The 124,658-nt window shown below is 34.3% G+C and overlaps 8 protein-coding genes and 1 long non-coding RNA gene across 20 annotated transcripts; 5 read left to right on the top strand and 4 right to left on the bottom strand.

Annotated features, from left to right (window-relative positions):
* The first annotated feature begins 3,216 nt into the window (after nucleotides 1-3,216).
* Nucleotides 3,217-18,699, top strand: LOC143348492 (facilitated trehalose transporter Tret1-2 homolog). 2 transcript variants are annotated; one of them, XM_076778735.1, is made up of 5 exons: nucleotides 3,217-4,161; nucleotides 11,622-11,793; nucleotides 12,674-12,913; nucleotides 13,898-14,700; nucleotides 17,520-18,699. In XM_076778735.1, the coding sequence occupies exons 2-5, from the start codon at nucleotides 11,748-11,750 to the stop codon at nucleotides 17,667-17,669; spliced, it is 1,239 nt and encodes a 412-aa protein (XP_076634850.1). In that variant the 5' UTR covers nucleotides 3,217-4,161; nucleotides 11,622-11,747; the 3' UTR covers nucleotides 17,670-18,699. The 2 variants fall into 2 exon arrangements, with proteins under 2 accessions (XP_076634850.1, XP_076634849.1); XM_076778734.1 differs by having other exon boundaries at nucleotides 3,219-4,161; nucleotides 12,674-13,042.
* A 985-nt stretch (nucleotides 18,700-19,684) lies between these two features.
* Nucleotides 19,685-24,922, top strand: Mfs10 (major facilitator superfamily transporter 10). The gene is made up of 7 exons (XM_076778878.1): nucleotides 19,685-20,223; nucleotides 21,430-21,650; nucleotides 22,093-22,329; nucleotides 22,394-22,481; nucleotides 22,544-22,764; nucleotides 22,844-23,374; nucleotides 23,444-24,922. The coding sequence occupies exons 1-7, from the start codon at nucleotides 20,154-20,156 to the stop codon at nucleotides 23,561-23,563; spliced, it is 1,488 nt and encodes a 495-aa protein (XP_076634993.1). The 5' UTR covers nucleotides 19,685-20,153; the 3' UTR covers nucleotides 23,564-24,922.
* A 76-nt stretch (nucleotides 24,923-24,998) lies between these two features.
* LOC143348553 (uncharacterized) lies at nucleotides 24,999-30,589 on the bottom strand. The gene is made up of 10 exons (XM_076778877.1): nucleotides 30,448-30,589; nucleotides 29,818-30,039; nucleotides 29,078-29,574; nucleotides 28,817-28,991; nucleotides 28,289-28,624; nucleotides 28,011-28,216; nucleotides 27,236-27,482; nucleotides 26,612-26,842; nucleotides 26,277-26,528; nucleotides 24,999-26,215 (listed from the first exon to the last, which is right to left on the bottom strand). Exons 1-10 carry the CDS (start codon nucleotides 30,547-30,549, stop codon nucleotides 25,988-25,990), a joined length of 2,496 nt encoding a protein of 831 aa, XP_076634992.1. The 5' UTR covers nucleotides 30,550-30,589; the 3' UTR covers nucleotides 24,999-25,987.
* A 1,052-nt stretch (nucleotides 30,590-31,641) lies between these two features.
* Nucleotides 31,642-41,215, top strand: Rab5 (RAS oncogene family member Rab5). Of its 8 annotated transcripts, none has more exons than XM_076778885.1 (6): nucleotides 31,642-31,767; nucleotides 35,348-35,516; nucleotides 36,624-36,775; nucleotides 37,094-37,310; nucleotides 37,626-37,750; nucleotides 40,224-41,215. In XM_076778885.1, the coding sequence occupies exons 2-5, from the start codon at nucleotides 35,354-35,356 to the stop codon at nucleotides 37,736-37,738; spliced, it is 645 nt and encodes a 214-aa protein (XP_076635000.1). In that variant the 5' UTR covers nucleotides 31,642-31,767; nucleotides 35,348-35,353; the 3' UTR covers nucleotides 37,739-37,750; nucleotides 40,224-41,215. The 8 variants fall into 8 exon arrangements, with proteins under 8 accessions (XP_076635000.1, XP_076634997.1, XP_076634998.1 ...); XM_076778882.1 differs by having other exon boundaries at nucleotides 31,704-32,313; XM_076778883.1 differs by having other exon boundaries at nucleotides 31,704-32,351.
* Nucleotides 41,216-47,650: 6,435 nt separating this feature from the next.
* Nucleotides 47,651-55,200, bottom strand: LOC143347906 (uncharacterized). Of its 3 annotated transcripts, XM_076777548.1 has the most exons (12): nucleotides 55,053-55,192; nucleotides 54,818-54,964; nucleotides 54,407-54,706; nucleotides 54,119-54,346; nucleotides 53,834-54,042; nucleotides 53,299-53,530; nucleotides 52,690-52,902; nucleotides 50,744-52,268; nucleotides 49,752-50,329; nucleotides 49,504-49,631; nucleotides 48,525-49,412; nucleotides 47,652-47,934 (listed from the first exon to the last, which is right to left on the bottom strand). In XM_076777548.1, the coding sequence occupies exons 2-11, from the start codon at nucleotides 54,941-54,943 to the stop codon at nucleotides 48,536-48,538; spliced, it is 4,416 nt and encodes a 1,471-aa protein (XP_076633663.1). In that variant the 5' UTR covers nucleotides 54,944-54,964; nucleotides 55,053-55,192; the 3' UTR covers nucleotides 47,652-47,934; nucleotides 48,525-48,535. The 3 variants fall into 3 exon arrangements, with proteins under 3 accessions (XP_076633661.1, XP_076633662.1, XP_076633663.1); XM_076777546.1 differs by having other exon boundaries at nucleotides 47,651-49,412; XM_076777547.1 differs by having other exon boundaries at nucleotides 47,651-49,412; nucleotides 54,818-55,200.
* A 959-nt stretch (nucleotides 55,201-56,159) lies between these two features.
* On the top strand, nucleotides 56,160-61,578 carry LOC143347488 (meckelin). Its single transcript, XM_076776685.1, has 15 exons — nucleotides 56,160-57,003; nucleotides 57,508-57,621; nucleotides 57,690-57,851; nucleotides 58,006-58,310; nucleotides 58,366-58,557; nucleotides 58,667-58,918; nucleotides 59,077-59,228; nucleotides 59,317-59,482; nucleotides 59,574-59,858; nucleotides 59,931-60,129; nucleotides 60,196-60,398; nucleotides 60,477-60,739; nucleotides 60,813-60,993; nucleotides 61,073-61,283; nucleotides 61,355-61,578. Exons 1-15 carry the CDS (start codon nucleotides 56,973-56,975, stop codon nucleotides 61,576-61,578), a joined length of 2,940 nt encoding a protein of 979 aa, XP_076632800.1. The 5' UTR covers nucleotides 56,160-56,972.
* Nucleotides 61,579-61,703: 125 nt separating this feature from the next.
* Nucleotides 61,704-63,029, bottom strand: Nd-b12 (NADH dehydrogenase [ubiquinone] 1 beta subcomplex subunit 3). Its single transcript, XM_076776839.1, has 3 exons — nucleotides 62,954-63,029; nucleotides 62,267-62,832; nucleotides 61,704-62,115 (listed from the first exon to the last, which is right to left on the bottom strand). The coding sequence occupies exon 3, from the start codon at nucleotides 62,110-62,112 to the stop codon at nucleotides 61,801-61,803; it is 312 nt and encodes a 103-aa protein (XP_076632954.1). The 5' UTR covers nucleotides 62,113-62,115; nucleotides 62,267-62,832; nucleotides 62,954-63,029; the 3' UTR covers nucleotides 61,704-61,800.
* A 977-nt stretch (nucleotides 63,030-64,006) lies between these two features.
* Nucleotides 64,007-97,857, bottom strand: LOC143347490 (uncharacterized). 2 transcript variants are annotated; one of them, XR_013080611.1, is made up of 3 exons: nucleotides 97,704-97,857; nucleotides 91,769-91,886; nucleotides 64,007-64,372 (listed from the first exon to the last, which is right to left on the bottom strand). It is a non-coding gene; the product is annotated as an uncharacterized LOC143347490 (long non-coding RNA). The 2 variants fall into 2 exon arrangements; XR_013080612.1 differs by lacking the exons at nucleotides 91,769-91,886; nucleotides 97,704-97,857 and adding an exon at nucleotides 84,257-84,379.
* LOC143347489 (protein gooseberry) lies at nucleotides 77,497-113,817 on the top strand. Its single transcript, XM_076776686.1, has 6 exons — nucleotides 77,497-77,623; nucleotides 93,956-94,269; nucleotides 95,100-95,229; nucleotides 106,390-106,561; nucleotides 107,612-107,893; nucleotides 113,380-113,817. Exons 1-6 carry the CDS (start codon nucleotides 77,569-77,571, stop codon nucleotides 113,639-113,641), a joined length of 1,215 nt encoding a protein of 404 aa, XP_076632801.1. The 5' UTR covers nucleotides 77,497-77,568; the 3' UTR covers nucleotides 113,642-113,817.
* Nucleotides 113,818-124,658: the final 10,841 nt, after the last annotated feature.

Here is a 124,658-nt window from a genome sequence, read left to right as displayed (position 1 = left end):
TTTCGGTGAAGAATTTTTTTCTCGAAATTGAGTAGGATTTCGAGGGTATGTGTAATGATCAAAAATGATTGTAATTGCCCCCTGTAACTAAATATAATTTTTTTAATATGATTTGAAATTTTTTAATTTCGTCTAAAAATTTCAATACCTACTCGAATTTTTTTCTCGAATGTGGGTAGGATTTCAGGGGTATGTCTATTCATCAAAAATGATTGTAATTGACCCCCGCAACCGAAAATAATTTTTCCAAAACGATTTGAAATTTTTTTTTTCCGTCGAAAAATTTCACACCTCGAATTTTTTTCTAGAATGTGGATAGGATTTTGGGGGTATGTCTATTCACCAAAACTGATTGTAATTAGCCCCCGTAACCGAAAGTAATTTTTCCAGAACGATTCGAAATTTTTGAATTTAATTGTTAATAACTTTTTAACGAAACTTCAATCAACAAATTGATATTCTTGATTTTCGTCTCTAAAATCCCCCATTAAAATTTTCCCCAAAAGAGTGGCCGAACACCCTGTATATTAATAAGAATCAATTATTTGAAATTAACTTAAATTATTGAATTTAATTAGTTGTACGTAAGTAAACTACAATTAAAATTGTAAATACTGTTACCCAGGAGGTGTTAAAGTTTAATATCGACCAATAATCATCGTGTTGCAATTATCGTTTTAATTGCAATTATGACCGTAATTGCTGTGGTATGATAACCTCGATGCGTGTAACTTGTGATCATTTACGTTAATGATTTTTCTACGCACGTCGAAATGATTATAATTCAATGTCAGTCTCATTTTTGTATACATGCTTAATACTACCTACATTGTCGTTTGCATACTGAATCTAGGCAGAGACAAAAAATTCGACTTTTACGAATTATTAGACCGTGTAGCTATGAAATTAAAATTAGCACGGTATTTAAATATACAAATACATTTCCTTCTCGTGCGTTTGTTGAGGTCAGATGTTGTCATTGAACGTTCAATGATAAATCCTTTTCTGCTGCTCTATTTCTATCATAGATATCTTAATAGCCCTTTTCTTTTTCTTTTTTTTATTTTATATTGCATGCCCCCTTTTGGGGTATTATCGATTGTATGTCTGTAGTTCATTTCTACTGGATAGAATATGTAGTGTGCTGGGAAAAATTTTAATGGGAGATTCTAGAGGCCAAAATAAGACGAAAATCAAGAATACCAATTTGTTGATGGAGGCATCGTTAAAAAGTTATTAAAAAATTAAATTACAAAATTTCAAATCATTCACGGAAAAATTATTTTCAGTTGCGGGGGTTAATTACAATCATTTTTGGTCAATAGACATACCCCCGAAATCCTACGCACTTTCGAAAAAAAAATTCGAATATTTTTCGAATAATTTTTCGGCGAAATTAAAATATTTCAATTCGTTCTGGAAAAATTATTTTCAGTTGCGGGGGTCAATTACAATCATTTTTGGTCAATAGACATACCCCCGAAATCCTACGCACTTTCGAGAAAAAAATTCGAATAAGTAGACAAATTTTTGCGTGGATATATTATGAGCGCCATGTCCTGGAGATTTGAAATTGCCACCACTGTTGCCTGGCCCCATCATTGTTGGAAAAATGGTGGCCAGCGAGGATGCATGAAGAGCGATAGCCTTCGAGAATGTTATCTCGCAGAAGGACTTTGTCAAATGCGAGAACTTCTTCGCCCCCAGGCTCCATCCTCCAGTTCTAGGTCCACGTCTTTTCCTTCCCCTCCGCCATCCTTTTTTGGCGGATCTAGAGAGGGCGGGGCGACCCTACTGTTCTCCCCCTACTCTCACGTCGGTGACCAATGGATTGTGGTCGTTCTAGGGAGCTGTAAGGGACCCAAGTACCAAAAGCAACCCCGTGCTCGTGGACATTGGGTGATCTGGCGTCCATGGCGGACCCTGAGCCTCCTCCTCTGGCGCCCTAGGGTGTCCATAAGGATTTGCCCACGTTAAAAAAGAAGATAATGCATTTTTGTCCACGCACCCGTTTAGTTATTTATGCGGGAGGGGAGGTGAACCCCTACGTGGCGCGTCCCCAGGTGGCGGATAGGGGAAGCCGCTGGGATAGCGTGTGGGGATGTGGTCATCCGACCTGGGAGGTCTAATGGCCACATCCCTGCATGGCATTCCGGAGGTTGGAGCGAAAAAGCTCCCGCGGACCAAACACTGATATGACCGAGTGTGCAAGGATTTTTTATTTGTGCTCTTGAAGAAGAGATGTATTTATTGTAGAACATCGTCTGCTAAACCGCATTACGTAAAATTTAGAAATAAACCTCGAATTAAAGAACAATGACCTTGACACCAATTTTCATCGGTAAATAAAAACTCCAAAAAGATCATTAATTTTGCATCAACCCAATTCATATGATTGACGCAGCGCATTGAACAAACGTATAGCGGAGGTTATAGGATTAGACAATAAAAAACGACGCATGTACTTTGTAGGTTATGTTTAATATTGCACGAATCAGCTATTCAGCTGCTATACTAAAAGAAAAGATGGTGTGCACGTTTGCCAACGAGGGGAAAAGAAATAATTCCAACACGTGCATGTTTGCCAACATGGGAATGAGAAACATTTCCAACAAAATGTGGTGTAAATTTTATTTGATCCAACATCCACGCAAGCAAATTTATGGGAAAATGCTATTATTACGTACATACAAGTAATCCAGATGGTGTATAAATATTCGAGAACAAAATTCTTTAGTGACCTATCGCGTCTATCATGTAACCGCAATTTGGTATTGTTCGTTACGCATAAACTTTTCTACTTGATGATTAGCGGAAATAATTCAAGGCGAAGTTTTTCCTCTTACTTTCGCCATTTACGTAAGCCGTCCATTATTTGAGCCGTGCATACCGTCAAATTTGCTAAAGTGCAGCTACAATTTTTTTAACGGTCGCTGCATCTGGCAGTTTTTAGCACCCTATTGAAAGTTTGCGCGAATTCAAAGAATTCTTCAAGTTTGTGTACGCAGAAATTATTATGGCGCGATAAAATTCGTTTTCTGCGCCTGTTTTCGATAGTCAAACATGGCGCATGTTTAATAACCTGGCATTTAGTACTCGTTAAAATTTAATCGAATTCGACATAATGTTTACTATTTATGAAAGATGTTCTTCCGAAAAGTCCCAATTGAAACACCAAATTCTCGGGGTGGGGGGAGGGGGATGTAGATCTTAATTATGAAAGGTAGTTTCCAAGATTTTGTCAAAAAACTTTCGCTCTACATTATTAAATTCTGTTTACACTAGGATGGTACCTATAGAACATCTACCCTCCTAAATTATTACATTTAGTGAGTAAATGATGTGTGCAAAATTTCAAAGCGATTGCATAACGGGAAACCATGCCACATTTGACTCAAAATTTTATAATTTTATTGATTCCTCGTTAATTTTAATATGATTGTGTGCCATTATTTTAGAAGCAGTAGTGGATATTTAAAAATAAAAGTGTAATTTCTTGGATATACAATAATTACATTTATTAATAATTTTAAGAAATCCATACAAAATTTTTCAGTTTTCTTTTTTGTTTAAGAAAATCACAACATGCGGTATATTTTGTTTTTGCAAAATTGTTTTATTTACTGTTACCTTATAATTATAGAAGGTAAGGAAGACCTCATGAAATCGAAATCCACGCGGTGGAAACGGCCCTAAGCCCTGTCTTTTACTGTGCCCCCTCCCCCTCCAATGCTTGTAGCGCGAACGCTGGTAGTCGCCTTGGTTCGCGCGAGCGAATAATGAGGAAAGGATTCGATCCGCGGGGAAACACAGAAAAGTAATTAGCGCCGTTGAACCGTGTCGCTGCACTTCATAAAAGCAGACGGGAGTGGGACGCGAATAAAACTGCCGTGAGTATTCCGTATCTATGTATCGCGGCCGTGTTCAGTTTCCTCTTTGGCGTCTTCGAGGATGAGATCGTCGCCGTCTCCTGCTAAGAGCATTCGATCGTCGATATCCGAGAGACTCGCACGTGTGAAAGGTGCGTGCTGCGACTAACTTTTAGGTGGTGAAACGCTAACGCTGTTTTTGTTGTTAGAAGTGTCTGGACCAGCAAATACAAAGTTTCTAGTGTTTCGAAATGTTCGAATCTAAAAGGTGAAAGGGACTGTCGTTAAACAGGTTAGTACAAAATTCATCGAAGGAGGAATCTCGTTTCGAAGGTACACTGTCCCAAAAAGTGGCTCGAATATCGGTCGCGACGTTTAACTTCGTTCCGCGCTGGTAAATTGTTTTTTTTTTTTTATCATTTTAGTTATTAGTGGTAACGATACCCGCTCAAACCTACTGTGCATTTTTTCAGCACTCGTATCGGTAATTAGGTAAATTCATTTTTGTTGATTTCTGGATTCCAATTTTTGACATTGATACGTATGAAATTATGGGAACATAATGTACAGAATTATCTGTATTACTCGATTTTTAAACACTATCGATGAAATATTGATACAATGTTAATATTAACACGAGTTTGATACAGAATTAGTTGAATTATCAGTATTGACTTGTTGACTACCATGATGGTCACTGGTGACCAAGACTTTAAACTTAAGAGGTATTGTAAAATCATTTAAAATGGAAGAACCATAATAGTAGTAAATTTTTAAACATTGGCGTAGCAGTTAACGAGATATACATATTAAAAGGAAATTTACTTGTGAAGAATAAGTTAACCATATTTTGTCATGGAAAGGACAAAGAATATTAGTATCCATTAATAAGAAATACAACTGGCAATAAATCTTCAAAAATTCTTTGAAAGTATAAGTATACATATGTATACGTATGTACATACAGGGTGTTCGGCCACCCCTGGGAAAAATTTTAATGGGAGATTCTAGAGGCCAAAATAAGACGAAAATCAAGAATACCAATTTGTTGACGGAGGCTTCGTTAAAAAGTTATTAACAATTAAATTGAAAAATTTCAAATCGTTCTGGAAAAATTATTTTCAGTTACGGGGGTCAATTACAATCATTTTTGGTCATTAGACATACCCTCGAAATCCTACTCACTTTCTAGATAAAAATTCGAGAAGGTGTGAAATTTTTCGATGGAAAAAAAAAATTTCAAATCGTTTTGGAAAAATTATTTTCAGTTGCGGGGGTCAATTACAATCATTTTTGGTTAATAGACATACCCCCGAAATCTTGCGCATTTTCGAGAAAAAAATTCAGTACGGGCGGAACTTTAAACGTTAATAACTTTTTAATAAAGTCTCCATCAACAAATTGGTATTCTTGATTTTTGCCTTATTTTGACCTCTAGAATCTCCCATTAAAATTTTTCCCATGGGTGGCCGAACACCCTGTATACGGGGTGTTGTGTGCAAGTAAGCCAGACTGCAATTCTTAAAAAGAAAAAGGTAGAAAAACATTTCATTATATAGGAAGTCTATACGAAAATGGTGGTGTTTCGATGTTTTTAAGATCATCTTTATTTTTTTCTATGAAACTGTATAATTTTTATAAAATTCTACAAAAAAAAAAAAATTAGGATACAAATATACATTTGAGTCAATTGTTATATAAAAAAAGTTGACTTTTAATAACTAGATATACAGGATGATTCTAGTAACTATTCCGTTAATTAAAACCCATATCAAGCAATATAATATCTTAAAAATAAAATAAAATAGATAGCACTATGAAATTACATTTTCGTAAGTAACAAAAATATTTGGAGAAATAATGAAAGAAACTTGAAGAAACAACACAAAATTATTGATATTTTAATCAAAACACAAAAGTAATGTATTATAATGCAGATATGTTGGGAGAATAACAGTATAATTATTTACTAATGCCTAAAAAACCAAAATTTAGTTGGTCAAGTGAAACAAAGAAAAACAAAACCATCACAGGTTAAAATCGAAATAAATTGCGTGCAGATTGCATAAAAATAGAGGAGAATAATAAGAATGTAAAATTATAAGAAAAGAAAAATGTAATAATTATAACTTTCTTGTTCAATCTGACGTAATATTTTAACTGTCAAAACATCGAAAATAAAAAATAAATGACAAGTTTATTTTCTAAGCAAGCTTCAAATGTCTTTATCATCATAAAATAAGTTTTTTGATAGTACAAAGATGAAAGTACAATATGCACTGCATTAGTTTTTTAATGCATATTTTTTACATAAATCAGTTCTCGTATTTTTCTACATAATACAATTATTAAAAACGTAATACTTTATGAGATACTTCATACTTATCATTACTTTATCCTAGTACATAATTGCTCAAACATTCTACTAAGCTCATTTTATTAAGCTCTTGCATTTTCCACTACAGACTCAAATTGTGTAGCAGTTACACTTGCACAATTAGTTTTAATTTAAACTATCATGTCATCTGTTTAAAAGGAAGACATTAAAGAAAGAAAAGAATAAACTTTGTTTTTTGAAAGAACCTTGGAGGGAAGTATTTCTGGGTTAGATGTAAAAGTATATTTGAAGGAGTTGTACTTGATCAAAATATTCTGTACAATATATCATTTCATCGTTCTGTCCATTATCACTGTATTTCACAAACACATTAAACATATCAATTTTCTCATTATTAGCATGGGAATGGAAATCCCTATGTATCCACAGCAGGCAAGATACCATTAACATTGGAATAATTAGCAATATGGAGATGGTGAGATTGATAGGACAACTAAGTAATCAAGGATCCTGTAATCTGAAAATTGTGGGTTCGAATTCTGAACAGCTCTCTTTTTCTCTTAGTTTCTATATCACTAAAACTCATTACATTATGTTTCAAACTGATTCAGTCTGGCATACTTAACTTTCAAATGATATACTATATAATAAATAAAAAGAAGTTCACTTTGTGAGGTTCCCATTATTCTGTAGAAAAACTTTGTACATAATGTTTAGATATCTAAAGAAACATGTTCAACTGGCCCAAAATCCATTATTTTAACAAGATTTGTGGATCAACATTATTCAGTGAGAATTCCACTGTCCATAATGACCAGTGATCGTCGTACTACTTGCAAATATCAAAATATTAGAAAGGAATCGATTTATCAATGTGATATTTGTAAAATGCCACTAAGTACTAATCATTTTAAATATTTCGAAACAGTTTAAAATTTCTGAGGTAAATACCTCATTTCATATAAATATCTTACTTCATTGTTACTTTTCCTCTAATTAGAACAAAATTAAGTTAATTTTTGTACCTTGATTTTCTTGAATTTATGAATAAATGAATTAAAGTATATTGTAATTTGTGTAAATCGCTATAGGTTAGATAAAAAATCGATTAAAATACAGTGGCTCAAAGTAAAACTCGAACAGTTGGCAACATTGTCAGTTTTTCGCCATAGAATGCGGGGAATCACAGGTAACCATGTTGTTTGATAGCTACAATTGCTTTAATTTTATGTTGAATAAGTGTAAAAGAGAATAATTTGTGGCCCACTGTTAAACATGAAGGTGAGTCAATAATGCTATGGGATTATAGAGCAACACAAATATTTACAAATTTGGAAATAAAATGTAAGAGATAGTGTTCAAAAACTGGGGTATAGCTATTGTTTCAGCTTTTACCAAGATAACACGAAACATATTTTACAATTGTCTACATATTATCGACCCACCTACTCAGTCATCAAATCTGAACGTAATCGAACAATAAAAACATTATATAAAAGATTCGCTTTAAATCGTGACGCAATGAAGAGTTCAGGCTCATGATGTTATTTACTTTTGACTGCCACAGAACTGTGGTTACGATCCGGTGTTTCTATGCTTTTTTTTCGAATTGATTGCGCCAACGATAACAAAAACGCGATTAAATACTTCACAGATAATTTCAGAATTTACGATACACGTTTGTCCTATTTCACCTTCACTCAAATATTTGCAATCGATGCTTCGAGTATCTTACGAATCGTATCTAATGTACGATACAACTGATTGTAAATACCGATGCAAATATTTTCGTAAATTCTTACGGGCAATTTCAGCTTGTTTTTTCATGAAAACGTGCATTGATAATGTTTAACTTTGTTTTTGGTGGGTAACAAAAAATTATAATTAGTAATTACGTTTCTACATGATCAGCCAATTACCGAACAGTAGCACGGGGGCCACGCCTGATTGGTGCAAAAGGGCCTCTCATCATGGTCCGTACCCTCAGTTAATAACAGAATTCTTACGCTATTGGGGGGGTGGGGGATATCACAACGGATTTTATTTCTGCTGATCGAGTATTTGTCAGATTAGATTGAACCAAGTGTAACGAAGACAAAATTTAGTTCCCTTCAAATACAAACATTCGATTGCTTAGGTAAGGCTATTATAATCGAGAGAACAATTTATCTCTATAAATAATATGATTGAGACGAATGTTCAAACCGTTAACCGGATGAATTTAAAATGGCATATTACAAACGAAACGTAGAGAACATCGTTAAGATCTTTAACTCAATTTTAGAAGTACATATTGTATACATAATAGAGATTTAATCCTTCAAATTTTCTAAGTAGTATATGTCATTAAAGTTACACAAAGAACTTTAACCATAAACTTAAAAGAAGAATAATATATTTTAGAATTTGACAGTGTTCTTACAGCAATTATGATATACCATAGTACGCGGTAACGTATTACGTAACTAGCAGATTATGTTAACAGCACGGATGTTTTTTTGAATTATTTAAAAACACATGTTATTTTCGCAGTCAGAGGTAAAACAGGCCATACGTGTTTTGTTGGGGCATTCTATATTTAATAGCTCCTGAAAATGTACTGATAGGACAGCGATAAAAAATAATTACAATTTCTCCGCGTGAGAGGTTGCTAACACCGTTTAGGTTACTTCTATGTAACGAATGTATCGCCACTACAGTGCTGGACAAAAAGTATTGGCATAGCATGATTGTTAAGATACAAATGCTTATGACTATTAAATAAACTGATTTAAAGAAAAAACTTTTTGACATATTCATTCGTTATTTACCCTAGTTTATTATATAACGAAAGAGAATACAAATAAAATAATACACAAAATAATAACAAAAATATATTTTTTGAGGATTTTATGGAGCTTAATTTCCAAGATATTTGCAAAATGGCGTTTTGGTACTTTGGTAGTTTTGGCTACCCCTGGGAAAAATTTTAATGGGGGATTCTAGAGGCCAAAATAAGACGAAAATCAAGAATACTAATTTGTTAATGGAGGTTTCTTTACAAAGTTATTAACGTTTAAAGTACCAACCGTACTGAATTTTTTTCTAGAAAATGCGCAAGATTTCGGGGGTATGTCTATTCACCAAAAATGATTGTAATTGACCCCCGCAACCAAAAATAATTTTTCCAAAACAATTTGAAATTCTTTTTTTCCGTTGAAAAATTTAGGCAACCCCCTGTCGATTTTTTTTAAAAATTCCTTTTTCATTTTTAGTAATTTTGTTTGACGCCCTACAGAAAAGTTGTTTAATACTTTTTTGTAGGTACCCATGAGCTCTACCTCAGAAAAAAGTTTCATTGAAATATATTCACAATTGTAGGAGTTAGGGCCATTTGAAAATTGAACCAATTTTATGGGGGTTTTCTCATTTTGCGGGGTCAAGGATCAAATTTTCGAATATCTTTGTGATTTGTACATATTCCCCACCAAAATACGCGTAGTTTGCTTTTTTAAACATTAAAATCGTCCAATCCGTTCAGAAGTTATGACGTTTTAAAGATTCGCATGAAAATTCGGGCAGACATTTCTGGCCTGAAATTAATTTTCGGTAAGGAAATTTTTTCTCGAAACTGAGTAGGATTTCGGGGGTATGTCTGTTGACCAAAAATGCTTACAATTGACCCCTGCAACTAAAAATAATTTTTTCAAGACGATTCGAAAGTCTTTTTTTTCACCCAAAACTTTCAGCACATTCTCGAATTTTTTTCTCGAAAGTGGGTAGGATTTCGGAAGTATGTGTATTCACCAAAAATGATTGTACGTGACCCCCGCAACCGAAAATAATTTTTCCAAAACGATTTGAAATTTTTTAATTTAATTGTTAATAACTTTCTAACGAAGCCACCATCAACAAATTGGTATTCTTGATTTTCGTCTTATTTTGGCCTCTAGAATTCCCCATTAAAATTTTTCCCAGGAATGGCCGAACACCCTGTATAATACAAAATAGCGTCAAGACAACCAGTTTACATTTACCTTGTCATGATATATGATTATGCAATTACGAATGGTGTATTATCGATATTAAGACTCTACGTATGTATGTATTATACATATATCGTGAGGCATCTCTCGACATTGTACAACGATGATGCATTGGCAGTAATTATATACGTATTATCCTTTTTGCTTGGTTTGGAATCACTTAAAGGCAAGAAACGAACTGTCGATCTCAAGTAGAGATCGAGCACTTTGTAAATATTTTTCGTTTTATCGAAAACTAAAAGGCTAAAGTTAGAGTTCAATAAAGTGAACAATTTGTTTATTTACGAGCTGAACAACTCGTACATTGACGTTTTAACATTCCAGCATGTTGTAATTTTTACGACCACTATTATTTTATATTATGCTATAACTGCGAAAAATTATTATAGATCGTAAATAATGATTAACACGATCGTCTAAATGGTTATTATACCATTTAGTTACTATTTTTAACGCGTTACTTCGTGCGTATACACTCATTGGAAAGTTACTTAAAATGTCGCATTTACTCGATTGCCGTGGCATTCTGAAATCTATGGAATGCATACGAGCCAATTACAGTGATAATAATTCCATAAATAACAATTCAATTATGCTATTGACGGAGAAAGGAGTTATGATGGGAAAATTGAATATCCGGTTCATGAGAATGCGAAACGCTTGCAAGGACGGTGAAAATTATGCAACGCAAAGTGTACACATGCAGGTTAACGTCAATAACCATCGTACGTTAATTAAATTGGGGTAATGAATAGATGAGTGACTTCATAAGTCTGGGAATATTTATAACCTATAATATAACATAACCTATAATCCGGTTCAACGAGAACTAGCAGGAAAAATAAACAGCTGCAGATAGATCAGACCAGGGCCGAAACGTAATGTCCAGATCCCTACATAGTAAGAAACTAATTTTCTAAACAGAAAGTGTTCATCCTCAATATTAATATGATATTAATATTATTACATAATAATATAAATAAGGAGGTACATGAAAATATAAATTAAGGTATGGAAAACCATATTTCAACATTTAATTGATATATTTATTACTATATACAATTTATGTTGAATCTGTGTTTACACTGTCAGATGTGTGGCGTCGCCTCCTATGCTCGCCACCAGAGGGGTCGCGTTCTCACAAGCGCTCGACCGACCCCTTGGTTGCTATATGTACATACAATTCTCGACTAATTTCTCAATATCCCAGTCGTCAAAGGCATGGCCTGTTAGGAAGCCTTACTGACGAGTCCATTAAGCAAGCCCGGACGAAAAGCGCCCCCTCCTTTTCCTTTTCTGTCCTACAATAATTTCTCCGAGATCCTACCCGACTATTTTTCAAAAATAGACAAAATTCCCGAGAATTAACAATTTATTTGTGCATTCTAGAACAATTTTATGATTCGAACTAACGAGCCTTGTTCGTTCATAAGCGAAATAGTGCAACGAATATTCCATTCGATCCCTCCACTTTGAAGTCGTAACTCCAAAAGGTAGAAAGAACATTCGATAAAAATGATTGATCGTGGAATTTTGAGGCAAATACTCATCGGAATCGTCTGTAAGTATCGCTGACTTCAGTAATACAGTAGTGCCCACGTAAATGACCAAGCTCGGGACCGGCCACGGTCATTTATGTGGGCCTGGTTACTTCTCAGAATTCAACGGAGATAAAGGAAGAGAATAAGTGCGAGTGAGATATAATAGCTGGCACCCAAAAGTGTGTTGCAGTCCGCTGACTCACAGACATTGGTCGAAAACAGTGACGAAGATCGGTGACAGCCAATCAGCGGACTGCGGTAAGAGTGGAGATGTAAACACGCTGTGCCTTTTTCTCGTGGAAGGACAATACCTACATACATATACAGGGTGTTCGGCTACCCCTGGGAAAAATTTTAATAGGGGATTCTAGGGGCCAAAATAAGACAAAAATCAAGAATACTAATTTGTTAATGGAGGCTTCGTTAAAAAGTTATTAACGTTTAAAGTTCCGACCGTACTGAATTTTTTTCTCGAAAGTGGGTAGGATTTCGGGGGTATGTCTATTCACCAAAAATGATTGTAATTGACCCCTGCAAACGACAATAATTTTTCCAAAACGATTTGAAATTTTCTTTCTCCGTCAAAAAATTTCACACCTTCTCGAATTTTTTTCTAGAAAGTGGGTAGGATTTCGAGGGTATGTGTCATGACCAAAAATGATTGTAATTGACCCCCGCAATCGAAAATAATTTTTCCAGAACGATTTGAAATTTTTGAATTTAATTGTTAATAACTTTTTATCGATAAGGACCGCCATCAAGTTATGTTCAAAGGCGTTTGGCTTCTAAGGATTGGTGGGGATAACGTCACTTATGTGGGCACTACTGTATCAGCGTTGTTCCATCGGAGGACAAAGAATTAAGGAAAGAATTTGAACGTTGCTCGGTTGTTACGCTTAGGCAATCTTCTGATCGTCGATAGTGGATTGCACGAAGGATGGAGCACTCCAATTATACCGAAATTCGGGAACGAAGATTCTTTAGAGGTATCGACCGACAGAATCGTGTGGGTGGTGAATTTGATGTACGTCGGTGTTGGCCTTGGCTCGATCGTGCCGTTTCTCCTGATGGACAGGATCGGTCGTAAGGGGACGCTACTCTTCGCTACGGTGCCAAAGATTGCCAGCTGGATCTTGATCGGTAAAGCAAAATCCGTTTTTGTACTTTACATCGGTCGAATATTGGCCGGAATTGGGTGCGGAATAACGTACGCCGTGATGCCGATGTACCTTGGAGAAGTTAGCAGCAAAAGGTCGCGTGGACCATTAGGTACGATCACTTTATTTTATTATTGTTTCTTTCAATTCCATGGTTGGATCGGGATTAAAAAGGTAGAAAAATGCTACACCTCATTTTGTTACTAATAATTAACGATTTATTGTACATTCAAAAGTGAAAAACACGTGCAACGCGACGGCCGTAATCACGCATAAAAGCAACACCATACTTCACGATGCCACGCAGCATCGCTGTAGTCCCGCTCTCATGCATGCATAGTATGCGTAAGGTATGGAAAATTTCAATGATTGGTGGAATAAATCTGAGGATAAATATCTTCGGTAAGGGATCTCCTTTACTGAGCAATTGAGAGAGAAACAGTTACGCTTATAAATAGAAAGAGATACATCGCTGCGCGTCACAATGTGGCAACTTTACATTTCCTACCCGATTTCGCCATTGCTTACCGCCAACCTCTCAGAGCTTCATTCTCGTAAATCAGACCTTATAGCCGATTAGCACACAACGCAAATAACAAAGTACTATGACAATTTTACACCTCTATTTGTTGATTATAAGTTTATTTTTAAAATACAGCATGAAGAGATAACAAAATGTTTTCATTTCAAGAGTCAAAAATTTAATCACTTAATATTTATAAAAGGATATTAAAGAATCATACAATACATATGATCCAAATACGAACGAACTTATGGATTGACCTGATAGTATTCCATTTAATGAATTATAATATTTCTTAAAAGAATATTGCAAAGCTATTATAATAGTTATAGAAAACAGTAAAACCGGTTCCCTCTTTAAATAATCTCTCAATACTTACTATTTGCAAGGAAAGCGTTTTTAAAAAATAAAAATGGCGAGAAATGATTCGATCGAGTTGTTCAGGTACACTGATAGCGGTCCTTCTAAACACGGGAATGATGATGGCGTACGCGATTGGTCTGTGGGTGAGTCGTTTCACGATGTCCATGATCGCGGTCTCGATCCCGATCGTGTTCCTCGTGACGTTCGTCTGGCTGCCGGAGAGCTCGGTGTTTCTGACGAAGAAGAACAAGCTGACGTCCGCGGAGAGGACGCTGAAATGGGCTCTGGGCAAGGAGGACGTGGTGGAGGAACTGGAGGAGATCAAACGGATCGTCGCGACGGAGGATTCTATCGCAAAGATAACGTTCCACGGGTCGTTTCGGGAAAGCTTTGTTAGGAGGGAGAATCGAAAAGCTTTTCGTATCGCGTTGATCGTTCTGAGCGCGTTGACTTTAACAGGCGCCGCGCCGCTTTTGGCTTATCAGTCGTTCATATTCGAGGAGGCTGGTTTTGAAATCTCAACGAACGTCAGCATCGTTATGACTGGCTGCGCGATAGTGCTCGCGGGCATCGTATGCGTGACGCTGGTGAGGATCATCGGCAAGAGATTGCTGCTTCTGTTCTCGACACCCGTCTGCGTTTTGTCGTTGGCGGCGCTCGCGATTTTCTTCGGCCTCCTCTCGAGCGGCCACGACGTCTCCAAGCTCCGATGGATGCCCACGGTCTTCCTGGTGATTTATGTCCTCGGTTACGGCCTCGCTTTGAACCCCGTGCCTCTCGCTTACGTTGGCGAAATCTTTCATGTCGACGTTAAGGTGCCCGCCGCTATATTCTGCTCGCTTTACTACGCCCTCGTTACGACCACCGTCGTGAAATTCTATCAGGTAGGTCCCTGCATCACTGCTAATAAACGTATAGTCCGGGCCAAAATATAGCGAGGTCGTAAATTAAACTCTTGAGGGTTGGGGCTGACTCCTGCTGCGGCACTTAGGGCCGTATATGACATCTTGCTTGAGGGTGCCTTTCTGAATGTTTTTCTGTGTCCGTAACTGCACTACCTGTTTTCATTTTCTAGATGCATATATTATAAGCAGGTAAATTAAGATATTAAAGACTTGAGTAAGACCTTTACCTGTTACGATACCTCTAAAAATGGCGGCACTAGATAAAATATTTCTTCGTACGGCCCTGACTATGGTCTAAGGCCCTTAGCTGCTCGTATTTTTGTCAATTCACTTGTTTCGGGAGCTGAAACGTGTAAACTTTGACACCCACTTAAGTTTACGACCTCGCTATATTGTGGTCCGGACTATACTTACTTATCGTGTTTACATCCCCACTCTTGCTGCAGCCCGCTGATTGGCTGTCACCGATCTTCGTCGCCGTTTTCGACCAATGAGTCAACGGATTGCAACAGGAATGGGGATGCACCGTGCACCCCGAAAGCGTTTTTCTTTTCTTTTTGTACATTATATTCTTGCTCGTGTGAGGAAAATCGTGAACCTAGTATTATTCTATTAACAACTGATTTAACGTATCACTGTATTTGCTCATGATCAGTTGCGTTAGAATTTATTTACTGATCTGTTTGACCACACCACTGGTTGAAATGGTTTTGAAAATAACTGTTTCAAATTGTTCTACGTATATCAATTATGAAATGATGAGAACCGAAAATGTGATAACTGTTGGAGATAGATTGTTCTAACCTATGTCGATTTCGGTTACAATGACCTCATATACAGGGTGTTCGGCCACCCCTGGGAAAAATTTTAATAGAGGATTCTAGAGGCCAAAATAAGAGGAAAATCAAGAATACCAATTTGTCGATGGAGGCTTCGTTAGAAAATTATTAACAATTAAATTCAAAAATATCAAATCGTTCTGGAAAAATTATTTTCGGTTGCGGGGGTCAGTTACAATCATTTTTGGTGAATAGACATACCCCCGAAATCCTACCCACTTTCGAGAAAAAAATTCGAGTAAGTGCTGAAAGTTTTGGGTGAAAAAAAAGACTTTCGAATCATCTTGGAAAAATTATTTTTAGTTGCAGGGGTCAATTGCAAGCAATTTTGGTCAATAGACATACCCCCGAAATCCTACTCAGTTTCGAGACAAAAATTCCTTACCGAAAATATAATTTCTGGCCAGAAATGTCTGCCTGAATTTTCATGCGAATCTTTAAAACGTCATAACTTCTGAACGGATTGGACAATTTTAATGTTTAAAAAAGCAAACTACGCGTATTTTGGTGGGGAATATGTACAAATCGTAAAAATATTCGAAAAGTTGGTCCTTGACACCGCAAAATGAGAAAAACCCCCTAAAAATGGTCCAATTTTCAAATGACCATAACGCCTACAATAGTGAACGTAAGGCATTGAAATTTGGTATGGAAGTAGAGCTCATGGGTATCTACGAAAAAGTATTAGACAACTTTTCTGTAGGGCGTCAAACAAAATTACTAAAAATGAAAAAGGAATTTTTAAGAAAAATCGACCAGGGGGTAGGGTAGGTGCCTAAATTTTTCGACGAAAAAAGAAATTTCAAATCGTTTTGGAAAAATTATTTTTGGTTGCGGGGGTCAATTACAATCATTTTTGGTGAATAGACATACCCTCGAAATCCTACCCACTTTCTAGAAAAAAATTCTGTACGGTCGGAACTTTAAACGTTAACATCTGTTTAACAAAGCCTCAATCAACAAATTACTATTCTTGATTTTCATCTTATTTTTGCCTCTAGAATCCCCCATTAAAATTTTTCCCAGGGGTGGCCAAACACTCTGTATAGTATATTAAATACATAGAATATAGTATATAGTATATAGAAATCTGGAAACGAATTGCAATGTATAGCTTGTTCATTCTGCAACGTACTTATTTTCAAACAACAAGGTGCCACACACGTACGATAACAAAATTTTAGTCAGAAAGCTTAATTTGTTCAGCACAAAGTACGTGTAAGTGAGAAAAAATAATTTTAAAGTGAGCAATGCGTAGTATTTAACTTTAGAATATTAGTGTATTAAACGTATAAAGATATAGGAACGAAGCGCATGGATAATAGGTGGAAAAATGACTGATGTTCAGAACCAACTAACCTATATTTAACTAAAGTGTAGGCGTCGATTCATAGAGCGCGCTTATGTCGATCATCGGTAAACAAATAATGATCTACAATAGAGAATATAATAACTTCTTAACGAAGCCTCAATCAACAAATTACTATTCTTGATTTTCATCTTATTTTGGCCTCTAAAATCACCCCTTAAATTTTTGACATATACACAGATGCAGAATACCCTGTATACGCAAAAAATAATTATTTGTTTCGTTCAGCGACTATGATTGTTGGCTGTTTATTAATTTTGTTCAAAATAGGATTTTTGACAATTTGAAAGACTAATTAATCTGAATTCTTTCAGTACAGTTTGTTTTTATCTACGTTTCCAAACGTGTTGAATACACAATAATTAAATATTACTCTATACGTTTGCATAATAACTACCACATAAATTAAAGGGATAGTTTGAAACGGTTAGAACAATTCTCTTTTCTTACGTTCTTTGAAGTTAGTTTGCTCAATATTGGCTAAACGCATGAAAACAAATATCCCTAATTAGAAAATAACGAAAGACAACCTAAATCGTACGTGCACGTATTACGAGTACGGTAAAATGACAATATTGTCTTATTCATAGGTACTGCAAGAATCGTATGGAACATATGTGCCCATATCGATATTCACAGTGATTACTTTCTTCATTTGGATTCTGATCTATCGATACGTGCCCGAGACGGAAGGAAAGACCTTGGAGGAGATACAGATAGAATTGCGTGAAAAACATTGACAGTTACCGTACGCTCAATATAGGTGTCACTGTCACAACATATTTATTGAAATACAATTTGAACCTGAATTAAAGTGCACATTCTTTTTCCCAAACTTTGCGGCATTACATAATCATTTCTTGGAATCTGTAATATCGAGCACGATCTCGATTATCGTACTCGAGTCACCTAATGTAACGTGGAATGCTATGGATATTATTCATTTGAAACTCAAGTTTAACCTTCAGTTAACTATGTAATTAATATAATTATTAATTACATAGCAAATAATATGAGCTAATGGCTACGTTCTTCTTATAGTTTCACATACCTTTTTCGCTCCGGTGTGCGGTCTGATAACACCGATTTCGAGTCGCAAATACATTTTTACCGAGTTATTTTTTAAATAAACGATACATTACAATTTAAAATAAAAAATAGAGGATTTGCGGTGTACTTATCAATGAGGAATTAAATCTTACGTATTTTAATAATCTTGATATCTTTAAATGATCTTAATCGATTGGTTACTCCAATGAAATTAATCGATTGGTGCTCAATTCTGGACTATACAGCTTTCATTTCGTTAAAAAATACTAAAATTTCTGTAATTTCGTTTTCTGTCTCACTTCCACTTGTGTTTATTCTTAATCTGTTGGTAACATTGCGAGTGACACGAAAATGGTAATGGGGCTCTAGAGCCCCAGAAAAATGGGCCGAAAAAATACATTGGGTGAAAGCTCTACTCGTATACATATGTACGTGGTCTGTGCTTTCACCTTATGGACTTTCGCGGTCCAATCAGACTGCCATACCGACCTGAAAATTCGGAGGTGATTTTAGCGACCTCTTCTCATGGATGGCGGTCAGTGGAGAAACTATTCACCCAGTTAGTATTGATGGGCAGGCAATTGCAGTGTGTCCCATGTGAGTTGACTATGGGAGGGATTGAAAAAGGCAATCCACTGTATTTATTTCAAATTATCGTTAGCATATGACACATACATAACGATAACAGCATAGTATATTATTAATTTCAATTGCGACGCAAATAACTTACTTTGAGTACGTACGAATTGCAAAAATGCCAAATCCCTAAAAATCTCGTCGATAATGACTAAAAGAAAATCTCGCAAAATAGAAAATTGCTCAAAATATAGTTAAACGATATAAAAAAAATGTTCGTATTTCTAGCGTAACTTGTGCAACACAGCGTAAAATTAAATGGAAGCAATGTATTAAAAGAAGAAAAGGCGGAACAAAAAATGTTCCACTATCAAATTCAAGAAACACCCATTGCTACTGCAAACAGCGCAATCTCTTAAAATAACGACAATGAAAAATGATAAAATGTCTTTTAAATATTCTAAAACCGTTGCAAGTTATAGCGATATGTTTTTGTGGAGAAAGCGAATCTTCTATTTCAATTGTTTCCACTATAATGAAAGAAGTGATGGAAAAATATTTTAATTTAAGCTATTTCGAAAATTAAATATTTCAAACGATTTAAACTCGAAACGAAGATGACGCTGCGTTTGCGTGCGCCATTGATTATGAACAATGTCAAACCATTTATCCAGCTTTGTATTAAGTATTTTACGTCAGAGAAATAATTTGCATAAGAGTAAAATATTTGCTTCGAGATTTATTTATACATATAGCAAACACAGAAAAATCAAACGAGAAAAGTATGTATATGTATACACATTCTGTAAATTTAAAACAAAATCACTAATAATAATATAAATATTGAATTTGGAAAGCATATGATCGAGCCGCAACTACGACTCAGGTTCATACCGTACGAGCATACGCACGGTGAAAGGCTAGAACAAAGAAATTCAAAATGTGGCGACAACAAAAAGGAATCGTTTACTCCTAGAAAATGTTAATATTCCAGTTCACAGATGACAAATAATGTAATTTATTTTTACCTAAAATCTATCAAATCATGTCTGTATCGACAAATTACTCGCGTAAAACCTAAACATTCGGGCATTTACTTATACGTTAGTCATGAATAATAACATGTAATAAAATATGGATATAATAATACACGTGGAAACGTATTTCTATACATGAGAATCAGTATACAGATTAAAATACAGATATATCAACTAAAACAGGACCACTGCTTGAAATTCCATGTCGATTGTTGCGAGGTCAGATTTCAGTTGTCGCCAGAGCGAGAAGGAAAGGATCACACTCGCTTTCTCGATTTCCTGAAATTGCGCGAACCACCACTCGCGTTAGGCGCTAAAGGAAGTTCGTCATTACTAGTACCGCCGTCAATGCACTGATTTATGTTCAATCTGGCTACACTGGTAGCAATACGCCAATGGCGATGACAGCGGACGACGGGCTTCTTTGTATGTCTCGACTTTTAAACAAAATCAATTAATAGTCGTATTACTAGATTGGTATTACAACCGAATGTGTCGAATTCGGACAAAACAAGAATAATCGTGAATGTTTCGGATTCTGTAAAATAACGCATTGACAACATGGAGGTACTGGATCCTAGTGTCTCGAGAGATGACCAACCGCTGTGCATCAACGATTACCTGGAAAAAGGTTTCTCTCTAATGTTCTATCTCTCTGTTCGTTTCACGATATTATTTCTTTCATGCGTGAGAAATGGGTTTTTTTTTTCAATCGCGTTTATCGCCTCCGTTCGCTTGAATTGTTGGAGGCATTGTTTGGAAACAAAAGATTGACTAGACGACGCAGTAGCTCTTCGCGGCACTGTCACCTGTCATCTGTCAAACTCCGTGTGCTTTATTTTTGACGGTTATTTTACGAAAATATACATACGTTCCCGTTACATTTCAAAATTATTGACCGATTGTAATACTTGGCGCGCGAAGATTCGCGATAAACAATAAACGGAACATATAAATAGAATAGACAAATTATAATGATAGATGTTGAAAATGAGAAAGAACCAGAGATTATACAATATATTATCAGAAGATGTGCCAGGTTAACACAAAACGACTTCGCACATTGTTGGGAGCTGAGGAGTTGGCATGTTTCATTTGCAATAAGGCAACAAAGAGTATAATTAATATTTATAGATAAGGTATTAGAAATAGCAACATTAAATACTTATAAAATATAATGGAATAGCAACCAGGTTTATCATTTATCATAACTCCTTAGCTTCAAACATTATTATGCATTATACATACAATAATGTCTTGGATATTGGTTGACATTCAGAACCAAAATTGACCAAAGTTGAAGGGAGGTAGATCTTCCAGGAAATTCTGCGTGTCTTTTTTTTGGAGAGGATGAGTGAGAAAAAGATGCATAACATAGCATATCGATACATTGCAAGCTTAAAAACATAAACATACTTATCCAGAGACAAGCATGAACTAGTTCTAAAAATTGATGGGGATAGCAACCAGCCAATTTCCAAGACCATACTGTATAATGAACAGTATTAGTAAACTATAAATATATGGAACAAAAATATATACTCTAGTATAACCATTGAAAAGTTAACTAGTTAAACTAGATCATAATTAATTGATAATAATAGATGAAGTCATGTATGTGTAGCAATAGATTTAACATTATAAAAAATGCAAACATTAGATTAACTTATTACATAAGCAATGCAAAACCCGTTATGCTCTTACAATAATTGTATTAATTGATTCAATTGCAAAATAATAAAATACAATAGAATTTTTATGTATATCAATTGCATTAATTAGTATTGTTATACAAAAAGCAACATATTTATGTGTAATAATGTAATTCTCTTTTCAGTTACCGTGCCAGATAAACCATCAGATACAAAGTCATGCATAAAAGCAAGGTATACATTAGGTTTTTTAGGATTTCTAGGTTTTGCTCTTGTGTATGCTATGAGAGTAAATTTATCCGTGGCTATTATTTCAATGGTTAATCAAACAGCAGGGATACATCATGATGATAATACTACAGATGTTTGTAACAATACAAAATCTAGTAATGGAACATTTATACCAGTAGGTGTTTTGATATTTTTTTAATATCTACTATCTGTATTAATTGTAATATTACAATTACTATTTTACAATATTTTTAATGTTAATTCCTTTAATTTTCATTAATATTCAATTAAATTATTTATTAATATTTTATATTCATTACACGTATTAAGTCACATGACAGTATATATAATACACAATTAAATAATTATTGAATATACATATAATATGTTGCTTTTATTACATTAAATATACAATTAAAGTTTATATACGTGGTATAGCATGTTGTACATGTATAATGTTGACATAGATCAAATGCCTGTATTACTCACATATTTATTATCATATGTATTATTCATGCAAAATTATCACTTTTGATATGTCCTTGTACACGGACGGAACGCGTATTGCACAACCACATTCTTTGTCTTTATCTGGTTGGTTAAATTTTAATTTTTAGAGAGCAAGAAAATTCGATTGGGATGAAAAGACACAAGGTCTTATATTGGGTGCCTTTTTCCTTGGCTATGTAGTTACAAATGTCCCAGGTGGTAGAATGGCAGAAAAATTTGGTGGAAAGCTAATATATGGATTAGGAGTGTTTCTTACTGCTGTACTAACTGTAATTAGCCCTTTTGCCGCGTATGCAGGATTAGTACCGTTTTTAATTGTGCGAGTAGCAGAAGGAGTCACTGAGGTAAATGTTCCTTGTAAAGTAGAAAAAATAATTACATCTGAAATACAATAAATTAACTTTCCAGGGTGTTACATTCCCTGCAATGCATAGTATGCTAGCACACTGGATACCTCCTTTGGAGAGAAATAAATTCGCTGCTGTAGTGTATGCAGGTAATTACTTTTTCATTCACAATATACAATACGTTTAATTTATCATATTTATTTTTACATAGGTGTAAATTTTGGAACTGTTATATCCTTACCAGTAAGCGGGTGGTTATGTTCATTTGAACTTTGGGATGGATGGCCTCTTGCATTTTATTTATTTGGAAGTCTTGGCATTGTGTGGTATGCATTTTGGTTAATTTTTGTATTCGATACACCCGCACAACATCCAAAAATTGACCCCCTTGAAAGAGCATATATCGAAGCTACTGTGGAAAAGAAAGATGAGGTTCATTTTATTTTTGCTACATTAGTAGGATACAAGTTGTTTTATTAATTAAAATTTACTTTGCTTATGTCTAAAACAGGATTACGATATAGAAGTTCCTTGGTTATCAGTATTTACATCCTTACCTATGTGGGCTATAACAATAACGCAATGTGGACAGTCATGGGCATTTTATACTCTTTTGACAGAATTGCCAACGTACATGGACAAAATCTTGCATTTCGATGTGCAACAGTATGCATTTCTTTCAGCATTGCCTTATTTAACTTCTTGGTTAGTCGGACTCGGTATATCAAGCTTCGCAGATGCCCTCCTTGTCCGTCAGTTACTATCTCCTTTAGCATCATTTAAGTTATGGAATACAGTGGGTTCATTAGGACCCAGTCTCAGTTTTCTTGGTGCTATCTGGGCTGGATGCGATTCTACAACTGTAATGATAATGCTTGCTGGCTTAGGGTCTCTGCAAGGTGCAGTTTACGCCGGGAACCAAATGAATCATATTGCTTTAGCACCGCGTTATGCAGGTACACTTTATGGCCTTACGAATACAGCAGCAAATACTTGTGGATTTTTAGCTCCGTATATAATTGGAAAATTAGTTCAGGGACATGTAAGTATAATGAAATTTACAATTTTTCTTACTATTGAGGCTAAAGTTATTATGAGTAAATTGTTACAGGAAACGTTAGCTCGTTGGCATACAGTATTTTGGTTGGCAGCAGGAATAAACATGGCGACCAATTGCTTTTACTTGATCTTTGCATCTGCTACAGAACAACCATGGAGTAAAGGTAGTTGATGACAAAGCTTTATTAGACACGAAATATTTAATATAGAAAACAATTTATCATTAGACTGCATTGCGGTTAGTTCGTTTTAGTTACTAATTATTATGTAATAATTTCTGTCACCTAAGCACAAATTTTTTTTTTCAATTCCAAGTTTATTCCAATATTAATTTTATTAGTACAATTTATTATATTGATTTGCTAAAATAACACCAAATTAGGAATTAAATGTTAAATTTTCATACGCGAGTATTTGTTATAATATTAGCCAAATATTAAATGTACTTTATATATGACATTCCAATGAAACCATTCACATGACAATATAACTTTTGATAATGATGTTTGATTTTTGGTATTTAAATTAATTTTTTAATAATTAGTTCGAAACAAAATTAATGTTATATTGAATCTAGAAATAATTTAATTTATTTTAATATCATGACATATATATATATATATATATAGAAGGTGTAAATTATTGCAAATATTTTTTATATTTATGTGCAAAAAGCATTGAAAATCTATATTTTTGTTTATATGTAAGCGTTTCATATGTAATATGAATGTAACATACAATATAAAACGAAGAAATATGATTTCTAAACAAAAATTTTATATTTTCATTTTATAACAACAAAGAGTGATAAATTTTTTCATTACACTTTTCGTAGTGATAATCAATAATAATATTATATATAAATTTAAAATAAAAATATAATGATACAAATTTCTTCATAGAAAATACAAAGATATCAAGAAAATTAACATACAAAATATCTTAATAAAGATTACTATGTTAATGCAATGCAAACTTTTATAAAACTAATTTTTACGTTCGAATAAAATTGTTATTTTTCATGTAGAAAAACGATTTAATAATCTATACAAAGTCGTTTAATAAAATATAATCTACAGCTATTTATTCGTGTACAATGTTGATTAAAAATTGTGATCATTGCATATCAATTTGTACAATGCGTTATATTTTAAAACAGGAAAATTTGTTACTTTTTGTTGTCTTTTTTTTTATATTTAAGGTATAAACAATTTCACTTACATATAACTGTAATATTTCCTCCTCTTCTTCTTCTTCTCTCTTTTTTCAGTATTCAGTAATTGTTTTCGAGTAGTCAGTTCACTAAGAATAATAATAATAAATACTTCTATTTATATAAAGTTAACCAATTGTATTATTATTATAAGTCAAAGAATTTTACTTTAATTGTCAATTAACTACGGAAGCAATTTAATGTAGGTGATTGTACAAAAGTAGAAGAAAAAGAAGAATAACTATAACTATTATCACTTTTTTGTATTAAAATATGAAACCTCTGTGTGAAAATAAATCGTGTACGTTAAATTAAAAATACTTTATGCTTCGTAAGTTATTCATAGAAATATAAAATTGATAACGTATTTAAATAATATACGAAAGTAAGAACACCTAACTGATATTTATTGATTGTGCTTGCCTTATATTACAATTGCACGATAAACTTGAATATACATATAATAATAATAGTAGCATTTTCATCAATATTTTGGTCTTAATCTCTAGCCAAACATTTTTTGTTAAGCTGTACATCTTTGCAGATTCTTGACATTCGCTGAATTAATTTCATTAATATTACCATCGATATTTCGTCCCTGGCTTTCTGTAACTTCTAACACATATGTCTTCCTTGCTCTTAGTAACATTGCTTTTGCCTTCGTATCTAGGTCGTCCCACAATGATTCAATAGAATTGAGACCCGGTAATTGTGGTGGTCACACCATTCTTTTGAGGATACCAGCTTGTTGCTATTCGTCCAAATATCCGTGACCCGTTATAAATTTTTGAGGTGTGTTTTGGGTCATTGTCTTGGTAAATAAATCGTTGACCCACCAGTCTTTTTCCGACAAAACAGCTCCAAATCATGACACTGCCTCCGCCATGCATAATTGTACGCATAGGCACTATACACTCTTCCATCGTTCGTTCAACACTTTGACGGCAAATGTTCCTTTTGGAACCGAAATCTAGTATAAAAAATTAGACATACGATTTAAAAAAAAAAAGTTAACCTCTATATCTCTTCTATGTCTCCACTTGCAAACTTTTTATATCGTATTGTGTACTTTCTTAAACCCTGCAACTAATGTAAGTAACATTTTCTCGCATTGTTTGCAATAATTAAGATATTTAATCATAAATTATTACAATTGTTTAATTTAATTTTAATTTCTGGCCAATTCAACCCAAACATTTTCACAGCACATGAGGATTAATATACGCATGTATGTACATACAAGTACACGTAAATGTCATTTATTTTTTTTTATAAAAAAAAATATATTTCAAAAACAGTTCGAATAAAAATTTTTTTGCAATATTGCTATCAAAATATGGTTTGATATTCTCAATATATGATTTAGAGTAAAGATGTAATATGTTAGCTTTTGTTTAAATCCTCCTTTTTCTTGGCAGTAAGCTCAAAAATCATATCCCGCATGCGGCTTAAATTCGTCAGTTCTTCTCTCATTTTCTTAAGACTTTCCTCTTTTTCTGCAATACTCTCTTCATACGTATGCACTAATTGTGACAATTGTTGAGTTTTTTGTTGAAGTGCAGAAATGTTCTTTTGATTGGATTGAATTTCCGCGTCTTTCAATTCTATTACCTGTTTAATACCGATCATAAATTAACAACTCTCTCTTAATAATACATTTATACAAACCTACCTGATCCCTTTTATTAAGTTCTTCTTGCATTTTATGGAGGATTTTGTTCAACTCGTCATTCTTATTAGCCATTTCTATAGTTCTTGCATCCGCATTTTTACATTCAACTTCCAACTCTTTTATTTTTTTATTTAATTCTTCGATCCTACTAATACTGGTTTCTAGTTCGTGCTTATATTGTGCAAGTACTATGTTTAAGTGATCAATACTGGCAGACTTTTCTGCTACTATTTTTTTCAATACGTCGATTTCCTATAAATGCGATTTTTAATTCAGTTTCAATATAAATTTCTTTTTTTCTTTACCGTTTCAAATTCGTTATAAAAAATATAAACCTGTTTCTTAATAGCAACTGCTTTTTTACTCTGTTCTTCTGCTTCAGCGAACTTGACTGCTAACGTAGATTTCACTCCTTCCAAACATTGTTGTGTATCAAACAGCATTTGATGCAATCGAGTCGATTCAGCCACTACTTGTGCAAGTCTGTGTTGTAAACTAGTTCCATGATTGTTTGCTGCCTCTAAACTGGATTGCATAGCCCGTTCAGCGTGTCTCATCGCTGCTAGCTTTCATATTGCAAACCGATAATGAATACGGAACACAGATTGCATTTAGAGTAGGATATATCGTATAAAATAATGATAGTCATTAAATTCTTTTTAATTAAGCAGTCACCGAATCGGGTGACTTTCTTTTTAACCTTGAGTAGGAACCTCGCTTTACATGTATTATTCGGCGAGGAAAACAAACAAAATATATAAAAAATAATCAAGATGCAAAGAATAATCTCATCAATCCATTAGTAATATTTTTACGAAGCCACAATGGAAAAGATAATTTAGGATTATTAGTAATAGATAAAACTCAGAATAAAAATAGAGAAAACGAAAAAACTAGTGGTAATTCTTTGACCACTTCTTCGGTATGAAAAATGGGTATTTATTCAAGGAGTACTGTACCTTGTATTCATACAATTCCATTACTGCAGACGTGGTAATATCACCTAGTTGATTTGTCTCGTAAGCTGTTTCCAATTTTGCTAAAAACGCGTCGAGCCGTTCTTCTTGCGCGAAAGAGAAAAGTGGTGCCATATCGCTGTTTGAAGTGATGGACATCTTACTTCCAAGACTTGTTATCGCACCAGGAGTACTCTGTACCAATATCAGAGGTTCCAATTGCTTCATACATTGTGCCACCGCGCAAACACTTGTCACACAAAATACATGGGATACAATTTGCGTGCAATAGTGAATTTGTCTAGAGTTGACATTAACAAAGGTTTAAATAACATGCTGCCAAAAATATTTGATTTTACAAAGACAGTTTGCAATGGAATTTGTCACTTCTTAACCATTTCTTTTTTGTGAATCTAAACCGAGAATAAAAGGACACGTTCAACCATTTTGTGCCAATACATTATTACTATTATTAATATTTTTACACATGTATTTAAATCGTACGAACTCTTGAACAAGTTATACCCATTTTTTAGAATTCATTAAAAAAATGTGATTGAAATCAGCGGCCGATTTTTGTAATCTATCTTTATTAAGTTGGCGATTAAAAATGCTTTAAAATAAAATATGAAAATATAGTATTAGAATTAGAGAAAAATGTTACATGTATGTTAAAGTGTAATAATGGAAATACAATAATAACATATTTGATTAATAATTTCTATTAATATCATTTTCATGGTGAAACACGCTTTGAATGTATTACAATTAGACTTACCATTCCTGAGGAAATCCTACAGTCGACGTCAATTGTAAAACTTTTTGTTTAACATCTCCATCGCCAGTAAATAGCGCATGTGCCATTGTCATTTGAATCTGTTTTTTTCGACGTAGTTCAGAATATAACGTTAACCAATTTGAATTATGAGCTGCCAAGTCAGCAGTTAAAGCTAATACGTGAATGCATAGATTTGTAGTAGGATTCTGAAAAGTTTAATAATAGAATTGCATCTATCAAGAAGTTACCATTATCATATGGTGAGAAAAAAAGAATACTTGAATAAAATTTTCTGGAAAATCACCAGCAGTACACGTTTCAGAGTCCAACATTGGACTTAATAATTTACGTATTGTATTTTCATTCAAGGACTGCATGACTTTTGCTCTAAGTGGAGCAGTTTTAACCATTTCCTGGAATAATTGCATTAATTCTGCTAGTCTCGTTTCTGTTTCCAAACTCAATTCCTGTATCCCTTGAATGTCGTTGTTTTTTAAATTTATAATGAGCATCAAAACGGAAGCATCCAATTCTGCCAAAACTTCGGCAGATGTTTTAGTACGTCGTGCATCAATTACAGCTACTCTGATCAACGTTAACGCTTTAGAACACACCTAGTTTAAAAATAATTGTTTTTATCAATTTTTCGCAGAACTAACGATTGGGCGTTCACACGAAAGCCCACGACTGGGTCCAAGCAGACCCATGACCATGATGTATATAAACATTTTAATTTAAAATTTTATTATTATTATTTTATCGTACTTTTTATAAATTTCTAATTAAGTTAAAAAATAAAGACATACCTGTTCCACAGGAACCCATGTCATAGCTGTTTTCACGCATAAAGGATACAAGGGTACCAAACTATGTAATTTTAATTTTATTAATGATGATAAAAATTCCATTACAAGAGCGACGCATTCTGGATCCGCGTTGTCTTTTAATGTAACCAATACATCTTCCACATCTTTGTCATAACTAATTTGAAAAAAAAAAGAAAAAAATGTGAAACAGCATTCTATACAAAATGATATAATTAAAATATAAATTATTGAATAACTCACGTTACATATGTAAGTAACACACAGTGAGAATGTTCATTTTGGGAAACATCATTAAAGAAGTCTATGACGTGTCTCAGTAGCAAAACATCCTTTTGTTTCACTGCAGTAATGAGAGTACTGAATGTAACAGCAGCAAAATCCAAGATGTATTTTTCTGAAATGTTTGTATTCGAATGCTCTAGTATAATTAAAAGTTTACAACACTGTACTCTGATGTTAACATTGCAATGTTGCAATTTTAACAATGTTCGTATAAATGTCTTTGTATTTATTGTCCTCATCAAGGTGTACACTGCTGGAAGATTTTTGTAACAAAGATTTACTAATACACCTAATGAAAGTGCAATAATGTCTTCTTCTTTAGACTGTGTAACCCACTGTGTTAATATTGATATTAAATAAGGTAAATGAGTTTCTTGCCAAGAAATTCTTATACCATATGTTAATTCTTGAAGTAACTTTAATACCCGTATTCTTTTCTCGCTTGTTAAATTAGCCTGAAACATATTTATATTTGTAAATAAATATGTCTATATATTTATTTACATTTAGAATTTCAAAAAATTATTTTTAGATTTTTAAAAGTTATTCAACCTTTTAATTTTCTGTCATGAAAATAATACAATAAAAACTCAAAATAATATAGTTTTCTTTTTAAATATTAAATTTATTCATTAATTGTAATAAAAATAAAATTTTATAGTTATATATTTGTTAATATAAGGTAAGTGTATATATACCTCCAATAATCTGGCCAATATAGGTGCAAATTTGTAAATGTGAATGAGAGCTTGTCTTGCAGCAGTATTGCGACAAGCATTTTGTAAAACATCAACCGCACTCCAAATCAAAGTGGTCCTTGATGCCAAAGAATTCATAAGTTCATGTAAACTAACATAGAATTCTGCTGCTATGCTGGTTCCAGGGTCAAATATGCTTAAATCCAATGATACGCTTATTACCTTTCAAACATAAGTTTTTGTTATTAAAAAATAATCCTTATTTTTGCCAGTTTATTCTCATTTTTTCAAATAATGTTGTCAAATCAACATTTGTTACAAACTTTCTATTCAATATATTTGACTATATTTATTAAATTGATAGTAATCTTGTTCCAATTACTTCTTTTAGGTATCTTCTTTATTTGTAAAATATAATAGTAAGATGACATTCTTTGACTGTGTCAGTAATTACTATATAAACTATTAAACTTGTACAACTTCCAATAAACGTAAATCATACAGAATTTTTTATTAATAATAAAAAATATAATGGCAGTGACAATGAGGAGAATCGTAATAACATTAAGAATAATATATTGATAACGTAAGATATAAATTGAAAATACTATACAATTGAGTGAAACTTACACCAAGATTTCGTTGTAACATCGAGGCGGTTGTTTCACTTGGATGTTTAGTGTATTCCAATACAGATGATATAAATGTCCTCATGAGCTGATATTTCTCCATTGTAGTTTGCTCGCGAATAATTTTAAAATTTCGAGCTTCAACAAACGATGTTGGCATTAAAACTAACATAGTATGTGGAGTCAGTGGAGCCTATCGTCTCCCGTACTCGCCACCAGAGGTACCGTTTCTCTCGCAAGCGCTCGACCAACCTTCCATTAATGAATATCCCAGCATTTAAAGCAGGATCTAGTAAGAACGCCTTCCTTTTCCATCTCTTCCACAGAACCTCGCAAGTAAACCGTTTTTCATGAACTGCAATCGCTGTGATTAAAATGCGTATTCCTTTTTCTATAAAAATGTTGGGAAAAAATAAGAATATGTATAAGCAAGGCGTATAATAACATAAATTATTCTTATCGGTGCAATGCATCTGACAATGGTACACGTGCATTATTTGCATTATTTTAATGTGTATAAACACATTCATAAAATTGAGAATAAAAAATATCGTTGCGTCGGAAACCGATATTTGCCGGCCATTTCTAGAACTTATTTTCAAAATTGACCAATCGTAAAAGTCAGTGCTGTTTAGGAGGGAGGATCTAAGATTTTCCTGGAGAAGGGACAAACGCCGAGGAGCACGAGAAGATTCTCGTGGAAGAGTAGATCAACTCTCGAGACAGTAGAACGAACGTCGAAATTATTGAAAACTCCACGGACACCAACCCACCTTTTTATCTCCCTAGACCGCAGATCGGGACGCAACATAGGAATTTGTTAAGTGTTATATAAGTACGCACGCGTGAATGTGTTTGCGCGCGAGAATTTGGTTAGGAGAATGAATGAAGTTGGTTTGTTAAATTTGTACATTTTATATTATCCATTTTATAACGATATTTGTGATTTATGGAATTGTAAATATATATTAGTTATTCTTTTATTTGTACATATTAATGTTTTTTTGGATTTGTATAATATACAATTTTACGTTAAACCGTTAAAATATGTTTTCTTTGAACTCTAAATAAATATATAGGATTCCGCCATGTTCTTAGTTGTATTATTGGTGCATTCACATGAAACCTCGGCGACACAAAAATTGGGGGAGTGGACCAACTGTATAAACTGTGGTAGTGGCACCGTTCGTTGGTTCTCATTGAAATGCACCATTTCCAACTCGAGGAAAAAGAAAACGACATTGAAGAAAGGTACTCTCGAAGGATCTTCTGAGATTGAAGTCACTTCGTTGTTTCTTCACGGTTTCACGAACAATACCTGGTAATTGACTGATCTGTTGATCAGCGGTAAATGTTTACGTGCGTGTGATTTAGAGTTCGACGTTGTAAATACAAGTGTTCCAGCACCGTGTGTACTGTTGTCGTGATCCGAGTCTGAATTTCAATCTCTTTTAGTGCAATCGAATTTTTCGTCCAACGATTCGGTCGCATTAGGTTAGAAAGACACCGATATTGTCCGGTCCGACGGGAAAGTGTCGTGCGGAACAATTGTTGTCTCGCAAAAAGTGGCAAAAATATATATTCCTTGAATGAAAAAAAGGGGAGTGTGAATAAACCGACGGAGGTTCGCAGAGTCGTGTATCTCTGCTTGTGTGTACCAACCGGAGCTGTCATAAATGTACACATTCTATATAGATTGCACGATCTATGCTCGGTTAGTGGGCCGATTTACTGGAGACAAGTGATCGTGTCTGACGCGCGGCAGTGAATTGACATTAATCATCGTCGCGCGGTGTTGTGCACCAATCGACCATCTAAAGAACTAGTGCCGCATTTCTATCCGACGGCGAGTTTCCTCACGCAGCAGGTTAAGCCACCGAAGATTCGAGTTTTTCATTTTGTCAGGTGTCCTTATCCTTACTACCACCGATACGCATTTCTAATGATTTTTTTTTTTTCATAACCCGTCGTGTGCAAAAGAGTTATGTTTACGATCGGTGTCATCTACGATAAAGACGTAGAATGTGCTTGATAATGTGCCTATATTATTCGCCTCTTTACGTGTATCCTATCGCATGGACATCGATAAGATCATATGTATCTTGAGTAAACAATTTTTTTCAGACTGTGCCTTTTCTCTGCCATTCTTTTTGGTCGATAAATTTCTCTGGCTTCCCGAAGAATTCGATATTTTAGATATTGCTGACGTTTCACGGGCGGTGACAAGTAGTCGGACCCGTAACTATTGTGGCACATCGCTTACTCCCTTTATTCGTCTCTCTTCGTCTCTCTCTTGTTATGTTTCGAGAGAAAGAAAGAGAGCGATAGAACAGAATGAGAGCGAGTGAAAAAAGGAAAGCCTGCGAATGAGTAACTGAATGAGAAAGAGAGTCGTAGTTTAAACGAGTAACGGAGCGAGGAGGAAGAGGACAGAGTTAGTAAGCAAGTGGAAGAGAGAAATTGTATGAGTGCGCCTGCGATAGAGAGAAAAAGAGAGGAGAATTCACGCGCGCGCGCGAGCGCGTACACAGAAAACTATCCGTCCTTATCGGTTTCTTTCTTTCGCAGTCCCTATGCACCGCTTTAACGGTTTCTCGTGATTTTTCGATAATGCCATTTCGTCGAAGGTTATGAGGTATTGGTTACATAGATAACTTTCGGGTGAGTTTTCGCAGCATGAAACTTCGATGCAGCTTTGCTTTGTCGAAAGAGTGTGTAAGGTTGGTGATGTACGTTCATGCTTTTCATTCGGTTCTCACTCTTGCAAATGTTTTTTTTTTTTTTCTTGTCAACTCGTACCCGGACGGGTTCGCGCAATTTGAACCTGTTTCTTCCTCGTCACCGTGAGTTGTTACGCGATTCCGTGATCGCCATCGAGTTGTTGCGTTTAGTCGTTTTGTTACGGTCTTAGATATTCGTTCGCGTTGCCTTGTTAAAACTGGCCGTACATTATCATTTAGGGAGCCCGAGTTTTATCAGCCGTAACATTATTGCAAAACAACACCAGATTCGTCGATTCGCTAAGAGCTCGCTATGTAAACTAATTGGATAATGTAATTAACAGGAGCTAAGCTCTAATGGGTTAAATAGCATATGTTATTATTTCTTGTTGGTTAATCTACAGTAGTTTTCGTTTGTTAGACACGAAAACTAATCGCGACATAGCAGATAATGAAATTTCGCATACGCGTTTATTGGAGTCAAGATTTGTTTTTATTTATTTAAGACACGCTCTATTATCGTTTGTATGTTTCACAAACTGGTGATACAAACACTGTTTAAGTCTGTTCATTTTATTTTATTAATGTTATTTTTCTTTTGTATCTCGTTTTCTTTTTAATTAATATGTGCATGCAATGCTTTTTCGTAGGATCTCAATTCTGTTTAGTTTCTCGGTCGAGTAAGACTTAATATTGTACGTTATTGTATTCAATTTTATAGTCGATTAAATTCGACATAGAATTTTGTAGAGATTGTTTACACATTATGGAACTGTATATTTTGTTAATTGAGATATTTATTATAACTTTAAAAAATATATATTTGCCTGTATATTTATATACATTTGTTGCAAAGTATTCCTCTCAAATTTCTTTATATTGCTTTGTGTAATACACAAGAAAAACATTAATTTATACTAAATGTTGCAAATTATTTTCATATTATTCGGGGTAGGAATATTGCGACAATTGCAAGTATTATTTTATTCCTTTTTTATGCTTTGTTTTATCATTATTATTTGTATTATTTCTACATTATTGTTGAATTAAAATAGTTAATTTTGTAATTCTAGAATCACCAGGGTTATTTTGTTGTAATTGTAAAACAAGAATTATATACATTATCCTTTTTTTTATCGTGAAATGTTCTGCCATTGATAAAACTTTATTTAAATTGTCATGCTATAACATATGTTCCATAGGATACTTTTCTATTTGTTAATATTTCATTGCATCTTCTCTAGATTATAAAATTCTGATAAAAATATTTATTTGCATGGTTTGATACATCTTTTATTAATTTTTATTTCAAGAAAGTACCTCATAGCTATTTTCTTTGTTAGGTATGTAAAATCAACTTACAGTTTATAAAAATAATTAATAATTCTTAGCATATGCTTATCAATTCAATATGTTTGAATTAAAAACATTCAGTTAAATGTTGATTGTACGGTATGTAAATGAAATATCTATAAAATGCCTTATCTATTATGCATGGAATTTCAGTATAAATAGACATTTATCTTCTGATTTAGGAGTTTAGGCAGAATCGAACAATTTTAACTATTTAATATTCGTGTAACTTTCTAACATCAATTTTGATAATTTGCTGTTATTGAATTTAAATATTGTATAAGATATATATATTTGTAGAGTCAAGTTAAAGATAAAATTCAAAATATGCTACTTTACTTAGATTGAAATTAATATACACTTATTTTTATTTATTGTTAACACATTCGCTACCATCGTTCAGTTGGAAAACCATCAACCACAAACTATGCTACATTTATGGTAATTTTATATAATATAGTGCATGTTTTTACATATGTACAAGTAAAATACATTAGCGGGCTAACAAAATATTATATTTTGAATGTGCCATGCGTATGACAACGATGAAAACTCATACTTTAGTTACTTGTATGGTAGTGAATTAAAGAAATCATTGTTATCACAAATATATACTGCTGGTATCTATCGTGAGAGTATGTCTCGCACATGTGTGATGCATGGTAGCGAATGTGTTAAGTAATTAATAATATATTAATTGTGTATAATTCGTAAATTTAAAAATTATTTTATATAATATCATTTACTGACAGTAAAAGTAGTACAAATTCATGTTTATTAATACAGTGTACCATTTAAATCAAAACTAATAATTATCATTATGCTTAGGTGATCATGGCTAATCGGGGTACAGCCCAGAGGCCAAATGGTTCGACACAAGGGAAAATTTGTCAGTTTAAACTGGTGCTACTTGGAGAATCTGCAGTTGGAAAGTCAAGCCTTGTTTTGAGGTTTGTTAAAGGACAGTTCCATGAGTATCAAGAAAGTACTATTGGAGGTAAGAATTCATGTTTTAATCCCTTTATGGATGCTAATTAAAATACTATTTGAAGTAAATAAGTAAATGTAACTTACTTGAAAACTATTTTTTCTATAGAAAAATGTTTCACAGAAAAGTTGTATGCATATCTTACTTTTTGCAATAACAATCTGAAATGACTACTGTGTAAGTTATATGCGTAAAAGTAAACTGTGGGTAGAAATAAATTTGATAATTAACATCTTAATAATGAGATTTGGCAACAATGAAAAGAGAGATATGATAATCATGTATGGTGTAAACAAAGAGAATTCTGTGATAGCAGAAAGACTCTATATTAAAAAATATGCAAGTCAAATTCAATCATCATGTATATTTTAAGAGCTCAGTAAAATTCTTAGAAAAACAGGTAGCTTTATCAAGAAGTATGAACAACAGAATACTGTAAGAACTGAGAGAAATAATGATATCTTAATTGCTCAAGTTAATGATAGTTCGTATGTTAGCACACATCAAATAGTTTGAAGAACAAAATTAGTAAAACAGATGTTTTACAAATCTTATACTCATAGAAATTTCATCCCACCCATATTTCACTGACGAAGTTACATTTACAAATTTCAGAGAAATTAATTTAAAAAGGCAGTCAAAAATGCACACTTTTCAATTTATCGCGTCCACACTCTTATCAAACAAACTATACATTCTCCTGACTTAATGCCTCTCGTTTATTTTCTTTAGGAACATTCGAAAAACGATATCTGTCGCGAAAAACCAACAACATTTTGAGCATCTTTTGCATTAAACATAAGTTCAATTAACATCTTATTAAGTATTGAATTTTGGATCCATATTGCCTTATAATTTTTTTCAAATCTCAATAAAAAAAAATATAGAAAAAATTAATCATATCGATCCCACTTCATACTTTACAACATTTATGTAAAACATTTTTCTATAGAAGAAAAAGTTTTTAAGTAAATTAGGTGGTAGGTCATGATGGACCACCCTGTATACATACATGCACGCGCGCGCACACATATGTTATAATTTATATTTAATGTAATATATATTTAATTATATTCTATAATTTAAATTATTATATTCTTATCTTAATCTTTGTAGCTGCATTTTTAACACAAACAGTATGTTTGGAAGATACAACTGTCAAATTTGAAATTTGGGACACAGCAGGACAGGAGCGTTATCACAGTCTTGCACCAATGTATTATCGGGGTGCACAGGCTGCCATTGTTGTGTATGACATAACAAATCAGGCAAGTAAACATTGACAAAATTTAACGCATAATGTAATTATAAATATAACATTTTAAACGTGTAAAAGATTGTATACAATATTCAAGGTAAATGACCACCTAGGGTAACAGTAAATACACAAATGGTTTTTACAACTATATTCATATCTTGCAGCATGCAATTAACATTTAAATATTCTGAGTTTTATATTTATAAGACTATTGATATGTTGGAATTTTATTTCTTAAATAATGTTTATAAATATTTGCTGGTTTTCATATTGACTTTTAAAACGTATATCTGTTTTTCATTATATAATTTTCTAATTAAAACTGCAGGACACATTTGTACGTGCCCAAACGTGGGTGAAGGAGTTGCAACGACAAGCCAGTCCAAATATAGTTATAGCATTAGCTGGAAATAAAGCGGATCTTGCTAATAAGAGAGTTGTAGAATTTGATGAGGCCCAAACATACGCGGAGGAAAACGGTCTTCTTTTCATGGAAACTTCAGCCAAAACAGCAATGAATGTTAATGATATATTCCTGGCAATCGGTAAGATAATTATTTTTCACAAACGCTCCGTACAAACGGAAGTTTGATGTTCATCGTTGGTATGGTCATGGAATAAGCGAACAATCTGTTTAACGGTCATTTTTCTGTTTATATATTGCTTTAAGGAGATTTGTTAGTATCTATTAAAAAACTTAAAAACATAAATTACATAAATTTATGCATTACCCACAGCTTCGTACGCGTCGTTAAAGTCGTTTCTGTCGACAGTTTGGTTTTTCTATTTTTTAAGAAACAATAAAGTTTTTAAATTTAATTTCCAACAAAGTATGTCCATAAATGCTTTTGCTGTTATAGCTAAAAAACTTCCAAAGAACGAGCAATCGGGAAGCGCAAGTACAAGTGGGCAAGGTCGTCGATTAGTTGAGACCGAAGGACAAAAGGCAGCAACTGGCAATTGTTGCAAGTGATTATCCAAATCTGTACGTGTCAAATATTACGTTGGTATATATTTTTATATTAGTTAAAATTTGTCACGTTTGTGATCAACAATGGTGGGAAACATAATAACAGTTAAGGAGTCACAAAACAATTGATATATGCAGATATGTTATGAGTATAATGTTCAGTATAATAATACATTATGTCTACGTATTTTTATAATGCATCAATATATAAGGAGAAGGGACCGATGGTGGTCTTGCAATGACAACAAATTCGATATTAAATAGATTAAAAATTTGCAATTCATGGATACTTTATGCAAAATTTGGTATTAGTATTATCAAATATCTGAGTAGATATTGCTGTAGTATATTTCTTGTTACGTTTAATATTTTTATTGCATGTATTCCTGATTATTTCGATTTTTATATTTATTAAATAAGTGAAAAGGGCACGCGAAGATCCAAAGTTGAATCAGTGTCCCTTCTATACATTTTTTATTGATTGTATAAAACAATTGAAACTCTAAAGGGAAAAGAAGAATTATGCATAAACAAATTTTTTTTCTACAAAAAATACATCGCAAGTTTGATGTTATCAGAAAAAGGATCGTACCAATCGTTAGGAACTCATTTATAAAAACCTACTTAAAACAAAAGTTATACAAATTGTAAGTAACATAAGCACATTTGTCTATTATAAATTTGTTTTTGCACAATACTATGATGAATATCTACAAATATCCAATGTTTTGACATTTGGTAGAGTGCTTATTTTGAACAAAAAATAATTATTTATATAAGAATTTTCTTGTATAATTATTGTGTTTCACATGGCTTGGACTAACTATTGCAGTAAATATCATTGCACCGTCTGAGTACTTCATACTTTCTTTTTTTATTTGTAAATCTTAAATATAATTCTAAACTCTTATTTGATCACTTGTGCAATTGTTGTAAAAACGTTAGTCATGCATAATATTTCCATTTAATTAAGAGTAATATATAATCAAACTTACAGAATCGAATTAAAAGGAAATACCTTCTCTGTTTTATATGTTACACGTTAAATTCTGCAAGACTCTGCTACGAGGGTAGTGATGCTTGTATTATGCTTATAAATATTATAACTTTTCTTATTATGTTTATTTTTTGTAACTTTAGTTTGATTAATACTTATATAATACTTATTTTTATAATATGAAGTATACAGTTCTTTATTACATACAAGAGAGTAAATGATCCTTGTAATATATTCACAATCTTGTTATTGTAAATCTTAAAATGGCATTAAAGGAAATATTAATTTCTTACTCAACAGTTGAGTCTATTAATTCAATGAGTCCAACTGTAAATACTTCGACAAACACCTTTATCTAGATAGTGTACAATTTAATATAAATATATTTTGAACATTTCTTTTATTATTTTGTACATTACATTACTACGTCTCTTGCAATTGTTACTAAAATTCTCCTAGTGCTATTCTTCATTTACACTTATAATATTATTAATTTATTTTTAAATTTCGAGGTATCATTTTTAAGTAGCACATTTCGAAAATATGTCTAGCTTTGCACAGTAGTGATATATTTTTGTTAATTAACTTGTTTGCGGTAAATTAAAATCAAAATATAATAGGTTTTCTGTTACACTTGCATTTTATTTTTGGTTATTGTCTTTTTTATCCAAATGTATGTGCTGAAATTAAAACAAATTAATATTTACAAGAAATTTTTTAATGTAATATACAATTAGTTACTACAGGTTTTTGAATGGCTGATAATCGAAGTATTCAAGTTCCTATTATTATACTGAAGTATACATGTGTTATATCTTTTTACAAATGCACATTAGCTTTGTTTCAAACGCACTATTAGGTAAGTTTACAGTCTGTACTGCCTATAACCACAGTTATTATAATTAAAATATTTTGATAAATAGTATTGTAAATATTGTTCATTGGATCATTAATTCTGTAGTAATTAATAAATATTAAATTATTGATGTAATAGAGTTTATGTGTTTAAAATTACGAACTAAAAAGAAATATAATTATTAAGTTATACTACAGTTTCTTTAATAGGTTTCATATAGGTGTGTAATCGTACATGTTTTGGCATTTAGTAACAATCAAATGTACGGTTTTAAGATTATTTTTGATTTCGTGATAACCATTTTAAAGAATTATGAAAATTCAATTAAGTTAATTGCAGCCTGAAAACGTAATTCTTTGATTAGAATTATGATTTTGATACTGTGTAAATGTACATATTGAATAAAAAACGCATACTATATATTTATCATACATTTTTATTGCAGTACTTTTTTATCGTGTTACTTTATCTGCTACACATTTTTATTTCTCAGGAAGAACACGTACTTAGAAGTGCGATATTTTCTCGTGACTTTTTCTCCAATGAGTACATTAATTAAAAAATTATTGTTGTTTTTTTCGATATAATTTATTAACAGAGCACTGTAGGAGACACACTCTACTTTTTGTTTACAGATATGTACCATAATCAACAAATATAAATACACAATGAGTGTGTCCTCAATGAATTTGAATGGATATGAAACAATGGGGAAATGCCACTATATTGGAATGGGAGGTGAACTGTGCAGGACGAACATTTTGCCTGAGTGATTTAAAAAAATGCGTGTATTACGTTGCATTCGACGATATATCATCTATTTTGAGTATCAGATCTATCGAAGAGCGAGAGAGAGAGAGAGAAAGAGAGAACGAGCGAGAGAGATATGGTGAAGCTCCCATTTGTAATTCTAGTAGTAATGGGCGATGTTCGTTATATATATACACATACACACACATACATACATATATATAAATATATAAATATATAAATACGATTATACTATAAATCATATCTAATAAATATGATTTATATAATAAGTAATGTTAATGGTAATAAGTAATAATAATGTTAATGGTAATAAGTAATAATAATAATGTTAATGGTAAATAATAATAACATTAATATTAGTAATGATAATATACATTTAAAACATACAATGTACGATGAACTTTTGGCACGCGAAACGTCTTGTAAGATAGTAGGCCATTTCTGCTGCTATAATTACCTATGTATCTACTTTCTTAGTTTGTAATCATGTATAACAAATTCTTGCTCCGAAATATATTGTATATTAATTTTATTCGATAATTCATGATAAATTATAAATAATTACACAAGACGAGAAAATAAACTTGTGAATATTACTAACGATCTTTGTTGCAATGTTCGCTTTCGTGCATAGTTATTTATCACTTTACAAATAAGCCTGTTATTATTGCAACGGAAGGAGCCATTAAATCTGTGTAAAACGATAGTTCCACAAACCGATTGCTTAATTTAAGTACATTATCGAATTCATTTATTCGATCTAATCTAACTTTGTTTGAACATTCTATAATGTTAAATATTTATTTCCACGTTGTAATTTAAGGGGAAATACGTGGAATAAATGATCCATAAAATACGTTCCAATTATTAAATTTTTATTTTGATCACTAAGCTAAGTAACTTTTTTCATGGATAATTATATTGTATCTCCTTTTGAGGGTCTCTTGTATACTTGACTCAAGAGAATTTGTACATGTACGCCAGTTTATGTAGATCCTTGCCAACTAAAGAGCATATGATGATTAATTGTCAGTTCGATTTACTTCTATTTTTCTATACGTGCACCAAGGTGCTTGACAAATGCGCAGAATCATCATGTCGCCAATCGCATAATTAATAAGGCTGGAAACAGACGAGCAACTTTTTACGTTGCGATATCGCAGTAATTCTATATTTTTCCTTGTTCTGCAATTAAAACAACGAAGACAGACAATATCTACGTTTTTTTTTTTATATGTCTTTGTTGTTTTCAATTGCAAGACAAGGAAGAACATAGAATCGCTACGATATAGTAACGGAAAAAATCGCTCGTCTGTTCCCAGCCAAACGAGGAACATTCAGCGTGGCCAGATTTGGCATAATTGAGTGCATCGACAGCAACACTAGTAACGATGAACTTCCTTAGCGCCTAACAGAGATATGATCTACAGTGCGAGCCATGTTACGCGAGCTCGACACTTCGCACAACTTCGGGAAAACGAGAAAGAAGGCGAGTGTGAGCCCTTCTTTCTTGATATGATGAAATACACGTTTAACACTAGGTTTACGGACACTCGTTGCGCATATTTTTATTATAATTCGCTACGTTGACAGTTGCATTGAAATGCAGTTTTTCTTTTAATCAGAGGATACATCCATATTATTACATCAATTCAATTCAACATAAATTGCTAACAAATAATATTTATGAGTCCTATAACGTTAAGTTTAGAATCTGAATGCGTCAAATTGACGCGTACCGTAAACCTAGTATTAAAACCCCCTGACCATGTTTTAACTATTGAAGAAGAAGACATTTTTTATTGTTATTTCTATGAACGAGCATACATATGTACCTATACAGGGTGTTCGGCCACCCCCGGGAAAAATTTAAATGGGGGATTCTAGAGGACAAGATAAGACGAAAATCAAGAGTACCAATTTGTTGATTGAGGCTTCGTTAAAAAGTTATTAACAATTAAACTCAAAAATTTCAAATCGTTCTGGAAAAATTATTTTCGGTTGTGGGGGTCAATTACAATCATTTTTGGTCATTACACATACCCCCGAAATCCTACGCACTTTCGAGAAAAAAATTCTTTACTGAAAATCATTAGATGCCTAAATTTTTCGACGAAAAAACAAAATTTCAAATCGTTCTGGAAAAATTATGTTCGGTTGCAGAGGTCAATTACAATAATTTTTGGTGAATAGACATACCCCCGAAATCCTACCCACTTTCTAGAAAAAAATTCGAGAAGGTGTAAAATTTTACGACGGAGAAAAAAAATTTCAAATTGTTGTGGAATAATTATGTTCGGTTGCGGGGGTCAATTGCAATCATTTTCGGTGAATAGACATACCCCCGAAATCCTACCCACTTTCTAGAAAAGAATTCAGTACGGGCGGAACTTTAAACGTTAATAACTTTTTAACGAAGCCTCCATCAACAAATTGGTATTCTTGATTTTCGTTTTATTTTGGCCTCTAGAATCGCCCATTAAAATTTTTCCCAAGGGTGGCCGAACACCCTGTATAGCTCAAAACGTAAAAATACTTGGGCAGTCGAGATTCGAAATTCGAAGAGCAAGAAGGAAAGACTTCCATTCACGTTCTTTATCGATTTCCCGAAGTTGCGTGAAATGCTGACCTGGTGTAACATGTGGCTCGTGCGGTAGGATATGTCGGTTTTCCCAACCATTCCGTTAAATGCTAAGGAAATTCGTTGTTACTACTGTAACTAGAAGATGTGTGTAACTTGAGATGCACTCAATTATGCCAAATTTGGCCACACTGGCTTCGTGTTCCATTATTGTGTCGTTAAATATATTAATGCATTTGGTAAATGTTTACTTTAATGGTTTTGTCCTAAATCTGTACATTCTTTTTTATGGCTTTTTAGGAAGGGCTATACTTCAGTATTGAAAAGAAATATAGAGGGGAGGACGGTGAGAAAATAACGAACTTTGTAGTTTCTTTTACGCTTTATACTGGTCGCAATTCAGACGATTCCGCTCGAATACTAAGCTTTGATGGCGACCAACACGGCAAACGCAACAAAATGCAACAGAGTGCGGGAGTAAGATAAATACTTAAGTACTTAACAGATTTTTTTGTTACCAGCGACAAGACGCGACAGCGAGAAAAGGGATACCAGAAAACGCCATCTGTTTCATTATACGAAAATCTGTCGTAAAGCCATTTTTACAATTTTCATGCTGCGATCAGAGGTGCCAGAAGTGCACCGAAGGTGCTCTCTCACACTATGCCAGATGACGCGTATGTGAGGTTCACATTGTGAGCTCGTAGAGTTCTGGAAAGTCGACAAAGGCAAACTGATGCATGCCCTCTTACTCGATTCTCAAACAACTGAAATCCGAACTCACGTCAACGGCATACGATTTGGAATCTCGACTGCCCAGGCATTTTTACTTTGCGACCTATGTAGGCTAACATAAGCAAAGTACTCCCCCCCAATATATTTTAACTATTGAAAAAAAAGAAATTTTTTTTTTTATTATTCCTATGTATAAGCGTACATATGTATATTACTAATACGATTTTTTAAAATCAAAATACTTTAAATACTTTTGAATTTTCCTACAGCCCTCTGCTGACCATTGCTGATCACTGTTAGTATTTCTGACAACGTATAACGATTACTACTGACTTCTGCCAGCCTCCGTTGGCCTCTGCCGGCCTCTGCTAGCCTCTGCTGGCTCCTACTGGCCACTGCTGATCTTCGTTGACAACTACTGACAAGATATAAATGATTAAAGCTTTGTATAATATAAATCTATGGCAATAAATGATATAATTTTAATGTGTTCTCATCATTTTTTACCTTTCTTTTCCTCTCCCCATTATTCCCTTAGTTATAAGATGCACGCCAGCTCTTCGCAAGGCCGCCAGTATTTTGGAAATGTTCCGGGCACTCCGGAAATCCGGATGACAAAACGCCCAAGTTTGTTGTGGAATAGTTCGTTATATTCAACGATAGATGGCGCTTAATTATCGACCTAAAACCCCCTGGTGCTAAAACGTCCAAGCTTGTCGAGAAATCCATCTAGCGTGGACGATACGAACTATTCCACAACAAACTTGGGCGTTTTAGCACCAGGGGGTTTGAGGTCGAGAAATAAGCGCCATCTATCGTTGAAAATAACGAACTATTCCACGACAAACTTGGGCGTTTTAGCACCAGGGGGTTTGAGGTCGAAAAATAAGCGCCATCTATCTTTGTATATAACGAACTATTCCACGCAACTTGGGCGGCTCTCTCGACTCCAACGAGACGGTTTGAAATTACTTCTGGTAGCGAGACTCTTGAAGGAGAACAGTCAGTTTACCTTTGTCGACTTTCCGAAACACTACAAGCTCACGTACATACGCATGATCTGTCATCTCTGGTATAAACCAGAGATGCCAGACGAAGCGCTGAGTGCACCGTGGACACGTCTCATGAGAGTTAAGAGAGGCAGGCTCACATTTGCCTTCTCGCTCTTGAACAACTGAAATCCGACCTCACGTCAACGGCATACGATTCGTAATCTCGACTGCCCAGGCATTTTTACTTGCCTTTCCTAGAGTTCATTACTGAACTCTGCAAATTACTCCTGGTTTCTATTTGCCTCAGATGACCTCTGATGACCAGTGCTGACAAAAGTACAGAACTCCCGACAACTTTTGACACCATACAGCGACTGTTACTGACTGCTCTTGATTACTGCTTGCCTCTGCTGGACTCTGCTGACCATCGCTTATATTTCTAACAACCTATAACGATTACTACTGACTTCTGCTAACCTCTGTTGGTCTTTGCTGATCTCTGTCAGCGTGTGCTTGTCTCTGCTGAACTTTCCTGGCCTCTGCCGAACGCTATTGACCACTGCAGGTATTTCTGATAATGTATAACGATTAATACTTACTACTGCATGCCCCTACAAGTCTCTGCTTGCCTTTGCAGGTTTTTGCTTGCCTGTGCATGACTTTGCTGACCTCTGCTGAACACTGCTGACCACTCCTGATGCTTCTGACATCGTATAATAATTACTACATGCTACTGTTCGCTCCTGCTGACCTCTGCTTGCCACTGCATGCCTCTGCTCGTCTCGGCTGACCGCTGCTGACCACCTCTGATGCTTCTGACAACATATAACACTTACTACTTGCTACTATTCGCCCCTGGTGATCTCTGCTTGCCACTGCTGGTCTCTGCTGACCACCGCTTATATTTCTGGCAACGTACAACGATTACTACGACTCCTGCCTTCCTCTGTTAACCTCTGCCAGCGCCCCCTGGCCTAAGCTGGCCTCTGCTGACCACTGCTGACCACCGTTTATATTTCTGGCAACGTACAAGGATTACTATTGGCTACTGCCACCCTCTGCTGACCTCTGTCAGCATCTCCCGACCTAAGCTGGCCTCTGCCAACATCTCCCGACGTCAGCTGATCATCGCTGACCACTGCTGACCGTTGCTGACAACTTGTGACATGATGTAATATAATATAATATGTTTATATGTATTAACGTTTTGTATAATGTAAATCTATGACAATAAATGATATACTTTCAAAGTATTCAATGTGTTCTCATCATTTTTTACCGTCCTTTTCCTCTCCAAATCATTCTCTTACCTATAGGATGCGTACCACCTTCTTCGCAAGTTCACCAGCATTTTAGAAATGTTCCGGGAACTTTGGAAATCCGAATTTGACCTTGACCTTGGCCCAGTTTCGAAAGTGGGTCAAGGCCATTCGAATCTTAGAAAAATTCCGGGCAGTTTGAGAATCTGGATTTGGCCTTGACCCAATTTCGAAAGTGGGTCAAGGCCATCGAATCTCAGAAAAATTCCGGGCGCTTTGAGAATCCGGATTTGGCCTTGACCCAATTTCGAAAGTAGGTCAAGACCATCGAATCTCAGAAAAATTTCGGGCGCTTTGAGAATTCGGATTTGGCCTTGACCTAATTTCGAAAGTAGGTCAAGGCCATCGAATCTTAGAAAAATTCCGGGCGCTTTGGGAATCAGGATTTGGCCTTGACCCAGTTTCGAAAGTGGGTCAAGGTCATCGGCATTTCAAAAAACGCTCCGAGCACTTTGGAATTCCAGTTTTAAGTAGAGAAACGGTTTCTTATAACTAAGGGAATAATGGGGAGAGGAAAAGAAAGGTAAAAGTGATGAGAACACATAGAATTCTTTGAAATTATATCATTTATTGTCATAGATTTACATTATACAAAGTTTTAATACATGTACATCATGTTAGAAGTTGTTAACAAAGGTCAGCGTGGTCAGCAGGGGCAAGCAGTAGCAAGTTGTAATCGTTATACGTTGCCAGAAGCATCAGGGGTGGTCAGCAGAGGTCAGCAGAGGCCAGCGGAGGCTAGCAGACGTCAGTAGTAATCGTAATACGTTGTCAGAAATTCCAGGAGTGGTCAGCAGCGGTCAGCAGAGGCCAGCGGAGATTTTGTAGGAAAATTCAAAAGTACATGTAGTCGTATCTTGTACTTCGTAAAAGGAGGTGTATCTTGGTAAAACAATTTTATGACAATACCTGTTAATTCAAGTTAGCAATCAGTAGAGGCATGTAGAGATCAGTAGCGGTCAGCAGAGTCCAGCGGAGGCAGGCAGAAGTCAGCAGTAATCGTTATACGTTGTCAGAAGTAACAGGAGTGGTCGGCAGCGGTCAGCAGAGGCCAGCGGAGGCTAGCAGACGTCAGTAGTAATCGTAATACGTTGTCAGAAATTCCAGGAGTGGTCAGCAGCGATCAGCAGAGGCCAGTGGAGACCTGTTGACGGGAGGTCGGATATTAGTTGTTCAATAGCGGGAAGGGAAGTGTGAGCCTTTCTCTCTCGACTTCCACGAGACGGTCCGAACTTACTTTCGGCAGCTTCGGTGAATCGAGAAAGAGGGCATATGTCATCTTACCTTTGTCGGGTTTCCGAAACTCCACGAGCTCACGTACGCGTGATCTGACATAGTGTGAGAGAGCACCTTCGGTGCCTTTCTGGCATCTCTGCTGGTAGCTTCGGAGAATCGAGAGAGAGAGAGAGAGAGAGAGAGAGAGAGAGAGAGAGAGAGAGAGAGAGAGAGCATGTGTCAGTTTGCCTTTGTCGACCTTCTGAAACTCCACGAGCTCACATACGCGTGATCTGGCATGTGTGAATAGTACACCGGGTGCTGAATCTGGCATATCTGACTGCGATCAAGGGAGTCGTTTTAAAATTATTGTTTTCAATATAATTTTTTTATTCCAACTCAGACTCCTGGTCATCGTCGAACCACAAAGTATAAAATTAGTCTAGAGTGAACGAAAAATAGTGATTACGATACAATATCGATATTTTAAATATACATACACATAGGTACAGTCTTCTCTATTCGTTCTCTAAACTAGATTATAATATTTATAGGTTTTAAATCATAAAAATGTTAGCTTTTTCAGTTAAGTTATACAAATTTGTATAGGTTACCGTTATAAACAGACTTTCCAAACCCATGATTACAGAGTTGTGTGGTAAGTTAATTTTTATTTGAAACTCTAGTTGTGTTCTTTCTGTTCCAAAAACCTATTCTACTCGAAATAAAGATCCTGAAAACATACCAATACTATTCGTTTATAGTAAACATAAGGCACAAAGTCAAATACTGACTATTTGAACCAATTCTTCTTAAATTTATTAGATACTTATAAATATTTATGATACAGGTTTTGCATTCCAAATTCAACTCTCTGCAACTCAAATTTATCGTTTTGCACCCGAAATTCAAGTTTTTACAATTTAACCTTTTGTAATAAAAATAAAATTTAACGCAAATTTATTATTAAAACACTCCGAATTTTACTATACGCAATACAAAGATCCGTATGAATTACTTACTTAATAAAAATTACTAATTCATTAGATATGGAATTCATAATTATGCTCAAGTATAATATGAAAACTGTACAACTGATGGTAATTTCTTTTTTAAAAAAACTTCAATGGGATTCTGTTGTTGGAGAATTTGGCGATAGAAAAAAGTAGAGTATGGAAGAAGAAAATGAACTTGATTTGCAAAAAGGTGAATATGGTCTGCAAAATGGTTAATTGGGAGTTAAAAATCTGTAAAATCCAGTCCTAAACCAGCCCTTCCTAAATTTATTATGTTCTATAAATATTTCCCACGAAAACTACCAACCCAAAACCTTATTAGAAACCATCCACCTTCTTACTGGCAGATTTTCCATTGGTCAGGCATAAATCTGGAATGATCAAGCCGTCGCTTTGTTCCCGAATCCGTCTCGAAGCATTCGTGATACTAAAACTGGTCTCGGTACTATTAGAATTCGAATTCTGCAATTTCGGCGTGGACGTTCTTCCCTTTAAAAGAACGGCTTGCTCCGTGCTCTTGCTGGCATCTTTAATAGATATCGAGGACACGTCGCTGAAGTCGGGTAGCCCGTAATTACTATCAAATTGTTTCTTGGCTGGAGAAATCGTTCTTTTCGCGGCGTTCATCGGCGTACGGTCGTCGGAGTTGGACGAAGAGCTCAGAGCGCTGGCTTCTCGAGTCTTCTTCAGCGTTGTAATCGCCCAGTCTAATCCCAATTTCTTTAAGGCAGTCTCCATCTCTTCCGGCGACGAGGGGTACCTTACGTCGGAAGACGGCGTGCTGACTATCTGGGAAATTCCAGACAGACCGGAGAAGCTGTTAGAACTCGTAGACGTCATCCTATCTTTCTCATTTCCCCCGAGCTCGTTAGAAACGGGCACCAAACGATCGATTCCATCGCATTCCGACTCCATTTCCCTCCTTTCGGCCATTGGTTTTACCGGAGCTCGAGATTCCGTCTTTTTTGACAGTTTTGAAGAATCCCGAAACGTAGTAGCTTCTTCTGAAGACTGTTTCGAGGTCGAAGAGTCGTAAGATTTTTTAAAACGGTTACTTTGGACGTTTGAGAAAGAAACTTTGTTTATTTGGGCTTCTGCAACTTTCTGAGTAGATAGTGGACTCTTGGTTACTGTGTCTGGCGTGTCGAATTCGATTATTGTTGATAGTTCGTGGCCTGAAGACTCAATCTCGGTTCTAAAATTAATTTGCAGTTAGAAAAGAAAATGGGAAGGTGAATTGAGATTTAATAGGGAAAAGAAAAGAAACAAAAATGTTTGTTTTGTACCTATACGGCCCACTAAGCAAGCTCACCGGTGGTTTGCTTCTTCCGTTGGATAGCATGACAGTTTCTAAAGATCTTGGGAGCTTTGGAATGTCTGATAATAACGGAACGAAATTTCTGTCTTCTTTCGACTAAACGATACATAATTTCGAATTAAATTAAAAATTTTATGTTAAAATATAAGGGTGAACTTGATTTACAAATTGATGAGTATATTCTGCAAAAGGATTAATTTAGAGTGTTCCAGTTACCTGTTGGTTGGATTGTTTCAATGAAATGTCGGTTTTTGAGTCAGCAGTGTCCGTTGACGTTCGTGTTTCGCATTCTTTCGTTGCAATTAAATCATTCTTGAAGCTTTTACTCTGCTCCAAAATTTCTTTCGACAATTTTTCTATAACCACCTCATCATGTAAATCTGATTTATCTTGAGAATTAGTTTTCAAAGATGTTGCCATTGTCTGAGGTTTGTATTGTATTTTGTATCTATCGAGCTGAATATTCACTCTTTCCTCATTTATGATCTTTGGCTTGGCTTTGGTTTCCTTCGCTTCTGCTTTCGTTTGTGCACTGTGAATAATATTTTTAGGTGTTTCTTCCGGTACCTTGGTTAAAACACTTTCTTTATCTTGATTTTTCTTTTCCTCAACTTCTGTTTTATCTTTAATAACTCTCTGTGATTCAAGAAGCGTTTTTGTTAGTTGGTCATGGATAGCTTCTATGTTTTCAACAAGATTTTTAACATTTTCCAGATCGTTGGGCATCAGTTTCGGCGATGGTAATTGCATCAAACTGGTTTCATCGCCAGCACTAATTATAGAAAACTCCACACCTGAAAGAAATTATGTTATTTCTGTATTTTATTATTCTTTTTTACAGTATACAGATTGTATCCCCTACTCTTAATATTTTGAACTCAATTTTAAAGGTCAATCAAGGATACTATAAAAAGATGTGTATACAGGGTGTTCGGCCATCCCTGGGAAAAATTTTAATGGGAGATTCTAGAGGCCAAAATAAGACGAAAATCAAGAATACCAATTTCTTGATTGAGACTTTGTTAAAAAGTTATTAACGTTTAGAGTTCCGCCTGTAGAACGGCAATCTGCGAACAGCTGCGCACGCGTGATAGTGGTTCTCATTCACAAAACTGTAAGACTGTCGATACGTCAGTAAGTTGAGTTTCTCATACTGAATGAGAACCACTATCACGCGCATTTTCAAGATACTCTGAATAAAAACGTACCTTTCTGTTCACTGCGGACTTTCTCGATAAGATTCGTCAAAGAAACAATCCTTTCCGTGCATAAATTTTGCAGATCCTCGTACTTCTGCAGTATCTGAGGACAATTCTTCAGCGCATAGTTCCGAATATTATCAAACCTCCCAAGCGTTAATTTGCATTCCGGATTTTCGCACGAGCAAAGCTCCACAGAGACGATCGGTTGCTTCGGAAATCTCATTTGCTCGGACAAATCTCCAGAATTGGATAAATTCGTCGACGTCGAACCATCGTTTTTAGAAGATGGAATGCTGCTATCGTTAATTTGGAAATCCGCGGAGGCGTATCTGAGCATTCTGTTGATTTTTGCGAGTCGCGGAACGTTCGAAGGCATGCCCATTGTTCGCGGGGAAGGAGTTTCCGGCGTAGAGACCGGACTCACGTCCCTTTTCAACCGTCTCAAGCTCTCGTTCGCCGAGGAATCAAGCATCTCGAGGATAGAAATATTGTTCAGTGCTTCCAATATGTCTCTGGGTTTTATCGGCGGAGGGCTCGCAAACGACGTCGAAGTATCCGAAATTTCCCTCGTTTTCATTTGTTTTTCCCGAGACTCGATGGAATATAATTTTTCTTGAGCCTCGGTCGAATATATTCGAGAACTCTGAGTGCTCACATCCACGACCTGGGGCGGGTTCACCTTAATATCAAATCCACTCTGGTTCACGTAAATCTTGATCTTCTTGCTGGGCGTATTCGTCACGGTGTCCAATTTTTTAACGCCGTTACAGCGCGATTTTGGCAAGGTCTTCGAAAACTTCTTCGCCGGGGACAATTTTTGCTTCGTATCTTGCTTTATGGGGGTTTCTTTCGAACTTTGTTCATCAATTTCGTTAATTATGGAACTCGATTCACTCTCGTCTGCTGGAGTGGCAACCGTGATTTTTGGTTCTAGCGGATGGTGTTTCGAGGAGCTGATTTCGTTCTCAATTAAATTAGATTCGACTTGTTTTTCTTGTATCAATTCTACTTGAATGCTTTTGTCCTGAACGATGTCCTGCTTATCTCCAGTGGTCGTTTGCACGGCAATTTCCACCCTTTTTATCGGACTCTGCTTTTCTTCAGTCTTGTTTTCATTGCAAGATGTGTTTATTACTTTAATCTCTGGAGAAAGCGATTTTTGAATACTCGATCTTTCCTTTTCAAACAGAGGCTTCACTGTCGCATTGAAAACATCATCCGGTAAATCTGCCCCGAATTCTTGCAAGAGTAGTTGCTTTTGTTTTTCAACCTTCTTCAACATGTCTAATATTTGTTCTTCGCGTAAATTGTCATTTTTCACGATTTTCTCGTCAACGTGGTTCTCCCACACAGCATTCACATCGACATTATCGTTTTCTCTTGGCTTAAGCGTAATTTGCCTTTCTACTGGATAGGACGAACATTGTGTCAAACATTCTTCGTCCAATAAAGCTTTCATGGTACGATTTATCTTTTTTTTGTGCTGGTTTTGTAGTACTTTTCTTCGTTCCACTTGCGTATTTGTGTCTTCCTGGTAAGAAGATAATATTATAATTAAAATTTATGGTTCACGAAGGAAGTTTGAACATACGTTTTGCTTTCCAAATTAACCCTTCCGCAAATCAAGTTTTCCTAAAAATTTGTTCTCTTAAGCCATTGTAATAAAGATACAATTCGTCGTAAAGTTATTATTCCGAAATAAAAATTTTATTGTACGTATGTAACAATACAAAAAATAATATAAGACTTATTTAATATTAAAAATATCAGTTAGTTGTGTTTTGGTTACTAGCTTGCTAATTATGAATAAAATCATAAAAAGAAAACGACAAAATGACATTGTATTACTTCGTTTTTCGGTCACTCACAAGATGAGTTTAATTTGCAGAAAGATGAATATGATCTACAAAATGGTTAATTTAGAGTACAAAACTTGTAGAATATTATGTTACCAGATAGTGTTTCACGTGGCTAGCTTTTAATTTACGTTCCTCGCAAGCTAGATGATTTAAATTCTGAACCAGTGCCTGATAATCGCGACGGACTTTTTCCCTAAGCACAGCGTCTTCGCCACGTTTCTGAGCCTCGGATTTACGATTTTTTGCTAAATGAGATTCGACCGATTGCGCCTGTTCAATTTCTTGCGCTAAATCTATCGCGTTGGGCTGTAACCATAAACAAAATATCTGATTAAAAATGATTGTACCGAAATGTATCGTTGGAATGTAAAATATATTTTATGACTCGATAGATATTGGAAAAATTTGCAGAAAAAATATATTTTAAATACATTCTTCACAATTGGAAAAAATATTTTGATTTCTTGAATCAATAATACTGTCTACAATAAAATACTTTATTTTAAAGCTTTAATGGCCACTGTCATGTATACATTACGAAATCAAAGTGAAGTTGAGAACCCTAAAAATTTTAACATTCGATTACTCGAAATTTTTCGACCTAATTCGATTCCTATTTACCGATATCGAATACTCGATTCCCAAATACGAATTCCTGTCTATAGCCACAATAATTATTATTTCTTGTCAACAAATACGAACCTCGTTCCACACGTGTATTTTCTCAACCACTCCGACTGGTTTATTATATGTATTACAATGATGCTTGCTATGGTCGTACATCTGTACTTTATCGTTCACCGATTGTCTTATACATTTAGAATGTATAGTATCAGGTACGAACGACGAATCTTCGCTAAACGAACTAGAACTGTCGCTTGAACCGTTGATGATCGAGTTCGAAGTTGATTGCACATAATCTTCTGGATTGTACCTGTAACATTACAAATCGCCAAATTTGTTTATATTCAGTCATAAAATTATTTTTTGGATTGTACTAATAACATTTAACATGTTAGCTATCTGTGACCTACCTATCATCTGATAGCGAGACACGCCTTTCTTTAAGATACAAAAAAGAAATTTAAAAATTCTAAATTTATAATATAAAAAAATATTCAAAATTAAATCGAAAACAACTTTATAGGCTACATTTTATGAAAAAGTTACAGTACTCGATGTGTTAAGCACATTGTCACCTAAATTATTTTATATGTAAAGTATTATAAAACTATACCTCGAGATTTTATCAACTTTCGACTGTATAACATTCGAAACTGACTCAGTTCTCCCAGAATCTTTGTCCTCAGACTCCTGCAACTTGTCACATTCTACAACAGCCACAGGTTTCAATGTTGAAGGTTCTACAATTGAACTTATCCCATTCCTTTTCGTAGTTTTCGACTTTGAACGTGGGGAACAGGTTTTAAAATCGCTTAAAGCAACCTGTGAAAAATATTTTTACAGAATATGAAAACTTAGAAGTTATATTTTTTGGTTTCTTTAAAAACGAAAACTGTACTTTAACGTAAGATTTAGTGATCTTCCCAGGCGATTTTCGAAAAAAACCCTTCCTTTGCTTTTTTTTCACACATTTACTTTGACTATTTGCTCCATCTGTTTCCACCTGTGCACTCTCCTTCTCTAGCATCGCGTTTCTAGGAAGTTTAGCCACCATTGTCGACCTAATGTTTTCCAGTTCCCTGACTTTACGCAATCTATCCTGGTGTAACCATTGTGCATTTTCCTCCTGAATAGATTTGACCAGGTCACAAACTTTACAGATCAAAAAAATATGCAAATTTCTTACTTGTGTATTCCTAATCAGTCTAGTTGCTTCTTTTCCTCTTTTAGCTGCAATTAATTTGTTTTGTTTCTCTCTTTCTTGCATCAGCTCATTATGATCTGGTTCTAAAATTGCAGATATGTGTGCCTGTCCAATATCTGCCATGTCTTCCTGATATTTCTGTTGGATCTCCAAGATTTTGCCATCGTACACTTGCTTAGAATTAAGTTTATCATTGTTGTCTAATTTTTTTAGCTCTTGCCTAGCTATTGTCTTTGCACGTTCCAACAGCCTATCAGATATTTCTTTAGATTGCTGTCGTACCTAGAGAAATTTCTCAGTAATATACAGTAAATAATATAAAGTATTACAATGCATTTGTAAATATTATTCTTTTCGTTGTTTTTAAACTTTTACATTATTCATTATGTTTACCTGTTCTAACCGTAACCTTCGACGTCGATCACGCTCATTTTTCTTGATTTGATCTAAATCAGACAGCACCATTCTTCCGCGTCGTATGCTCAAAAGATTTCCGTTTACAGTGACATTGACAGACATAATTTCTTAACATAAGATTACCTGTCATTTAAATAACACTAGAATTAAAATACGCCTTCTATATTTAAACTCGAATTTAAACTAGTAAATTCGATCAGTGTAAAATTACTTGTTATTCGAATAAAATTAAAATTAAAATATGAATACGCCTCCACGAGTCGAATTTAAATTCGTGAGAACAGCCATCCTCAAATCTAGCCAATCAACGAATTATTGTCGGTCGTTTCGCGACCATAACCAAAAAAATATATTAAGACTTGTTTTTATGTAGCAGTAGAAGTTGAAATATTCAATGTCGCGGAAATTATTTAGTGACAATTTGACTGTCTTTACAGCTGTTTTCACGTACTGTTCGATTTTATTAAATTTATCTAGTTACTTTGGTTACTTTTCAATTCTTGTGTTACGCATTCGCGTGAACGTGGGTTTGATGTACGTAGCGCCGCAGCGGGAGTTGGTTGAAGCCCGATTACTCACTGTCGAGTGCAGGGTCATGTAACTGTATTCTGATTAGGAGCGAAATTCAAACGGACCAGCGCATTGTAATAAACAACGCAATTGTAGGAAATTCAACGTGGGCAAATCCAGCCGAAAAACCGAGCATTTGTAGACCGTTACAGTTACTTTGTGTATACAATGTTGTATACACCGTTAAAGGTAGGTGATGTATGTGTCGCACACATGTATGTGCAAGAATCGATCGACTGCGCTGTCGCGGGGCCTCGCTCGAAGGATCGAGAATGTTCCGAGAACTTTTGCAACTGGTCGAGCTCACGTACCGTGGCCCATGCAATAATATGTGTCTGCTTTTCCCACCACTCCATTAGACGTAAAAAGAAATTCATCGTTATTAGTATTGCACAATTATACCAAATCTAGCCACACTGTTGACAATACGTTTTTTAGTTCGGGGAATCCCTAAATCAGTGACCAGATTTGGCATAATTGAGTGCATCGACGCCGACACTAGTAACGACGAACTTCTTTAGCGTCTAACATAGATATAATTTTTAGTATGGCCTTTTGGTACATATCACCGAAGAGGCTATGTTTCATTCGTTTTTATAGGAAACTATACGTTATCTTTGATGTAGAATCATTAAATAAATTACGTAAACTATTTTTATACAGGGTATATATCAACTATAACAGCCACATGTTTATGTAATATATTCCACAAATAAAATTAGAAAAGAAACGGTACTGGACGATTTTTAGTTCAAGCCATTGAATAACTATAGATACTGATTTTATGAATAATTGACTTTGTTTTCGCAATGTAATCCCAAATCTGTACCAGTCGAACTTCTTCAAACTCGGTTCCAAAAAGGTTGGGTTGCTCGAATTATTTAAAATCGTCGGGTTACCTGAATATTCGTTAATAACGAATACCCATTTGGGAACATTTGTAGCAAACTGACCGATCGGGGTGAGTTATACGTCATTCGATTCGTCTAATTCAGTACATTATTAATATGCATTTCATTATTTGCGGAAATTCGTTATTTTTGTTCAAACTTGTCGTAAAATTGCAGTGAAAACGTTAGGTTGCGTATATTTTAACAGGTCACAGGTAGAAATAAATGACTATCGTTACTGTGTTTATGGTGTAAATTATAAATGCCAGGTAGTTAAATGCTAATTTGTTAAACATGCATACATAAAAGTTATTTTTGTATGCACATACTATGCACAGACAGTATGTGCAGCAACAGTACAAAATATTGCCCCCCGGGCTTCTAACCTAACCCAGACTTAACTCAGCTACAGATGTCTTGAAATTAACATATATGCTAACATACAATTATGAGCAATGTCATATTATTATGTAACTAAAATTAAATAAAAATACTATTTTGCAATGGTCTTATTTTATAGGACAAATAATGGTCGATTGGCTGTACGAACCTATCAAAATATACTTAACCTTACTTTTTTATTGCAACTTTCCGACAAGTTTAAACAAAAATAACGAATTTCCGCAAATAATGAAATGCATATTAATAATGTACTGAATTAGACGAATCAAATGACGTATAATTCACCCCGATCGGTGAACGGTCCGTTTACTACGAATATACCCCCATTTGTGCTTGCCTAATCTTTTGCAACCCCTAAACCGAATTCGGAATTTAGATGTTTAGTTTTGTTATTTGTTTAAATATTAGAGCATCTGCGCTTCTTATTCCACGACTGTACGAAGACTATGCGTGGATGTTTATATTATACAATGAAGATTTTTTATTTATTCGAAGAAAAATTATTTCCCTCGATTTGTTCTTACAAATTTTAAAGAATAGGAATTCTACTTTAATTATGTGTAAATATATTTCGAAGGAAATGTCATGAAAATACTAATAAAATTAAATTGAACAAATTTCATCCTTGTGTTACGAATACTTTTGTGTACCACTATATGTTTATATTTCTAATGATTGCTATAGTAACGAAAGATGTAAACAAAGTAGGCTTTGAAAAAATGCTTTCTTTCGTAAGAAAGTATAGTTCCTCCTACTTCCTAATTTTTTATCTAATTTTTCTCCAAACACTTGTCGCGAATAAAGAAATTTTAAAAGTTCCTGAATCGTCAAAGTGTAAGATTAATGAATATTTTGATAATACGTTGCTTTCCTGTATTCAATGCGATACCAAGAAAAATCTAAGACCGTCCGTCGATCGTAAGTTTAAAATGATTTTTTTTAAAGAGAAGCTAGATAATTTCATGTTGAATTTATTTCTTCTATAGGATCACGATGTATATGTAATGAATTTAGTAAACAAATTGGTTTGAACAATGATTATCCGTTATGCGTGTTTTGTGGCCCTAACGCAACAATCACCATAGACGGGAGAGATTGTATTGCGTGTAACAATGCAATGTGTAGATGCAGTACTAATGAAATACAAAGTAATAATCGAAATATTACAATGATACATTGACATTTAAAATTACTTTATTATTATTATAAACTTGACCACAATATATATTAGCACATTAGAAATTAAACTATTGAATTATTACAGATTAAATTATTGACTTTTACTTAATTGTAATTTTACAGTAGATAGAAATTTGGATGGTACATTATTAAATACTATGTACTGTCTGCCTTGTCCTGCTAATACTTATCTATCTTTGGATGGATTTAAATGCTTACCCTGCAATGATCTCGAATATAATTTGTACATAAATCATAAGTATTTGTCAAAATATTATGCACGAATACAAGATCACTGTCCATATGGAAATGCTTCATTTTCTCATGGATTAGATACAAATACCACGTATATAATAAAGCTTAAAAATCAAAGCATAGATAGTTACTATTTCTCAAATGAATTACAATCTGCAATATATTTTTGTAAGGTAAATAAAAAACAACTCTATATGAAATAAAAAAATAATATAAAGATTTTTTTAGAGAAAGCATAAATTAGCGTGTGAACATTTATCAAACATGTGTGCCTTGAGTCTTTATAGTAATAAAATGGCTTGCACATTATTCATGCAAATACAACCACCTGTATGGTTATTTTATAATAAAAATGAAACAACAACGGTACTAAATACCAGACAAATAACGCAAAAATATAGTTTATCAAAGCATGACGGTGTATGTAACATATATTTGTTAAGAATATATTCATATAAATTATATGATATTTATAAATTATATGATATTTATATGAATATTATATTTGAATATATTATATTTTTTTTAGGACAGTACACTAAATTTTACGTTTGTCACATTTTATTTACATGGTAATTTGAAATCGATTGATACACCTGATATACCATGCAATTTATTGAAATATATTAGATTTGGTGTAAACTTTAATAGGAAATGTAAATTTACGATAAAAAATTTATTAAATGCAGAAGTAGAATTTATATCTCCTTATTTAACATTTATGGAAAATAAAAAGATTTTAATGCATGCCTTGCCTGTACTCATTAAAAATATTAACCAGGTAAGTAAAAAACCAAAGAAATAACATTTAAATAACGATAAACTGTAAGAAAGGTGTTTTCCTATAATAGACAATGTCAAAATGTGGTAATAAATATATTGTTCTGTACAATTACCGATTTGGAATATCATTGTATACAGTTTTTAATTATTTTTTAGAATGAGAATAATATATTGCATTGGCAATTTGTGCGAAAATTTTTCCTTGTTGATAATATTAGTGGTTATAAAGCATCAAATTTCACAGATAGTAAAGTTGAAAACGTTAGTACATTATCAGTATTACGTTACATGAAATCTTTAACTGTTATGTAAGTTGTTGTACATCCTTCTGATCAATATTTTTAATATTCCTTAAATTTAATGACTATTAATGTAAAAGTAAAACATCCTTTACAGTATTAATATTCAAAATGCAGAGAATAGGAACAAAATATTTCCACCTTTATTAATTGTTGAATATACTGAATTAACGCATGAACAGATAAGCAAAACTTCAGAAGTCACATTAAAGTACAAGATACAGTTTATTTTGAATGATCGTAATACCGATTTTAATTTTAAGGTAAATATTACGATAATAAAAATGATTACAAACAATCTATTTAAGCATTATTCCCATTGATATGTTACAAACTATAAAAATACTTTTTTAGATAATTGTTGGAGTTTTGTCAGGATTAGCTTTAAGCGTTTCTGGCATAAAAACGTGGAGTCATAGTAAACAACATTATGCCAACTTTTCATATATAGCTGTACTATTTTGGTTTTTTATTTATGCTATGGGCGCTGTAGGAACTGTGATTATTTTGAATCTGATCAGTTTATGTATATATTTATGTATATTCTACAAAAGAGAAACAGTCCCATATATTCTGCTTTTTGATGATATTAATGAGAAGACTATTAAAATGTTTACTACAATAGCATTTGCTTTTAAAGTAAGTATTCACTTATAAAATAAAATAGGAATGTAACTATTATAATACAAGCATTGATAACTTCTTATTTAGTTCATAGAAATGCTTGGATTTATTTATCGGTATTGGAATATCAATATATTTTTTATTGATTGGGAGCAACCTAAACCAACATATAATCAATTTAAATACGACTCTCCAGATATTTCTTTGTACAAGTTACAGGCCAATAAATTATCAGACAATAAATATAAATTTTCAGAAACTACATCAGAAATATTAATAACTGAATGTAAGATAGTAACATGTAAGTAAGATGAACACAATACTCATAATTGTATTTCTGAATCCTTTGCAGCTGATAAACGGGAAGATAATTGTTCAGCTGCATATTCGATATTAAAAAATTCTGCGCAAGAAATAAATCGGTATAATAATTTTCATCGTTTGCCCGTTAGTATTTGGAGAACATATTTTGTTGCTAATCAGTGGCTAGAGCTTCAAACAAAGCGAAAAATAAATGTAATGGTACAATTAGTTGCTGTATTATGTATTTTTAAGGTAAATTAAGAATCTCTATTAAAACAATAGTTTAAAAATTAAATTTAGAATAGAGAGTAATCTTTATATTTTAAGTAGATTATACAGATATACCCTTGGGTTATTACAATACCAGAATTAATACCAAAATTTCCTGAAGAAAATTCGAATTTTACTGTGTACTATACAATGTGCACTTTAGTATATGTTTTAATATATTGCATTCAATGGTTATTATCCACAATATTCTACGAACGACATGTTACAAATAGAATGCAAAAATTTATAAATCTATGTTCGGTTGCGAATATCAGTGTATTTATTTTACCATTTAATTATTATGGTTTTTATATTCATGGAAGGTAATACATAAAGCAGCAGTTTATAAAAATATAATAACTTTCATTAACTGTTATTATTATTCTTCCATGATAGATCAGTACACGGTTACGCAGATACAGATTTACCTACTCTAATGAACGATTTAGAGAAAGAAAAAAATAATTTATGCGCACATAGAGGTCTTTTACCTGGAACGTCTCAACAAACATTTATATTATCTTTAGCTAAAACATTCAAAATTGTTTTTACTACACTTTCAAAACAAAAAAAATTTGTACGTATTACATGACTTTTATTTAAATTTTACTTACATTTTCAAAAATATATCATATGTTATGTTTATCTTTCTTCAGAGGTCTAATAATTTTCTAAAAACGTACTTCTTTTCCACAACAAACTGGGAACAAACGTTTGATAGACAATTTAAACTAAAAGAGTTCTTATGTAAATTTGTGGATCATTGTTTCAAAGATGTGGACTATATTATTAAAGAACAATATTTCTTTGAAAAATTATTTAATACTCTATTTTTACATAAGGCAGAAAAGTCGATCTTTTATATTGGTAATGTTACTTATTTTAAGGGACAATAGAATAACATTTTTAAAATCGTTTAATTTCTATCTCATTTACAGATAATAACCATTCTTTCGACCAAGTATTATTTTATGGCAACGAGTGGTTGTTAGCTACTTTTGAAATATCAATATTTACTTTCATGCTAGTATTATATGAAGATTGCATATTAGCTGTTACAGTTGCAGTATCAATATCAATGTTACTAATTGCAATTGTCAAACATAACAGAAAAAAGAATTTAGATAATAATATATTATTAGACAAAACATTTTTTATGTAATAATATCAAAATCAAAACGGTTTTTTCATATTTATAAGCGTTGTATTTAAGTCTTGTATAATTCTATAAATATTATGTTTGTTGAATAAAAATTAATACAAGGGCTAATTACTACAATAACATACTTCTGTTTTATTTAACCATTTATTTTGTACAATACAGGATACAATATACATACGATAATACCAATTACTTTATTTTACTACACATACAGTTATAAAATTAATGATGGCCATCAGAATGGTGTTCTTCATGATGTCCATTATTATAATCAATTCCAAAATATTGTTCCGCGGCTATTGTTAATAAAAATGCTGGAATTCCAATTTTCCAACCTCTCAATAACCCATGTACTATTTGTTTAAAAAAAGATGGTTGTAAAGAGTGAAAACGCCAAACTTCATTTCTCAACCAAGGATCTTTCAATCCTTTTTCGGCTAATTTTTGTTGAACACGTAAAAGCCTTGGTACATCTTCAACTTTGTATATGTCAGGACTTGGTATTTTAGGTACACCATGTCCGTGGCCTCCCATTTTCTTAACAAAATTTAAATTACTTAAGTTTCAATGTATTAATGGAATATTTGATATACAAACGTGTAAATACAATTGTGATTATACATTATATTTACATGTTTGTATATCAAATATTCATATACATTATATAGAATATTTTCAAATGATCTACCAAGCAACAATTTGTAAAGCAGAGCCGTTCAACATAACCTTTACGACTTAACGATATGACTTCGTTGTCGACTTGTCGCGTAAGAGGTTGAAGGTAGTTTCACATGACATAAAGTCGCCAAATTTAATTCGACGATATCATCGATCTTTATACTGTTGTGTATTTGCCTTTATGTTTCTTACTGTAATGTGGTCATATTTATAATTGTTTTCAGACGACGGTAGAAATTATGACTTTTACTGCCGTGGAAGTTCCTGGCAGTATTACAAAGTGATAACGTGGCAGTTTTTTGCAACTGTTTTCATGTACAGTTCATATAACGTTTATCTAGTCACTTTGGTTACTTTTTAATCTTTGGTGATTCTTTGAAAAAGATCGATGGAACTTTGATTCCATCTATCTCCCTTTGGATCTCCACTCGCAGCAACCTCCACGTAGTAAGATCTGGGTAATATTATTTACCGTTTAATTAATAATCGCATCGCTCTTAGCTGGGTAATGCAATTATTAATTAAAAACTAAATAATATTAGCAAATTGGCTGCGATCCGCCTTGCATAGGTTATCCTGAATATAGAGTTTCTTCGTTAGGTTATACGAGTAGATCTTTCACCCAATGTATTCTTTCGGCCCATTTTTATGGGGTCTCGAAACCCCATTACCATTTTCGTATCATTTGTAACCTTACCAACAGATTCAAAAGTGAATTTTAATCCCTTCCATAGTCAATTCACATGTATTTACGCATACACTACAGCTGTCTGCCTATCAATACTAATTCAGTGAATAGTTTCTCAACTGACCGCCATCCATTAGAAGAGGACGCTAAAATCACCTCCGAATTTTCAGGTCGGTATGGCAGTCAGATTGGGCCATGAAAGTCCATAAGGTAAAAGCACACAGTAGATACAGCGGCTGACCATCGCGCAGATATTCTAAAATATTGATGCTTCACTTTTGCCAACTAATTCATCTTTGTTTTTAGTTTCAAAGTCTGTTTCTTTATTTAAGACTAAATTAGAATTAAGACCATAATGTACGAATTTAGTGTCAGAGTAATAGAGTTATTTAACTGTAATTATTCTGATACATAATGATTTGAATAAAATTTAATATGATGAAGGTTGTAAGAACCTTGTATGAATTTTTCTGCTTGCTGTTCGATTATATTATAACGAAATAAATTAAAAAAAAAAATAGACAAATAAATTTCGAAATCGATGTATGTCCTTGAGTGTCTGTGTTCGTTTCGAGATCTAATTTTGAATGCTTTCGAAATAATTAAATTCTCCCAATATTTAGTCTTAATTCCAAACACTGTAGTGCTAAATTCGAATTGCAGTGTAAATCGATAATGTAGGAAATGACATGAAAGTAGTAAGGGGGCTCGCAAATCAACGTCTATTTTGTACATTGTCTGTGCTAATATTCAAAAGTCGACCAATTAATACTTTCAGTGTCAGATAAGCTTCTTTTTGCTAATTTTATATTACTTTTTGTTTAATTATTATCGTATAAATGCAATAACTTTATATTTTTATTAAAATGGCACACGAAAGTAAATTTGATTTGCAAAAAGGCGAATATGTTTTAGAAATTAGTTAATTTGTAGTGGAAAAAGGTGAACATGATCTGCAAAAGGGTAAATTCGTAGAGCAAAGACTGTAAACGCTTTGAAGGTAAGAGTTTATTGAGACAATTGTAAAGCAAATCGTTTACCGAAAATAGCGATGTACTTAAATGGTTCAGCATCCGGCGGAGGGTAAATAGTATAGGTCATCTTTCAGTTTCCTTTCTTTTTGTTGCTGACATTTACACCTTGAAGTCGGCGTTGGACGCCACTCAAATCGTAGCCGCCACAATAGAGGCGGCGTGGGAGCAAAGCTTTGCTGTGACCGCATCACCATTTTTCCGTAGGCTTTGACGAACCTACAAAAGCGCCGCCGCCATGTTGATTTACTGGCAGCAATTGTCAATGAGCCGAATTGTTAAGGAATGTCATGTCCTGGTTTTCGTTGAAAGGTCGATAGGCCGGCCAGGAAAAGACGAGACTTCTTTGCCCCGGCTACTTCACTCTTTTCGTCTGCGTGTGGTCCGATATCATTGTCTGAAACAGGTTGCCGATGGATGAGATCGCCTCTACTTTACAAATACCGTGTGAATTGGAAAACATCAAAAGAGACACGCTTCCTAATATCACCAATAATAATTGTAAGAATTACCGTATTATAGAAATTGTAGCTCTTACGGTGCCCGATTCTAACCTATAAATGAGAATTACTTGTAAACCAGCCGCTATTTTTGTTTTCATCGGAAAGTAAGTAACTAAGAAAATAAACAACTAGAAGTAAGTGAGTAGGTAACTAGAAAATAACGAACGTAGAATAGAAACGAACTGATACAGAAGCGATGTAAAATATAAAATGAAACTAATTTGAAATATATTGATATGAACAATTTAAAAAACCAGTATTTTGAAGATACAACTTTTATACCAAAAAAAACGTTTTCTTCAAAATGCTATAGTCTTTAAAATTTTTCATATTTTTTGTTTAAAATAGGTTCAGTATCAGTATCATAATTTTTGTCTAAAATAGCCAACCAACTTTAATAAAATATTTTCTTTGACGATGGATGCTACACTGTACATCGATTGCATCGTCGGATACGATCGAAAGAATACTATTTGATAAAAAGGTAATAAAAAATGGACGAAAAAAATATTTTCGTATAGTTTGAGGGTGTCTTTTCGTGTTCCTGTAAGTCTAGTAGAGTTTTTAACTCTCTACGAAAAAAATTAAATAAGTAAAACTGTAATTTTAACGGTGTTACGCGTGAATCCCCGGCTTAAGTGGCTCAATGTTCGGTCGTGCAAGTACGTAGAAATGCAAAGCATTAAATAAGAACGTCGCAGGGTGATAGATGGGTCGCATGCCGATCGTTCTTGTTGGCAAGGCGGCTCATTAAAGTGTGTGTGGGTCCAAGTCTCGGATCTGACTCGCTTTTACAGCCGCGAGCTCTGCTGTAGCGAGCCACGAGCAAGAGAGAGAGAGAAAGTTATCAACCGCGACGAAGGCGGAGGCGAGAGGAAAGAACGTTGCTCGAGCCTTCGAGATCTTAGCCCGCAGTTAATTGCCAGCATTTAATGAGCGTTCTTTGACGCGCCGCGCGAACCGCCGCTGTAACACTCGTAATGGCCGTTGCTTTTGTAACGACTGGGTCGTTCGTACCCTGTGTACCAGTTCGAACTGCCCAATGTACGCACACCTACCAACCCACGTGCCCTCGCTTGCCTTCCCTCGCCATCCCTTGCCTGCCCGGGTAAATGAAAATGGCCACTTATTGTCAAGTTCGACCAACTATCGTAGCTGGACGCTGAGCTACCGACGAAAACCACTCCGATAATTGAGATATTCGATCGCTTTACTGGTAGAGGGAAAGAGAAGAGAGGGACGAGTCGTTTTCTAACTCTTAGACCATCGAAACCGACACCATTTTGTATTTTAACTAGTCACGAGAGCGCGTCGAACGAAACCATACTTGTAACCAAAGTTATCACACCGAGCTCTGTAGTCTTTCATACTGTTATACCTACATACGTTTTTTGTCTAATGCTTGGTACTAGTTCTAAACATCTCGAAATTATTTTAAGATAAAGAATAGACACAAGCATGCGCCAGTTTTTGTTCGAATGAGTTTTAAAAATTTTCTTCTCAAACCTTTCAGATTTGTTTAGTACGTGGGGGACCAACTTCTGTAAGTAATGCAGTACGTTATGTAATTCTGGCATGACTGACCACCATTTTACATTTCAAGTAGCCACGAGTGCCTCAAACGTACCCATACTTAGAACCAAAGTTATCATACTGAGCTCTGTAATTTGTTATATCGTTACACCTCTGTTTCTCTCCATAATGCAATGTTTCGATTTTTGTCCAACAGTTGGCACTAGTTCTAATCCTACACCAAAGCATTATTATATTTAGGGGTTGAGACAACTCTATATAAAGCTTCGACTTCGTTGATTCTATTAATAAAAATATAGACTTGCATAAAGATTTTTTTCTCTATTATTTATTTGCATAAATGTTCGACCTAACATCATTACTTGTCCACGGTGCAGTTAAATAATACGATGTAGCAATAATAATTGATGCAATTTACCCAACTGTCACTTTACGAATCTACTTTTTTAATAATCACTATGTTTGAAAGTATGGAGTATCACCAATTTTAACTTTCTTTCGTTTAAAAAATTTTAAAATATCACTGAAACATGTATAAATAAATCTTGTAAATTTGACTGCAAAAGGTGTTATATCTACACAAATACTTATTATCTACTAAGCTATATCGACACATCGACGGCCATTGTGGTTAACTTCGGTCGGTTGCAATCTAAACCCCCATCTTTCTATCAACGATGTTATTTAATTTTGTACTAACACTAGAACTACCAAAGCAGTCAAAATTACCCATTCGTAGTTTCTAATAAAACATGTAAAAAATTTACTCGACTGATTTTTTGAAAAACCATCATTTTCTATAATAGAACGAACAATTATCTCCATTGCATTATATTATATCGCGTGTCTATCCTTTTAATTTCATTAGTACAGATAAATACATACACTGTAATTGTCGGTATAGTTCTAGTGTTCTAATAATAGTCGTTATCGAGGTTTTTAATTGGAGATTTATAAGGAGAAAATGTAGACGTAAACACAGTTCGAGCAACGATTCCTACTTGAACAGGGTAACACAAAAACCATTTTACGTATCTCTAACATTTGGTCCTCCTTTGCTAATATTGTTGCATTCCCTCGGGAGCCAGATCCGCGTTCCACTGTCCGAAATCTTGAGAAACGAAGTTTTTCTGCTCGTCGAAGTATTCCCGGGGGACGGCGATCTACCTAATTGTTGTCGATTCACCCCTTTTCTCAGATACGGGCGGGGCTCGTTCGGTCCAGCTTCAACAAGATAACGAGTACTATTACTCATGCATTGATGTACTGTGACAAGCTTTCCGTGTCACATAATCGCGACAGTTTACCCTCCTACCGATCCAGCCATAGTCCTGAACAATTTGCTCGCGACGAGCCAATGGGCGTGATCTCGACAAGGATTCGTTTTACGAGTTCTAAGATTTTGTCAAAAGTGGCTGGTGGGGCGGATCGTGTACATTGGAACTACGACGAAGTATTCAACAGATTTAATAAACATTATAATAAACATACGACGGAGGTACGAGGGTTGTTCAATAAGTCCTTAGAAAAAGATAGATAAACAAATTATTTTAGGTAGATTTTTTCTTTATTTTTCAACACAATCTTCTTTTAGCTCTATACACTTTTCCAAGCGTTTCTCCAACTTTTTTGAGTCATCTAAAAAGTAAGATTTCGGAAGGTTCTCAAAATAGGCATCTGTTTGGGCGGTGACCTCCTCGTTTGCCGTGAATCATTGTCCGCCTAGCCATTTTGTTAAGTTTGGAAATAAAAAAAAGTCACTGGGAGCCAAATCCGGTGAACACGGTGGATGTTGTAATAATTCGAACTTTAATTCCTTGATTTTGGCCATCGAAAACTATGCACAGGTGTGCACCCGTGCATTGTCTCGATGCAAGAGGAAGTTCCTTTCTTCAGTCGACAATAAAAATGAAACCGTGTGGTGGATATAATTGAAACTTTGTCAGTTGTCTAGTGAGTCATGATGCTTACTAGAAACAAACCATTTTCGATCCTACGATCGCCAGATCTTGGATTTTCTAAGGACTTATTGAACAACCCTCGTATCTACAGTGAACGAAATTTCTATAAGAACACTGTGATTTTTAATAATTAAAGTATAATAGAAGCTCGAAAAGTAACATATAGATCTAGAGAAAATAGTTTATTTTTATCGTAAAAAAGATATTACAGTTTAACACACGAAAAATATGGCGAAAGTAGAAGAACAGTCGGAGGCGTAGAGGACGCGTGAAAATCAATAATATTTAATAGGATCATATGTTTTCTTTAAATTTAGTGTTCCATTGCAACTCGTCATTTATTGTAGAAAAGTATTTAATTGTTTATGACGAAAAACCATTGATTTAAAAGATATTTAAAAGCTTCATTTTTTACACGTTTTGTTTATGCATTTGTTTTATTCTTTCCACAATAGTGAACATGTCGTCTATTGTTAAAATTAGCCTCCTTGTGATTTACATTTTATTTCGAAGTTCTATTGCCTTTTCCGTACACGTTTCTACAAATATGTCTCATTTAACACGGAATAATAAAATCGAAAATCTCAGATGCTTTCTATGAAAACTCTACTCGAATCAATCCCGATAGACCAATTTATCATTTAAACCGCAGGTACCGGAATATATTGTCAGGTTGTGGGTTAGGTCTTTGCGAAGGTTCGTGGTCCTCTTTAGAAATTGCTTTTGGGACTGACAGCCGAGCCTCGAAATTGAAAAATCTCTGTTAGTCGATGATGGAAGTCGCTCCGGAGACTTTTACTCTGATTGTCCGGCATTCGACCGGAATTGTCTTTTTGTCCTGCTGTTGACTCCAAAAAAAGTTTCAACAAATTTTCCACAATATCGATATTTGTATATTCGCTGAGATATTATTCCATTGTCATGATTTGTACGCAGGAATATATTTTAATATTTCCTTAAAAATGTAACATAAATTTTAGTAATATTTGGTAAGTAAACGAAACAAAATTTGTCATATACGAACATAAGAAATTAGATATGTTCTTGGAATAACACGTAACATAAATTATTAATATCTTTTATTGCTAAATGCATTTTCAATACACTTTACACAAATTAATAGATTCGATGCATAAAGAATACTCCAAGTTATTAAAAACAATGGGGGTACGAGTAAATATTGAATTCCTACTGTTATTGTAAGCTGACATATTTTTAATCAGTTTCTAAAATTTTGTTGCGTTTATACAGGGTGATCGGCCAACCCCGGGAAAAATTTTAACGAGGGATTCTAGAGGCCAAAATAAGACGAAAATCAAGAATACCAATTTGTTGATGGAGGCTTCGTTAAAAAGTTATTAACAATTAAATTCAAAAATTTAAAATCGTTCTGGAAAAATTATTTTCGATTGCAAGAGTCGATTACGATCATTTTTGGTGAGTACACATACCCCCGAAATCCTACCCACTTTTGAGAAAAAAATTCAGGTAGGTGCCTAAATTTTTCGACGAAAAAAAAAAATTTCAAATCGTTCTAAAAAAAATATTTTCGGTTGCAGGAGTCGATCACAATCATTTTTGGTCATTACACATACCCCCGAAATCCTACGCATTTTCAAGAAAAAAATTCCTTAACGAAAATCTAACATCAGGCCAGAAATCGTTCCCCAAAATTTCATGCGTATCTTTAAAACACCATAACTTCTGAACGGATTGGACGATTTTGATGTTTAAAAAAGCAAACTACGCGTATTTTGGTGTAGAATATGTAGAAATTCTAACAATAATGAAAAACTTGTTCTTTGACCCCGTAAAATGAGAAAAACCACATAAAAATGGTCCAATTTTCAAACAGCCATAACTCCTATAATAGTGAATATATTTCAATAAAACTTTTTTCTGAAGTAGAGCTCATGGGTACCTACAAAAAAGTATTAGACAACTTTTCTGTAGGGCGTCAAATAAAATTACTAAAAATAAAAAACGAATTTTTAAGAAAAATCGACAGGGGGTAGGTGCCTAAATTTTTCGACGAAAAAAAAAATTTCAAATCGTTCTAAAAAAAATATTTTTGGCTACAGGGGTCAATTACAATCATTTTTGGTGAACAGTCATATCCCCGAAATCCTACTAATTTCCTAGAAAAAAATTCGAGAAGGTGGACAAAGTCGTCGAAATTGAAAAGTTGTAAATCATTCTGGAAAAATTATTTTCGGTTGCAGGGGTGAATTACAATCATGTTTAGTCAACAGACATACCTCCGAAATCCTACGCCGTTTTGAGAAAAAAATTCTTTTTCGACAATATAATGTGAGGTTAGAAATGTTACGCTGAAATTAAAACGTCATAAATTCTGAACGGATTGGAGGATTTGAATGGTTCAAAAGGCAAACAATGCGTATTAATGGAGCTCTACAGCCCCAGAAAAATGGGCTAAATAAATACATTGAATGCAAGGTTTACTCGTATACCTCACCTGTGATGAGAACTTTAAATGTTAATAACTTTTTAACTTAGCCTCCATCAACAAATTGGTACTCTTGATTTTCGTCTTATTTTGGCCTCTAGAATCCCCCATTAAAATTTTTCCCAGGGTTGGCCGAACACCCTGTATAAGTAATTAATAACCTATGTTTATTTCGCAAAGAAATTGCAATTTTTTGAACTACAAAAATTATTATATATTTATGTTTTCTTATTAAATGTCTTGAGAAGATCAATTAGGACAAATGAAACAAAAAGATGTTACGGAAAATATATTTCTATATCACAAAAAAAGTATGGCGTATTAATTGTTGTTCATAAACAATTACAAGAAAAAATGATACATTTGTCAGTAATTATTATTACCTCCGTTTATGCCTCCGTGATTCGACAAACAGCAATGTGTTTACCGAAAAATTCTGCTATAATGTAACATTAATTACTGTTCTGCATAATATCGTCAAAATATTAGGTCTATATTAATCAAATTAATTTTCGGTCTTTTTATGGAAATTTTAATGTATACTTATAAACAGACAAATTAAATTTTAAGCGTTAAAATAATCTCTATTAAAATCTACATATTTCTTCCGATTCTCAAGCAGCTGTGTAATCCATACTTTAAAACAAGATGGCGATTCTGCGCCAACATAATCGACAATGTCTTTTTCGATTAAGCGGTGCTGTAGCGACGAAAACAATTAATAATTCGAAAAGATTTAGTCGTAAAAGTAGACGCATAAGGGACAATTTACCAACCAAATGAAAAAATGTCTTCGGAAGATTTCACCCGATTTTAATTCGTCTTCAAAATATTCTTTATCCGATAAATTGAAATTTCTTAAGCAAAATCTTTTCTATATACTTTTAACGTGTGGCATAGGATACAATGTCTTATCTTAAAACGATGATATCTTCTTTTCAATTGAAATATGTTACTTGTTGGACTCACTACTGTTTTTGAGGTTCGACGATATTAAAAATGGCGGGAAGAAAACTTCTATTTGAATAAACATTATACATGATTTAACGCGGGAGATCGAAGATTAATTTATAAACTAAACCTGACGTATATTGGAATCAGTTTGAAAGCGTAGCAAGTGTTATTGCGAATTCTCAAAATTAATTTTCTCGAAAACGTTTATTCTACACGCAGGGTTTGGCTAGTAATTTCTATTTATCTGACTCGTAATGATATCATGTAGTAGGTCGTTGAATTAGTCTCAACAAACGCTATCATATTATTAACAAAAAAATATATGGTTCCATTTAAAAAAATTAGCTTGACCTTGATACCTTCCCCACCACTCCACCTATACAAAAATTATTTACACCACTTAATTTGCCCCTTTAAATGAAATAACTTTTGTAAGAACACTTTTTTGGTACCTTCGATACCTCATGAGATATTCCACCATTCGCACTTAAACATAACACCCTGTATATTTACCATCGTACTACTCGATATAGACGCACGATGCTATTTATTTCGGGGATTACCGGAATAAGTAGAGCACGTTTTCAGATTAAAAGAGTAACCAACGCGAAAAAAAGGCTAAAAAAAAAATAAAAAAAAAAAGGTAATAACGCAGGGAGGCACCGCAGCGGACTAATTAATCTGGTGGATGGATGCAGCATGGTTTCGGGTGAAATGAAAGCCGAGACTGAACGTGCACCGCGGAAAGGCATTTTAGATGAAATTTATGCGACCTCTTAAGGGAGCAAGAACGAAGTGCGGAGTCGACGATCGGACACGGTATTACAGAGCGGTGCTCGTCATTAGAGGGATAATGCATATCTTAATGATTACGAAACGAAACACTGACACTGCCGTGGATACGTAAGTGCGGCCAGTGAATGGCGACAGGACTAGCGACTGGGCCCATCCACAATCTTGCAACCGTCCCACGCTTCTGCAATCAGCTTCCCATAAACTACAATCACGACACGTGTTATCCCTCTGGTGCTCCCTGTAAACAGACGATCGCTGCTAAGGATTAAATCCCCCGGGATATGAATTCAGAACGCTTGCGAAACACAGTGAACCGCACCGAGCACGCTGACACCTTGGCACGTAATTAATACCAATTCTGTGAACCCTTGACAGCCTGATCAACCGATCCACTACGATTCAAATAATGCTTGCTCTTCTACTAGACGGAACCTAAGCCGTTACCAGTTCAACTAAATGATAAATATTCCAAACCTCAAAATAGTCCCACATCGGAAGAATCTAGGGACATTTCGAAAATGCAGACTCCAGCAACTCGAAACAGAAACGTTGTCGTCAAAATGTGGAAACATTCGGAACGAAGGGCGTTAAACTGAACAACGCGAATGAGCTAAAATTAAGACGTTGAAACGAAATTAAGGGAACGCGAAAGATCCCTAGAAAAGGTGGTCTTCTTCCACGGTAGTTACAGTTCTTTCTACGATATAATAAAAGTTGAATATATGCCTGAAAACTGATTCTAATTACAGAAACAGATTTATGAATGGACACCTTGTATAAATGAGTAAAGGTGTGACGTTATTACGTAGACGCAAGATAAATGGAGGTGATGCATAGTTATTTTTCCCCACCACATTATAGAATATAAAAAACCATACAAATTTGAATTTAACTCTCTTTTTATATTTTGTATCGTTTCGGAAATATTCGCGGTAATACGAAAACTCATTTCTTTAACACGTTCACTGCCAGATGAAAACACACATAACCTAAAATTTGTTTCGGTACTCATTTTCATAACTTTGCTAAAATTCACTAATTCTATTCAAAATTTCCCTTAACATCACAATTTGAGAATGTAATGTGACACCCGGTAATGTCACTGTAATACGAAAACTCATTTCTTTAACGCGTTCACTGCCAGATGAAAACACACATAACCTAAAATTTGTTTCGGTACTTATTTTCATAACGTTGCTAAAATCCACTGATTCTATCCAAAATTTCCCTCAACGTCACAACTTAAGAGTACATTTTTTTAGTAAATCCTATCACCCATATACGTATAGGTGACGTGGAAATAATAGATTTTTGCGCGTTTTAACAGAAGCGACTTCGTACGAAGAATTTAAGCACGAACGAAACACGCAGTTATTTAACCTCAGCAAAATATCGAGGAACTTTGTAGAATAACAAATTCAATTGTTTATCGATGTTAAGCTTGCATATCCAAGTAGAAGGATATTTTGAAATGAGATTGTAAAATTATATGGAATATAGTTTGCTAAATAAAAAAAATCAAGCTTCTATGCGACGGAAAATGTGTTACTTATTCTATTCATACAACATTTCTTTCAAACTTTTAAACAAAGCCTTTACTCACAAACTTTATTTAACACTTCTTTTTCCGTTTGGCCTTTAAATTAAGTTCTCGTTTGGCAGAGTTAGCACAGTACACCATGTATAGCGTATCCGTGTAAACGATATTTCTGTGCTGGGCATACAGATGAAATTTGTGCAATTTACTTTTAAAGTGAATACCATGGAATAATTAAATTCGTTCGGTGCAGTTTATTTTTACGTTCGTTTTCAAACGTATTGAACACACAATAATTATATGCTATTGTGTGATTACATCGAGCATGTTACTTTTCGCGTATGCGTAGTAATTATACATTTGTTAAGCTTGTCGAGAAGATAAATGAACCGCACAGTCATAGAAAAAGAACAGACGCATCGTGAAGAATGTTCAACGTGAGGTTTTTCAAACAATTAAGTAAATATCTTAATAATCTAACGAGTACCACAATTATCGTATGTTCGTTATTTTAGACGTGTTAGTCAATTTTGTAGATTCTTATTTTACAAATCCTAACAAAATTTTCTCCGAATAATTTTAAAAGTTATACATTCTGGTTGAAATTTGTTTTACAGGGTTTACACTCTAAATTCACACTTTTGCAAATCATATTCATTCTCTTGTTTTTAAGTACGTAATTTTGTTAGTCAGAGTTTTTCTATATTTTCATATAAAAAATATAGCATTCTATTTAAAAAAATACAGTTGTCTTTCGAAATGAATCTGCCCATAAAAAATACATGCAATATATGTATAATGTGCAACTTTTATATAAAAAGAATAAAATGACCAATGACCTTTTGCCATATTTCAGGCAACATCGTAATTTCACGTTTATAAAAGTTCTGGTTTTTACAAAATGGAATCAAGTATGATTCGATATCACCATCTTTATTAAAATTATAAGGTGCAAGGTTAGGTTAACTATTGTATAGTGGATATGGCGTCACATCTGAACATATCGCATTCTCCAGTTTGATTAGTCGTTATGATTAAACAGTATCATTCTAGTGCACGTAACACTTTCATACTTTAATAAAACCATTTAACTATTCGAATAGTATTATGAAATTAGGGGCTCGATAGGAAAGTGACACGAGTGGCAAAATTTTTAGGTTAAGGAAACTATGAATAAAGTTAAACTTTAATAGGTTAGAGCGTTATAATACATTGCTGTACCTACTCATACAAGTTTGGAAATTCATAATAAAGCACTCTTTTTTAAACGTTTGTCTTCGTTTACGTTTTTCTTTGTTTTTCTTGTGCCATTTTTACGACTGAGGTTAAAATTGATACAAGTACGTTGCAAATATTGTGGTATTAAAATTGTAAGTAAAACCGGGACAAATACATTGGAAATATTGTGTTAAAATAGAAAGACTTATTTTTTTCGCGCAGATTCACCACTTTTCAAATTATATTGTGGCAACTTCGTATAGTCGACTTCGTATTGAACGATCGTTGGTCGGAAGTATCGATAATATTCTTTCTAAGATCGATCATTGGCCTCGGACGCCATTTTTTGATTTATGGCCGCAGGAATTACCTATTTTCATTGATTACAAGTTGTTAATACATCGATTTTACTGTCGTTACATTTAATTAAGAAAATAAAGACGAATTTAAAACTATAATTAAAATTTCTCCTTTTCTGATATAAATACAAATGAGATCAACAGCAGGATAGGCGTGGAACTAAGTCGTTTTACGCATCGTATATCACTATCTATTAATCTCGTTGCTATTTATATTAACGATTGCAAGCTAGTTAATTTACGGTACTCGTTTCCATTTCCTTTCTTTTGTAACTATGTAGTCGTGTTTCACGACCGTCGCGAATCTATTATAGGATCTAAACAATTTTTACTATAATTATTTTGCTAATATACAGATTTCGTACGCCCAATTAACTCTTTTGTGCAAACCAAGTCCTTTTTTATCAAATTTGTTTCCTTCAGCCATTGTAATAAAAATAAAATTCGATGTAAAAATGTGTATTGAACGTATGTAATAACACTGAAACGAAAAATAAAATAAAATGATACAACATTTAACATAAAATATTTATTTAATACTAAAAGTATCAATTGGCCATCGTTTCAGTGCTAACTCGCTAATTACGAATAAAATCACGTTCGAGTCACCCAAAAGATGAAGTAACAATTTTCGTAATATGCTTTGGGTCGTTGCCATGTTGGAAGACAAATTGTTCTGTGGATGGAAACAAATTATCTTTTAACAACTCTACGTATTTGATTGCAGTCGATTTGTTTTCGATAATTAATACATTTCTCACATGGTTATAAAGTAGGTGTTACAAATTTTTGTTTTATGGCTTCGTACTTTTTTCTCCACACGTATTTTTGACTCATCACTCCAAGTGATAGACATCCAAAATAACATAGATTTGTTGTAATTATTTATTGTAAATTATAACACCTACTGTTAAAGGATAATTTGTTTCTATCCATTGAACAATTTGGAAATAATAGAGCGTTTGTCTTCCAACGTGACAACGATCCAAAGCATATTACGAAAATTGTTACAAAATTTTTGCAAGATAATAACATACCTTGAACTTGACAGAGCATCTTTAGGAGGTGTTAGACAAGACTACAGAACAAAAAGATCGATATGCAAAATTACAGTTAATAAAAGCATTAAAAAATGGGTAGAAATTAATTCAGACACGTTAGAAAATTTACTAAATAGTACTTATTACAATATTTTTTTTTATAAGTTTCCGTAAGTTAAAATTGGTGACACTACATAGTAATCACTAAAAAAGTAGATTTGTAAAGTAACGATTGGATAAACTCCAATTTTACATTTCGTTTGCTACACCATATTATTTAGTACATTTGTGCAAATAAATAATAGAGAAAAAAAGATGTATTCAATCATTGAAGAGAAAACACTGTTGCATCTTCAAAAATTACTCGTCTTATTTTCAATGGTGCTATATGTGCCATGCTAATGGTGCCATTTCGTCCAAAAACAAAATTTTATATTATTTTGGTTTAATAGGAAATTTCTTGAAATATTCTAGTTCAGTCAAGCTCTTATCTCACTGATTGTCACGGTGTATTAGTATTTAGCGTGGAAGCCGGGAAAGTGAAACGCAGGGAAATGGGGGGAGGGTAAAGAACGGCGCCCCAGGGTTGCGGTTGCAAAGTAAAGGAGTTGACCGGCTCGGGCGGAGTCAGGGAAAAGACCACCTCCGCCTCCAGGGGACCACCTTCGTCGTAACCAATGCACCGCTCGACTAGAGCCATCAAGAATACTTTTGAGCCCAGATATTCCCTCCTCGACAGGTCCCTGGAACGAAGGCGGAGCCTTCTTTCCTTTCAGGTACCTGCCTTTCTTTTCCTTTCTTTTCCCTCCGGTGTTCCCTTCCTGCTAATATTCGTCCGTTTCGGGAACCGAACAGTTCGAGCCGAGACCCCGAAGCAAACAGGTCTCCACGTCTCACGTCCGTTCGATCGCTCGTCCAGTTTGCGTTCAGGGTAAAAAAAGGCCGATGCCCCGTTTCTCACGTTTCGGCTGAGCCTGTATCGTCCACCGCGACTGTTCGACCGTTTCCGTGTCGCTTCGGGACCAATTCTCGAGAGCTCGTTTCCGTTCCGACGCGTTCGCCAGTACCGAGCGAATCCGCGACTTGTTGCGCCCGGTTAAGTGATCCGGGGCCCAATCACCGGAACCACCGAACAAAGAACGACTCGCCTCTTTGTTTTCGTCCTCTTGTTTCCATTGTGGTAGCTCGGTGATCGAAGACTGTCGCGGACAAAAGCGCTTAATTAGATGGCAGTCAGCACCCTGAACATGGCACCGTACTTCACTGGATATCCTTTCCAAGGTAAGCCACGACTAATCTACTTTTTATCGAGAAATTAGTCCACGTTCAGAGATCAGTTTAGGGGTTTGCTTTGAGAAAACTCGGTGTTTTGCGTAACGACGCCGCTGTACCTCTTTTAGCCTACGTTGGGGCTCGGTATTTAACTCCACGCGTACCATTTTAGCCAATCGATCTCTGAAAGATCGAAGAGAAATACACAGGGAGCCAAACGTTAACAAAAATATATTTATTCGAGTTCTAACTAGTTAATATAGTCGATGATTTCGTCTTATATTCAAATAGCAATAACTTCCCTTCCTTCGATGGCTTAAATTGCCGCTCCATTTTTAATTTAATTACTTGTTTTCTTCTTGTCACGATTAATTCTTAAATTCTCGGTAAACGACAAAGAATTCACGGTAACATCGATACGAAGGTAGAAAGAATGTCTAAATGCACGTTGATAAGAAACTAATCGTAAGTTTTGTCGTGAATATTAGTTTATAAAATCAGAATTTGTTAAAGTTAAACTACTTTCCGACTAGTCGAATACTGACAATAATTTTTTGAAATACGTTACTAATTGAATGAACGCTTTTGCGAACGTAAACAATAACGTACGGAAGGTAAAAAACTAGTGTTATCATAATACGAAAGAGAAGTTCAGTTGGCGAAACGCAAGTGTGTCAATTTAAATACCGACGCGACTGTATATCACCATAATCCAGAGATCAGAAGCATGTAATTTACCCTCTGGCCCATCCATACCGACGAGTAAACACCCAGAATTACTAGCCCTCTGAGCATCTTTCAACGTATCATCGATAAAGAGCACTTAACCCTTCGCGATCCAAGACATTTTTAATAGATATTACGTTCCAATAGATCCGAGTACCTCTGTTTTTCCATAATGCAATGTTGCAAGTTTTGTCTAACCCTTGGTACCAGTTCTAAATCTCTCCCAAAATCATCAGTTTTCATTTGAATAAGTTTTAACGAAGTTTGATCTCAAACCGTTCAATATTACGTTGATGATTTGAGTTTTGTTTACAACTTGTACGCGGAGTACGTATTTTGGCGTTTCGACAAATCGTTTATCTCAAGTTGCAATGATGAGACACTGTATTTATTAAATTATCTCAGGTTGGGGTAAAAGAAAATTAACTTCACTGGACACTCAAGATGCTCGATTTTGATCCATACTCGGATTTATCGTTCTCAATTTCGGAGCACTCAACTTTAGAGAAGAAAGAAAATTACGTCTGTATATTTTTTAACGAGCTATATTTCGAAATAAAAAAAGTGTTGGATTCAATTGTATGTCGAGAGTGGACCCATGAAGGTTGTAGCAGTGCTGATGAGGGGACTAATGCGTTCATTTGTGAGTTTTCTAACGTGTAAAATACGATTACTGTTTAGTTTATGAAATAAATAATGATTTTTTAATTACATCGAGTTTTACAAGGTTTCGAATACAAATCGCGACAAAGCTACAAGACACCCCCGGATTTTCAATGTTTTTTTAAACCAAGAGCAGTAAAGGTACAAATGTCCAAAGAGTATTCGTTCTGTAATAGTGCGGATGTTTATTCATTTATGGGAAATTTTAATTTTCAAGAAACTACAGAATGAACTTAATATGCAAAAATATAAGGAATACTTAAACCATAAATTATGAACATATAGTGTGTCGTGTCGTGAACTCTTAAATATCTTGATCACTCCAAACAATGTGAGAAAATATTACTTACAGAAATGGTTGAAAGTATATCAATATCAATTTTTTCTCGTTTGTTCGTCTTTCAGATTAAAAACACTAGAATAACAAATCTTAATATCCCTAATTCCAATCGTAAGAGCATGTTTCCTGAAGATTCATTATCAAGGCAATCGGTCAATTAGAACTTGTGATAACGTATTAGCCAGTTTAAACGTGTTTAGAGGTTCTAGTATCATTATTTTTACGCTACTTTTACGAATTTCGTCAAATGACTTTGTAGACATATTTTCGAGGTCCCAAATTTTAGAGAGATGCCAAAAAAATTGATTTTTTTTACGTGGATTATTAGAAAACTCCCTTAATTATGTTATGCTACAAATATTGACAAAATAATTATGACGTTTATATTACAATGTTACAAGAATATTGACAGCGGATTTATAATAAATTGCCTTCATTAAATCGTTCTCTGATCGTTGACACACTTCTGTTCTTAATAACAATTGATTACATTCTTTTTTCAAAGTAATTATTCGAATGTCATCCGATGCATTGGCCACTAAATCACTGCAAACCATCAAATGGAATTTTTACAAGTACCCAGAAAACTTTCTTCATTATTGTCGTCTTAGGTCCATTGGTTGTATCGATGAAGTGACATCGGGTGGTAAAAAGATTGCTTTAATAAATTCATCGCCTTCGTTTAATGATATGTTGCGTTATCGAATAATAACAGACGAATATTTTCCGTGACAATGTTTTTCATAACAAATCAGTCATGTTATATGTATATACTTTCTAACAGGCAATTTTCTCGTAACAGTAAATTAAGGAAATGTTGTTTAAACATTCAAATGCTCTTAAAGCGTAGCTTGAAAAATGAATCGTGTACTAACTTTTAGAGAGGCTTTTGAAAAGGGGAAGCTTCAAATTCATTCTATTTTTAATTTGGGAACCGTTTGAATTTCAGAGTCATATTTGTCAAAAAAATCCGTTTCATTTTATCACGTTCCTCAAAGAGTAAAAAAGCATTTAAGAAAATGAAATTCAAGGATGCGAAAGTACAGAATCCAACCTTTAAAATGACCCCACAAAGGTTGTCGTACGACTATTTTTTACGAAGTTATAGTATTTCAAATATTTCATTACAATTATTTGTATCCGCTGTAACCGTCGTTTAACACTTTGACTGCCGCGTCACCTATACACGGGTGACAGAACTTTTAACAGTAGAACTAAAGCAATTAATTCTAAAGTTAAAATGTTAAAGAAAATAAATTTGAATAGGCTTTCTAAATTTTAGCGAGTTCATGAAAGTAAGTAATGTTTTGGTCTTGTAAATAATTTTACGATCTTAGACCGGCAGTCAACGCGTTAAACAAGTGCGTCGAGTCCGTCAGAACTCCAAATTGTGACGAAAACGCATCGAGTGTAACCGTAGCCTCTTCTCTCGAGAGAAGAGAGCCTAAGAAGTTGGGGTTCCGTGGCGAGATAGGATCCGCAGCCGGGTTCTCGTGGGCGTCGCGTCGCGTCGCGTCGGTACGTGAAAGAGTTGAAATACGTAGCTGGAGCCGTGGGTACCTAATGTCTGATATCGGATAGGCCCCGAGCGACGGCACGTTGATTGAAGCCTTCGCAACTCGGAACTCACACCGAACGTTAAATACATGCATCCCCTTCGACCGTACGGATATATTCAGATACAAGCGCACACGGCTCTTCCTCTTCCCGGCTCTTGTCTTTTCATCGGACCGCCTGCGTCTGCGCTTGCGCTTGCGCCTTAACCTCCGCCTCTGGGGGACCGATCAAGACACGTACGGTACCATCGACCTGATTGTTTGCGCAATTCCTCATTTATCATACAGTTACCAGAACGATTCGCGACCGGCTGAATCGGTGATTGATTCTCGATTCTGCGATCGGGCCAGTTAACGAGCCGTTTGTTTTAGTAGGACTGCGTGAAAAAATTGTTTGACATCGTCGAAATTAATACTAGGACAGTATTTCATAACTTCTACACCTACAGTGGTGGATATAAGTATTGGCACAGTACGCGATTTGGTATAAAAATGTTAAGAACTATTGAAAAAATTGTTTGTATCACTTCTTTTTTGTACGTATCTTTACTTACAATATCCCATTTATCTATACACGAAGGCAGAATAAAATTAATAAAATAGAGAACATATAATTAATGAAAATCATGATACATGGACAAAGGTATTGGCACATTTTATATAATATCCCATTAAATTATAATTTAATATTTTGTAACATGTCCTCTTCGTTTCACTATCTCTTTTAATCTATTTGGCATAGAATGGAACAACTTTGTTAAATCACTGCTGATTTTAGACCATTCTGCTGAAATGTGGTGTTTACGAATATTTTTTTCCAATTGATACCAAATATTTTCAATTGAATTAAGATTCGGACTTTGGGGAGGTTTTCTTAAAGTGTGTGCTATGTTGTAAACAATCCATTGACAAACTATATAATAAGCCATATGTGCAGGTGCATTAATTTTGCTGAAAATGAAAGTTTGCCGGTAACTTTAATTTTTCTGCACCTTTCTTTAAATTTTTTTTTAAGATATTTAAATATTCTTTTCTCGAAAGTGCGTAGAATTTCGGGGGGATGTCTATTCACCAAAAATGATTGTAATTGACCCCCGCAACCGAAAATAATTTTTCCAAAACGATTTGAAATTTTTAAATTTAATTTTTTAATAACTTCTTAACGAAGCCTCGATCAACAAATTAGTATCTTTGATTTTCGTCTTATTTTGGCCTCTAGAATCTCCCATTAAAATATTTCCCAGGGGTGACTGAACACTCTGTATAGTTCAGTGTCTAATCATACAGTAGGACTCCATTTATGTGCACTCAACGGGGAACTAGCAGTTCACACAACCGGGCAGGTTCATACAGTAGGAATCCATCGATTATCCCCACTGCTTTTAACTTTCCGTTCGAATAACTGGGGTTCTTGATCGGATAAACAGATTTAATCACACTTATAGCTCATTCTTCAGACGATAGCAATATATTTAATACGATATTTATTAAATTAAATTAAAAATTATTGCACGGTAACGTTTTTTTGTTTTGAAAGTTTGCTCAACATTTAAGCAGTGTTCAAGAAAACTTCAATTATAATTTCGGATTCTGTGTTATTGAACATATTACATAGTAATATTAGTAATTCCATAGTAATACTAGTAAGTAAGATTCTACAGTATATCTCATATTTTCTAAAAATACTAGGTTTGGTGAAATTGAAAAAGATTCGATTACCAATGACAAAATGTGTCATGTCTCCGCCCAGAAGTGGTTAACAAATGAAATATTTATGCCATTGACTCCTAGGTATCGATGTCTACGAAATACCATAACTCTCGGAAGCATTGCCTCGAGGATTAAATTTAATGATTCGAGTTGCGCAGAACGAATTCAAATTGGGGAAGCCCCTATCGCGTCATATCGACACGATCATGGACATTAGCGTGATCGCCCACAATCAATTACCCGTTATCAATAATTCATGTTGAAAATTATTTTCTCAATTATTCCAAGCACCTAAGTCTCCTCTTATTTCTACTACAGGGTGGTCTTACGTTTTCGACGAGATACAAAATTTTAAAACTTGTCATTTTTTACTTTCTTTTTTTCAAAAGGAGAATCTGCAAATAATAATAATAAAAGCAATATTTTGTTGACAAGTTGAAATTTAAAAAAAAGGAATGACATTTCTTTCGAAATTTCAGGAATAATAATATTATTATAAAAGCAATTCTTTTGGTCATTATTTGTTCGACAGTATAAAATCTAATAAAAAAGGAATAAACAACATTCGTATAAAAATTGTAGAAATAAAAATGTTAAAAATAATTTTTCTAACAGTATGAAATGCAACAAAACGCATAACTTGTTGATTATAAAAAACAATTATATTGTTGTGCATCAATATCAATTTAAATAACTCACAGTAAATCAAATTTCATTTCTCTTACGAAGAACAACACGTTTGTCTCGTCATAAAAAATATCATATTTCGTTTTTCTTCGTGAATGGAAAGACTGTTTGGCAGGTTAATTGCGAACAGAAGCATATTTCGCCTTTTGTCATGAATACTAATACGTTTGAATAATTTTCCACGAAAAGTAGCATGTTCCGTTCGCAGCGAATAATGGAAACACGGTTGGGAGGTTAGGTATGAAAAGAAGTGTTTCATCTTTTGCTTCGAAAATTAACACATTTGTGTAATTTATAAAAGTAACCCGTTCCGTTTGTAATGCTGAAAAGATTTGTATTTGAATAGTTTGTCGTGAAAAGGAGCATGCTTAACTTTATACTTCAGCAAACGGTATGATTTTATTTTGTTAGGCCATGTATTAGGTCACTTCATATCATAGAATCTTATGAAAAAAGTAAACCTTAACGATAAAACTTATTTGACTTTACATTAAAATTGTTAAATACAGCAAGTGTGGTTTGAATTTGGCGCCCGTCCGCGACGGAAGCACCCCGCGTTTTTCTTTTCTTTAAGTTGGTCTCTGGGTTCTGATATAAATAGTAGTTGCGTTACACGGTTAAAAGAACAGAAGTCGATTTAGCAAGACAAGTTAGTTTTAGTTGCTTTATAACAGTAATATAATAAATAAACGTCTGTTAAACAACTCCTGTTTCCTTTTTCTTAACACTTTCAATAAAAATACTTTGTCATAACTTGATAATTAGCAACAAACAACACGAGACGGACTGTTACGTAGTTTTATAAACTGTGACTTCTGTTAGACATCGAACTGTTTGAATATTTCCTACAGCATCTTATTATCAATGTTTGTAAATACTAGCACCAAGCAAACATCAAATTTGATTTTCTCGAAAACGAAGCCTCGAATGATAAAACTGTACACCACATTTTTTACTTACTTTTTTACGTAGAATTACTCCCTAGTCGGTTGCACTACGATTTTTCACTCTGTATTTTCGCGACGCACTCGTGTATCTGAAGATGCAACACAGAATAGTATTTGTTTCAAAATTGTTTCAAATTACCACACCTTTCCGACAATAAACATTCAATTGCTTAATATTGTCAAGGTAATATAGTTTGATAGAGAGGAAAGCGAGACGAACACGTTGTAAGAAATTAATTTTATGAATGGAACGTGTTAAAAGTGACAGCAATACACAGAATTTGACTAGAATATTAGTTTATTAAACACGTAAAGATATGCAAATGAAGTGCATGAACAACAGGTGGAAAAATAACCGTATGTTATTAACAACGTGACGCTTCTACTTTCCGGTATCGTCGTTCGGAACCAACTAACCTATAATTTAACCAAAGTGTAGGCATCGATTCATAGAGCGCGCTAATGTCGATCATGCATTAACAAAAAGAAGAAATTAATATAATTAGTGCGATAACTTTGCAAGCTAATGAATTAATTAATGGATAGATAGTTAGTTTGGACTATTAAGAAAGCATCGCTAATTAGATTTTTCCACTGAAGAGCCGCGTGTTGCGCCACGTTCATTCATTGGAATGACGATTCACTCTTGAGTCTAGAGTTTGAATCTGGAATGCCAACGAAATTTTGACAGCTTCATTAATATCAACGGATTCGATGAGCTTCTTCGTTCAGAATCTTCTTTTTGTTAAATTTCACCGACGAATAGCTGAAGAAATTAAGTCGTTAATTCGATTTTCAGAATGATTTTGAAACGTGCAGTGTAATTGAAAGCAATGGAACAAAATTATATATAAATTACTATTGTTAAAGTCCAAGCATATAGGTAGTGTACATTTTTATATGAATTTTATTTGAAATTCATTTAGTCCTTTATTTCTTGCAATGTTGTTTCGAAATGTCAATTCATTTGAAATAATACGTAAATAATTGAAATAATAAAGTTATTCCCATCAACAAATAAATGTTTATTCCCTTAACAATTTATTCATAATTTGCAAGCAGAAAATTAGAGATGCACAATAAATTGTAAATACAAAGTTCAGTCCTCCTAAACTTATTATTAAAAATATAATACCATAATTAACAAAGAATACAAAGAATCAAGTTTCTTTGGTTAACACTACGGCGGTTGGTGGGTCATTAGACCCGAATAACACTAATTTTTCATTCATTCTTTCCCCCTATTTTCTAAAACGTTTACTGTGACTGTTTATATTTCATTGGTATTTTAAGAACAAGGGTCCAATAAAATATTCTTTTAATAAAACTCAGAAATATTTAGGACAAAATCAGAATCATTGCGTCTTTTAGAAATGGGCAAAACAAACATTCCATATTATCATAGGTTAGAAATCCAAATATATTGAAAAATGTTAGATATGGGTCTAAAAAGACCCAGCGAGTGTTGATCAAGATCACTTAAACAATCAAATACTTGATTTACACGATTCAAGCTAAACTTGATACAGTTTACATTCTCAAAAGCATTCAAAAGTGAAAACCGGGCATTAATCTATTAGGTTATGTAACAAGCTCCGTCGCGTTTCTTCGTAAAAATATCAAGTACGGCCAATTTTTTACAGGATTTATTCGATCAATGTTACCTTCCGCCATTTTTTAAATAACTTAAATATGTCTTTATAAAAAAATTTATCGCTTCATTTATTTAAAAATCCAGACACGCGTATATTTCATCGGTTACACAGGCCTCTGACGTATTTTTAAATCGCAGTACGATCGTTGAACGAAAGCATCGTAAGGCCCCCGGTCGTCCGACAACGGATTAATCCGTTTATTGGCGTTTCGTAACGAATCACGGGGTCGGTTACGTAGAATTTCACGTATTGTCGCGCAAGAAGTCGGAGCCCGTGTAAGAACGGGCCACCCCCAGTGACTATATAAGTCCCTCGAACCCGTTCTGGGCCCCGTGCGACTCTCCTGGCACCCACTGGGAGCCCAAGAGCGAGAGAGAGAGAGAGGGGGGAAGAGTGATCGAGTCGGCGGCGGCGGCGGCGGCATCGGTCGGCGCCTTTTGATCTTGCCTGTAATCCCGTCGGGCCCCGCGGCCTGACTGACGTCATGAAAGGTGTCCGAGGGCCTTACGTACGCGACCGGCCTGTGTAAGTGTGCGATACGTGTTTGTGGATATGTCCTTACGGGCCATTGGGATTCCAACGGGGTAGGGGGATGTAAATCTTGTGAATTTGATGAATGACGAAACGGGACTACTTTGGCAGCACCGGGACCGGCCCGGAGAAGCGCTTCGGGTTTCGTTGTCCGTTTTTGAATTACGCCTTGGTAATTAGCCCGAGTTTTCATAGCAGGTGTTACGGGGGACCTGTGTAACGACAGGCCCATTACTTCCTCGCGATGATTACCAATTTTTACCCTACGCTCGACGAAATTTCTATAAGAGCAGCCCGTGATTTACCGACTAAATACGCTATTTAAAAAACTTTTACCCTTCGACAAGTAGGGGGGCCGAGGCAACGTTGATACGTTTTTTGGTTTTTCATTTTTCCTAATTTTTAACTACGGTTTGAACATTTATTTTTAACCTCCCAAACTTATACAGCTTAACGAATGCCTCGTGAATGTAAAAATGTGTTGATTTTAATACACAACATTTGATGACGAGTGAGTAGCCTCGTGAACGTAAAACTTGACATTATAGGGTTAAACAGGACGAGTAAAAATTGAAGAAAATTAATTACAACGTGTCAGTTTGTCCCAATATGAGGCAAATTGTGATTCGAGGAATGACGAATTAGTCGTTATAAAGTAAGAAAAAAGCGAGGATGTCAAAGAAAAACATCAAAGCTCGATTGGATTTTGTGATAGATGGTTTCTTACATAGAGTTGATTATCTATAGAATACATATACTATGGTATGAACACGGTAGAGAGGAGAAGTTGGCAACGAACGAGGAATGTGAAGTTGGCAGTATGGCGGTGTGCATGCGCAGATCGAAAAGGTGCATAAAAGTACGGAGAGTGGCATTAACACTAGGTTTACGGACATTCGTTGCGTATATTTTTATTGTAATTCGCTCTGTTAACAGTTACATTAAAATGCAATTTTTCTTTTAATTAGAGTGTATATTCATATCATTACGTCAATTAAATCCAACATAAATTGTTAATAAATAATATTTATGAGTTCTGTAACGTTAGGTTTAGAATCTTAATGCGTTAAATTGACGTATTCCGTAAACCTAGTATTAAGAGAGGATTATTAACGGTTACATTATAATACCACCCAATATATCTAGAAATATATATCTTTACGTGTTAAACAATTATTATTTCACCAATACCAACCACAGCTTTCGTTAAAAAATGTAAAGAATGATCTGCTTTCGATTGGAGACGTGCAATGTGACAAACATTAACAGAATATTATCCGATTGGCGTTCTTGGATTCCCAAAAGGGAATTTCTTCGCCCGTGTCACGTTAAGCAAACTTTAAAACATGGAGGTTATGTTATAGAGTATATGATGTGGGTCCATTGCATTAGATCCATTGAATTATTAACCATGAATTTTGAACACACAGCGTGTCATCTCACAAACTCTGTCCACACGTTGCAGATGACCGCCATTTTGAACAAGTTTCATGAAAACAGTGAAATATCTCAGAAACGGTAAGTTTTAGGACAAACATGCATTAGTACTTCTATATTCTTTTATACTCGGTCGAAATCGAGCATACAAGATTGGACATTTAAAAAACAAAGTTGATCTCTATGTCTCCTCTATGCCTTCATTTGCAGAAGTATCGTTTGTACCATATTATGTACTTTCGTAAACAACTTTTGTAAGTTTTCTCGAATTTTTTGAAATAATCAAGATATTTGAGTGAACAGAGCTCGTGAGAGACACTATACGAATAAAAACATTTTGAAGAAACAGTTACGAAACTGTATACAAGTTACATCGTTCGCCTAAGAGGCGGGATCGGTTCAGTTTTGCTATTATAACTGCAGCGACGGTCGGTAGTAATCGAGGTAATTAGGATTCTAGAAGAAGTTCACTAAATCTACCAATGGAATTCTATTGTAATTGCGTTGGTCTTCCACTTTGAAGCATGGTTTTCTTAGAGTTTAAATCCTTGGTTGGCTTCAAGATCGTTACTTTTGAAAATCAAAGGATATCTGTAACCTCGAATCGAGTTTAACGCACTTCGTCTAGATTTAACTCGAGCAAACAAAATGTTGTATTCTGAAAGACTTTTAGACAATGGTTCTTTATCGCATCGAATTACCACTCTGCGTCGTAAACTTTATATCATGGTAATATCTTACGGACTTTTAGCGTCTAGCAATTCTTTCTCAGATATACCGGGTGTACACGAATGTACGATTATCTTGAATGGACTTACGAAATTACAGAAACGAAGGCACTTCTCATATACAGGGTGTTCGGCCATCTCTGGGAAAAATTTTAATGAGAGATTTTAGAGGCCAAAATAAGACGAAAATCAAGAATACTAATTTGTTGATTGAAGCTTCGTTAAAAAGTTATTAACATTTAAAGTTCCGCCCGTATTGAATTTTTTTCTCGAAAATATGTAAGATTTCGGGGGTATGTCTAATGACCAAAAATGATTGTAATTGACCCCCGCAACCGAAAATAATTTTTCCAAAACGATTTGAAATTTTTTTTTTCCTTCGAAAAATTTCACATCTCGAATTTTTTTCTCAAAAGTGGGTAGGATTTCGAGGGTATGTCTAATAACCAAAAATGATTGTAATCGACTCTTGCAACCGAAAATATTTTTTTTAGAACGATTTGAAATTTTTTTTTTTCGTCGAAAAATTTAGGCACCTACCCCCTGTCGATTTTTCTTAAAAATTCGTTTCTGATTTTTAGTAATTTTATTTGACGCCCTACAGAAAAGTTGTGTAATACTTTTTTGTAGGTACCCATGAGTTCTACTTCAGAAAAAAGTTTCATTGAAATATATTCACTATTATAGGAGTTATGGCTGTTTGAAAATTGGACCATTTTTATGTGGTTTTTCTCATTTTGCGGGGTCAAGGACCAACTTTTCGAATATTTTTGCGATTTGTACATATTCTCCACCAAAATACGCGTAGTTTGCTTTTTTGAACATCAAAATCGTCCAATCCGTTCAGAAGTTACGACGTTTTAAAGATTCGCATGAACATTCAGGCAGACATTTCTGGCCAGAATTATATTTTCGGTAAGGAATTTTTTTCTCGAAACTGAGTAGGATTTCGGGGGTATGTCTAATAACCAAAAATGATTGTAATCGACTCTTGCAACCGAAAATATTTTTTTTAGAACGATTTGAAATTTTTTTTTTTCGTCGAAAAATTTAGGCACCTACCCCCTGTCGATTTTTCTTAAAAATTCGTTTTTGATTTTTAGTAATTTTATTTGACGCCCTACGGAAAAGTTGTGTAATACTTTTTTGTAGATACCTACGAGCTCTACTTTAGAAAAAAGTTTCATTAAAATATATTCACTATTGTAGGAGTTATGGCTGTTTGAAAATTAGACCACTTTTATGTGGTTTTTCTTATTTTACGGGGTCAAAGAACAACTTTTTCATTATTGTTAGAATTTCTACATATTCTACACCAAAATACGCGTAGTTTGCTTTTTTAAACATTAAAATCGTCCAATCCGTTCAGGAGTTATGGTGTTTTATAGATACGCATGAAATTTTGGGGAACGATTTCTGGCCTGATGTTAGATTTTCGTTAAGGAATTTTTTTCTTGAAAATGCGTAGGATTTCGGGGGTATGTTTAATGACAAAAAATGATTGTAATTTACCCCCGCAACCGAAAATAATTTTTGCAGGACAACTTGAAATTTTTGAATTTAATTGTTAATAACTTTTTAACGAAGCTTCCATCAACAAATTGGTATTCTTGATTTTCGTCTTATTTTGGCCTCTAGAATCTCCCATTAAAATTTTTCACCAGGGGTGGCCGAACACCCTGTATATAGTATAACTTTTACATCGATATATCGTCATCGATTCAACGATCATTATCATTGCAATCGAAGTTTCTTTTGTCCTTGAAATAAAATACTGTCCTTCGAAGCAAAAATATCAATAAAGTAAGAAATTAAGAAATTTATACTGTTCTTGTAATTATCAACTTTTTTTTTTTAATCATGAATCTTTCACGTTTTTTCATTTCAAATAAACAAAATTGTTGGAATTATTATGTTTAACTATGTTTGATTATGTTTGAGGGTATGCAACCATCAATTTTAACTTTTCGTCGCCCAAAAAATTTAAAAATGTCATGGAAACGTGTATAAATAGACCTTATTTTGACTGCAGAAGGTGTTATGATTTGTTTGCAAAAAATTCCCCAAGAAAGTTTAAAAAAACGCACTTGACGCCAGAATAACCCGGTTAAAACGGATATTGTTAGAGAATTTTAGATCTCGATTTGTTGTTTTCATACAACTATACTTACATAACGATTTTTTTTCTCTATTATTTATTTGCATAAATGTTTCACCTAACATTATTACTTGTCCACGGTGCAATTAAATAATATAATGTAGCAAACGAAATACAAAATTATCACGAAGTTAGTCGAGTTTGTATAACTATAACGAAACATGTATAAATAAACCTTATGACTGTAAAAGGTGTTATGGTTTGTTTGCAAGAAATTTACGAATAAAGTTTTAAAAAACACATTTGACGCTAGAAGAGCCTAAATCGGTGGCTCGAAGACTTGCGTTAGAAACGACGAAACGGAAGTTTTTGCGAAATTACACGAATAATCGTACAGACGGTTAAAACGCAAGGAAGATGAAACGAAAGGCGAGGGGAAAAGTTTGAACCGAAGTAGAACAAGAGGAATAGTTTCGAGGATTTTTAAAAAACACATTTGACGCTAGAAGAGCTTAAATCGGTGACTCGAAAGACTTGCGTTAGAAACGACGAAACGGAAGTTTTTGCGAAATTACACGAATAATCGTACAGACGGTTAAAACGCAAGGAAGATGAAACGAAAGGCGAGGGGAAAAGTTTGAACCGAAGTAGAACATGGAGGAATAGTTTCGAGGATAGGACAGCGAAGGATGAGCAAAAATGCGCGGTAGCACGCAAAGTGCCGCTCAAACATCGTTAATTACCGGTAATTAGTCCTCGTTTTAATTAGCTTAATTATAATCACGAAAGTGAAAGAAAACAGCGTGACAGAAATGGCAGCAAAATCAAAGTGAAAAAGGTCCGAGGAAGGAGGGCCGGCCTCTGAAAAAGAGCCAGCAGGAGAGAAGCGGAATGAGATGCGTCTCGCGGCGGTGGTAGTCGGACTACTCGTACCCTTTTATGATGTCCACCTTGGAAGAAGTTTGCGTAAGACGGAGATCGAGGGACTATGAAAAGGAGGTGTCACGAATCACACGAGTCACGAGTTACGAGTCACGAGTTACGGCACCGGTTTTGCGTCGAGCAGTTAAACTCACCGGACCCTGGTAACGGGTAACGTTCGACCTGCCATGTCGGATCCTTGGATCTCTTCTCCTCAAAACTCACGCATGTAAAACAAACTTCCTTCCAGACACGCTCAATGACCACCAGCTTCTATTTACATAAAGGACCGTTTGCATTACAATTCCGAGTAACATTCGACTTGCATTGACGCCCAAAACTTGATATTTTCGCCACTTGCGAAACCCAAAAACAATTTCCCGTTCTAACAACTCCATGTGCAATTTTCTTATTTCAAGACACCTGTATTTCCTTGCACCGCCAATAAAAGTTCAATTTACAATAATAGATTTAACACGTTCTGTTGGGTTTTTAAGAGAATTGAGTCAGAACGATATACAGGGTGTTCGGCCACCCTTGGGGAAAATTTTAATGGGTGATTCCAGAGGCCAAAATAAGACGAAGAGTACCAATTTGTTGATTGAGGCTTCGTTAAAATGTTATTAATGTTTAAAGTTCTCATCACAGATGAGGTATACGAGTAAACCTTGCATTCAATGTATTTACTTAGCCCTTTTTCTGGGGCTGTAGAGCTCCATTAATACGCATTGTTTGCCTTTTGAACCATTAAAATCCTCCAATCCGTACAGAATTTATGACGTTTTAATTTCAGCGTAACATTTCTAACCTCACATTATATTGTCGAAAAAGAATTTTTTTCTCAAAACTGCGTAGGATTTCGGAGGTATGTCTGTTGACTAAAAATGATTGTAATTCACCCCTGCAACCGAAAATAATTTTTCCAGAATGATTTACAACTTTTCAATTTCGACGACTTTGTCCACCTTCTCGAATTTTTTTCTAGGAAATGAGTAGGATTTCGAGGGTATGTCTAATAACCAAAAATGATTGTAATCGACTCTTGCAACCGAAAATATTTTTTTTAGAACGATTTGAAATTTTTTTTTTTCGTCGAAAAATTTAGGCACCTACCCCCTGTCGATTTTTCTTAAAAATTCGTTTCTGATTTTTAGTAATTTTATTTGACGCCCTACAGAAAAGTTGTGTAATACTTTTTTGTAGGTACCCATGAGTTCTACTTCAGAAAAAAGTTTCATTGTTATATATTCACTGTTGCAGGAGTTATGGCTGTTTGAAAATTAGACCACTTTTATGTGGTTTTTCTTATTTTACGGGGTCAAAGAACAACTTTTTCATTATTGTTAGAATTTCTACATATTCTCCACCAAAATACGCGTAGTTTGCTTTTTTAAACATCAAAATCGTCCAATCCGTTCAGAAGTTATGACGTTTTAAAGATTCGCATGAAATTTTGGGCTGACATTTCTGGCCTCACATTAGATTTTCGCTAAGGAATTTTTTTCTTCAAATTGCGTAGGAATTCGGGGGTATGTGTAATCATTAAAAATGATTGTAATCGACTCTTGCAACTGAAAATTTTTTTTTTAGAACGATTTGAAATTTTTTTTTTCGCCGACAAATTGAGGCACCTACCTGAATTTTTTTCTCGAAAGTGGGTAGGATTTTGGGGGTATGTGTATTCACCAAAAATAATTGTAATTGACCCCTGTAACCAAAAATAATTTTTTCAGAATGATTTAAAATTTTTTAATAACTTTTTAACGAAGCCTCAATCAAGAAATTGATATATTCTAGAAATTATTCTAAAAATATTTACCTAGCACTAATTACACAGATGTCGCGTAACAAGTATACACATAGATTCAATTCATCATTATCGACATCTTTAGGTAGGTGTCTTATATTTATACATACATACACCACGTTAACTGCCACGCCATATTTTCCATGTCTAAAAGTGGCCTGGACATGTGTTCAAATTATAGAAACATGGAAATATTCGATAACTCAATGGTAAATTTGTTATTTTACAATATTCCAAATTAACGTTATTTACAATTTCACAAGTATTAGGATTCTTCCATCGCAAACAATACATATTGTACAGTTTGAGACGAAAATTTTTAAAAGTCTATTTTTTATGTGAAAACGATGGGGAAGGTTTAGAACCAGTACCAAGTGTCAAAGAAAAATTGCAACATTACGAAAAAGTAAAGAGGAAAAATGGAGGAAAAACATTTGATAAATTGTTTTAAGCACGATAGAACGTTTGACGCGCAATATTTGTTGTAAATCCATGTCTAGTAAATAAAATTGTAGCTTGGTTTGTTTCGTTCCAGGACAAGGACGCGTGAATCAACTCGGTGGCGTGTTCATAAATGGGCGTCCGCTGCCGAATCACATTCGTCTGAAAATAGTAGAAATGGCCGCAGCTGGCGTCAGACCGTGCGTAATCTCCAGGCAGTTAAGGGTTTCGCATGGTTGCGTTTCGAAAATCTTGAATCGGTATCAAGAAACAGGATCGATCAGGCCGGGCGTGATCGGTGGTAGCAAACCGCGAGTCGCCACACCGGAAGTCGAGGCGAAAATCGAGGACATGAAGAAACAAAATCCTGGTATATTCAGCTGGGAAATTCGGGAGAAGCTGATAAAGGTCTGTTGATATCATCTATATTAATCTAAATCATATTAGATGCATTGGAAAAAGACATACTGTAAAAATCGCGAGTGCAAACTTTATTTTGTCAACAAGATAACGCAGCGTTCGTAAGAACTGTGAACAGAAAAGAACAGTATCGTCCTTCCGCGAATACAAGGCACAGCGTGTTTACATCTTGCTGCAATCCGCTGATTGGCTGTCACAGATCTTCCTCATCGTTTTCCTGTGAGTCAGCGGACTGAAACAGGAGTGGAGATGTAAACACGCTGTGCCTTCTTCTCGTGGAAGAAGCAAAATATTCGAGTTTTCGAATGGCCAGCCAGATCACCAGATTAGAACATTAGTGAAAATTGTTGGGCACAATTATCAAGATTAGTATATGATAAGGGACCGTTCATGAATTAAAGAATTGTATCGAGGAAAATCTTTAAGTAAAAAATTTGTTAAAAAATTGTTTAAATCTCTACCAAACCGTTTAACAGTTATACAAACAAAAGATTGAGCAAGAGAATATTAAAATAATATATTTCTACAGATAATAAGTCGTTTAAGAGATATGTGCTGTCATTTTATCGCACTGATTTTTCATTGTTTTTCAATATTGTATAATAAAATTTATTCTTTTTACAATAAATATTTTGAAACATACTTATGTAATTTGTTATTATTATAAGGCGTTAGAAACATCAAAAGTAATGCAATATATAGTTTCAAAAGTTAAAAGATCTTATACTCATATAGTTTGCTATCACGGAATTTACGTAAATTGGAATGTTTTGGTAGTTCCCATTGTTATACTAACTAGTCCAATGTGGTTCTGCCAGCAGGATGGTGTCTGTGATAAGGCGTCAGCGCCATCGGTTTCCAGTATCTCGAGGCTCCTTCGAGGACCTACGAATCAAACTCGTTCCGGAGACGATCCCCGAAGAAATCATTCTATCGATGGAATACTCGGTGAGTTTAGTACAATTTTTTCCGTTAACACGTTCACTGCCAGATCAAAACCGTATAATGTTTTGTAAAAGTAAAATTTTGATTTTAGACCATTGCAAGCTACATAACCTAAAATTTGTTTCACTACTTATTTTTGTAACCTTGTTAGAATTCACAGATTCTATCCAAATTTATTTCCCTTAACGTCTTAACTTGAGAATTCATTTTTCTAGTATCATAGTGGTAAATTCTGTGACGTGGCAGTCAAAGTGTTAAATACGTATTTTACCAATTACATAAACAAACATATTACCATTGAACGCGATCGTTTGTTTTCTTCGTTATTTTCGTTATAATAATTTATTTTACATAAAGTACGTTTGAAATGGCAAAATTATAACTTACGATTGCTTTTGTCGATTTCAAAGTTTCGTACATTTCTTTTTATCTGACGTGAAAATTAAATTCTATGTGAAACGACTTTGATTTATTATTTTCGACGAAAATTGTTTTTAGCAGTTTTCGAGTTATATCTGTAATGGTGCTATAAAAATTGAATTTTTGATGAGTTCAGCAATCTTCTTTTCTAAAATTCGTAATAAATGCAACGTTACATGTATACTCGTCGTATCGAGGAAATTATAATACATAATTAATTCTAAACATCGAAGAGATCACTACAGATCGGATAAGCACGATTAAATTTTCCAATGCATCTAATATAATTTGGAATAGAATTTACTATTACTTTGGAATAGAAATACATACAGAATAAAACACTAAGTTTAGACAAACTATCGTCTAACTTGTAACTATTACAGAAAATAGTGGACAATTCTTTGAAAATTAACTTGTGTAATTATTGAAATATTTTTAACAAAAACTATCCAAGGAATACATTTGACTGTTGAATATACAAGTAATTGAAATTCTTTAACGCCTTGTAATCAACATTGTGGAAACAAAGAAATTATTAAAATATATAATTCTTAAAAATATTGCTATAACCTCTAACAGAAAGAAAAGTAAAGCAGATTTTGATATTATTCTAAAATTCACATACTCGACAATCTCGAGGACCATGATTTTTAAAAATATTGTATAACGTTATTGTTCTATTAAGTGTTGAAAATAAAACTTTGTAAATGTATATTTAAACTGTTAAATTTGTGAAAAAGTGTTATAGTTTAGGAAAGGCCACTATTAACACGAACGTATTTGATATAGTTATTATTACTTTCATAATGCTTTAATACTACATAGTGTAACTTTTACGGAAATAAAGGGGCATGATGTGTCACCATCGACTATTACGAACATTCTACGCGTCGCGCGGGGAAGTCCCATTCGGATAAGTCTAATAGATGGCGACACTGCATTCCTCAACAAAAAGTAAAATAAGTTTTTGGTTATTGTAATTCTGGACGGTGGTAGTTGACTTTAAAACTTTAAACATGCGAATTTAGAACAGCTTTGATAATTTTTCGAGTATCGGTAGAAAATTCGAATTTATTTTTCGAAACACATGCTTCTGGAGATTCGAATGAAAATAAATCGAATCTCGCAGGTTTTTAAATCGGAATATCTTTTTAAAGAAACATTCCAGAACAGTAGATGGAAAATTTGCGAACAGCGTCGTTGTTTTAGCGCCGCATAAACCATTAGACGGGTGTAAATGAAACGCTCGAGGTAATCGTGCGATAAGCGTAATTATAGAGTGTAGCAACGTTAAGTTAATTGAGTTAAGGCAACCGTAACGATAAATGCTGCTCGAATATTGGCTGTATTTTGCCCTGGACTAGAAAGCTTTTAAGTTTTCCTTCCTACATGACTCTCGATTTCTTTGATATTCATAACTTCCTTATCAGCAAGTTCTGTTGCTATACATAAACATCGTAACCGCAGTAACACGTACAGTGTGGTCCACGAAACTTGCATACAAAAGTTTTTTAAAAAGTTATTTTTATACATAAAAGTTATTTTTGGTCATTACACATACCTCCGAAATCCTACGCACTTTCGAGAAAAAAATTTCTTACTGAAAACCTAATTAGGCGTCTAAATTTTTCGACGAAAAAAAAAAATTTGCAATCATTCTGGAAAAATTATTTTTGGTTGCGGGGGTCAATTATAATCATTTTTGGTGAATAGACATACACCTGAAATTTTGCGCATTTTCGAGAAAAAAATTCAGTAAATTCAGGAACTTTAAATGTTAATAACTTTTTAACGAAGCCTCCATCAACAAATTGGTATTCTTGATTTTCGTCTTATTTTGGCCTCTAGAATCCCCCATTAAAATTTTCCCCAGGGATGGCTGAACACCCTGTAGAATTGGATGCATGATAATGTGACTTGTGAATTTGGAGGTTATAGCATTTGTGTCATTTTGTATCACAACGAAAATTATTGCTATAGCCTTCACATCCGCGAACGTGTTAAAAACTAACTTAGTTTATGAACAATCAATTTTGTCTTATCTTAATCAAGCTTACTTTGGAAGACATTACGAATGGCCATGTGATATCGTTGTTAGGGCGATGGATCGACTTCAAATAAACACTCCCTACGGTTTCACAAGTATCGTATTAACAGACGGAAATATATATTAATTTGTAGTCATACTACGGCACAACGCGACGCGTATAAATAAATGGCATATGGTTTTCGAGTTGCGTTCACAAAAGAACGCGACATACGACTAACGAGCAAGAAATACGTGATTGGTCCAATAGAGAGCGCACGTGACCAATAGAAGCATACCACAAAAACCGCGAGTTTTAAATTCTGTTTAACAATTTTGGAAAAAGGTGAATACGATAAAAGGGTAATTTAAAGCGGGAAAGCTATAGAAATTGTAATCAAATTATTCTGTGCGTGCTTTGAAGAACCTAAAAGAAATGTTTAAATACACGAATACAAAATGAAATGAAAATACTCTATGAACCAGTTAGCCATTATATTAAAGGACATAATAATTTTGAAAAATGCATGATAATGTGAGTTATATTGCATTCATATCATTTTGCATCACAATGATAACGAATGCTATAGCATTCACGATCGCGAACGTGTTAACGTGGAATCTCTAACTTACAATCAGTATATGCAAAGTAAATTTTCAAGAAACAAAGCGGAAATACTCGTTAACTATTCAGGCCACTTATAAGACAGAAATTCGTCTTATGACGAAAACGTTTTGGAAATTTCGAAGTCAACTGTAATTTTCTAGTGAAAAAAGTTTTCTAGTAAAAAAGTACATTTACTAATCTTATACCTATGTTAGAGATTCAACGTTAATGAAAAGTAAATTGAGAATTTTCAAAAAAAACCAAGTTGCCCTCTAATCTCTAAAATGTCTCCACCGGTAAAAATATACATAATGTTCTCTTTAAAACTGTGCAACTTTTGATAAATATGTAAAATTGATATACATTATCCTATTGGTCATAAGAAATTGTAAAGCTTTCTTCTAATTCGAATACTTTTGGAAAAAATCACAGGCTAGTGATACCATGGACACCCTGTATAATAGGAAAATTATGTTTGCCGATGAAAAGTTGGTAAAAAAAATTACTGGTTAGTAATAGCGTGAACAACCTGTATAATAGGGAAATTATGTTTAGCGATGAAAGGTTGGTATCAGCCTTTGAGATTTTCAATCGAGTGGCAACGAGAATGGCGTCGAGAAGTGGTTGGTCGGTTCGAAGGCTGAATACTTTGGCAATGGCATCGAGAAATTTTGTCTTGTTTGAAGGCTGAATGGTTTGGAGGACAGGAAGAGATTAACTGGAATATAGGTCCAGTCGGCGGACGTAAAGGGAGCTCCTTTTTTGTCTATTTATTAGCTGCAGTGAAGCTCACAAAGAAATATTAGGCATCCCGTGGCGCGTAGATGTGTCGAGTTTATTACCACGTCGAGAAGATTTAGTTTTGATTAGATGTACGCTTGGAATTGCAACTCGATCTAACAACGCGAATCTACCTGTTGATCGGTAAGCGCCATTTGTTGCGAAAATTTTTATTTCGTACCCGAATAAATCGTCTTTTGTACAATTTACTTTCTTCCAGTGCTTTATTCTTAAATCATCGTCGCAGGCAACTACGAAATCAACGCGACGGAAACGTGCGCGTTCGCAGAAACAGTATCTAAAACGTTTACACAGATGTTTATTTATATTTATTACTATCAATATTTCATAGTACCTTGATCTTTTATCAATGCTTACGTTATATAGTAGAGAAATTATATTAGGATCTATAAGAAAAAGAAATCAAAATTTGGAATTATTAAAACTACTTTGTTTTATTCGACATTTTGTCTCGATCGATTAGTATTCTATTTGTTTATCTTTCAAAGGTTTCAAATAAAGTTTAATTTATCGATTATTCAGATTAACGTTAGAAATATTCGTTTTATACCGAGTGAAAATACAAATTTTGACAATTAATTAACTGGATATTCTAGCGTGACGCGCGATTTTTTTACTATATTTTATGATTATTTGGTAAAATAACTATGGGACTTGTTGCCATACAAAGAAGGTATATTTGTACGTATATATGAAATAACTATAATTTTTTTTATTTATAAAAAATTAAAATGACCACTGTTACGAGCCTTCGCTCGTAGTCGACTTAAAAACAAAATGGTGTTTAATGGCGTCCGTAATTTCGACTTTTCCGTTTATTTGGCAAGAAAAAATAAAAAATATTTCTCTATAGTTGGAATTAGAATAAATATGAAATATTAACGACAAAAAAATGGCAACTCTGTGTAGTTCGAATATCGATGTTTTTTTAGATGTTTTTTTAATCTATGGGGCTGAAGAAAGTAGAACGAATGTGAATTTTGCAATATTTCTACTTCGAACTATAATCATATGTCCAGTGAATGTTTATGTAAAATTTGACATCAATTGATCAAGTAGATTTTGAAATATCGTAAACGCAGTCCTGAAAAACATAGTTACCGTTTAAATATTGTTAACTTTTAGGTTATCCATTCATTTTTTTTAATTAAAGCCTTGTTCAATGATACATATATGTATAATTCATTCAGTTTTGAGTTACTGTCACTTGAAAAAAATTGTGAACATTCGTAAAACATAAATAAATATGACTAAGGAGACCAAAAAGATGAAACTCGAGACTAGAATATCTAAACTTAAACCTCGAGTTAAGTCTTTGGAGGTCTGTAACAACAAAAAATTATTTAAAAGCAATCCATGATAGTCAAAAGGTTAAGAACCGCTTTTCTAACCATTAAATTACTCATGGCACGTTCTCCATACACTTGACAAATTTCACGATAAATGTCTGCCGGTTTCACGTTTCTCACGTTTAAGGAACAGATTGCAAATCTCGCTTTACAATCGGCTCGATACGTTTGAACGCGTTTAAAATGTAAATTGTCTTGTAACCAGAATTCGATTGTATCAAAATGATCGATTGTATCAAATGAACGAACATCATTACGCATAAGAGTAGCGTTATTAGGTTACAATAGAACGAAATATGATTTTCGTTTAGAACACAGACACAGCATATTTAAATGAACATGTAAATTAATACAAAAATGATGATTCGTGGTTCATTCACTTCTTTCTTTCTCTTCTCACTCTGTTCTCACGCTCTAAATGACTTTTCTTCTTCTTCTTCGCTCTTTTCCATTGACTGTAACTGTCCGACTCTCCTTCGGATACACTTCACAACATAAACAATATTCTTACCTTTAGATTGGACTCTCCATATAACATTCACTTCAAAAACTATATAGAATAATGATAAACTAAGAAATCTCACTCATAAAAATACATCCACACATAAATCAAGACTCACAGTTATTAGGTTATAGCTGCAATACATATTTGTAAACGGAACTTACTTTCTGGATACGCCTTGTTGCGACATGTAGGCACGCTTTCATGTATGTTGGAAACGCGTCGTATTGTTTAGTGCGCATAACAATCGCGCAAGTCTTCTTGCCGCGTAAAAGTTTCGCTAAAAAAAAGTGACGAGAAGTTAGTCCTCGTTCGCACCTTGGAAGTCGGATATTGTAGCTTGTGATATATTTTATTATTGTTATAGTTTGTTACTATTTCTCTGGATTTCAGTGAAGCTTCAATCCAGTAGAATTGGACACACCTTTAAAGGTTCGTAAAAGATAAATGACTTATTTACTTATAGAACGAAATCTTTATAACAAAACTTATGCATATATGGCGCGTAACTTACCGACAACGGAAGTACACGCGTAATAATAATAGTGCATGAACACACCGCCTACAGGCATACATAATTTCCTCGACTTCCGTATTGCAGTGGCAAATTTAAAAAATAAAATGTAAGCTTGCCAAGCACAAAAGAAAGATAGAATTTAGTAAAACAAGAGGAACTGAATCGTAATATAGTTAAGTACATAGTTTTGTTGAATTTAATTATAGTGATTCCCGTTTACTCTTGTACAACTATTTCGTGGGGGAATACCTAGAATATAGTATTAATCCCTACAGTAGGTTGTTGAGATGGTTAGCGAAGAGGAAAGAAGGCAGAAGGTAGAAGGAGAAGGGAAAAAGGTTGAACGCGTACGCACGTTGCGCGGCGTGTGGTCCATCGTGGTCTCGTGCTGCCTCTAATCTTAGAAACCGCCAGTATCAGAGCCAACCTGTTCTTTTTCTCAACCAACAGTGAACCGTGCTCTATTGATTTAGACGTTCCATTGATCTCCCTCTTTCTCTTGCTAATACTCCTTTGCATCAGTTTATTCAAATCCACCGATTGTGAGAAAATAATCTTTAATTGCCTGAAAAAAAAGGGAAAATATTATATAATGTAATAAATAAATTGGTATTTAAGTTTTAGTCTATTATTTTTGCCCCCTTTCTAGATAACATTCTGACTACGTCTGTACATACGTGCGTAAATATGAAAATAAAGCGTTAACTAATGATTAATTATTCTTCCTAAAACCTAACCTAACTTTCTAATTCTAAGAATCGTAGCTTCGTCTTGAACATGATTTTTTAACGGCAGGACCTTTTTTCTATCATTTTTTAGGGTTGAAGCTACAGTTTTTCATGAAAAGAAATTTTGAAATTTCGAAAACCTTAAAAGTAACTCGTTAAAAATGAAAATATCGTCTTGGAGAAATTTTGTGATCGATGGGTGAGAATCGGGGGCAAATCGTGTAACGGATTCGAATAGTTTTTGACGCTCGTTAAAAGAAAGCACTATCGAGCGTCGATGCATCGTGGAAAGCTTTAAGAAGTGGTTAAGGTGGCACGATGAAACCGTCGCGGGGATTTACGGCTGCGGTGGACTCTTTAATCTTGAACGAACCGCTACGCCACTTCGCTACCTTCGACTTCATGAATTTTAGCTGACGTTCGTGCAAATAATATTGATTTAGACATCCATTTTCATATCGGCAACGAGTAAACTTTGGAATTGAAATTGAAATTAAAACGGGAGCAAAGTACAAATAATTACCTCTAACTCCATAGACGAAGATGAATTCTTAATTGTAGCCAATCGAATTTAAATAAAATACTGAAATTTCTTCCATTTTCTTTTTTGTGATTTACACTCCTAGAGATTATATTTAAATATATTTAAATTGTTTCCGATATTAACGGATTTTTCACTAGATTTTGTCTTTTTGTATTTTAAGTGTGAATTTAATTCAGGATACACAGTTGTCTGTAAAAATGCATTACAAAATTTCAAACATCTTCGATAAAACTTGCAGATTATATTATATATTATTTATATGTTACTCAGAGTAAAGGAAGAATGGTTAATATTTGATACAGAAACATTACAAATGCTAAAATAAAATGCTATACATTCGTTTCATTATTTCAGGTTTGTTAATGTTTAATGTGTTGAGTTTTGCTTTAAAGGAAACGTTTGCTTTAAAAGAGTTCTGTTTTAGTAACTACTTATTTCAAACATTATTTTGAGTACGGTTTGATAGTTTGGTCTGGTGAACAGGTAGTTAATTTATTTTTAAATAAAATATTGTTAAATAGCTTTCACGATATGAATAGCAACATTATCTTGTTAAAAAGTGTGATCACTGCTTGCAATATGAATTGCATACTTATTAAATCGTTTCTCTACTACAGCAATGATTCTTAAGATGAACGTCTCTTCGGGGTTGACCTGTTTATTTTTCGTACAGCGGAGACGAAATTCGACACCAAGAGATATTTATATACCGCGATATCGTTGAGCCCCGACAATCGTAGAAAAGGACAGCGAGTGAAAGCGAATGAGAAAAAAAGCATCGTCTATTATATAAATCGTCGCTGTATTCCAGCTCGTATCTCTTTTAAACATCGTCTTTCACTCTTCATTGGTTCCAAAGGGAATCCCTCAAGTTGGGTGGAATAGAAACGTTCAACTTACGAATCATGAATGGGGTTCGGTTTTAAGAATCATTACTGTAATCCAACACGCTTGTTGTTATTCGTATCAGACGGTATTCTAGTCCAGAGTTTCATATTTTTGGTCTCTTTTGATTTTTTTTTTTTATAAAAGAAATATAAGTTTCTTAACTTCGACATTTTGCATACATATTTATATGTGTTTTACGAATGTTCACAATTTTTTTCAAGTGAAAATAATCAGAATTGATTGAATTATATGTCATTGTCCAAAATCAGTCCATTCAGTTTAGCAAAAGGAGGACCGTGAAAATATTAATGTAACCAAAATTTACTAGATGTACTAACTTCATATCTTACAATCGGTGAACACTTTTGTGACATACGTACTTCGTTTCTTAATAATACTTGTTGGAATATGAAAATTCGAGCATGGGGCTAATCGCGATATCTGTTATCATACAACAGACATTGTATTGGTGCCATCTAGGCTTTATAAAAGTGCTATGCAAAGTAAGAACGCGTCTTACTATGTACATATACAATTGTTATTCCGTCAATTATTATTTCACCAATCAACAATACTTAACAATACCGCACACGTTAATCAACAAACATAATATGCGAAATTGTCGTTTGCTTTTCATAAAACGACCATTTTAGGGGACGTACGAAGACTCTCGTGACTGACCGTAGGTGTCGCGAGTGACGAGTCTCGTTCGGAAGAAATTTTGAAGCTATCGAGTGTCACGCGGAGGTTAGAATCGATGACAGTGTAATTAAGCGTTAATGGATCGTGCGTAAAGATGCGATTATCGGTTCGAGGGAGGAAAAGTTTTCGACCACGGAACGAAAACTAGGCGACGGCGAGGAACGAAAGAAAATATGGATCTGCCGGGGAGGCTGCCGCGCTGGACAGGCTTTCGTTTAGCTCGTGTGGGACGGGACATGTCAAAGAACTTAATTTCTTTGCGGCGAACCCTAATTTCGCCAGTGTTTTAGTTTAGTATAGGTTCGGCTGGCACGGCTGTAATCAGAAGGGTCTTAATGGTAGGTTGCCGAGTCCGGCGTGTGAACTGTGGGCGGGAACGACTCGCTTCCTACCTTCGGTATCTGACGTGCAGCACGTGCTGGCCTGGAAGACCTTCTTGCTGCTATTAAGAAGCGTGCTTCGTAACATCTCTTCGGATCTTTCGGACCTTACCGTCGCCTCGCATCGCCTCGCATCGATTCCTTTCCACGATAACACCCTTTGCTAGCGTCTTTTTAACGAATTTTCAATTCCTGCTTTCCCACACCACAGACCCACCTAATTTATTTTACGACGCGTTTGTTAATCGATCGAGTTAATCTATGTTCTTTAACCCCTTGACTTATGATTTAATTACAAATAATTTTTCAAACACTGTTTAATTTTGTTTTAATTTGTGTCGTACAATGGTCACGAAAAAGAATAGATTTACAAACACCTCGTCGATGTAAAAATTTGTTGATTTTAATTTATAAGGCACGACGACTAGTGAGTAACCTCATAATTGAGAGATTTGACATCACGAACTTGTGACGAGTCAGACACGTTATTTTAACCGAGTATAAGCACCACTACAATACAATACTATAATTGAGTAAGAAAATTGTAGCGCAGGTCATAGGATTAGACAATAGGAAATGTACTTCTCAGGTTATGTTTAATATTGCACGAATCGTTGCATACATGGTACTGATTTACTGAATGCTATTCAACTGCTATACTGAAACAAAAGATGGTGTGCACGTTTGCCAACAAGGGAAAAAGAAATATTTCCAACACGTGCATGTTTGCCAACATGGGAATGAGAAACATTTCCAACAAAAATATAGGATCAAGGATTTGTTTGAGTAATCAAGGTTTCCTTGGATTCTTTAAGATTACTTAAACAATAATAATAATAAAATGTAAACTCCCATAATAAAAAATAAATGCTTGATTTTATTTAAACAATCTATGCTAAGCTCAACTCGACTTGTATTTTCACGTATTATACTTGGACAAAACTGGTCGAAACACAATTTTTCCGAGAGTTTCGCAGTATTGATCTCTAAATATTAATAGTATTACGCAAATCAGGCTAAAATGAAATTTTAGTAATTGAAAAAGGGCGAATATAACATTTATTTAAAACAAAATATAACATTTATTTAAAACAAAATATAACAATATGTATTTTACAGATGCACAACTAAATCAATGCAATTATAACGTAATAACAATATTAAATTACAATGAAATGATTAAGTTATAAATTGAATAGAATTAGTGATTAGTTTTCCCAAAATTTCTTCCTTAATTTCATTCCATGACACAATTACAGCTTCTTTTAACTGTTGGAAAATTTATATTAGAATACTTTCTTAATTATTTTTAAGTGAATCAATCGTATTACTTTGCAATTGGAGTTTCTATGTTTATAGTAATTTTATTTAACATATCTTATGCATAAATAAGGGTTTTATTTAATTGGAGAATGCAATTGTTAAATTTCAGTTTTCAGTGTGTTAATAGAAATAACTATTCGAGTTATCCATATCTTTTCAGATTCAATAAATATTCTTTTGTAAATAAGCAACGGAATTTCGAACTTCGAGATCTTAATCGAACTTATAATGTTTCGAACGATCCAAAATTAACATCAATTTGTTTAAGATTAAGCTATTATTATTGGTTCCTCGTTTCTTTACTCTGCATTATTATCAACTACTTTGTCTGCAGTTGTTTCGTTGCTTGTAACCACAATCACGTTTTTTGTTTAAGGTGGAAGCAGCGGCGATGATTCAGAGACTGAAAGCGAGCCAGGAATCGCGTTGAAGAGAAAACAACGACGAAGCAGAACCACGTTTACTGGCGAGCAGCTCGAACAATTGGAAGCAGCTTTTCACCGAACACAGTACCCAGACGTTTACACCAGAGAGGAATTGGCTCAAAAGTAAGCGTGCAAACAGTAAACTTGGAAATTGAATAAAATAGTAAATCGAACAATGTAAACACTATCGAATTGTACGATCTCACTAGGATTCTCAGCGTGTTAAAGTTTATATAGGTTTTTGTACAAATGAACGTGCTATATTATTTTATAGAAAATAATTTATTCGATCAATTATGTTCAATTAATATTGGCAATATTGTCCGTGGAAATTGATAAATTTTCGTTTGTTTCTGTCAGACTAAAACCGTACAATCATTTACGAGATTAAAACTTTCACTTTAGACAATTGCAAACAAAATAACCTAAAAATTGATGACTTTTCGTTTGTTTCTGGCAGACTGAAACCATACAATCATTTGCGAGATTAAAACTTTCATTTTAGACTATCGTAAACAGCATAACCTAAAAATTGATGAATTTTCGTTTGTTTCTGTCAGACTGAAACCGTACAATCATCTGCGAGATTAAAACTTTCATTTTAGACAATTGCAAACAACATAACCTAAAAATTGATGGATTTTCGTTTGTTTCTGGCAGATTGAAAACCGTACAATCATCTACGAGATCAAAACTTTCATTTTAGACAATTGCAAACAAAATAACCTAAAAATTGATGAATTTTCGTTTGTTTCTGTCAGACTGAAACCGTACAATCATCTGCGAGATTAAAACTTTCATTTTAGACAATTGCAAACAACATAACCTAAAAATTGATGAATTTTCGTTTGTTTCTGTCAGACTGAAAACCGTACAATCATTTGCGAGATTAAAACTTTCATTTTAGACAATTGCAAACAAAATAACCTAAAAATTGATGAATTTTCGTTTGTTTCTGTCAGACTGAAAACCGTACAATCATCTGCGAGATTAAAACTTTCATTTTAGACAATTGCATACAAAATAACCTAAAAATTGATGAATTTTGAAAGCTAGTGTTGCCTTTGCTAAGATTAGTAAAAATGTACAGTAATAAATAAATAAACGGTGAACGGTTTCAGCCTGTTTGTTAAAACGATCTTCCTTGACGGTAGTCTGTTATTGTTGTTCCAGGACTAATCTGACGGAGGCGCGCGTGCAAGTTTGGTTTAGCAACAGGCGGGCTAGGCTTCGCAAGCAGCTAAACAGTCAGCAATTGAACGCTTTCAACACAATGAGTTTGCAGTCGTTTCAGACACAACACTACGGTAGTGCTGAAACTTATCAGACCTACGGTCAAGCATCGGTAGCTGCAGCCACAACAACCACCGCTGGTTATCCGCAGCACTACAACTATAGCGAGAATTACTATGCTGCACAGCAACAATGGCCCAGGCCCACTACGGACAATTATGGGTAAGTTGTTAATAAAAGTTTCTTTTTATCGCTTTGCACATTCTGTTTTGGACAGGAAAATAAAATTAAATGTACACGAGCTATTCTCGCCATTTTTGAATAAAATAAAATAAATGGCCGACAAATACCGATCTGTCGAAATCGAGTATAAAAAATTGAATTTTTCACTTATAAAAATAAAATTATCCTCTATATTTTCTCTACGTCTCCGCTTACAAGAATGCCATTTATCCCATATTATGTGCAAGCCTAACGGAGATAACAATCGACAATTTCTCAGTACCTCCCTCGATAACATTCCCGTCGCGGACCCAAACTAGCCAACATTAACAAGGGAACACTATACTTGGATAAAAGTGACAATAGATGTACCGAAAATGGATAATCGTTATCATAAATGAGAAAAGTAATTTTGACCACTTTGGTAGATTCGTTGTCCAAATGTTGCGGTCTGATAAACGTAAGAATCGACTTGGCCAGAGAATAGATTCTATGGAAACAGAAATTCTCGGTGACTCATTGTCAGTGTGGTCGCTACTTTCGTCAAACGCTGTCGCCCCCTGATTGTGGCCGTCGAAGGACTAAGAGACGAAGAAAGAATCTCCCTGTAGAGGGCAACTGACGGGAGGGAGGCCTCCCAAGTCGATTCTTTCACTCGACGGACCTTAGACTTTCTTCGTTTGCAGTTTGCGCTCGAGCGAACTGGCCTCTGTTATGTTACTGAACGTAACATCATACTGCAGCAGCCCGAGCATTTCGCCAACCTGTTATTACGCCGCAATGGCTGAATTAATTGATCGAAACACCCTTAGAGCACAGAAGGTATCCACTCTTACACTTCACCGTATACTTCTTCACTTCCTCTACTCTTTCCGTCCACGCCTTACCCTTCGAGTGATTTAAGGGGTCATTTCTCTGTGACACCTTCAAAGAATGTACCAACCACCGAAGTGGTCGTCCCATTCGTAATTTCTAATAAAAAATTTTCTATGACAGAATGAATGAACACTCATTCTTTTAATAATTATTGTCAATTTATTAGTTTAAATTAATTTGCGATATTATTTTTAAATTAACCCTAAACCAATCCACATTGATATTCAAAATTGTTCAAATCGAATACATTTTATCTTAACATCACACACATATCGTCCAGTGTGGATAGGTTAGGTCTGGTTTAGGTTGAGGCGTAATTCAAAATCATTGAAATCGGTTAAGTTTCATTTTTAGATTCACCCGTTATATTGTTCTGGTCGCCGGCCGTTGCCGATGTTTATAGAAATAGCAGATAAGGACAGGGGGGACACGAGCGTCGAAACGACGTGCGTTTTTATGTTCTTCCTTGTCTTACAACTGAATTGAAGACAACCAAGGCAGACACAGGAACGTCGGTCTTGTCTGCCTTCGTTGTTCTCAATTGCAAGACAAGGAAGAACATAGAAATGCATGTCGTTTCGATGCTTGTGTGACCCTAACTTAAGTGGCACCCCAACGTTCACACACATGGTGCTACAGACACGAGCGTGTAGGCAGAATTCAATGTGGTAGAATGGAAGGAATTTTGGGAATATCTCGGAAATTACGGCCGTGCGGCGGTTTATAGCAAAAAGTTGTTCAGAATCTTATTTTCTATAACATATTTTGCAATCAAGATCGAAGTTGAGACCCCCTAAAGTAAATAATTACCAAAACTGAGAATAAAATATGACAGAAGCAATTGTAGGGTCAAAGAGGTTAGGAAAATGGGGATGAAGAGATACGAAAGATGGTATGCACGAAGAAAAACGTGAGAATAAAAAGTAAGCGAAATAGAACGTGGAAACAGGTGAGTTTGAGGGTCTGTTAGAAAGAGATGGAGGAAACTTATTTTCTGTAACGTATTTTGCAATCATCAAGATCGAAGTTGAGGCCCCCTAAAGTAAATAATTACCAAAACTGAGAATAAAATATGGCAGAAGCAATTGTAGGGTCAAAGAGGTTAGGAAAATGGGGATGAAGAGATACGAAAGATGGTATGCACGAAGAAAAACGTGAGAATAAAAAGTAAGCGAAATAGAACGTGGAAACAGGTGAATTTGTGAGTCTGTTAGAAAAAGATGGAGGAAACTTATTTTCTGTAACATATTTTGCAATCATCAAGATCGAAGTTGAGGACCCTGATGTAAATAATAACCAAAACTGAGAATAAAATATGGCAGAAGCAATTGTAGGGCCAAAGAGGTTAGGAAAATGGGGATGAAGAGATACGAAAGATGGTATGCACGAAGAAAAACGTGAGAATAAAAAGTAAGCGAAATAGAACGTGGAAACAGGTGAGTTTGAGGGTCTGTTAGAAAGAGATGGAGGAAAGGAGAAAGAGCAGGAGAGTTGTTGGTTGAGTGCGGCGAAGCTGTCGGGGCCCCACCGACACGTTTTCTGTGTGGTCCTCAATTATGTTGTTTCTTTGGCCCCCGTAATGAAACGCTACCGGCTAATCTTCGCCGATGATCCAGCTTTAACCGGCAACTGCGCGCCCTTTCTTTCACCCCGGAAGCGATACAACCTCAACACTCGCCGCTTCTAAGAATTTTTCTCAACGAGCCATTATCGCGAATCTTTTTCATTTGCTTTGACCCCTAACCTGACGCCGACATCGATTCTGTGACTTTTAATACGAAAATTCTAAATCAGGTTCTACTTGCGTTTCAAGTACAGTAGTCCCTCGCTAATGTTCTGTAGTTTTTCCTTCGATATTGTTCGCAGAGTCATCCCCACCAATTCCTAGAACTGTAGATACAGTAATGACGCGGTTACGAATGAATCACAGAAAGAACAAAAACGAAATTTTTATATTTTCCAATTTATAATTATAAAATTATTCTAATCGCATTGTTGAGCATTTTCCGGTGGAAATGATACCAAACAAGATAATATTTGCACCACATGGATGAAAATTAGAGAATAAATACAAAATAATTACGAAATAAATTGTACAACACTTTTATGATAGTAATGTAAATAAAGTGAGAAATACTAATAAAAGTAAGACAAAAGTAGTGATTATATATAAAAAATACACAACATTTTAGATAATAATAAACTACTAAAACCTTGAAATGAAGAAAATGTAGGAAATGAAAAAATTCACAAAATAATGTAGACAATAGAATGGAGTAGAATCTCACAGGCCTTGTCATTAAATGTTCACATATAAAACTAATCAGACATCCCCGAAAATGTTAAAAACGAAGTATAAAAATGAGATAGAAGAAATGTATAAAGATGTTGTACGCATTAAAACGATTCGAAGCAATTAAAAATGAAAAATCAGCCTTCCAATTTTAAACGCGAGCAACAATACAAGAATCATGCAATTTAAAAAAAAAATTATATACTTTGCCTTCTGAATAATTTTAGAATCTCTAGTATAAACAAACGTTGGATATCTTTCTTTATTTCACTCGCTTTCAATGTTTCTCAGTTTCGTCTGTAATACGATCGAGTCTAACAGAGATAAATAAGAGTCGGGAATTCCTGGAATAGTATACCTCCCTCGATATCGTTCGCGTCGTGGAACCGAGCCAGCGAACATTAGCAAGGGATTACTGGAAATCTCAATACAAAACAGACCACCTACCATTAAAAAGAAATCACAAAAGATTCGAGTAAACGGCAGCCCGGACACGAGATCCTTTAACGTCGTTCGAGTGGTATGCGCAAGGTGGATGCGCGCCGATAGAAAATCTGTTAACAGCTATATCAAGGGCGCCATCTTGAAACGAAACGTTTGTACGTTCGTTATTTCGTGGTAGGATTATCTCGAGCGATCCGACAATGGTAACCGAAAGGTTCGGAAATCTTGCAAAAAGTAACAAATTCATTGGTATTTTATAGGGAATAAGGAGCAGGTTGACGATGTTACGTTCCAGGAACAGTATTAAAATATTAATGCGGGGCAGTTTCACCTCCATAACCTCGAGATGAAATTCTCTTTCCGTTTCGCGACTCTCAAAGTAACCGCCGACAAGTTCTCTCTCGTTTTGCCGTGCAATCAAAGTTCACTGCTCGTTTGCAAGCCGATACCATACGCACACGCGAGCGCGAGAAACTTTCACGCTCGCACACATACAAATACGAATCGTTTAGGGCGTGTCGAGGCTGCCAACAACCGATTTCAAAACGGAGTAGCGGTCCTTTTGACCGTTTCGGCACAGCAGCACGGTTAAGAACCCTGAAACGTACCGATGCTGAAACCATTTAATTCCTCTCTCCTTCTTCTCTCCTCGTCTCTTCGTTTCCTTCCTCTGACCTTTCTCCTCTCCTCTTAATTTCTTTCACGAACCAGTGCAGAACTGGCGGAAGCTCGAGAATTTATCGACTGTCCCCGTGCACCGTTCTACAAATCTATTTTCTTCTAGTCGACGCGTCGCCACAAATCAAATTCGCCTCTATACAAGTGCTAATGAATTCCGGCGAACTTCGCCCGCCAGGAACAATTTATAATCCCCGATCCTCAAAATTAAAGAATTTCTACGCCACACGCTGATTAAGCCTGGCTTCCCGTTCACAAAGTCCAATCTTACAAATTTAATATTTTTACAAAAATTTAAGTGGCTATTTTGCTGTAAAACGCGGGTTTTAAACATTTTTTTGATAATTTTTTGGCAATTTTTTCTTTTTTCGAAATTCCTCACACATATTTATTGATATTTATGAAATATGCAGGGCATATTTGTGGGGCGTTATGGAACAGTGTGTTTATGCACAGAATCGACAATTTTCAGGCATTTCGCAGTTGTAATTGAATCGTGGAATGAAATTAACGAAGAAATTTTTAATAAAACAATTTTGAGTTTGTTGATGAGGTACGTGGCAGGAGTTGAACAGGGTCAGAAGAAATAGTTTGCACGAGATAACCTTTTACTAACTAATCAAGGTGGCGCATCCGCTTGCATTATGGTGGTACGGATTTCAATAGAGTTAATAGAAAAGAAACAAGGTCCTGTTCATTATTAAAATTGTCCATTCTATTCAATTTATATTAATCGTTTCATTGTAATTTAATATTGTTATTACGTTATAATTCCATTGGTTGTCTAGTTGTGTAAAATACTTATTGTTATATTTTGTCTCAAATAAATGTTACGTTCGCCCTTTTTCAATTACTAAAATTTCATTTTAGCCTGATTTGCGTAATACTATTGATATTTAGAAATCGTTAATGTGTTGAGTCGCGCCATTGGAACGCTTTTGTGGACTCTGTCAAGAGGTCGTTAAGGTGCAAACTTCATGGCGTCCGTGGTATAAACAGCGTGCTTCCGACAGTTTATATCTTGCGTGTTTTAGTTATTGTTGGTTTGTCCTTTTGTACGTTTTATCGAAATAAATTGTCATCGGTCTCTCGAAAATTGTAGTGGGCGCTTGTGCTTCGTGGCGTAGTCTATTTAATTTCCAAAATGTAACGAAGAGAATATTGGTTTCAGATGCCTGTCATTTTTCTGTTGCAGACTATTTAACGCGACTCATTACAGTAGCAGCAATCTAGCTTCGAACTTGACCAGCAACAACTTGAATCTAGGGAGTCTGGGTAGCAGCGTGAGCTCTACTGCTTCGAACATGAGCGAGTGCATGGCTCAGGGTGCAAGTTCAGGAGTGTCGGCCCCGACAGGAATGAGCCACCATATTACGCCACACAGCCCCAGCGAGGCCAAAAGTGGTTATCCTTATCTGGGTGGAATAGAGTCCCAGGTTTGTGGCAGAGTTCACTGAAACGCGAATTACACTTCGAGTCGACGAGTTTGATATTTTCGAGTATCCCGTCGATGTGATAGAGACTAAAAAAGGGAAAGTTTTTAAAAAAGAAATCAAATGGCGATTGTTCTACACAAATGTCGGATGTTGTTCGTTCCCTGAACAGCAATTATAGAAATTGCATCAAAGCGTAGGAAAATGATTGGATTTTGTGCATCGTTTTCGGTGATAGATGCTCGAGTTTATTACGATAAATTATAACATTTTTATAAAAGATAACGAAAGTAAATTATAAGCTTACTGCCGCTGCACTGCAAATATGTACATAAAATAAAGATTATTTTATCATATTTCTATTTTAAATCCTTAAGTTTCTTGTGAATACGAAATGTATGATAACTACTGCGAGCGTCGAGTACCTTAACCTTAAACTTTTGGACCTTTCGATCGTGTGTTGCTTCCGAAAGAAGCAAAACTAAATTCTTGCACAGAGAGGAGGGAGTAGCTATTTACTATCGAAACATTTTAAATGTGTTAAGAATATACGTATAATGTTTATCGTTAATTACCAGTGTCCATAATCTTAACATTGTGTGCCTTAAGCTGTCGTTACAAAATATTATAAGCATATACACAGTCCAAGAATAATTGCTACGCTGTGCAAATCGAAATCGGAGATTGCAAAAAGTAATCGGAATTTAATATTCGTTAGCTAACGGAAAGGCTCTTAATTAGTTACCCTCGTCATCCTCGTATGAAATAACTTTCGAGCCTAATGTTTGCTGCGGCGGAATAAAATTACATCAGTATTATTTTCGGTTCTGAAATGTATTTCTTAAATCCGGGGGCTGGCGAGTACGCGATGTAAATACTCGACGAGCAATTACATTTAAAATAAGAATAGCGAAAGCAACGTTTTATTTCAAAAATATTATATGCGATTCCAATGTATCATTGGTGTAGACTGATTGTATTTAAAAATTATTTTGTAGCTGTAGATACGAACGGCGTCGGTATAACAATGAACAATTTACCGTTTGCAGTGTATCACAAATTTATTATACATTCGAATGCACTTCGTTGCAATCGTAAACACGTAGATTAGGGCTGTCAGAATACTTGGAAAAAACAAGACGAGTTATATTCGACTTGGAATAGTCGAGTAAAAGCTGTTGGAAAAACGACTCGAAAGGAGTATTATACATGCAGGGCCGTTCCTAACGGGGGTGTAAAAGGTGCCCTCGCACTTAGGCGGTCAAACCTAGGGGCGGTCGTAGACTTTTTAGTAAAATTTTGACTTATAAGAATAACAATCAATACTTTTTGAACGATTATTAACATTTTAGACAAACAGAATTGAATTAATTATTATGGAAAACAATGTTGTGTATTTTTTATATGTAATCATTTTTTTATATTTGCAGTATAGAACTATTTTTTTCCTTACTCTTATTGGCATTTCTCACCTAATGTCATAATTTATTTTTCCCTATATACAAATCTGTGAACCATTTAACTTGTCCGAGTATAGGTTAGAAATGTATTAAATTCTCGTTAAAAATGATAATATTAAAAAGTAACAAGAATACGATCGGAGATCTAGAAAAAGCGAGTTTTGACTCGAGTACGCGAGTATTTCGACAGTCCTACTACAGATACGGTAAATAGTAGTTAGAGCGTGATCCGTATTAGAATGATTTACCTCCAGTTGAATTTTTACAACATTTAGTAAATTCCGTAGCGTCCATTTTGCTACGATAGATACTATTGGGAGACGAGATGTTGGCACGCTACCAAACAAGCTAAACGACGCGAGGGGCAAAGGATATGCTCCACCTAATCCCCTTCACTGTTTAGGTTCTTGGCTTGTTTAGAGGCTTGCTTCGTGATCGACTTGCCCAATAACAACCAAGAACCTAACAAGTGGAGGGGATTAAGTGGATCGTGCCATTCCCCCTCTGCCCCTTGCGTCGTTTAGTTTGTTGGACCCTAACCAACAAGTCATCACTTTATAGTACTTGTGCAGAGCTGGAGAAACGACGAGAAGAAGAAACGGAGGTTGTGATTGGCTGTAACGAACGATGGTGAAATTTTATAAATGTGAGTATAGGTTAGAGCATGACAGGTGAAATAATCCAGCCAATCATCTTTCCAGCTCTGAACGGTATTTAAATAAATTCTTCGATAACGAAACGTCCTAGAAGTGCTTACTTAGATCGACTTGTCACTGTAAATAATTTAGACACAGCCCGATCGATTGTCGTGCCTCTTCAGCAATAATATTTAACGATGATTCTTCGGTGCAAGGTTCGGCAAACGAAATACAGTGTTTCTTCTATATAAGCGAAAAACTCGTCTACGATATAGGCAAATACCGTATCTTCGCTACTTGTCCCCACTGCGTATCTGTAACACGATACTGGTCCAGATTATTAGTAAATCAACACTAGCGCAACGATAAAAGTTTCTTATTTTTCCTCTTTTAGTTTTGGAACTTTTAGCAACATATTCGTGACACTTTTCTGATTAAAATTACAATTCAGATCTTGTTTACCAGTGTAATAAACGATCAAAAGCACGCATCGCCGAGTTCGTTTCGTTTCGCCTGTATCGAAACACAGGCGATGTTTACGTTTGCCTATATTGAATCGGTATTTCATTTCGCATTTCAGACCTCTATCAACAGAGGTACAGGTCGGAATTAGAATACCGATTCGGTGTAGGCGAACTTCGATATAAGCGAAAAATATTTCGATATAGGCGAACCAAAGCAAAGCAAACGGAAACGAAAGTTCTTTTCTACACTCACCACCTTCAGTGGGCGTCAACAAAGTATGAAGAATTGTTTTTTCGCTTATATAGAGAAAATGCTGTAATTGTTTAAATCTTTACATTTTCTAGGTTAGGCATTTCGGAAGTTTGGAGACCGAGAAAGTGGCTGGTTCTCGATCCCAGAACTATTTTCACTAACCGATTGTTCAATTTGCCGAATCTCGAATATAAATTGCACAATGGAATCGTTGAATCTGTCATTATTGCAATATGTAGATTTATATTTGTCTGGTAAACGCAGTGTCTTCGTGTAACTCAATGCCTTAAAATTGCCTTTTTATATACATATAGCGAATTAGATCCATACGATACTGTAGGTACTCGTCGAGAAGCTGTTTTGAGATTATTTCATAAGTAAGCTTGTATACATATTATAAGTATTTAACAATCGAACCAATCAAAGGATATCTCAACTAATTATCAAAAATAAAAGAAATCCTCACCGTGACTTTGTTAATTGGATAACTTTATTGGCCAGTTAAATGTTTTTGTACAAAGGTGACTTTATCTAGTGCACATAATATTCTTGTAATTTATTAATTATGATCCCTCTGTATCATTCATTGTTACGAAATAAAGGAACATTTTAAATGATGCGAATTATGCCTCGATTAACTCGAATGGACGTTTGATTTTTTATTCGGTAACAAATCTTATATTTTAAGAATATTATTGTAAGGATATTAGTAGGATAAGTAAGAAAACCAAAAAAGATATTTATTTAAACAAAGAAGGTTGGACTTCAAATGAAATTAAATTGGTTTGTTACTAAAAATATTTTCAAATTTCAGACATAAACTTCTTTTATATCTGTATCTGCTGTTAATCTACTCTAAAAAAGAATAGGAGCATAAAGGAAAATTTATTTAAAAAAAAAGAAGAGAGGGATTCAAATAAATTATTAAACATTTTATTTTTTACAAAGCATAGAATATTTTCAAATTTTCTGTACCAGAAATGTAAATAATATATTAATTTCACAAATTAAATTTGTATTATATTTACTGTTTAAAAAAATATCAGCTATACAACAAATCTATTTTTAAACTAAAGTGTCTACTTTATATTTATGAATTAATTCTACACGTACTAATAAATTGTCGAATACTTTTGAGACAATCGTTTTGTGTTAATCTTTGAAATATACATTACAATTTTACAAAAAATTATTCAATTCAAAATTAAATTCTGCTTCAATGTTTGGCTTGCAAACCTATAACTTTATAAAATATCTAGAATACGCTGGTCAACAAATTGTAGACAATAGTTTGTATTCCTTACGATTAAACTATCTTTGTGTTTGTTTAAGTATGTTAATATAGGAAATAATATTTAAAAAAATGAACAGTAATGATTTATTTATTTCAAGTGCAGTAAGTTAAAGTATGTTAAAATAAAACACATTCTCTTCAATTTGTGTGGATTTTTCATAATATATAATCAGTCAGAGGTAAATTTAAAAGAACAACTGTTTATTATATATATATGTATAAAAGTACTGTATTTCAACTAATTTTGCTAATCAACTTGTTATTTTTTTATATGTATATATAGCATTTATTTTTATTGTGATGCAAAATGACATGAATGCTATAACATTCAAATTTATAAGCCACATTATCATGATTATTATGCACTTTAATGTAATGGTTAATTTGTTCATTGAGTATTTTCATTTCATTTTGACTTCGTGTATTTAACCATTTCTTTTAGGTTCTCCAAAGCATAGACAAAATAATTCGATTACAATCTTTACAGCTTTTCCACTTTAAATTACCCTTTTATCGTATTCACCTTTCTCTAAAACTGCTAGACAGAGTTTAAAACTCGCGATCTTGGCGCCGTGATTCTACTGGTCACGTGAGCGTTCTACTGAACCAATCACGCATTTCTTGCTCGTTAGTCGTCCGCGTTCTTTTGTTCACGCGACTCGGAAAACCATGTGCGATCAACTTACACGCGTCGCGTTGTGCCGTCGTATGACCACAAACTAATGTATATTTCCGTCTGTGAATACGATACTTGTGAAACCATGTGTGTTTATTTGAAATTAATCCATCGCCCTGACAAAAACAATATCACGGATCAAGTTCACCTCGCAGGCGACTGAACAGCGAAGTAAGGTAAAATAACCTAATATGACCACTAGTAATATCTTCCGAAGAAAGCACAAAAATTGATCGTCAAATTTATAAGCCACATTATCATGCATTCAATTCTATATAGCTTTATTTTTTCAAATTATTATCCACTTCAGTATAATGGCTAGCTTGTTTACTAAGTATTTTCATTTTATTTAGTCTTTCTGTATTTGAAAATTGCTCTTAGCTAATACAACGCATGAATTAAGCAGAATTTTACTTTAGATATACGATCTGTCCGTTTTTGCAGCTCACTAAAATTTTTACTGTCCGCGAACGTGTTAAGAATTGGGGGAAAACTGGTATTCGATAAGTAAACAATTGTTTGGCCGTGTAGGCGGAGGCATTAAATAACATTAAAACGGTTTGCTCCCGATTCGGTGCTTAGGATCGTTCTCGTACGAAAACATCTCTGATCAGCTCCATGGCAGAGACATTGGTTTTCGACAACAAAAAGCTTCTCCGAAAGGAGAGGAGGTTTAGCGAGAGCGAGCAATCAGCCTGCCGTATATCTGTTGCTGCTGTCGCCACACATTTGGGGCCCATTGTGCCGACAAAGCGACCAAGTACTTAGGCGGCTAGCTTTCCCTCTTTCTACCATCTTGACACAAAGTCGTCACAGAACAACAGCCAGCCCGGTCCTTTTGACTTTCGACCTCGAACGGTACGCCCATAACATTTTTCAGACCTGCCAACCTACCTACCACACAATATAGCAAACGAGCAAAACCGAACACACGCAGAAATTTTTAATGCAAATAATACTCAAAGGAAAATTCGAACATTTACACTTTTATACTTTGCGAAGGGATTTGTAGTGCAAGAACAAAATTTAAATAGAATATAAAGATATTTTTATTAAGCCTTCTACAAGGCCATATTTTGAGGCACTATCATAGGCAGACAAAAGTGCAAGGATAATAACATTTTTGCATAGCAGGACAATCACTTTCTTTTCTACTAAATTCCATTCGTTTAATTAAAAAATTGACAAAATTTATAATTTAGTTTAATATTTGAAGATTCTATACCTTTTTAGTTGCCAAATCGCATTAATTATTTAACGAGGGGTATCAAACAGTTTCAGTGCAGAAATTTTTCAGTGAAATTAAAATATTTCAAATCATCTTGAAAAAATTATTTTCTGTTGCGGGGGTCAATTACAATCATTTTCGGTGGATTGACATACCCCCGAAATCCTACGCTGTTTCGAGAAAAAAATTCCTATAGGTAGACAAATTTTTTGGCGAAATTGAAATCTTTCAAATCATTCTGGAAAAATTATTTTCGGTTGCAGGGGTCAATTACAATCATTTTTGGACATTACACATACCACCGAAATCCTACGCAGTTTCGAGTAAAAAATTCCAATAAGTAGACAAATTTTTCGGCGAAATTAAAATGTTTCAAGTCATTCTGAAAAAATTATTTTCGGTCGTGGGGGTCAATTACAATTATTTTTCGTCATTACACATACCCTTGATATCCTACGCATTTGTGAGAAAAAAATTCCAATAGACAAATTTTTCGGCGATATTAAAATACTTCAAATCATTCTGGAAAAATTATTTTCTGTTGGAGGGGTCAATTACAATCATTTTTGGTCATTACACATACCCTTGAAATCCTATGCATTTGTGAGAAAAAAATTCCAATAGATAGACAAATTTTTCGGCGAAATTAAAATGTTTCAAATCATTCTGAAAAAATTATTTTCGGTCGTGGGGGTCAATTACAATCATTTTTCGTCATTACACATACCCCCGAATTCCTACGCAGTTTCGGGAAAAAAATTCCAATAGGTAGACAAATTTTTTGGCGAAATTAAAATGTTTCAAATCATTCTGGAAAAATTATTTTCGGTTTCAGGGGTAAATTACAATCATTTTTTATCATTACACATACCCCCGAAATCCTACGCAGTTTCGAGAAAAAAATTCCAATAGGTAGACAAATTTTTCGGTGAAATTAAAATATTTCAAACCATTCTGAAAAAATTATTTTCTGTTGGAGGGGTCAATTACAATCATTTTTGGTGGATAAACATACCCTCGAAATCCTACTCAGTTTCTAGAAAAAAATTCTTTACCGAAAATATAGTTTGTGGCGAGAAATGTGTCTGTAATTTCATTTTCTGCCTCACTTTCTCTTGTGTTCATTTCTGTAACGTGTTGGTAATGTTGCTAATTAGACGAAAATGGTAATAGTGCTGTAGAACCCCAGAAAAATGGGCCGAAAAAATATTGGGAAATTATCGATTGTTATTTCTGTTAGGCTTGGTCACATTACAGTGATGAAGAACACTGAGAATGAGTGAAACAGAAGTAAATGTTCAATGTTTGTTTATTCTACAGATTTTAAAATCGTTCAAAAATTAATGTACATACATACGTAGTTCCTTCTAAAATTTGCATGATTCTCGTATGGTACCTCATATGTAATGCATTTACCAGTGATAGTTCAATGAGATCATCAACAATTTTGTAGCAAATTGTGAGAAAGGGTGCCCTGGTTATCGAACAAGCATATAAATATGTCTCAAATGTTTTTCTATATATTGAAACCTTGACAACGCAATTAAAGACAGAGTTGTGCAGAGAGTAAGGTGATTTGAAGAAGAAATTTTGAAGAAAATATGAAGAAGAGTAGCCCCGGATACCTGGTTATTGACACATTGGGTTAAAAGGTACACTGAGCGATGCGTCAGGAATCTCCTTCCCCCTCCGTAATGTGCACCTATCGCGTGACGAGCAAGGTAGAAAGATTCTGGAGCAAGAGATTAACCACAAGTAAAGCTCGAGCATGATTGCCAATAGGGGCAAGGACGGAGGAACACAAAGAATAAGCCGGCAACGCAATCCCATGCCACACCCAGAGGAGTCGGAATACACACAGGGTGGGGATCATTCAATGGCGAATCACGATGGAAACGATATGTGGGGTCCAATGATATATCCAATACTTGACTATGAGACCTTTGCCGCCAATTTCTAATTCCACGCAGAACTGAATCACCGCGACTCCGAAGTAACTAACTCTGTACGTTTAGCAGGGTTCCAAAATAATAAATCTCAAAACAAAATATGATCTACTATTTAAATTAAAATATTATCTACTATCTAACTTTAATCTACTATTTAAATTAATATTATTATTAAGTGATGATTAAGTTTAAATAGTAGGTAATATTTTACGATACATTTATCAGAGTTCCAAAATAATAAATCTCAAAACAAAATATTATCTACTATCTAAATTTAATCTACTATTTAAATTTAATCATTACAATAAATATTATTATTAAGTGATGATTAAGTTTAAATAGTAGGTAATATTTTACAATGCATTTATCAGAGTTCCAATATAACAATTCTGAAAACAAAATATTATCTACTATTTAAATTTGATAATCACTTAATGATAATATTAATTGTAATGATTAAATTTATATAGTAGGTAATATTTTGTTTTGAGGATTGTTATTTTGGAACTCTGTTAAATGTGTTGTATAGATTTAATCATTACAATTAATATTATCATTAAGTGATGATTAATTCTTACTTGTATGGAAGTATATTATTGTTAACCCTCCAAGAAATTTTTTCAATAATACTCGACTACGTACTTAGAACAAATTCTATATATTCTTACAATGTATTGTTAAACGCACGAACAAAGTTTCGGATAAATAGATCTAATGGTTCCTCTTTTCAAAATTCCCAAAAATTACCCCACTTTTTGGTGTTTTAATACTAAAGAAACTCCTTAATATATTGATATAAGAACTTACGAGTAGTCAGACTCGTCATTGTGCAGCAAGCATAGTTAATTAATAAATAATAAAAAGTGTCTATTATAATTTGAAGAAGTTTCCTCGTTTCGAAAAAAATTCAATTGAAACGAACAATAACTTAAAAAAAAAATATATAATTCGTAAATATCGGTTAGTTTTGGAGTTAGTAGAGGAGAAACGCCCTCCTTAAGAATTCATTTTCCTGTGGTGAGATTTCAGTATGGTAACCAGGACAGATGTATCGGCAACGGCAAAGCTGATAGGTGTGACGACCTCCCAGGCTCAAGTCTCACCCCTAACATCGAGGTTTAGGGGCGGCGTCGCATAGTGATCGATTTTCTAAATCTAGCTGGTCAACAATTCCCACTTTTTCCTCCAAAATTTTTCAAGTATCGATCTTTCTTTCCCCCAGGAGTTGTAACTTATTAAAACGATATATAAAATTAAATAAATAATCGTAACTTTCATTTTAGAAATACATCGAAATATAAAAATTATCAAAACATTTTTCCCATAAATATTTTAAATATTAACGTTTTTTTTTTCGAAAGGTATGCAAAATTAGAAAAATTAATCACACTTTGTACTATAAAAATATATGTATATGTACCTAGGTGAAAAACAAGAGACATTTAGATGACAACATTTAGACAAACATTTAGATTGAAATCATCTTCACTCCGATTCAATTTCGTTTATTTTATTTACATTGTCTTAAAATAACTCTTTACAAATTCGTTTGAAAATTAGAAATTTTCCTTTTCTTGAATTAATCGATTTGTATAAATACTAATACTACAAATACTATAAAATTAACCTCAGAAAATCGATCACAGTGCGTCGTCGTTATCGACACTATGCGTTCCGCCATTTTAATTTTTCGTTGTACCATTTTCTATCGTAGGATAGTACAATAGTTTCATACGATTTCTATCGATACAATTTTTACAAACACTTTTCTTTTGTCGGAAAAGTAATTTATTTGTAAATTTCGATAAAGAAAAATAAAATGTTGCGTCCCCTAGAAATGAAATAAAACGATCGTTTTTATCATCGATTCTTTTGCATTAATTTTTAAGACATCCAACGTTTATATTCGATTGCTTAAATTAAATGCAACTAATAGTCATGTATCAGAAAACATTATTTTAATTAGAAAATGCCAAGATGTTCCCAATTATTGGGCGAAGTAATATAGCTGAAGAAACAAATGAAATTAAAGGGAAAAATTAAAAAAAACATAAGAATACTTCGAAAAGATATTTTGAAAGATGCATTGAAGTGTGAAAGTTTCGTTTAATTAAATAAAATCAAATAAATAACTTATTTTGCAAGGTAGAATAAAATATTTTTAAATTTTAATATAATTTTTAAATATTTTTGATTTAGGAGAAAAATTAAAAAGCCTCAGCTCTTCGTTCTATAGTCGTTCTTTTGGAACAGAAAATTTTGAGAAAACTGTGAAATTTTGATTGCATGGAAATACAAATAAGTACTTGAACTGTGATAAAAATATTTTCTGCGATTGTCCGCGAAAATTGGAAATTAATAATGTTATGTCAAGTATTAATATTATTGTTGTGTTTGAACTCGCGTTGCCGGTAAGCAAAATTAGATTTTTCTCACGGACCATAATATATCATGCAGCGATAAATGCAGACGATAAAACTGCGCGGCGCACGAAGTTTATCAGCCGCAGTTCCTCTCCTGCAATTATTCTACCGCATATTAGCCATATAATACTTGAGAGAGCGGAGTTACGGAAATTTCCTGTGAGGGATGTTCTTACCGAGTGGTGTAAAAATATCATAAACACCGGAGCTCGATGCTCTACTTTAATGACCTCGCGTAACATTTTAAATCAGTGGTTTCCAAGCTCTTCTAAAGATGTCCACCGAAACAAAGACAATGATTTGTAACTTCTAACAGAAATTTTACAAAATTTACACGAGCTACCAAGACGAACGCCGCAGTGGTCGACCAAATGAAGTGACCACACCGGAAATGGCGAAGAAAATCCACAAAACGGTATTGGGCCATCGTCGACTGAAAGTGCGCGAGCTTGCAGACATGGTAGACATTTAAAAAAGTGCTGTACAACGAATATTGACTGGAAATTTGGATGTGAGAAAGCTGTGCGCAAGAAGGATGCCGCGTTTGCTCAGAATGGAACAAAAACAGCGTCGCGAGGATGTTTCAATCGAGTGTTTGGCGATGTTTCACAGGAACAGAGCCGAGTTTTTGCGTCGATTCATAACCATGGATGAAA

This window comes from Colletes latitarsis, chromosome 11 (genome assembly GCF_051014445.1).
Source record: "Colletes latitarsis isolate SP2378_abdomen chromosome 11, iyColLati1, whole genome shotgun sequence".
NCBI classification, from domain to species: Eukaryota; Metazoa; Arthropoda; class Insecta; order Hymenoptera; family Colletidae; genus Colletes; species Colletes latitarsis.
The sequence above is the reverse complement of the archived record's forward strand: the minus strand, read 5'-3'. Positions and strand labels throughout refer to the sequence as shown.

Bases quoted from the DNA above. Each gene is read 5' to 3' on its own strand.
- Rab5 (XM_076778879.1), top strand. From the start codon at position 33,134: ATGCAGCTTTGCTTTGTCGAAAGAGTGTGTAAGGTTGGTGAT. The intron at 35,517-36,623 runs GTAAGAATTCAT...TAATCTTTGTAG, and splicing joins TCAAGAAAGTACTATTGGAG to CTGCATTTTTAACACAAACA. The intron at 37,311-37,625 runs GTAAGATAATTA...TTGCTGTTATAG, and splicing joins TGATATATTCCTGGCAATCG to CTAAAAAACTTCCAAAGAAC.
- Mfs10 (XM_076778878.1), top strand. From the start codon at position 20,154: ATGGAGGTACTGGATCCTAGTGTCTCGAGAGATGACCAACCGCTGTGC. The intron at 22,330-22,393 runs GTAAATGTTCCT...TTAACTTTCCAG, and splicing joins TAGCAGAAGGAGTCACTGAG to GGTGTTACATTCCCTGCAAT. The intron at 23,375-23,443 runs GTAAGTATAATG...AAATTGTTACAG, and splicing joins GAAAATTAGTTCAGGGACAT to GAAACGTTAGCTCGTTGGCA.
- LOC143347488 (XM_076776685.1), top strand. From the start codon at position 56,973: ATGACGTATAATTCACCCCGATCGGTGAACG. The intron at 58,311-58,365 runs GTAAATAAAAAA...AGATTTTTTTAG, and splicing joins CTGCAATATATTTTTGTAAG to AGAAAGCATAAATTAGCGTG. The intron at 60,740-60,812 runs GTAATACATAAA...CTTCCATGATAG, and splicing joins GGTTTTTATATTCATGGAAG to ATCAGTACACGGTTACGCAG.
- Nd-b12 (XM_076776839.1), bottom strand. From the start codon at position 62,112: ATGGGAGGCCACGGACATGGTGTACCTAAAATACCAAGTCCTGACATA.
- LOC143348492 (XM_076778734.1), top strand. From the start codon at position 11,748: ATGATTGATCGTGGAATTTTGAGGCAAATACTCATCGGAATCGTCT. The intron at 11,794-12,673 runs GTAAGTATCGCT...TGTTACGCTTAG, and splicing joins AATACTCATCGGAATCGTCT to GCAATCTTCTGATCGTCGAT. The intron at 13,043-13,897 runs GTACGATCACTT...CGAGTTGTTCAG, and splicing joins AAGGTCGCGTGGACCATTAG to GTACACTGATAGCGGTCCTT.
- LOC143347489 (XM_076776686.1), top strand. From the start codon at position 77,569: ATGGCAGTCAGCACCCTGAACATGGCACCGTACTTCACTGGATATCCT. The intron at 77,624-93,955 runs GTAAGCCACGAC...GTTTCGTTCCAG, and splicing joins CACTGGATATCCTTTCCAAG to GACAAGGACGCGTGAATCAA. The intron at 95,230-106,389 runs GTGAGTTTAGTA...TTTTTGTTTAAG, and splicing joins TTCTATCGATGGAATACTCG to GTGGAAGCAGCGGCGATGAT.
- LOC143347906 (XM_076777547.1), bottom strand. From the start codon at position 54,943: ATGTCTGTCAATGTCACTGTAAACGGAAATCTTTTGAGCATACGACGC. The intron at 52,903-53,298 runs GTTCGTATTTGT...TTATGGTTACAG, and splicing joins AAATACACGTGTGGAACGAG to CCCAACGCGATAGATTTAGC. The intron at 49,413-49,503 runs GTACAAAACAAA...AATTAATTTTAG, and splicing joins TTGCTTAGTGGGCCGTATAG to AACCGAGATTGAGTCTTCAG.
- LOC143348553 (XM_076778877.1), bottom strand. From the start codon at position 30,549: ATGGAGAAATATCAGCTCATGAGGACATTTATATCATCTGTATTGGAA. The intron at 26,843-27,235 runs GTACAGTACTCC...GCAATATGAAAG, and splicing joins TGGAATTGTATGAATACAAG to CTAGCAGCGATGAGACACGC. The intron at 26,216-26,276 runs GTAGGTTTGTAT...GGTATTAAACAG, and splicing joins AACTTAATAAAAGGGATCAG to GTAATAGAATTGAAAGACGC.